The following is a 123,503-nucleotide window of genomic DNA, read 5'->3' as shown; positions in this document are numbered from 1 at the left end:
AGCATGGCCGTAGCTGTTCCTCCCGATGACGCAAACTCTGCCACACGAGTGTGCTTCCTAGCTGGCTGCTGGGTGCATGTTCTCAGTAGGATCCCATTCTCTTACTCAACACGGAGTCCACACTGCTTACGATCCAGGTAGGTTGCCAGCATTCAACACAGTACCTGTTTTGGAATCCTGAATCCAGCTCTTGATTCCAGATTACTACTAACGCCAACCCTGGTGTTGGTTCAAATATTTTGGTTCCTAGCACCCAAGTGGAAGACCTGGATTAAGTTCCTGGGGCCTGGCTTCAGGCTAGCCCTATTCTGACTGTTGCAGGCATTTGGAGAATGAACCAGGGAATAGGGAAGTACTCTGTGAAATCTGTTTGAAATTTAGACCACCAATCAATGTGAATCTCCTTTGAGTTGATATGAGAAAAATTTTGTTGTTTTCATAAACTTACTGAACTTGAGCAAAGATTCATATTTTGGATAACCATGTGATCTGCCTGTCATTGTTGGTTTCCTTTATAATTGTGTCTAAATTTTTCTACAGTTGTCAGCATCTCAAATGATATTTATTTATTTAAGAGTCAGAGTTACAGAGAGAGAGAGAGAGAGAGAGAGAGAGAGACAGAAAGGTCTTCCATCTGCTGGTTCACTCCCCCAGATGGCCACAACAGCTGGAACTAAGCCAGTCTGAAGCCAGGAGCTTCCTCTGGGTCTCCCATATGGGTTCAGGGAGCGCACTGCTTTCCCATACCATAGCAGAGAGCTGGATCGGGAGTGGAGCAGCCAGGACTTGAACTGGAACCCATATGAGATGCCGACACTGCAGATGGAGGCTTAGCCTACTATGCCACAATGCCGGCCCCTCAAATTGTTCTTAGAGATTTTTCTTTCTCAGTAGATTTTTATTCAGTTATGGTTGGCCATGTAGATGTTTCAATTTTATTTATCTCAATGTTTTATCTTCTTGTATTTGAGTTTCTTACCCTAGAGAAAATAGTTTGCCCCACCATGTATTTTACATATAGTTTTCTGAGTGTTCATTGGAAATGTCGTTTGCTTTTACCCTGAGGACTTTGATTCTCTGAGTCTTCCCAGCATGTGAGAGGGGAGCACCCACTTTATTTGCCCCTAAATAGATGCCATTTATGCCAGCTTTCATTTAGTAATCCCTCCTTTCCCTATCAAACAACCACAACCCGCTCATATACAAAATGTCCTTTTGCTTGCATACTGAGACCGAACCTGACTAATTCAATAAACCCGAGCATCTCCACTGAGAAAGCAAGTTCTATGAACCCTGTATATGGTGTTACTTTGTGTCTAGGTCTCTGCCAATTTAGTTACTGTTCCAACTCCAGATTGTTGCAATGCTGTGTCTTTCTCCAGTTTGTTTGTGATGTTTCATTCAATTGCATTCTCTGCTGTGGTTTTGAATCCAGTCTGCTTTCCTTCTCCACACTGCTGTATTTCTACACTTCTCACTTCCCTACGTTTGCTTCTCTGTAAATCACGCATCCTTCCTCACCTCTGTGCAAGTGCACAGGTGAACACAGCACAGGAAGCCCCCGCTCTGTTGGGTCTCCATGGTGTGGATCCGGTGCCATGAAGTTTGAGTGTGAACCGGTGTCCTCAGACACCCAGTGTGGGAAGAAGGTGCTGGGGACTGAAAGGGTGGAGTCATTTCCAAGGGGCAGGATTTCACAGATATGGATAGTGAAGGCCCTTGCATGTTGGATGAAGACCAGAACTCAGAACACAGTGTGTCCATTGGATTTGTCAACAAAGAGATCCAAACACAGCACCAGATAATTGGAAGGATGGCACAGGAGCAGAGTGGGAAGGGGCCAATCGCATCTGCTAGAACACATTAAAAAAATTTCACGAGGTCCAAGAAATGCAGAATAAACAATTCATCTACTACTCAGACTCTTTTTTGTATTTAAAAAGTCCAAATATTATCATACTTGTGCATTTTCTCTTGTGTATTCTTCCTTTTATTACTGTTGGTTAATTTCTCTCAGGCTGTCCACCTTTAGGGTACCTTGATGCTGTAAGTGTGTCATCAACTTTGCCTCTTGGATAAGTTTTATGTTTACTCTTAATTATTTCTCCTGGGCTTCAGAGAGACAGAACAGTACTTTGCGGATCTCATGGAAGATTAAGTTTATTTTGGTGCCAAATATTTTTGAAACCCACATATACTTTCTTCAGGTGGTCATTATCCACTGATTTTTTTTTTAGGACCACAGGTTGTTGAGGTGGAGCCACCAGAACCAAAGCCGTGGTTTCTCCCTTGTGGCCCTGCAAAGACTGCCTGATCTCACTAGATCCCTCTCACTCTCAATTTCCCATTTCATCTTCCCCGTCCCTGTCACCATAATTAAAAATATTTTAATATAGTTATTTAAATTCATAGCAAAAAATCCATAAAATGGAGCTCTAAACTCATTTGTTTGTGGGAGGCTTATAAGATGGAACTTTGGGTACACTCATCTCAAAAGATAAACTGATCTGAACAGATAAGTTGTCTGTGCTGGAGGCTTCATAACATGGCTGGAGGTGAGAATAGCACAGACGTGACACAGCCCAGGAAGCTGTGGTATTGTTGTAATGGTTAGCTTCTCACTAGTACAGTGAAATACTTGAGGCAGCTAACACACAAACAGAAATTATGTATTTGGGTTCACGGTTCTGGAAGTTCACAGGCTAAGATCTAGCAGGCCCCGTTGGTGCAGCCTCTGGTGACACTGTTCTTGCTGGTAGGGTCCCAGGTCTGTTCTGAGAATCACAGTAAACACAGAGCACAGGTTTCTCTCTGTCTATGATTGTGTCTGTGCTATGTCCATGCTGCCTCTAACAAAGCCAGCAGTACAGTCATGGGGTTCTACTCTAATGCCACAGTCCAACTCACTCACCCCTCAAAAACCCCACCTCCAAACATTATGATTGGATGAAGCCTCAACCTTAAGTCCTTTTTCTTCTTTCTTTCTTTTTTTTTTTTTTTTTTTTTTTTTTTTTTTTTTTTTTGACAGGCAGAGTTAGACAGTGAGAGAGACAGAGAGAAAGGTCTTCCTTTTTCCATTGGTTCACCCCTCAAGTGGCCGCTACGGCCAGCACGTTGCAGCCATTACGCTGTGCCGATCCAAAGCCAGGAGCCAGGTGCTTCCTCCTGGTCTCCCATGCAGGTGCAGGGCCCAAGGACCTGGGCCATCCTCCGTTGCACTCCCAGGCCACAGCAGAGAGCTGGACTGGAAGAGGAGCAACCGGGACAGAATCCAGCACCCCAACCAGGACTAGAACCCGGAGTGCCAACGCCGCAGGCAGAAGATTAGCCTAGTGAGCCGTGGTGCTGGCCTCAACCTTAAGTCTTAAAGTTAATGGCATTAAGAAGGTTGAAGCCGGCGCCGCGGCTCACTAGGCTAATCCTCCGCCTTGCGGCGCTGGCACACCGGGTTCCAGTCCCAGTCGGGGCGCCGGATTCTGTCCCGGTTGCCCCTCTTCCAGGCCAGCTCTCTGCTGTGGCCAGGGAGTACAGTGGAGGATGGCCCAGGTGCTTGGGCCCTGCACCCCATGGGAGACCAGGAAAAGCACCTGGCTCCTGGCTCCTGCCATCGGATCAGCGCGGTGCGCTGGCCGCAGCGCGCCGGCCACGGCGGCCATTGGAGGGTGAACCAACGGCAAAGGAAGACCTTTCTCTCTGTCTCTCTCTCTCACTGCCCACTCTGTCAAAATAAAAATAAAAAAAAAGGTTGAGATGGCCTAAGAATCGACATATTGCATGTAGACAGGGGTTGATTCTCTGACTGCAAAACACCACTGGTGACACTTCGGTTATGTGGATAACGCCTGTCTTGTGAAAAATTGGTCATGCCGCAGTTCCCCTCCTGGGTAGGCACACCTACCACATTGAACCAGGAAGTAAATGGGCTCTCCATGTACCTGGTCACTGTGGCTGGGAACCTGCTCATCGTCCTGGCCATCCTCTCAGACCTCCACACGCCCATGTACTTCTTCCTCTCCAACCTGTCCTTGGTGGACATCTGCTTCACCTCCACCACCGTCCCCAAGATGCTGGTGAACATCCAGACGCAGAGCAAAGCCATCAGCTATGCAGGCTGCATCACCCAGATGTTCTTCCTCCCACTACTTTCAATGTTGTCCGATCTCCTCACCTTGATGGCCTATAACCAGAATGTGGCCATCTGTCACCCCCTGCACCACACAGGCGATCATGAACCCCTGGCTTTATGTGTTCCTGGCTGTGGCTGGATGAGGAGCACCCTGAATTCCTTGGTACAGAGTTTAATGACAGTGAAGTAGTCACTCTGGGCACACTCCTGCCCCAGTCCCACTACAGTGAGGACAGAGATGACAGTCTGTCTGTGGGAACAAAGCCCTGCATGGAGCCCTCATCAAGCTTGCCCAGGCTCCTGGTCACTGCCCACAGGACCCTGCACCCAGGAACTCAGCCAGCACGTGAAGATGCAGCCTTCACAGTGGCCCCTGTGAAACCAGGCTTCTGGCCACCCCCAATGCCAGTCCAGACACAGACTCTAAGCTGGTTCCTGGCATCCTGGAGTGCCCAAGTGCCAGTCCAGACACAGGCTTCAGTACAGTCCCCGTGACCACAGGACCCAGCAGAAGCTAGCACCAGGTCAGCCCCCATGGAACCATGCAGAACTATTCTGCCTGCAACCCTTTTTGGCAGTGCTCTTCCAGGATGGAGAGTTTATCCAGAACAAAATTCAGTAAGGAAACTGAACTAGAACTCCACCACAGATGAAATGGGTCCCACAGCAACGTCTGAACCCACTGGCACAGAAAGCACATCACGCCGAGGGCACCTGCACCACTGTCCAGGAGAGAGCAGATGCCAGCCCATCTAAGAGTATTGGCCACCTCAAGGCGACTGCAACAGTATCAACTCTCTTCTCTGACCAAAATGGCTGGAAACTAGGGATCAGCAACAGAGGACATCTGGAAAATCCACAAATGTTTGGAAATCAACCACGTCCCTGAGCAAGGAGTAAGTCAAGGAAAAACTCAGCAGAAAAAAAATCATAAGACAAATGAAAATGGAAACACGACATTTGAAACACAGGATTCAGCATAAGTCATCCAAATAGGAAAAATTATAGGAATAATTCCTACATTAGGAATGAAAGACCTTACATGAAAAAGACTTTATACCCTAATAAATAACTTTATATGATAACTTTATACCTTAAAAAAATAGAAACAGAAGCTCTAGTAAACTAAGCCTGAAGTTAACAGAATTAGAGAAAGAATAAGATTTGAAACAAATAACTGAAAATGTGGAAAAAAACAATGAGTTGGTTATTTGACAATATAAAGAAAATTAGCAAAGGTTTAGTTAGCTAGACTAATGAAGAAAAACTGAACTCAATCAAAACCACAAACAAAGAAAATTACGGTCAATGCCAGTGAAACAGAAAGGTTTGGGAGAGACACCCTGAACAGTTATGAGCCAACAAATTGGAGAACCCAGAAGGCGCTGATAAATTCCTAGAAACGCCTATCAGGACTGAACCACGAATGAACAGGAAATGTACTGACTCCTAGGAAGATTTCATCAGAAATCACAAAGTCCTCCCATCCCCAGAAAGCCCCCTCCCTGGTAGTTCCACGGCTGCACTGGAAAGGAAGAAATAAAGGTCACACAGGAAACGACATCACTACATATAAGGCAAACCCAAAGCCTCCACCAAAAAAAAAAAAAAAACTGCTAAGACAAAGAAAATCCAGTGATTTTGTAGTATTACAAATATCAGAGGAACTTCCACAGACAGAGAACAAATCACCTTTTTAAAAGAATGAGAAGCAATGCTGTTCATAATTAAAAAAAAAAAAAAACATAAAAACCTTATGATTCAACTTAATCAAGATTGTGGAACACCTGAACACTGAAAAACATAAAATGTTGCTGTAAGAAACTGAAGACAAAAATAAATTCAAGTTTATTGATTATTCATAAATAGGGCATTTTCTAGCCACCAAAAAAAAGCTATCAGAATAAACAAATTCAGTGAAGTTGCAGAATTACAAGTATCAGAAGGATTTCTATATGCTGAGAATGAGTTATCTTTAAAACCACTAAAGAAAACTATCCCAGTTACAATAGAAACAAAACACACACATATCTTAGGAATTAAATGTAAGCAAGAACGTGGAAACCCTGTACACTGCAAGGTAAAAAATATTAATGAAAGAAACGGAAGACAAAACTAAATTTACATTTTTTATTATTTGTGAAATAGTACACTTTTATCAGATTCGGCCAGGGCAAATAGAAATTATGTAACTGCTCTTTGATGTTCAAGTATATTCACAAACATTTTCCAAAGAATGTTAAGAACACTGGAATAAAAATGAGGCCATGAACGGCCCCAAAGAACATAACAAGGAACATAATTTTAGCAAAAGTCCTGAAAATGTATGCTTTCGCTGCAAATAAAACACACACCCCTATGATTGTCGAAATCGCGCTCTGCAGCACCGGGTAGCCCAGCAGGTACAGTGCCTCGACGGATTTCCTGTCGACTAAGGTCTCAGAACTGGAAACAAACGCATAGGATATGTGCGCGGAGAAGTCAAAAGAGAACCCTATGCAAATGACGAGGTTGATCATGGATATGGAGTCCAGGTTCACGCTCCAGAAGGCCATGAACCCCACGACGCCCACGATCACCGACGTGATCGCAAACGTGACCCACAGGGAGCACACAGGGTGCGGGATCAGCAGCAGGGAGACCAGCAGCATAACCGACGACGCGACCATGACGTTGCGCACCGTGTTCTCTATGATGGCCGCGTACTGGTCGAAGTAGATGAAGGCGTGGTTGTACACCATGAGGGGCACGGCGCAGGCGGCCGCGATCTCCCGCAGCTGCAGCAGCATCAGCTTCTTGCTGGTCGAGGTGGAGACGCCCATAGTCTGAACAAAGCCCCGGGAACAGACGATCTCCTTGGAAGACGAAATGTTAACGTCGTAGGTAAAAAACGGCACGGTGCCTAGAAACGCGGACACGTTGTCCATGAACGTATCCTTATCGTTGGGGTCCAGGCTGCTGTTCTTCAGATGGCTCACGTAGGTTGGCAGCCAAAACTCGGACAGATTCTTATTGACATAGTCGTTTTTCTCGAAGTCTATCATACACTGGCCCAGCTTCTGCCGGACATCTTCTCTCCAGTAGTCAACAGGCTCGGTAACGATGACCATCACCCTGGGGCCGTAGTCGGAGAAGTAATCCTCCTCCACATTGAAGTAGGGGATGATGTAGGAATCGTCGCTGGCCAGATTGCGCGAGTCCAGACCCTCCTGCACTTGGAAGCAGCCGTAGATACTGCTGGTGAGGTACGCGATGTAGGTCAGCACCACGAAGAGCTTGGACCAGGGGTTGGTGACGAACGGGCCGAAGTAGTCCCGAAAGAACAAGTTCATGGGGTGGACGTCCATGCCCTCCTCGTCCGGGGTGGAGCCGAACGGCAGGCAGCAGGACTTCCTGAACGAGGAATAGCGGGGGTCAGGCTTCTTGAGCCAGTTCAAGCAGAGCCCTTCCCTCTTCCCGTCCAGCGCCATCACCGCGCCGAAGCACGTGACGTTGTACAGGTAGCAGAAGAGGAGGCTGGTCCCCGTGTAGATGCAGAAGTACTGCACGGACCTGAAGGAGCTCATGACCCCCGTGTAGAAGGCCAGGATGTTGGTGAGCGTGGTGATGGTGATGGACACCGCCACCTTGGAGTACACCAGGGCCATGCGCTCGCGCACGCTGTCCCGCAGCCGGGTCTTCTGCCAGGCCGAGACCATGAGGAACATGTCGTCCACGCCCACGCCCAGGATGAGGAAGGGCGAGTTGGCCACGATGATGACGAACGGCACGCGGATGAACAGCATCAGGCCAAAGCTGCTCACCACGGCCAGCACCACGCAGACCACGCCGAAGGCCGCCACCCACATCTTGTTGCGCACGCAGTCCAGCCGGTAGCACGAGACCACAGCGAAGAGGATGAGCAGCGCGTAGGCCCAGTAGAAGAGCGGCACCACCGTCTCCGAGGTGGCCTCGAACTCCATTTGCCTGGAGAGGGAGGTGAAGTGCACCAGGTGGACCCTCTGCAGGGCCAGCCCGGCCTGCATGCTGGGGAAGCGGGCCAGGAAGTGCGTCAGCCAGCGCTTGCTCAGCTCGCTGTCGCGGCCGTCCTCCGTCTTCAGGTAGTAGAGCAGCCGCATGGCCTTGGCCTCCAGCAGCAGCTGGCTCATGCCCACGCTCTCCCCCAGCACGAGCTTGCCGAAGAAGCCAGCCAGGTAGACGGGGTGGCTGTCGTGGCTGTAGATGGGGAAGGACACCCGGCTCAGGTCCAGCCGCCGGTTCTGCTGCCACGCGTACAGCAGCGGGTTGCAGGGCACGCACACGGCCTTGTACTTGGCGCACACCTGCTCGAACCGGATCTCCGTCCGGTTCTCCTGCGCCACGCGCAGGGCCTGCACCATGCGGTCCAGGCGGTCGACCTCGGCGAACACGTCGCCGTCCAGCACCGAGTCGTCCTTGGACACCACGAGGATGGACAAGTAGTTGGCCTCGGTGCTCCTCCGCGCGTCCGAGAAGCGGTGCGAGTCGTTGGTGGCGAAGTGGCCCTGCACGAAGCGCCGCTCCGCCTTGGCCGGGCTCCTGATCGGCGTGTACTGCTCCTCCAGGTCCTCCAGCTCGTCCTTGGGCAGGTGCACCAGCCCGATGCCCAGCAGCGCCGTCAGCACCATGGGCAGCAGCAGGAAGAGCCAGGGGTGCGAGCCCACGGCCCAGCCCAGGCTCCCGAAGGCGCGCGACAGCGGCGCCTCCAGGCAGCTCGTGTCGCAGTGGCGCCGGGGGCCGCCCGCCGGAGGACACGAAGCCGGCGGCTCCGGGGGCTGCGCCGCCGCCGCCGCCCACGCCCGCCGCTCCGCCGGCCGCGTCTCGGCGCCCCGGCGCGCCTCGGCCTCCTCCGCCGCCGTGGGGCTCGCGGGGGCCGGCGGCGGCGCCCCGTCGGGGCCCGGCTCGCGCCGCTGCTCGGCCTCCGGCTGCCCCGTCTCGGACGCGGGCCCGGCCTCGGGATGCGGCTCGGGCGTCGTCTGCGGCGCCACCTTGGCGGAGAGGAAGCTCATGGTGAGGAGGCTCGGGCCGGCTTCCCACGAGGGGCGGCGGGCGGCCAGGTAGCGGCTGAAGCCAACGCCGCCCGACGCCGCGGGAGCCCGGGAGCCCGGAGGAACCGCGAGCGCGCGAGGCCGTTGGTGCGCGTGCGGCCCGCGGGAGCCCGGATGTTGCCGTTGGCGACCACGTGAGCTCCCGGGTGCCGGCGCCCGGAAATGACTCTGACGACCGCGCCGGTGCCCGGATGGTCTGAGGCGCTGCACCGGTAGAAGACCTCTCTCTCCTCTTTCTCCTCCCTCTCCCTCTCCTCTCTCTCTCTCCTCCCTCTCTCTCTCCTCCCTCTCTCTCTCTCTCTCTCTCTCTCCTCCCTCTCTCTCTCTCTCTCTGTAACTCTACCTGTCAAAAAAAAAAAGAAAAGAAAAGAAAGAAATCATTTTAGGGGACTAAGTTTCGTTCTCAGGTGGCAAAAATGATCTGAAATTGACAGTCATGATGGTTTCACATATCTGTGTATACTTTCAATGGACAAATTACATGATAACTACACTGAAATGATATCAATAAATCTGATTAAGAAAGTTAAAGAAAATGAGAAGTTCCAAAATGAGACAGTGCGGAGAGAATGAAACCAAGCCAAAAAGATAGGATTCAAAACAACCGCAGTGAGCAAAACTGAACAGAACCTCAAAAAACAGCGGAAACAAGATACGAGACAGCAGCAATCTCGACACGGAACAGTAACCTGGCAAACACCTGGGCTTGAGGTAATACCATACACACAGTTCCCAGAACTTGGTAGACTCAGGCCGGCGCCGCAGCTCAACAGGCTAACCCTCTGCCTTGCGCGGCGCCGGCACACCGGGTTCTAGTCCCGGTCGGGGCACCGGATTCTGTCCCGGTTGCCCCTCTTCCAGGCCAGCTCTCTGCTGTGGCCAGGGAGGGCAGTGGAGGATGGCCCAAGTACTTGGGCCCTGCACCCCATGGGAGACCAGGAGAAGCACCTGGCTTCTGCCATCGGATCAGCGCGGTGCGCCGGCTGCAGGGCCATTGGAAGGTGAACCAACGGAAAAGGAAGACCTTTCTCCCTGTCTCTCTCTCACACACACTGTCCACACTGCCGGTCAAAAATTAAAAAAAAAAAAAAAAAAAAAAAAAAACTTGGTAGACTCAGAAATGCCCAGGAGTGTTTGTTGAGTTAATCATGAGGGTATGCAAGTAAATGACCAGGTTGTCTCTCTGTTTGATAAGCAAATGATGGATAATTAAATAAAAGCTGGCAGAAATGGTGTCCATCTGGAAGGACATTAAGTCAGCCCCCCCACACACACACACACACACATGCTGGAACAACACAGAGGAATTAAAGTCCGCAGTGTGAAAGAGAGCAGCCCATGTTTGATGAGCACTTAAAAAACTATACATCAGACAAATGTGGGACAGTCTGTCTCCTGCAAAGCAACCAACTCAGATGTAAGCAGATAAACACATTGAACTAAATAAAATTTATTTGCATGGTCCAGAATAGCCTACCAGAAACCTACTGAGAAAATAACCACCTGTAAGAATCGTTTGAGATGCTGAGAATTCTAGACAAATTTAGAAACATAGGTAACTCATAATAACAGGCAAATCATTGTTATTCAAAACACGAAACCTACTCAAACTCAGCAAGCTTAAGAAAACAACAAAAGCCTGTTTCACCTCCATGGGCTCAAGAAGTCTCACGTTGATTGGAGTTGCAAATTTCCAACAAGTCACACAGGGGAGTTCCCTACATTTTTCTAGCAGGAATGGGAAGTGTTACAATGTGCTGGGGAAACAATTGGGAGGCAGCTGTATATAATCGATAATCTATATTATAGTGTGTGATTATTATATACTACATATTAAGTATAGAATCTGTAATACAGATATGCTTGAACTCAGAGTTTGTACATCTCAGCACCATGAGAGTTACGAGACCATTCTCTATGGTGAAGTCTACCCTGTGCATTATGGGATATTTAGCAGCACCACAGGCCTCTCAACACCCCTTCCCAGGGTGACAACCAAAAGTATGGCTGGATGTTGCACAGTGGCCCTTGGGGGACAAGATCAGCCATGGTTGAGAACCACACTTTTAATTACCTCAAACTCTTTCAGTATAAATGATGTGATGGTGATTTCATAATAGAAAGTGGGAAGGATGCTGAAAACATGGGTATCCCAGCCTCCCTGTGAAGTAAGTGGCCACAGTGAAATGATATTTGGCATCAGTACTGGTAGATTAGGGAGACCCTAACAAGGAACAAGGAACAAGAAACAAGGATTAAGGGTGGTATACTGGGGAATAAATGGTTGCAATGAAGCATGAAGAATGTTTATGCCACACACAGGGTTCTTTTTTTTTTTTAATTTTTTTTGACAGGCAGAGTGGACAGTGAGAGAGAGAGACAGAGAGAAAGGTCTTCCTTTTGCCATTGGTTCACCCTCCAATGGCCGCCACGGCTGGCACGCTGCGGCCAGCACACCGCGCTGATCCGATGGCAGGAGCCAGGTGCTTCTCCTGGTCTCCCATGGGGTGCAGGGCCCAAGCACTTGGGCCATCCTCCACTGCCTTCCCGGGCTACAGCAGAGAGCTGGCCTGGAAGAGGGGCAACTGGGACAGAATCCGGCACCCCGACCGGGACTAGAACCAGGTGTGCTGGCGCCACAGGCGGAGGATTAGCCTATTGAGCCACGGCACCGGCCTACACACACAGGGTTCTACTGAAGCATCTGCATTAAAGGTATATGAATTATGAGGGTACACCACTCAGAAATACAGCTTGGGAAGTGACTAAGGACTTAAGGTACAATCAATGGTAGTTGTTAGTATAGTCAGGTTGAGTATGATGGTTTCCAAACAACTCTGTAAAACAAAATGTATTAAATGTCTAAATCTAACTTCTGGGGTAAAAAAAAAATCTAAAAAGTGTAATAGATGGACATCATAATGGACTAGGGATTCAAGATTTAATTGCCAATGACCAGAAATAAAAGAATATCATAGGAGGACTCTGGAGAAAATTATTGGGGGGGGGGGAGAGATCCCATCTACTGGCTCACTCTCCAATTTTGCTCCCAATAGCAGGGGCTGAGGCAGAGCTAGGAACTCAAATTGGGTGTCCCACAGGGGTGGCAGGAAACCAGCTACCTGAGCCATCACCACTGCCTCCCAGGGTCTGCACTAGCAGAAAACCAGAGTCAGGAGCCAGAGCCAAGGATTGAACTTGGATACTTTGATATCTGGAGCCAGAATCACTAGGTTCAGAAACCTAGTGGGGGCAGGGGAGCTGGCGCTGTAGTAGGTTAAGCTTCCACCTGTGGCACCCACATCCCATATGGGTGCCGGTTCAAGTCCCGGCTGCTCCACTTCCAATCCAGCTCTCTGCTATGGCCTGGGAAAGCAGTAGAAGATGGCCCAAGTCCTTGGGCCCCTGCACCCACATGGGAGACCCGGAAGAAGCTCCTGGCTCCTGGCTTCAGATTTGTGCAGCTCCAGCCATTGCAGCCATTTGGGGAGTGAACCAGCAGATGGAAGACCTTTCTCTCTGTCTCTCTGTCTCTCCCTCTCTCTATATGTAACTTTGCCTCTCAAATAAATAAATCTTTCAAAAAGAAAAGAAAAGAAAAAAGAAACCTATTAAATGTAGGAGGAAACAGTATTTTAATGCAATGGTTTAGATGTTATTTTCCCCCATGGTTCATGTGTCAGTGTAGAAACGTTAAGAGATGGTGGGGACTTTAACAGGTGTGGTCCAGAGCAAGATAACTGGGACTTTAAGAGGGGCCAGCACTGTGGCATAGCAGTTAAAGCTGCCACCTGCAGTGCTGGCATTCTATATGGGCGCTGGTTCAAGTCCTAGCTGCTCCACTTCTGATCCAGCTCCCTGCTATAGCCTGGGAAAGTAGGGGGAGATGGTCCAAGTCCTTGGGCCCCTGCACCGGCATGGGAGACCTGGAAGAATCTCCTGGCTCCTGGTTTCAGCCATTTGGGGAGTGAACCATCAATGAAAGCCTCTTGCTCTCTCTCTCCTTCCATCCCCTCCCCATAACTCTACCATACAAATAAATAAAGATTTTTTTAAAGATTAGCTTGTGAATCCTTAACTTTAAGCTTCTGGCAAATGTATGTGTGTGCATGTGTCCCAGGTAGTGGCTTCACCCCTGTGCTGCAATGCCCGGCCTGAACCATGTGTTTTCCCTCAGCAATCCACGTGGTGCTGTCATACATTATACAGGAGGCTTCAACAATTGCATGCACACAATAATTACAGGATGTGTATATTTGGTGCAAAGGAATTTTTGGAATGTCACATTTTTTATACTTTTCAATAAACTTCAAAAACAATTTTTAGTTATTTGAAAGTCAGAGTGACAGAAAGAGAGGGAGAGATAGAAATAGAGATCTTCCATGAGATAATTCACTCCCCAAATGCCCACAATAACCTGGCTGGGCCAGGCCAAGGCTGGGAGCCTAGAACCCCATCCAGGTCTCCTATTTGGGCAACAGGAACCCAAGTACTCGGGCTGGTGTCTGTTGCCTTCCCAGGAGTGTTAGCAGGAAGCTGGATGGGATGCTGAGCAGCTGGGACTGCAACATGGAGTTCAGGTGACCCAAACAGCCGACTCTCTCATGTGCCACAATACCCACCCTCCACAGATGTTTCAAATGTCCCTTATGTGTGTGGATTTAAACATTTTTGGTATCTAAATAAATTTAGCCTGTTTTTTATTTTCCATGAACTTTTTAAAGTATACTTGTGTATAAATGGAACCAGGAAGCACATACTCCTAGTTTTTTATGGTTCCTTTAATTCTCTGCAGCTTACTGTAGGTAAATCTACCCCCAATGAACTAGTCAAAAGCAAAAATATCACAGCTCCTTCATAGGTAGGTGGGTCACTCTTAACACAGGTGGGAGACAGGTGGGAAAGAAGCGAGGTCAAATAGGAATACAGAGTAGTGGGGTTACATCTAAGGCAATTTTCACAGAAAAACTCAGAACGTTAACTCAGAACATTGACCTCAATGTGGAAATGGAGTCAACTGGTACCTAAATTGGTCCAAGACAGGAGAGCACTACAACCACACACGTATCCTGTATGAGCCTTAGAAACACAATGTAGACAACACCCAATACACACAGGAATCAAAACACCACACTGCACCTCACGAGTATGTGCAAATATCGTGTGTCAATCTCATCCACAATGCAGGGGCAGGCATTTGGCATAGTGGTCACCATACTGGTTGGGATACTGGCATCCCACATCCGTGTACCTAGGTTCCATACCTGGCTCTGACTTCTGACTCCAGCTTCCTGCTAGTGTAGACTCCGGGAGACAGCAATGATATCGCAAGCACTTGGGTCCCTGCTACCCACGTGGAAGACCTGGATGGAGTTCACAAATCCCAGACTTGGCTCCAAATGTGGGATGCTGCAAGCATTTGGGGAGTGGGGAGTGAACTAGTAGATGGAGCACATGCTCGCTCTCTCTCGCTCTCTCTCTCTCTCTCTCTCTTGCACACTCTCACTCAAATAGATAGGTGAATGAATGAATGAACAGATGAATGAATGAATGAATAATATAGAGACTCCCAGCTCAATAGCCATGGGATGCAACACCACCACACAATCTCATTTGGTTCTCATGGATTTGTTTTAAACAATTTGGTTCGGGGATGGTTCCACACACAGCAATGTCTAACTGACACAGGAATGGAAGCAAACAGAACTCAGGGCAGTAGTGATAACCTGCTGCTTTTAGCCTTGGGCACTTGCTCTGGAATTGGGAAATTCATAATTACTCTGTTATCCAAGTCTATGTCAGACAAGTGCACTCAACACCGACTCTTCAGTGATTCCTTCCTAGGGAGCAAGGGAAGGTTGCCAGGATGTGCGTGGTTGCAGAAAAGTCATGACCCAGGAGCCGTGACCAGACAGGAAGTCAAGTTCTGCCATGAGCGCTCCTTTGGCTGTGAAGTCTAAGGAGATTCCTGGGGACAGAGAAAAAACGTGACAGCCAACGTGGACACTGCCCCATCGCCATCCCTTCAGTAACCATGGAGCCAGGAACTTCTTCCGGGTTGCCCACATGGGTGCAGGGGCCCAAGGACTTGGGCCATCTTCTACTGTTTTCCCAGGCCACAGCAGAGAGCAGGATTGGAAGAGGAGCAGCTGGGACTAGAACCGGCACCCATAAGGGATGCTGGCACTCAGGCCAGGGCTTTAACCCACTGCACCACAGTGCCGGTCACCAGACATTTTCACAGAAACAGGAAGACTGCTCAGCAAAAAATGAAGCAATGAACCTGACCTGAACTTGATGATTCAACCCCTCACCCGGGGACACTGGGCCTTCACATTTCAGCAAGCAGCTGTGCAGTTTGGAAAAGAAGCATTTTGCATAATAACGGAAATATTGTTTGAAGTCTGCTTCACCCTGTATTAGGCCATCCCCCACTCTGAGGCCACGTTAGTGAATCTGCTGGTCCAAATGTCTTCCATGTAGATCCCACTAGGAGACAGGCATGCATTTGCTAAGCAGCTTCTGCCAGTGACTTGGGTGAGCTGTGTGGACTCCGTGTTGAGTAAGAGAATGGTATGTTAACGAGAGCATGCACCCAGCAGCCAGCTATGAAACACACTCATGCGGTAGAGTTTGATCATTGGGAGGAGCAGCTATGGCCGTGCTGTAGAAAATGATGAGGTGGTGCAGCAAGTTAAGCCCACCCACATCCCATATAGGAATGGTGTTTGAGTCCTGGCTGCTCTACTTTTGATCCAGCTCTCTGCTGTGGCCTGGGAAAGCAGTGGAAGATGGCCCAAGTCCTTGGGCCCCTGCACCCACATGGGAGACTCAGAAGAAGCTCCTGGCTCATGGCTTCGGATCGGTCCAGCTCTGGCCATTGCAGTCATCTGGGGAGTGAGCCAGCGGATGGAAGACCTCTCTCTGTCTCTCCCTCTGTGTGTCTGTAACTCTACCTCTCAAGTAAATAAATAAATCTGGGGCTGGTGCTGTGGTGCAGCAGGTTAAAGCCCTGGCCTGAAGCACTGGCATCCCATATGGGCGCCGGTTCTAGTCCCGACTGCTCCACTTCCAATCCGGCTCTCTGCTATGGTCTGGGAAAGCAGTAGAAGATGGCCCAAGTCCTTGGGCCCCTGCACCCACGTGGGAGACCTGGAAGAAGCTCCTGGCTCCTAGCTTCAGATCGGCCCAGCTCCAGCCATTACAGCCATCTGGGGAGTAAACCATTGGATGGAAGACCTCTGTGTGTGTGTGTGTGACTCTGACTTTCAAATAAAATAAATAAATCTTGGGGCCGGCGCCATGGCTCACTTGGCTAATTCTCCACCTATGGCACCAGCATCCCATATGGGCTCCGGGTTCTAGTCCCGGTTGCTCCTTTTCCAGTCCAGCTCTCTGCTGTGGCTCAGGAGGGCAATGGAGGATGGTCCAAGTGCTTGGGCCCCTGCACCCGCATGGGAGACCAGGAAGAAGCACCTGGCTCCTGGCTTCGGATCGGCACAGCACCAGCCGTAGTGGCCATTTGGAGAGTGAACCAGTGGAAGGAAGACCTTTCTGTCTGTCTCTCTCACTATCACGCTTGCTGTCAAATAAATTTAAAAATAAATAAATCTTTCAAATAAATAAATAAATCTTTTTAAAAGGCTCTGCATTTCACTGATCTTTTGTATTGTTTGTTTTGTTTCAATTTTGTTTATTCTCTAATTTTAAATACTTCTTTCCTCCTACTAATTTTGGATTTAGTTTGTTGTTTTTCTAGGTCCTTGAGATGCATTGCTAGCTCATTCACTTAGTGACTCTCCAATTTCTTGATGTAGGAACCTATTGCTATAAACTTCCCTCTTAGCACTGCTTTTGCTGTATCAAGTCAGTTTTGATATGTTGTATTGTCACTTCCATTTATTTCCAAGAATTTTTTTACTTCCTTTTTGATTTCTTCTATGGTATTTTGTTCAGTCTCCATGTGTTTGCATATGCTCTAGAGTTTCTTACGTTGTTAATTTCCAGCTTCATGCCATGGTATGATTTGAGTCTTTTCGAATTTGCTGAAATTTTTTTATGGTCTATTACACAGTCTGTCCTAGAGAAAGTTCCATCCACTGATGAGAAGAATGTGTATTCTGCAACTATGGGATGAAATGTTCTGTTGATATCAGTTAGTTCCATCTGGTCCATAGTGTTGATGAGCTCTGCTGTTTCTTTGTTGATTTTCTGTCCAGTTGATCTGTCCATTGATGAAATGGGGGCACTGAAGTCCCCTATTACTATTGTACTGAATGTCTCCCTTTAGATCCATTAACATTTGTTTTAAATAGCCAGGCACCCAGGCATTGGATGCACATACATTTACAATAGTCACATCTTCCGGCTGAGCTGATCCCTTAATCATTATATAACGGCCTTGTCTCTTTTAACAGTTCTTGTGAGGATGGCTATAGCTGTTAATTTTTGCTTTCATTTAGCATGGAATATCTTTCCCCATCCTTTCACTTTCAGTCTGTATGTATCTTTGTTGGTGAGGTGGAACAGTCCTCAACATTCAAGGCAATATATGATAAATCCACAGCTTGCATCGTATCAAATGGAGAAAAGTTGGAAGCATTTCCACCTAAGATCTGGAACCAGACAAGAATACCCACTGTCACCATTGCTATTCCTTTTTTTAAGATTTATTTTATTTATATGAAAGACAGAGCTACAGAGAGAGGTAGAGACAGAGAGAGAGGTCTTCCATTTGCTGGTTCACTCCCCGGATGGCCACAATTGCCAGAGATGCACTGATCCAAAGCCAGGAGCCAGGAGCCTGGGTGCAGAGGCCCAAGGATTTGGGCCATCTTCTACTACTATTCCAGGCCACAGCAGAGAGCTGGATCAGAAATGGAGCAGCCAGGACTATAACTGGCGCCCATATGGGATGCCAGCGCTTCAGGCCAGGGCATTAACCCACTGCACCACAGTGCTGGCCCCACCATCACTATTAAATATGGTTCTGGAAGTTTTAGTCAGAGCCATTAGGCAAGAAAAAGACATCAAAAGGATACAAATTGGAAAGGAGGAACTCTAATTATCCCTGTTTGCAGAAGACATGATCCTACATATAGGGGAACCAAAAGGCACCATTAAGAGACTATTGGAATTCATAAGAAATTTTGGTAAAGATGGAGGATATAAAAATCAACACACAAAAGTCAATAGCCTTTGTATAAACAAACAATCCCATGGCTGAGAAAGAACTTGTTGAGTCTGGCACTATGGCGCAGTAGGTGAAGCCTCCACCTGCAGTGCCGGCACCCCATATGGGTGTAGGTTCTAGTCCCAGCTGCTCCACTTCTGATTCAGATCGATGCTATGGCCTGGGAAAGCATCAGAGGATGGCCCGGGTCCTTGGGCCCCTGCACCCATGTGGGAGACCTGGAAGGGGCTCCTGACTCCTGGCTTCAGATCAGCTCAGCTCCAGCCACTGCAGCTGTTTGAGAAGTGAACCAGCCTCTCTCCCTCTCCCTCTCCCTCTCCCTCTCCCTCTCCCTCTCCCTCTCCCTCTCCTTCTCCCTCTCTCTCTCTCTCTCCCCCTGCCTCTCTGTAACTCTCTGCCTTTCAAATAAATAAATAAATTTTTTAAAAAAACTTGTAAGATCAGACCCATTTACAATAGCTACAAAAAAATTAAATACCTTGGAATAAATTAAACCAATGATGTCAAAGATATCTACAATGAAAATTACAAAACACTAAAAAGAGAAATAGAGCAAGACATCAAAAAATGGAAAAAAAAATCTTCCATGTTTGTGGATTAGAAGAATTAATATCATCAAAATGCCCATACTACTAAAAGGAATTAACAAATTCAATGCAATCCCAATCAAAATACCAACAAGATTCTTCTCAAATCTAGAAAAAAATGATGCTAAAATTCATGTGAAAACACAAGAGACCCCAAATAGCTAAGTCAGTCTTAAACAACAAAAACAAAGCTGGAGGCATCACAACACCAGGCTTCAAGACATACATACAGGGCAATTATGCTGATTATATATTGTTGTTGGCACAAAAATAGACATGTAGACCAACAGAACAGAATAGAAACCCCAGAAATCAATACACACATCTACAACAAACTAATCTTTGACAAACAAGCTAAATTCAATCCCTGAAGAAAGGACAGTCTCTTCAACAAATAGTTCTTCAACAATGGTGAAAATTGGACCTATGTGTGCAAAAGTATGAAACAAGATTCCTACCTTACACCTTACACAAAAATAAACTCAAAATGGATCAAAGACCTAAATCTATGACTTGATACCATCCATTTACTACAGAACATCAGGGAAACTCTGCAAGCCATTGGCATAGGCAAAGACTTCTTGGAAAAGACTCCAAAAGCACAGGCAATCAAAGACAAAATTGACACATGAAATTACATCAAGCTGAGAAGCTTCTGCACTGCAAAAGAAATACTCAACAAAATGAAGAGGCAACCAAAAGAATGGGATAAAATATTTACAAACTATGAAACTGATAAAAGATTAATATCCAGAATCTATAAAGACCTCAAGAAACTCAACAACAATGAAACAAATAATACAGTCAAGAAATGGGCAAAGGACCTGAACAGGCATTTTTCAAAGGTTAAATCCAAATGGCCAACAGACACAAGAAAAATGCTGAGGATCACTAGCAATGAAATGCAAATCAAAACCACAGTGTTTCACTTCACCATAATTAGAATGGCTACCACCCAAAAATTTAAAAAAAAAAAAACACACACACAATAAATGCTGGCAAGAATCTGAAGAAAAAGGTACCATAATCCGCTATTGGTGGAAAAGTAAACTAGTCTAAACATTGCAGAAAACAGTATGGAGATTCCTCAGAGATCTGAAAATAGATCTACCACGTGATCCAGCCATCTCACTCCTCATAATTTACCCAAATGAAATGAAATCAGCTTATAAAAGAGGTATTTGTACCCCCATGTTTGACAACAGGTAAGGTATGAAATGAATCCAGATGTCCATCAACTGATAAATTGATAAATAAAATGTGGTTTATATACACTATGGAATACTACTCAGCCACTAAAAAAATAATTAAATCCTGTTTTTCACAGCAAAATGGATGCAACTGGAGACCATTACTCTTGGTGAAAAAAGCCAGTCTCAAAAAGACAAATATCACATGTTTTCCTCGATTGTGGTAACTAACATACAGAGCACAAAAATAGTCATGTATACAAGCAAAATTCACATCTTCAGATTTGATATTGTTTATACCCCTTGTCTATACTCTTGAGGAACAGTGATTTTTCTACTTACTACTTATTGAATTCTTTATTTAACGGTGGATTAAGTTTGTGATTATAAAGCAACTGAAAGTATATCATCATAAAAATTAAAAGAAACATAAAAAGGAAGGAGGAGGGAGAGAGAGTGAGAAGTATCATTATGTTCTTAAAACTGTGTACATGATGTATGGCTTAATGATCCATATGGTCTCCATATCAATATTTGTTTAAAAAGATATGAAAAAATAAATGGCTATACTGACAGAGAGAATGCTTTAATAGGATACAGCAGAAAGATAAGAAAGCATAGGGACGCCGGCGCCGTTGCTCAATAGGCTAATCCTCTGCCTGTGGCGCCGGTACACTGGGTTCTAGTCCCGGTTGGGGCACCAGATTCTGTCTCGGTTGCCCCTCTTCCAGGCCAGCTCTCTGCTGTGGCCAGGGAGTGCAGTGGAGGATTGCCCAAGTCCTTGGGCCCTGCACCCCATGGGAGACCAGGAGAAGCACCTGGCTCCTGTCTTCGGATCAGTGTGGTGCGCCGGCCACAGCGCGCCGGCCGCGGCGGCCATTGGAGGGTGAACCAACGGCAACGGAAGACCTTTCTCTCTGTCTCTCTCTCTCACTGTCCACTCTGCATGTAAAAAAAAAAAAAGGAGAAAGAAAGAAAGAAAGCATAGGGGCTGGCACCATGGCTCAATAGGCTAATCCTCTGCCTGTGGCGCCGGCACACTGGGTTCTAGTCCTGGTTGGGGCACCAGATTCTGTCCCGGTTGCCCCTCTTCCAGGCCAGCTCTCTGCTGTGGCCAGGGAGGGCAGTGGATGATGGCCCAAGTGCTTTGGCCCTGCATCCCATGGGTGTCGGGGAACGGGACAGCCTGGCCAGCTGTGCCCCTCCCGACATGTACAAGCACAAGAAGTTTAGTACTGGGCTTTTTCCACCCTGCCCGTTGCTAATTGCAAGATCCTGTTTTGACTTTAAGCATCCTGTTATTGCATGTTTCCCACACTTAGTTGGTAACATGTTTTCCGTGAAATATATATAAATAGGTGGACGGTGGGCGGGAGTGAGGAATGAACGCTGGTAAAAGGCGGAGTTATGAATGAACGCCAGTAGTAAAAGACGGAGGAGTGAATGAACGCTGGTAAAAGACGGAGGAAGGAATGAACGCTGGTAAAAGGCGGAGTTATGAATGAACTCCAGTAGTAAAAGACGGAGGAGTGAATGAACGCTGGTAAAAGACGGAGGAATGAATGAACTCTGGTAAAAGACGGAGGAATGAATGAACGCTGGTAAAAGACGGAGTAATGAATGAACGCCAGTAACAGGCGGAGTTGTGAATGAACGCCGGTAACAGGGAGGAGCTGTGAATGAATGCGAGTAGTAAGCGGGAGTGGTGAATGAAGGAGTTGTGAATGAATGCCGGTAACAGGGCGGGCGTTCGCGACATGTAACGCGAGTCTGCTGAAAAATAAAGTGGAAGCTGAAAAGCCGATAAACGCGTCTGGTGTCTCCGAGGTCTCGCCAGCGTTAACCTATCCGGAAGGTGTACGCCTGCAACGGGAGACCAGGATAAGCAACTGGCTCCTGCCTTTGGATCAGCGTGGTGCGCCGGCTGCAGCGCGCCGGCCATGGCGGCCATTGGAGGGTGAACCAACGACAAAAGGAAGACCTTTCTCTGTCTCTCTCCCTCACTGTCCACTCTGCCTGTAGAAAAAAAGCATAGGTAGTAAGAAAGCTTCATTTATAAGATGGAGCTGTGGACTGCAAACTAGACCTTGCTTATGGTCTAATCAGGCTGAATACACATTCAAGAACAAAAGAAAGTCTAAGTAAAAATTATTTTGATTGAATAGGAGCTGTACAGGTAACATTCATTCTTCTAATAGCCCTTGAGTCAAACAGAACATCAAAGCCGAACTTAAATTGATTAAAAATTAACCAAGCTCAGGACTGGCATTGTGGCATAGTGGGTTAAGCCACTGCCTGCAACACCAGCATCCAATATGGGCACTGGTTAGTGTCCTGGCTGCTCCACTTTGATCCAGTTCCCTGCTAATGGCCTGGAAAGCAGCGGAAGATGATACAAGTGCTTGGGCTCCTTCCACCTCCAGAGGAAACCTAGGTGGAACTCCTGGCTCCTGGTTCCAGGTTGGCCCTGCCTGGCCACTGAGGTCATCTGGGAAGTGACCCAGCAGATGGAAGATAGCTCTCTCTGTGTCTCTTCCTCTGTAACTCTGCCTTTCAAATAAACAAATAAATCCTTTTTAAAAAAATTTAAAAACTATATATTTGAAATGCATTAAATCTGGTTTATTTTATATAAATAAATAATAAACTTAAATTTTAAAAGAAGGGAAAAATGTTTTTAAAAGTTGTATTTATTTATTTGAAAGGCAAAACTACAGAGCCAAAGACAAAGAAATCTTCCATGTGCAGGTTCACACCCCAGACAGCTGGAACATAAGTGGAGCAATGGGGGCCAGGGTTGCGGTATAGTGGGTTAAGCTGCTGCCTGTGACACCAGCATCACATATGGCCACTGGTTCAAGTCCCAGCTGCTCCACTTCCAATCCATTTCCCCGATAACATGGCTGGGAAAATACCAGAGAATGGCCCAAGTGCTTGGGCCCTTCCACCCACATAAGAGACCTGGAAGAAGCTCCTGGCTCCTGGCTCCTGGCTCCAGATCAGATCAGCTCAGCTCAGCTCTGGCCATTGCAGCTATTTGGGGACTGAACCAGCAGATGGAAGAACTCTCTCTCTCTATCTGTCTCTTCCTCTCTCTGTCTGTAACTGTGCTTCTCAAATAAATAAATAAAATATTTAAAGAAAAAATAAATATTTCATGAAGGGAAAAATAATTTTTAAAAAACCACCTTTGAAACTAAAAGCATAAAACAACTATGTTTCAAAAAATAGAAATGATTCTTGAATTACGCTAAGGAAGTATTATGTGATGTCACATTGGACATCTAAAATTTTCCATAGAATTTATAATATAATGGTTATTTACCTTATACCCAGGTCCTAATTGACAAACTGCAAATCCCCATGCTGTGTTGAGTACTTTTCTGAACACACAACCATGATTGAGCCGATTTCAGAAGTCCTTATTTGCATCAGCAGTCTCTGAAGATCTAAGGTGTTTGCTCCCTGTTGGCACCAATTATCTTTACCCATCCTTTCACTTTCAGTCTGCATGCACCCTTGTTGGTGAGATGTCTCTCTTGTGGGCAGCAAATAGATGGGTCTTGCTTTATAATCCACTCAGCCAGTCTGTGTCTTTAAATTGGAGAATTTAGGCCATTTATATTCAAAGTGACTACTGGTAAGTGTATGCCCAGATCATTGAATCCCCAAAAAGTCACCAGAGACCCATTCTCACTGAAATGCAAAAACAAGGTTTATTCTGGAAGTACAAGCCGTGGCAGGGACCTCACCTAACCAACCGATGCAGCAGAGGTTAGAAGAAGGAGTTTTTGTTTGTTTGTTTGTTTGTTTTGTTTTGTTTTGTTTTTTTGACAGGCAGAGTGGACAGTGAGAGAGAGAGACAGAGAGAAAAGAGAGAAAGGTCTTCCTTTTGCCGTTGGTTCACCCTCCAATGGCCGTCATGGCCGGCACACTGTGGCCGGCGCACCACACTGATCCGAAGACAGGAGCCAGGTGCTTCTCCTGGTCTCCCATGGGGTGCAGGGCCCAAGGACTTGGGCAATCCTCCACTGCACTCCCTGGCCACAGCAGAGAGTTGGCCTGGAAGAGGGACAACCGGGACAGAATCCGGTGCCCCGACTGGGACTAGAACCCGGTGTGCCGGCGCCGCAAGGCAGAGGATTTGCCTACTGAGCCGCGGCGCCGGCCCGGGAGCGTTTTTAAAGGAAATAGCCACAGGGTTACTTCAGTGGGGGCTCACAGTAAGGGGACACTTGTGATTTGTTGGGGCTACTCATGGATGGCCTGGCTTCTTCTGGTTGACTCGGATCTAGAGAATTTCCTTATTTGGTCGTAATCTGTGAGCTGCCCTTTGGTAAGTTTTGGTTTCCCCAAAATGCTTGTTTTTACAGGAACTCAGACCTGCTCCAGAAAATGGAGGCTGCTTTTCAAAATGGAGGCACTTCTGCTCTTCAGTAAGTGACCAACTTGACTGTGTCATTTTTCCAGAAATATTCCTAATTTTTTTTAAAGATGTTATTTATTTATTTGAAAGTCAGAGTTACAGAGAGAGAGAGGTCTTCCATCTGCTGGTTCACTCCCCAAATGGCCACAACAGCCTGAGCTCTGCTGATCTGAAGCCAGGAGCCAGGAGCTTCTTCCAGGTCTCCCACATGGGTGCAGGAGCCCAAGGACTTGGGCCATCTTCCTCTGCTGTCCCAGGCCACAGCAGAGAGCTGGATTGGAAGTGGAGCAGTCAGGACTCAAACTGGCGCCCATATGGGATGCAGGCCAGGGCGTTAACCCACTGCGCCACAGCACCAGCCCCAAAATTCCTATTTTTAACTTTGAATTTCCTTTATAGTCTTACTAGAAGATTTTTTGCCTTCCCATTCTTTCCTGATGGTGAGTCCTGGAGCCTGTGGCATACTGAGAGGCTGAAGGAATCTCACAGTCTTCCATGGGAGCCCAGCCCCTGTCAATCCTTCCAGCCAGACTCAGAGTCAGTGAGAAACGCGAACTTTTCCCCTCTGATCAAATCCCTGGATCCCCACTCACTTCACAATCTCGCCTTCTACCAGGCACAAACAAGCGTCTCTGCAGCCGGCACTGAGATCAGAGCGGCTCCTGCTCCCTGCCTGCCGCCAGGTGCCCGTACCCCAGGGCCACTGCTGTGGCTCCTACCGCAGACAAGATGGCGTCGTCTCCCCTCCAACTGCAGACGCAGCTGCTTCTGGTTCATGTCCAAGATGGCGCCTGCCCTCTCTGGGCGCCATTGTGGCGGGGGCGGGAAGGGAGTGGACACCCTGTCGCCCTCAGGGCTCCAGGCCAGCCTCGGGCACAGCATAGCCCGCGAGGCTCCCCCTCCAGCTAGGTCACCAGTGGCAGCGGCCAGGGCAGTGTGAGTTCACCTCAGTCTGTGGAGCCAGTGCTTTCCCCAGCTCTGGGCTGCTGGGGCCGGGTGTGTCGTGCCCATACTGGTTGCTGCTCCTCTGCACCGTCCACTCAGATCCACAGCCTCCCGGCTCCTGCCTCCACGGGATCTCCATGGCAGCTCTTCCTCCGGCTCTCCCCTCAGCATGCACTTTCTCCACTTTTGGGTTTTGTTTTTTTTTTTTTACTATTTTTTTCCTAGCCTGGAGAAATCCACCCTTTCCTTAGTCCACCATCTTGGAATCCCCCTCTTTATATCTTTTTAATTTAAAATGTAAAAATCAAAAAGAGAGGTCCACTCAGATTTTCCCCCATGTCTTACCTGGATTAGTTTGCTCTTGTTGAATTCCTGGAGCTCCTTGTACACTCTGCTTATTAACCCCTCACAGATGCAGACTTTGCAAGTACTTGATCACATTCTGTTGGTTTCTCTCCACTCTGCTATTTCCTTTGCTGTGCAAAATCTTCATAGCTTGATAAAAATCCATTTCCTATTTTTGCTTTACTTCCTGTGTTTGGAGGATCTTACCCCCCAAAAAAGGTCATTGCCTATGTCAGGTATGGAGGGGTTCCCTGTGGTTTTCTCTCGTATTGTTATAGCTTCATGTTTTACATTTAGATCTTTGATCCATTTTGAGTTGATTTAGGTATAGGGTGTAAGGTAGGGATCTTGTTTCAAACTTCTGCATATGGAAACCCGATTCTCCCAACACCACTGATTGGAGAAACACATTCCTGAATTTAAAAGATTGAAGAGTCAGGGCCAGCGCCATGGCTCACTTGGTTAATCCTCCGCCTGCGGTGCTGGCATCCCATATGGGCACCGAGTTCTAGTCCCGGTTGCTCTTCTTCCAGTCCAGCTCTCTGCTGTGGCCCGGGAAGGCAGTAGAGGATGGCCCAAGTGCTTGGGCACCTTCACCCGCATGGGAGACCAGGAGGAAGCACCTGGCTCCTGGCTTCAGATCAGCGCAGCGAGCCGGCCGTAGAGGCCATTTGGGGGGTGAACCAGCGAATGGAAGACCTTTCTCTCTCTCTCTCTCTCTCTCACTGTCTAACTCTACCTGTCAAAAAATAAATAAAAATAAAAGATTGAAGAGTCCACTCCAGTTTCTCAGCACAGTTGCTAGAAATAGGAAGCAAACTCTTTCAAACGTGAGTTCCTGCAGAGTTAACCATGGGACACCTTAGGGGAAGTAGTCATCTAGACCTGCGGTTTCCCAGATCAGCTCATCTTAAACACGAGTCACATTTTAAAGAGGACGCATTTTTAACTCACACGGACCGAGACCTACAGTCCTCCTTGCCTGGGCTCCCTGACTTCCACACCATGAGAATCAGCTGTCAGAGGCTGCTGCCAGGTAAGTGAGATAGTAATAATGACAGACAAGTAAATACATCTGCAGCTGTCTCTCTAGCTGGAGAATCTTGTCAGTCCTTGGGTTTCTGGCTTAGGTCCCCGCTGTCTCTGTAAGGGAGGGAGGAAAGGTATTTTCAGAATGTTCGCTCAAAAATGAGGAAGGAAAAAGTAGTTCCTACCACTTATGCCTTCTGGGAGGACCAGAAGTTTGTCACAGAGCCCAGCACGCAGCTGGTCTTAGTGTCTTTCAGAATTATTAGGGAATACACCGTTTTTTCAGGAGTATCCCCGGTTTGACTGGAACTTGCCTTGGGGCCATAGCTCTGGGCTGTCACTCAACAAGAAAGCAACTTCTAGGCAGGCTGTACCTACCCTCTCTTTGGTCTTGCCTGACTTCCCAGGTGTCCCCGATAGGTTGGATTAGAGAGAGGGGCTTCAGTCATCCACAGGGCCAGCTAGCACCCCCTAGATTCAAAGTGATGGTCATAATTTTCCCTTGAACCAGGAAAGGACTCACCCCCCCCATGTCTCAGATGCATCCTCCTTTAGCCTCCTGTCCTTGCTCCGGGTCCCCACTGACCCCTCCCTGTCTCCCTGCAGTGCTGGGTGTCCTGCTGACTCTGTCGGGAGCTGGAACCCAGAAATCCAAGGGTGAGTCTGCTGGGAGCGGCCAGAGCCTGGGGAGGGGCTCAGGAACCCCCTCTCTGCCCCCCTCAGCCTAGGAGGGTACAGGAGAGACTCAGGGTTGTCCTGTGCTCAGCCCCTGGCTCAGCCCTGGGCTTTTTCCCCAACAGCCTGCGCCCCATGGTGCCCTGCAAGGTCCACGTGTGTCAACGGCACGGCCTGTCGCTGCGATGCAGGGTTCACGTCCACATCGGGGGAGATCTTCACGGAGCGCACGGACATGTGCGAGGGTACGGAGGCTTGGGGGCAGTGCAAAGCATGTGATACTGTGGGACATCTCCAGGTGCCAGTGGGGGACATGGTTTGGTGTCTTGTACCTGGCCTTCAGATGATCATCAAAGAGAAGAAAAGGTATGAACGTGGAGAGCTAAGAAGTGAATAAACACAGCTTCCGGGAGAGAGAGGACCTGGGTCCCTGGAAGTCTGGAATCTGGGCCTCAGTTTACCCTCAGAACTGGGGAGGGAGATGCTGAGCTTCCTGCCCATTCCCCGCCCCACCTCAGCACTGTCTGCTGTGTCCCAATCTGGGGGCTCAGCCAGAGGATCAGCTGGGCCAGAACCATCTCACATTCTCCATCTCCTGTCTGCCAGGTCTGAGGTCCCCAGAGCCATTCCTGCTCAGGACGATGGTTAAACAGGCGTACGTGTACCTGTCCCACCTGCACACAGAGGCAAGGTGATGTGACAGCCAAGGGCATACCCCAGGGCAAGCTGCCTGGGCCCCCAGTCAGCTTTGCCATTGTTAGCTGCATGATAGTTGTCGCTCCCCGTCTTCATGGGGGAACGACACAGGACCCTGCGCTGTTCTTTCGTCTGCTCGGTCCTCCCCGGGTTTGCTGCCGGTTCCTCCCGGGTTGGCTACTATCCCTTCCACCTCCGTGGAAGGGCAGTTCCCCCTGGCCACATTCCCCACTTCCGCAGGGGAGCGGCACACCGCCGGCCGGCTCTTCTCGGGGGCTGCACGGGTGTTCCCTCAGCTAGATGTTCCCCTTAGATGTTCCTGGTGTATGCCGTCTCTCTCCTCCTTTATAGTCCTCCTCCGCCAATCCCAACTTGGCTGCCCACACGCCGAGTACGCTGCTCTCCAATCAGGAGCAAGTCCTACAGTTTATTGGTTGAACTGGAGGCAGCTGTGCGGAAGCTGTTTACTTCTCTCCCAGCGCCATATTGTGGGAGAGCAGATGCATAGAATAAGTCTTAATTCCAGTAACTCAGTCTAGTCCGGTTTGCTCCCCACAGATCCCCCTTTCTTTTTATTTTTTTGGCGTTGATACGTGCCTGTCTTCGGTGTCCCGCGGCACACACTCTGCTCTACTTGCTAGAGTTGCCACAGGTTCTTAAAAGTCCTATCAATCAGGCAAACCGAATCCGGGTCCTCTCTTCGCCATGTTGTGAGGAGGTTTTTAGGCGCTGATGCGTGCCTGTGTTCGGTGACCTGCGGCTCATACTCTGGTCGAGCCGCCTGCTGGCGCTTACCGCCTTAATCAGGCAGACCGAATCCAAGCCTCCTAATTGTTGTATTGTGGGGAGGCCTTACTGATGTTAATTCGTGCCTGTCTTCGGTGACCTGCGGCGCATAAGCTGCTAGCCGCCGCAGGTGCTCATCGCCTCACTTAATCAGGCAGACCGAATCCAAGCTCTTACATTGCAGTGTTGTAGGGAGGCCTTTCTATTTCTCTATTTCTCTATCTCCGGGCATTCCCATTTCTCTCATTTTACTTCTAAACTTTTGTTTCTCTTATCCCTGCGGCTTTCCGGTGCCCGCCCCGAGGCTGCTTCTCGGCACCCGCCCCGAGGCTGCTTCCCGGCTCTGAGCCGCTTCAGCCCGTGCCTCTCTCATCTGCGCGGCTTCCCGGCTTTGCGCGGCTTGGCTTCGCGCGCTCCGCGGTCTCCACGCCCTTCGCGTCTGCACCACGGCCTCGCGCCAGCCCCGTTCCCTATCTACTTGTGCCCCGCACGCTCTCTCTGCGCACGGCAGCCTCCGCAAGTCACACAGCGTAGCTTACGTGTCCGCCACTAGCATTCAATCTAAGTTCCCCGGGCTAGCCTGGCGAATTCAACCCAGCTTACGTCTCCGCCCCACGATCTGGCTTCCCGTCCTTTGCTCCCCGGGCTAATCAGACAGATCCCAACCAGGCTTACGTTTCAGCTTCTGGTTTCAACTTTTCGCCCCCTATTCCCGGGCTAACTTGAGAATCCCAAAGTGGCTTTCGTTTCAGCCTCGGCCTGCCCCCCGCGGCTTCAATTTCCCTAACACTTTTCTCTACCCGGTATGTTTCCCTAAGTTTTCTTCCAACAATATTCCTCCCTCATTTCTCCTGGCCTCTCCCCACAGTCCGCGTCCAAGTCTGTTTGTTCTAGCTTTCACTTTCGCTTTCGACCTTAGAGATTTCTCCCAGCTTCCCCCCGTAGTCCGTATCCGAGTCTATGCCTAGGCTTTCAATAGCTTCTTCCGGCACCCTTTTCGTCCGGCTTTTCCCTAGGCTGTTTGCTAGTCTCTCTCTCCAGTATTTTCCCAGTTCTTCCCGTTTCTTCCCTCCTAAGTTTCATCTCCGTCCTAAGTTTCCTATCCGTCCTAGGTTTCCTATCCGAGTCACGGCACCATTATGTCGCTCCCCGTCTTCATGGGGGAACGACACAGGACCCTGTACTGTTCTTTTGTCTGCTCGGCCCTCCCCGGGTTTGCTGCCGGTTCCTCCCGGGTTGGCTACTATCCCTTCCACCTCCGTGGAAGGGCAGTTCCCCCTGGCCACATTCCCCACTTCCGCAGGGGAGTGGCACACCGCCGGCCGGCTCTTCTCGGGGCTGCACGGGTGTTCCCTCAGCTAGATGTTCCCCTTAGATGTTCCTGGTGTATGCCGTCTCTCTCCTCCTTTATAGTCCTCCTCCGCCAATCCCAACTCGGCTGCCCACACGCCGAGTACGCTGCTCTCCTCCAATCAGGAGCAAGTCCTACAGTTTATTGGTTGAACTGGAGGCAGCTGTGCGGAAGCTGTTTACTTCTCTCCCAGCGCCATATTGTGGGAGAGCAGATGCATAGAATAAGTCTTAATTCCAGTAACTCAGTCTAGTCCGGTTTGCTCCCCACAATAGTGGCCAAACCGCTTCCTCTTTTTGAGTCCTGTTGTCAGCTATCTTGATATCTTCTGCTCCCATACCAGCAGTACCCTAGATTTCCCTCCCTCAAAGTCTTGTGGCTGGCATGGCTGATTTCTCAGGGAATCCAGAGAGACAGAGGCAGAAAGCCCGAGCCCACAATTCCGTGTCACGTGTGGAATCTTGGTGAAGGCAGCTGCAGAGATGTAGCTCATCTCATACCCAACTGTCCCCATCAACCTTGAGGACAGATCTCCTGCCAGTGCCACCAGCTGAGAACAGAACAGGGAAGCCTGCCCAGGTTGGGGGCTGGACATGAAGCCAGCAGTGATGTGCCCCTCCCCCCTCGTGTCCTTTCATGTGCCCACACATAGAGTCCAGGTCAGGTGCAGAGAAAGGAGCTGATTTGGGGAGCGAGGACCAGGTGCCTCTCTGACTCACTGTGACCCCATGAGTCCTTTGGAGCTCAAAGAATCTTTGGTCCCCTGATGCAACTTACTGAGCCAAACATCCTGTTCTTGTGTTTTGATACATTCTTGTGTTTCTGGTTCTTACCACACTTATTTTTACTTTTTTTCCATTGGAACACAGATGATCCCATACATGCACACAATGTATCATGATTAGATCAAGGCATTCGGCATTTCCTTATCCTCAAAAATTCATCATATCTTTGTGTTGTGAATCCTTAAATTCCTTCTTTCTAGTTCTTTATACGACATATAATAAGCTGTGAACAACAGCCACCCCACTGGGATGTAGGGCACTAGAACGTTTTGGTAGCTGTTACCTAACTTCCCTCTATCTCTCCTCCTCCCTTCCTTTCCAAGCCCCCATGTCCACCATTCTACTCTCTTCTATGAAATCAACTCTTCACTTCCACAGTTGAGTGACAACCTGCCCGATTTGTCTTTCTGTGTTGCCCAGTTCCATCCCAGTGGCTGCAAGTGGCAGGGTTCTATTCCTCTTACAGTTAAATAATGTTCCATTGTGTGTCCACATCACACTTATCCATTTATCCAGTCATCTGTCGATGGACACCTTGGTAGATTCCACACCTTGGCTAATTGTGAACGGTGTGGCAATAGACACAGGAGTTCAGATAGCTCTTTGATAGACTGATATCATTTCCTTGGCTATATACCCAGCAGTCGGACTGATGGATCACAGACTATCTATTGTTAGCTTTTGGAGGAACCTCCATATTGGATGTACAGAAATGCTGTTGTTTTCGGCCCACAGTGCCCAGGCTCAGATCTGAGAGTTCCTTGGGTACCCAAAGGGGATCTTTCTTATGTGAGTCTTTGCTCTTGTATTCAGAGAACAAGGGACTCTAAGAAGCCAGGAAACACCCCCATGATTTGGCTGTGGGGCCCCTTCTCAGCACTTCCTCCTTACCTATCTTTGATCAGCCCTGGTAAGGGACAACTTCCTCCAGAGGTGGACACAACCGCCTTGAAAATGCCTGTCCATGTCCACCCCACAGTCTGGGTTTGACGTTGGGAGCGAGGAAGCCTAGCAATGGGTGTGGGTGTCCTTGAGCTACTTAAAGAAAAGGGAGGTGGGAGAGACCACAGGCAGGGGTCTGTGCACTTGACTTTTTTTTATAAAGATTTTTATTTATTTATTTATTTATTTAAGAGGTAGAGTTACAGACAGTGAGAGGTAGAGACAGAGAGAAAGGCCTTCCTTCCACTGGTTCACTCCCCCAGATGGCCGCAACAGCCGGAGCTGCACCGATCCTAAGCCAGGAGCCAGGCGCCTCCTCCTGGTCTCCCACACAGGTACAGGGGCTCAAGCACCCAGGCCATCCTCCACCACTTTCCCAGGCCACAGTAGACAGCTGGATCAGAAGAGGAGCAGCCGGGACCAGAACCAGTGCCCATACGCGATGCCGGTGCTGCAGGTGGAGGATTAACCTACTGTACCACAGCGCCAGCCCCACACCTGACTTTTGTTGTTGCTTAGTGGTAGAGGTTTTTTTCCCATGTTGCGTTGACAAAATATGCATATTACACTTTTTACCAGTTTTACGATGTTTCAGTATACTAGGCCCATAACACTAAAGACAGTCACATTTTTCCTTGTTTATTTTGGTTATGACCCCCTAATCAGATCAGTGGTTTGCAAATAGTTCTCCCATTCTGTCAGTTGTCTCTTTACTCTCTTAATTCTTATGATTTGTTAATTAGAAAGGTAGAGTGATGGGGGGCGGGGAGAGACAGAGAGAGAAATAGAAATCTTCCATCTGCTGGTTCACTCCCCAAAGCCTACCCCATAGTCTAGGATGGGCCAGGCCAAAGAAGCCCAGAGCCTGGAACTCCAGCCCAGTCTCCCCTCTGGGTGGCAAGGACCCAAGGACTTGGGCCACTGTTCACTGTCTCCCAGATGCATTAGCAGGAAGCAGAGGAGCCAGGACTCAGACCAGCACTCTGAGATGAGACATGGGTGCTGTAAGTGGTGACTTGACCTGCTGAGCCACAACGCCTACGCCCTCTTCTCTCTCTTGACAGCTGCCTTCATTATACGGAAGCTTTTGAATTTGAAGCGATCCTGTGGGTCTGTTTTTGCTTTTGTCGCCTGTGCTTTTTGGGGTCTGGTCCAAAAGGCTCCTTGTGCAGACCAGTGTCATGAGAGTTCTCCCCCTGTGGTTTCCTCTCCGTTTCACAACTTCCTGTCTTACGCATCAAGTGCATGATCCATCTCAAGTTCACCTTTGCAGATGATGACTGAGCTGTCTTGTGTCATTCTTTTGCATATGTTTATCCAGTTTCCCCACACTTGAATTTTGTATTCACTTACATATTATTTATCTGAAAGATGGGGGCGGGGAGAGGGAGGGGAGGGGAAGGGAGAGAGGGAGAGGGAGGAGAGAGAGAGGGAGAGGGAGAAAGACAGGGAGAGGGAGGAGAGAGAGAGAGAGGTCTTCCATCCACTGGTTCACTCCCCAGATGGCCGTAATGGCCAGAGATGTGCCAATCCGAAGCCAGGAGCCAGAAGCTTCTTCTGGGTCTCCCACGCAGGTGCAGGGGCCCAAGGGCTTGGGCCATCTTCTACTGCTTTCCCAGGCCATAGCTGGGAAAGAGAGCTAGATTGGAAGTGGAGCAGCTGGGACTTAAATCGGCACCCATATGGGATGCCGGCACTGCAGGCAGCAGCTTTACCTGCTACGGCACAGCTCAGGCCCCTAGCTTTGTTCTTTATCTGACCACCTAGCTTCATCACTGGGTGTTAATGACAAAGGTCACCCTGGAAAGATCCCAGCCACCACTGCTTTGGCATCAAGGGTGGTCTTCAACTCCTCTCTCTCTCCCTGAATGGAGTCCCCTCTAAAGTCCCCAACAGTGCAAAGAGCCTGGTTCTGTGCCTCCCTCGATCCCTCAAGGCCTCCGTCTTCTGGCACAGTGCTCAGTGTGGGTACTCCCAAGCCCCGTGCAGCAGCAGAGACACCAAGAGTTACCTGAGAGCCCACAATTAGGAGACAGGGAGCTCTACTTCGAGAACAACACAGTGTTGGGAACAGACCCTGCCCTGTTCTGTTGCAGACATCAACGAGTGTGCCCCGCCCCGGTCCCTGTCCTGTGGGAAATTTGCCGATTGTCAGAACATGGACGGCAGCTACTACTGCACCTGCAACCCGGGATACAGGCTCATCTCCGGGGAGAAGGTGTTCAAGGATGAGAGCCAGAACACGTGTCAAGGTAAGCCCCCATCTCCATGCCCGTGAGGTTTGGGATCACCAGATCTGTTCTTACTGCACCCAGGAGGCTGGGTCATGGTTACAGGAGTGGTGTCGAGGTCTCAGACAGAGCTTGTCTCGCCAGTGCAGAGAGGGATTGAAGGCCCCGGACAGACACAGGGACCAGCTGCCCCGGTGCAAACCTGGCTTTGTCACCACTTGGTTGCATGATACAAGCATAAATGAGCCTCGGTTTACCCATCTGTGAAATGAAGATGAGAAGAATGGTGCCAACCTCTGGGGGGCCTTCTGGGGGGACCAGGAAGTTACAAACGCTCTTAACAGAGCCTGGTGCAAGATGTGTTTTAGTATTTAAAAAAAAATAATTACTATGTGATGCACCATTTTCAGGGCTGTCTCAGAAGGGTCGGAGCCCCGAGAACCAGGGGAGGCTGCCCTATAACTCATCGCCCACCCAGGCCACAGCCACGGGCACTGCACGCCGCCACTAGGTGGCAGCACCTGCAGCCACAGGGGCTCTGATACCTGGAGGAAACAGGGTGGGGACTGAGCCCTCCTTTCTGTCCCCAGACGTGAACGAATGCACCTCGGGACAAAACCCCTGCCACAGCTCCACCCACTGCATGAACAAAGCCGGCGGCTACCAGTGCCTCTGCCGCCCCGGCTGGAGGCCGATTCCCGGAGCCCCCAATGGCCCAAACAGCACCGTCTGCGAAGGTTTCGCCTCAGGCGCGGGCAGGACTCGGGGTCCCTGAGTGCAGGGGGCGCCCTGCCGGGCCAGGCACCAAGGCCACTGAGTCTGGACCTGAAAAGACCTGGGTGGGGGTGGGGTGACAGGGTCGGAGCCGGGGGAACCAGCGGAGGCTGCCCTGTAACTCATCGCCCACCCAGGCCACAGCCACGGGCACTGCACGCCGCCACTAGGTGGCAGCACCTGCAGCCACAGGGGTTCTGATGAAGCAGGGCGGGGGCGCTGGGCAGGCGGCGGGGGCTGGGGCCCGGCCTGAGCCCTCCTTTCTGTCCCCAGACGTGGACGAGTGCAGCTCCGGGCAGCATCAGTGTCACAACTCCACCGTGTGCGTCAACACCCAGGGGTCATATAAGTGCCGCTGCCGCCAAGGCTGGAAACCGATTGCCGGATCCCTCAACGGCCGCATCAACACCATCTGCGAAGGTACCTGAGCCTAGAACCCCACCCGCGCCCCAAACACGCACACACACACACACACACAGATGCACACACACACAGCCGGACGCATGCCTGATGCCTCCTGTCCTGCTCCCTGCAGAGATCCACCTGCCCACCTGGACTCCGCCCCACGGCATCCACAGCCAGGTGAGTGTCCCCAGCCGGCACCACCAAGCAGGAAGTCCCCTGGCACTGGGGTCCCCACCCTCCACCACGGCGTGGGCTGACCCCTGCTCTCCCCTCCCCCAGACTCTCTCCGGATTCCTTGACAAAGTCCAGGCTCTGAGCAGAGACTTCAAGCCAGCCTTGGCCAATGTCACCATCCAGGTAGGGGCCAGGGCTAGGGGAGGGATCCCCAGGGTCTGAGGCCCTGCCTCACCTGGAGCTGGCACAAGAGGACACCAGGACACACCCATCAGCTATGTGTCCTCTTGCTACTGGACCACGAGTCTGTCATCGTTGCTATCTCTGGAAGGTGTAGATTTCCAGCCACGGGGACACCCAGGGAAAACCCCGCCCATACTGCATGCATCCCCCAAATAGACCAATCCCTGGGGCAGCCCCTCGGCCTATGGCCACTGGCTCAGCGCCCTTCCCCATCCAGAACCTCATGCAAAGAGTGGATGAGCTGCTGGAGTCGCCGGGGGACCTGCAGACCCTGCCTCACTCCCAGCAGCACTGTGTGGCCACTCACCTGCTGGCTGACCTGGAGCAGACCCTGCAAAGCCTGGGCAAGAATCTGCCCCAAGGGCCATTCACCTCCAGTTACCCTGCAGGCACAGGTAGGTGCCGGGTCTCTGTCCCGTCCCTGTCTCCCTCCTCCTCCTCACAGTCCCCCTGGAGCTGAGTGACCACACTTGCACCTGTGACCCTCACAGATACTACACGTGAAAAGGAAATGCCCAAGAAACTCTAATCCATGCACATTTTCATTGTCATATCAATTATCACCAGGACAATGATGGCGAACTGAAAACAACATAAACAGTTTCAAAAGAAAACTATAGAGTTTAGGAGAATGTGAATATTTAAGAGTATTGGGTTAGCCGGCGCCGGGGCTCACTAGGCTAATCCTCCGCCTTGCGGCGCTGGCACACCAGGTTCTAGTCCCGGTCGGGGCGCCGGATTCTGTCCCGGTTGCCCCTCTTCCAGGCCAGCTCTCTGCTGTGGCCCGGGAGTGCAGTGGAGGATGGCCCGAGTACTTGGGCCCTGCACCCCATGGGAGACCAGGAGAAGCAGCGCGCCGGCCGTGGCGGCCATTGGAGGGTGAACCAACAACAAAGGAAGACCTTTCTCTCTGTCTCTCTCTCACGGTCCACTCTGCCTGTAAAAAAAAAAAAAAAAGATTATTGGGTAGTTAAGTATGATTTGTTGTACGGAGGTAAAATCCACATCTCATAAAATCCGCCAGTGCAATCACAGAATTGGACAGCAATATTTCTTATATATATTTATTTATTTGTTTACTTGAAAGATGGCATTAGAGAGAGAGAGAGAGAGAGAGAGAGAGAGATCTCTTCCATCTGCTACTTCATCCCCAAATGCTTGCAATAGCCAGTCCTGGGCCTGGAGCCAGGAGCTCCCATTCAGGCCTCCCACATGGGTGTCAGGAGCCAAAGCCATCATCCAGTGCCTTCCCAGGCACATTAACAGGAAGCTGGATCTGCATTGGAGTAGCCAGGATTCAAACTAGCACCCCAAGATGGGATGCTGACATTGCAAATAGCCACTTAACCCACAATGCCAGCCCAGGACAATATTTCTAATATTTTCATACCCCAAAGTGAACACTTTCTCTGTGAAACAATCATGCCCTATTCCTCCCTTTCCCCAGGCTCCATACCTCAGTTTCATGCAAATGGAATCAATTAATATGTAACCACCTAAATCTAACTGCTTTCACCCCATGGCTGTCTTTAAGGTTCACCCATGTATCATTATGCTATTGCTGGATGATATTCCACTGTGTGGGCTACACTGTGTACATTTAGCCATTCATCCATTGATGGGCATTTGGGTCATTTCCACCTTTTGGCTATTGTGAACAGAGCTGCAAGGTATGCTGATGCACAAGTCTTTGAAAAGGTGCTTTCATTTATTAGGGTACAGACTTAGAAGAACTGCTGGGTAATACGGTAACTCTGTGTTCAACCACCAACTGGTTTTTCCAAAGCAGCTGCACCAACTTATGTCCCCACTGGAAATGGATAGCAGTTATAACTCCCAGGTGCTCAACAACAAAAATGTGTCACCTGCCTGTTAATGGGTTTTATGGTGGCCTTTCTAACGCATGCGAGGTGAAATCTCATTGTGGTGATGGTTTGCATTTCCCAGTACCTGATGATGTTTGACATCTTTCAATACGCTTGTCTGCTATTTGCATATATTTTTGGAGGAATGTCTATTCATGTCCTTTGCTTGTTTTGGGTGGGTTGGGCTGTCTTTTGATTGCTGAGTTGCAAGAGTATTTGTGTACAGACTGACAGATGCATCATTGAGACACAATCTCTGATTCGGGAGACTCACAGACTTTTCACTTCCATGAACAGACGTTTTGTCTTGATGAAGTCCATTTTACCTCATTTTTCTTTTGTTGCATCTGCGTTTGCTGTCCTATTAAAGAATCCACTTCCATATCCGAGGCCAGGAAGGTTGAACCCTATGTTTTCTCCTAAGTGTTCTTGTTTCACTTCTCAAGTTACGGACCAAGATCAATTTTGAGTGCATTTTGGATTCAGTGTGAGGTAAGGGTCTGACTTCCTCCTTTTGCATGTCCTGGGACCATGTGCAGAAGAAACATTAAATAATCGAGGCACCTCTCAGTGAAAACCAATGGACTGCAAGCCATATAAGTTCATTTCTGGTCTCTGAATTCTGTTCGCTTAAATGTCTGTCCTTACGCCAGTACCATAATACTTTCACTATTGCTGGTATAGAGCATGTTCTGAAGTCAGAAAGGGTGAGTCCTCCAACTTTGTTCTTATTCTCCAGGGCTGTTTGCTGTATAAATTCCAATTCTAGCTTTTCTATTTTGGCAAAATAGAGATATTGGGATACTGATAAGGACTGCACTGAATCTGTGCATCGCTGCCATCCTAACAATATACAAGTTTCCAATCCATGAACATGGGCTGTCATTCCACTTAGTTAGGTATCCAATTTCTTTCCTAATGTTCTGCAGTTTTCTCTGTACAAGTCATGGACATCCTTGAATGTATTCCTAATATTTGGTTGAAAATGTTTACATCTATGTTCATGAGATATTGATCTATAGTTTTCCTAGGATGCTTTTATCAGACACAATTTTTATCAGAGTGATGTTCGCCTTATAGAATTATTTAGGTAACCTTCTCTTCTCATACGTTTCTTGGAGGAGTTCCCAAAAGACACATATTTGTTATTCCTTCAGTGGTCGATGGACTTCATCAGTGAAGCTACCTGGACTGGGATTTGTATTCTTGGAGATTTTTATTGCTGATTCAATCTCTTTACATGTAATAGAGATGTTCACATTTTTCTGTTTATTACTTAGTCCATTATGGGAGCTTGTATCTCTAGAAATGTGTCCTTTTGTTGAGGTGATCTAAGTTGTTAGCATATAATTGCTCATACTACTCTTTTTTTAAAAGATTTATTTATTTGCTTGAAATTCAGAGTTACACAGAGAGAAGGAGAGGTGGGGGGGTCTTCTATCTGCTGGTTCACTCCCCACATGGCTGCAATGGCTGCAGCTGGTCTGATCTGAAGCCAGGAGTTTCTTCCAGGTCTCCCATGTGGGTGCAGGGGCTCAAGGACTTGGGCCATTTTCCACTGCTTTCCCAGGCCACTGCAGAGAGCAGGATCAGAAGTGGAGCAGCCGGGACTTGAATCAGTGCCCATATGGAATGCTGCCACTGCAGGCAGCGGCATTACCCGCTGTGCCACAGTGCCTCATACTACTCTTTTTTTTCCCTTTTTTTTTATTTTTTGACAGGTAGAATGGACAGTGAGAGAGAGAGAGAGAGAGAGAGAGAGAGAGAGAGAGAAAGGTCTTCCTTTGCCGTTGGTTCACCCTCCAATGGCCGCCGCGGCCGGCGCGCTGCGGCCGACGCACCGCACTGATCCGATGGCAGGAGCCAGGTACTTATCCTGGTCTCCCATAGGGTGCAGGGCCCAAGCACCTGGGCCATCCTCCACTGCACTCCCGGGCCACAGCAGAGAGCTGGCCTGGAAGAGGGGCAACCAGGACAGAATCCGGCGCCCCAACCAGAACTAGAACCCGGTGTGCTGGCGCTGCAGGCGGAGGATTAGCCTACTGAGCCGCGGCGCCAGCCCCCTCATACTACTCCTATAACGCTTTATAATACATATTTCAAAAGTCCATGAAAATGTCTGTTGTGCAAAAAAGTGCATGCATGTCTTTCAGGGTTTTTTTCCACAAAATAAACATCTTTCACTTCCATTTTCCATGAACTCACATGCAAGAAGTAATGATGTTTTATCCACCACAGCGGGGGCAGCTCCTAGCCTAACTGCCCTTGTGTGACTCTCACAACTCACAGAACTGTCCCTGGAGGTGCAGGAGCAAGGAGTCAGGAATGTCACCTTGAGTCAGAGCCAGGCAAAGATGCAGCTGGACTGGAAGCCTGCCTGGGAGTCTGGTGACACAGGTAATGGCTGAGATGGGGACAAAGCCACGAGGGCCTCGTGTGAGACGGGTGCCCAAGAACGCGAAGACGAAAGGGAGGTGTGGGGTCAGGGCCATGAGAGGAGGGGTTGTCCAGGGAGAAAGTACCCTTGTGTGACCCCGGGATCCAACCTGGGCTGGTCCTGCAGGCCCCTCTGTGGTGGGCCTGGTCTCCACTCCAGGGATGGCCAAGCTGATGGCTGAGGCCCCTCTGGACCTGGACCACGAGAAGGGAGCAGCTCCGTATGAGACGCACGAGGGCTTCCTGCAGGCGTGGCCCCCTGTGCTGCTCTCAGACGTCGTCTCGGCCTTTGTGAGCAGCAGAAACACCGAGAACCTTGGCTCCACCGTAGCCTTAACCTTCTCCCACCGTGTGAGTGCCAGTGGGGCGGGGCTGCGGCTGTGGATGGAGCCCGGGGGAGCCCTCCTGGCTGGAGGGACTCCCACTCACCCCACCCTCCCCCAGGAAAGTCAGCCCTTCCAAAGCCAGCTTTGGGTTAGCCTCTCTGGGCATCAGAACCAGCAGCTCACACCTGGGGCCTGTGCCTACAGCCGGTGATCCAGGAGCCACGGCTCTGTGTCTTCTGGGAGCAGAGTCACAGTGGATGCGGCCACTGGGCCAGCGCGGGCTGCCGGACAGAGAGCAGTAGAGGCGACAGCACCACCTGCCGCTGTTCCCACCTCAGCAGCTTTGCCGTCCTCATGGGATACGATGGTGCGCAGGTGAGAGCCCCGAGCCCTTTGACTTCCTTGGTGAAGTCGATCCGTATCCCAGGACAAACGGGCTGCTGTGATTCAGATCTGTTTGGGTGCTGATTTTCACCCCAGGGACTGTGTGTTAGAGGTTTTGTTCCCAGAGTCTTCTATTACTGGTACTAAGAGGGTGGGGATAAATCTGGCTGTAGTGTCTGGAGGCGGGGACTTTGAGAAGGATGGGATTGCATTGCACTGCATTGCATTGGGCCGCGAGCGTGGAGCCCCGTGGTTGGAGACAGAGACACAGATGCCTTGTGTCTTGCCTCTGTGCCACCTCAGGACATCACCAGCAAGAACACTCTCATCAGGGGCCCTGTAGGGTCACCTGATCTTGGGCTTCAACTTCCCCAACCTTGAGCTAAAAATAAGCCCTTTTCTCTTGATAAAGTTAGCTTTTCCTGGGTATCTTGCTGCAGGAACAAACACCTCACTGATACACTGCTCATCTTCCTTTTTTTAAAGATTTATTTATTTGAAAGTCAGAGATACACAGAGAGGACAGGCAGAGAGAGAAAGAGAGAGAGAGAGAGAGAGAGAGAGAGAGAGAGAGAGAGAGAGAGAGAGAGAGAGTTCTTCCATCCTCTGGTTCACTCCCCAGATGGTCGTAACGGCCAGAGCTGTGCCAATCCAAAGCCAGGAGCCAGGAGCTTCTTCCAGGTCTCCCACATGGGTGCAGGGACCCAAGAACTTGGACCATCATCCACTGCCTTCCCAGGCTCATTAGCAGGGAGCTGGATCAGAAGCGGAGCATCTAGGATTCAAACCAGCGCCCACACGGGAGATGCCCGCGAGGCAGGCAGCACCTTAGCTCACTGGGCCACAATACTGGCCCCTCTGTGTACCTCCTGGAGACCCTTCTCACAAGCATACAAGTTATGAATGACATAAAATAATAAAACTGGTCCCTAGGGAAACCAGGAAGGGGGAGGAAGCTAGAGTAATGAAGTTTAAAAATTAGAAAGTAAGAAATTTTGTTGGGACACATAGAGGACTTTCTCCCAACACAAACATAGCATTTTTCATCATCCAGTCAGTACAGTGGGAGCAGTAGTGCTCAGTGCTGGCTGGAGAATAGGTACCTGACTATGAGATTTTACATTAGAAATATCATATTGGCAGGGCCAGTGCTGTGATGTAGTGGGTAAAGCTGCCGCCTGAAGCGCCGGCATCCCATGTGGGTGCTGGTTCAAGTCCCGGCTGCTCCACTTCCAATCCAGCTCTTTGCTGTGGCCTGGGAAAGCAGTAGAAGATGGCCCAAGTCCTTGGCCCCTGCACCCACGTGGGAGACCTGGAATAAGCTCCTGGCTCCTGGCTTCGGATTGGTGCAACTCCGGCCATTGCAGCCATCTGGGGAGGAAACCAGCAGAGGGAAGAACTCTCTCTCCCTCTCTCTCTCAAATAAACATACATAAAATAACATTTGAGAATTATGAACCTAGAGCAACTTAAGCATCAACGTTGTGACTTTACCCAGCTCCTCCAATCCTGAATTTGCTAAGTAAAACAGGAAAGAAAAAAAGAAAATAACCATAAGTCTTCCCTCTCCGGGCTGCAGGCGCGGGACCCTGTGCTACGCAGCGTCACGCGTGTGGGGCTGGCCCTGTCCCTCCTCTGCCTCCTGCTGGCAGCCCTCACCTTCCTGCTGTGCAGAACCATCCAGAACACCAGCACCTCCCTGCACCTGCACCTGTCGCTCTGCCTCTTCCTGGCCCACCTCCTCTTCCTCACCGGGATCGATCAAACCCAGCCCAAGGTACTGACGGTGCCCCCACCCCCCAGGGACCCCCTGCCCTGCTTCCCAGGAGCAGTGCGGCCCCGAACACCTTGGCAAAAACGGCCTTGGCAGCAGGAGGAAGAAGCCTCCACCACACACGAGTGCAGTCCCCGGCCACCGAACACAGGGCCCGGGGTCTGAGACGTGGCTGTGAACATCAGGCCGTGCACTTCCACGGACCTAGGTGATACGGGAGCGTCGCTCTGTGTGGCCTCTTAACGCAGCCAAGACGCTAGGTAAGCATAAGACACGAGACGCTGGCGGCCGCTGCTGATGGAACATGGCAAACACTTTAGGAGTAGTACACGCCAACAGGAGGACAAAAAGTACCCTATACTGAATACATAACCAGTAGTTACCAACTGTCGTGCACTATACACGATTATACGCGCTATGCTTTCTAAAAGGGTGATTTATTATTTTATTTGAAAGAGTTATAGAGAGAGAGGAGGAGAGAGACACAGACAGTGATCTTCCACCCACTCGTTTACTCCTCAAATGGCCACCATGGCCAAGGCTGGTCTAGGTTGAACCCAGGAGCCAGGGACCTCCCCACCCAGCCCTGGGTCTCCTATGTGGGTGCAGGGGCCCAAGCTCTTGGGCCATCTTCTGCCGCTTGCCCAGTGCATTAGTGGGGAGCTGGATCAGAGCAGAGCTCCAAGACTTGAACCCCAATACGGATGCCAATGTCACAAGCCACAGCCTAACCCACTGCAATATTTTCTAACAAGTTATCTATTTTAAAAAAGGAAAAAGTCATTAGGTGGCACACACAGTGTATCAGAGTCCTCCCTGCGCCATGCCGCGCCCTGAGTGCTGAGTGGAGTGACTCCTCCCTCCTCCCCCACCCAGGTGCTGTGTGCCACCATCGCCGGGGCCCTCCACTATCTCTACCTGGCTTCGTTCACCTGGATGCTGCTGGAGGGCCTGCACCTGCTCCTCACTGCCCGGAACCTCACGGTGCTCAACTACTCCAGGGGCGGCAGCAGACTCACCAAGCAGCTCCTGCTCCCGGTGGGCTACGGAGTGCCGGCTGTCATGGTGGCCGTCTCGGCAGTGGCCAGGCCTCAGCTGTATGGAACACCTGCCCGGTACATGCAAACCCCCGCCCTCGTGGACTCCCCCAGCACAGACACGGCCATGGCCACGGCCAGAGCAGCATCGCGAGGACTGTGGCGTCCTGGGACACTGCGCTGAGCCGCTGCTTGCGGTTGCCCGCAGCTCCCAGCAGAGGGCCAGCCAAGCCCTGAGTGCTCCACTTCCAGCTGATAACGCAGCTCCCTGATAACGCGTCTGGGAGGCAGCAGGTGATGGCCCAGGCCCTTGGGCCCCTGCCACCCACGTGGGAGACCCGGATGGAGCTCCCGGCTCCTGGTTTTCACTTGGTCCAGCCCTGGTTATTGCAATCAGTTGGGGAGTGAACCAGCAGATGGAAGATCTCTCTCTCTCTGCCTCTGCCTTTCAAATTAATAAATAAATCTTTTTTTTTTCTTTTTTTTTTTTTTTGGCCAGGAAGAGTTAGTGAGAGAGACAGAGAGAGAGAGTTCTAGACAGTGAGAGACAGAGGCAGAGAGAAAGGTCTTCTTCCCATTGGTTCACTCCCCTAATGGCCGCTACAACCCACGCTGTGCTGATCAGAAGCCAGGAGCCGGGTGCTTCTCATGGTCTCCCATGAGGGTGCAGGGACTCAAGCACTTGGCCCATCCTCCACTGCCTTCCCAGGCCACAGCAGAGAGCTGGACTGGAAGAGGAGCAGCCGGAACTAGTACCCGGCGCTCCAACCGAGACTAGAACCCAGGGTGCCGGCGCCACAGGCAGAGGATTAGCCTAGTGAGCCACGGGGCGCTGGCCAATAAATATTTAAAAAGAAAAAAACCCTTGGGGCATCTTTCTGGTGGAGAGTGCAGGGCAGTGCCTTCAAATCTTCACCCCGGAAGCCGCAAATGTGAAGTTAAAAGAGGGCTGCATTTTTTTAAAGATTCCTTTACTTGAAAGGGTGACAGAGAGAGAGGGAGAGACAGAGAGAAATCCCCCATCCCATCGCTGCTGCACTCCCCAGATGGCTGCAGCAGGAGGCCGCAGTCCCCTCTGGGTCCCCTCTGTGAGTGGCAAGGACCCAGCTGGTTGAGCCATCGCTGCAGCCTCCTGGAGTGTCAGCGGGCAGCACTCAGACCCAAGCACCCCCGATCCAGGCAGCGACTTAGCCCCGGCACCAACGCCCACCCCTGCTGGGCCTTTCTAACAACTCTGTGTGAAGTCAGAGAGTTCACTCCACTGAAGATGGCATTTTGACTGAAGGGTCCTGGGTGGGCAAATCCATGGAGAGAGAAAGCAAGCAGATTCCGAGGGAGTGGGGGCCAGAGCCGGGGGTGGGGAAGCGGGAAGGGGTTCAAAGCTTCTCTTGGGGGGGCGTTGGAAGGGGGGAGGGTTGCACACCTCTTTACACTGAAATGTACACCATGGCTGCGTTTCACGGGGTGTGAAATTACTCAACACAGCCCAGTAAATCCGTGGGGGGGGGGGGGATTTAATTCCAGGAGGTGAGAGTCAGAAAAAAAAAAAAAAAAGAGCGACATTGAGTGATGCAAGAGAAACCCTTCACGCCCCAGCAGAGCCCTGGGCGCTCTGGTTTCACCCCTGCTGCGGGCTGTGAACTTCAGTACCGGCCCCCTCCCCCTTCCCGTCATCTCGCGGGGAAATAGAAGGGACTTGTGGCGGCCGACTTGCACAGCTGCTCTCTATCTGCGAGAAACAGCGCCTCTCTTACCCCCCCTCTGTCTCAGCTGCTGGCTGAACTCAGAAAAGGGATTTCTGTGGGGCTTCCTTGGCCCTGTCTGTGCCGTGTTCTTGGTGAGTGACGTCGTCGGCCCAGCAGTCACTGGAGGTGCAAGATGGTGTTGGGGGTGGGGGTGCTCCCGGGTGGTCGTGGGCTGGGTTTTCTGCTCTCTCAGCTTGTATGTGTTTGCTTGTTTGTTTATTTCTATTTATTGGAAAGGCAAAGGGAGACAGAGTCAGAAAGAGAGCACCCATTCACTGGTTTGCTTCCCCAAATTCCCACAACATGTAGGTCTGGGCCAGGCCAAAGCCAGGAACCAGAAACTCCATCCGGGTCTCCCCCAAGGGCTTGGGCCACCACCAGCTACCTCCCAGGCGCATTGTCAGGAAGCTGGAGGCAGGAGCTGAGCTGGGACTCGAACCCAGGCCCTCCTATAAAGCTTGAAACTGCCTGGCTCCCAAGCGGCGCCTCAACCACGGCCCGCCTGCACCTTGTGGTGGGTTTTCTGAAAGCACTCCTAAATTCTCATATGCTAATGCTGTCAGCAATACTGAAACTACACTGTGGCACAGCGAGTAAAGCCTCCGCCTGCCGTGCCAGCCTCCCATACAGGCGCCAGTTCGAGTCCCGGCTGCTCCACTTCTGATCCAGCTCTCTGCTGTGGCCTGGGAAAACAGCGGAAGATGGCCCAAGTGCTTGGGTCCCCGCCCCCATGTGGGAGACCCGGATGGAGCTCCTGGCTCCTGGCTTCGGATTGGCCCAGCTCCTGCCGTTGCGTCCATCTGGGGAGTGAACCAGTGGATGGAAGACCTCTCTCTCTCTCTCTCTCTCTCTCTCTCTCTCTCTCTCTCTCTGCCTCTCCTTCTCTCTGTGTAACTCTGCCTTTCCAATAAATAAATAAATCTTTAAAAAAAAAAAACTACTGCAGTGGACAATGTCGGGCAGGCTGGGGAGGAACAGAGAACAGGTATAAGATTTCACTCAACAAACCTGCCGTGGTTTCTTGAAGATCAATTTAGCTTTTTTCCTGATGACCCTCTGGATTCTGCAAAGCAAGCTCTCCTCCCTCAGCAGAGACGTGTCTACCTTCCAGCACCAGAACACACGGTGAGATGGGCAAGAGGCCACAGTTCCAGGACATGGCCATGGGGGCTTCACGGAGCTGGTGGGGGCTGGCGCGGTGGCACGGGGGGGGGGGGCAAGCCACCGCCGGCGACCCCAGCGTCCCGCCTGCAGCACTGTTGGAGTCCTGGCTGCTCTGTGTCTGAGCCAGCTCCCTGCTAATGCATCTGAGAAAGCAGCAGGTGATGGCTCAAGTGCTTGGGTCCCTGCACCTTCGTGGGAGACCCGGATGGAGCTCCTGGCTCCTGGCTTCAGCCTGGCCCAGCCCTAGCTGTTGTGGCCATGTGGGGAATGAACCAGCAGATGGAAGACCTCTCTCTCTGTACTCTGCCTTTCAAATAAAATAAAATAAAAACATAAGGTGATTTAGGTGAAAAAAAATTTAAATCCATGCCTAATATTTTCATAATATGTATTTTTCATGAGCTTTCTCCTGAAAAATGCAACCAAAACAAACTTATTTTAACCCCATTTTTTTAAGATTTTTATTTATTTATCTGAAAGAGTATGGAGACAGAGGGAGCAAGAGAAAAAGGGAGGGAGGGAAGAAGAGGGGGGAAGAGAGAGAGAGAGAGAAATCGTCCATCCGCTGGTTCACTCCTCAAATGGCCACAACAGTCAGGGCTGGACCAGGCCAAAAACAGGAGCTTGAACCTTCATCCAGGTCTCCCACATCGGTGCAGGGACCCAAGCCCTTGGACCATCTGCCGCTGCTCTCCCAGGCGCATTAGCAGGGATCTGGATGGGAAGTGGAGGAGCCGGGACCGGAACCAGCGCTCCTACGGGATGCTGGTGTCGCAGGTGGTAGCTTAGCCCGCTGTGCCACAGCACTGGCCCCCGGGTTGGCACACGCTCCACGCGTCCTCACTGACGGTGAACATCTAAGCGGGTCACAGCTGAGCCTGGCAATCCCCTCTGCAGGGCTACACACCACCCCCCCGGGGTGGAGATGAGAACGGTCTCGATTTTGTCACTTGCTCTGCCCACCCAGGACGCTGACATTCAAAGCCATGGCTCAGCTCGTCATCCTGGGCTGCACGTGGGGCCTGGGCTTCCTGCAGGTGGGGCCGGCGGCCCGTGTCATGGCCTATCTCTTCACCGGCATCAACACCCTGCAGGGCGTCTTCATCTTCCTGGTCTACTGCATCCTGAGCCAGCCAGTGAGCCCCACCCCGCCCCGCCCCTGCCCAGGACCCTCCACGGCCTCGCTGCCCTCAGGGAGCCCACTCGGGGCTTTGCGCTTCGCCTCTGCAGGTCCGGGAGCAGTACAGGACCTGGATGGAAAGGATGAGGGCATCCAGAGGCGAGTCTGAGACGTACGTGCTGTCCAGCCGGGGTGTCTGACACCTCCAGCCCCAGCACGGTGAGGTCACGCGTGGCTCCCGACACCTGCCATCCCACGCCCACCACACTGCACAGCCCGGGTACATGCGGAGCTTCCAAAGAGTTTGTGGGGAAAAAAATGGAATTTAATGTCATGGTGCAGTGGGTTAATCCTCCACCTGCAGTGCCGGCATCCCATGTGGGCACTGGTTCTAGTCCCGGCTGCTCCTCTTCCAGTCCAGCTCTCTGCTGTGGCCTGGGAAAGCAGTGGAGGATGGCCCAAATGTTTGGGTCCCTGCTACTCGTGGGAGACCAAAAGGAGGCACCTGGCCCCTGGCTTCGGATCAACACAGCTACAGCCATTGTGGCCATCTGGAGAGTGAACCAACAGAAAGAAGACCTGTCTCTCTCTCTCACTCTCTCTCTCTCTCTCTCTCTCACTGTGACTCTGCCTCTCAAATAAATAAATAAAATCTTAAAAAAAATGAGCTTTATTCTCAGTGCAAAAAACAGTTGTTTTTTGGAAATCCACAAGTCACTTTTCTCATAACATACATTTTCCACAGACTTTTTGCAGAAGGGCAAGTGGTGCCTTAAGAGGGTGCTCATCTGTGTCACTCTAGACTCATTAACCGTCAGCAAGGGGCTCCGTTCAACCCCCGCCCTTGCTCCGACATGGGGAGCCTTTTACCGGACGCTCACTGAGATGACCAGCGCGGTTAAGCAGGAGTCTATCTGAAGCAGGGGCGCACGGTCTACACAGAAACACCCATCCCGGGGTGGCTGCTGGGTGTGCACATGAGACGCCGCATCCCATGTGCAAGTCGCTGGCTTTGACTTCAGTGCGGGCTCTGCTCCCAGCCCAGCTTCCTGCTGCTGTGCCCCCTGACCCCCATGGCTGCACACCTGCCGCCCACGGCGTGGCAAGGCCTGGACCGGGCTCCTGGCTCCTGGCTTTGGCCTCCTCCCTCTTCCTCTCCCTCTCCCCCTCTCCCCCCTCTCTCCCTCTCCCTCTCTCCCTCTCCCTCTCCCCCTCTCCCTTCCCCTCCCCCCTCTCCCTCTCTCTTCCTCTCCCTCTCCCTCTCCCTCCCTCTCGCCCCTCTTCCCCTCTCCTTCTCTCCCTCTCCCTCTCTCCCTCCCCCTCCCTCTCCCCTCTCCCGCCCCCCATCTCTCCCTCTCCCACCCCACTCTCCCCCTCCCTCTCTCTCTCCCTCTCTCTCCTTCTCTCTCCCTCCCTTTCCCTCTCTCTCCTTCTTTCTCTCCTCTCTCTCTCCCCCTCTCTCCCCATTCCTCTCTCTATTACCTCTGTCCCTATCTTGACTCGCCTCCTCCCCATTGCCCTCACAGAGACCACGCTGATCATACTGAGACCCACACAGGAGGGAGACTGCTAACAGAACCGTATCTGCGAAGCCTCCTCTTCTACGTAAGGTGGCACGGCCACAGGCTCCAGGTGACAGTCTGAACCTCTTCGGAGAGAAGCCGTTCTGTCCACCGTGCCTGCTGGGTATGGATTTGACTTCCCTATCGTAGAACTGCCAAAATCTGCCTTATATGGGCGATATTCAGGTAAATGCTGACCACCTCCCCTCCAGGCCGCCGCCACTGCCCTCCCCCCCCCCCCAGTCTGCATTAGCAGGAAGCTGGAGTCAGGAGCCGGAGCTGGGTTCTGAACCCAAGCCCTCAGGTGCAGAAACGCCTGCTCCCAAGACACCTTTATTGCTGTAGGCTTAGCTGCTCTTGTCCTCTGTAACTTGGAGGTGAGCACACACAGGCAGATGGATCTCGGGAGAAATACACCATCTAGAGAAATGAAGTCTTGGGGCCAGCACTGTGGCACAGCGGGTAAAAGCCCTGGCCTGAAGCGCCAGCATCCCATATCAGCACCGGTTCCAGTCCGGCTGCTCCTCTTCCGATCCAGCTGCTTTGGCCTGGGAAAGCAATAGAAGATGGCCCGGAGTGTCTACAACAGCCAGGGCTGGGCTGGGGCCAGGCCCAGGATCCAAGAAGCCGATCCAGGACTCCTGGCTGAGTGGCAGGAACCCAGCCCCCCGAGCTATCATCACCGCTTTCCAGGAGCTGGAGCAAGCTGGGCGTCAAACGGCGGCACTCCAACGTGGGACGTGCACGTGTTAACCTCCAGTCCACTCATCCCCTACGCCCTTCTTTTCAGTGGAACTTGGAAGGAATCTTTCTACCGTCTAATATATCATTCGTTACAAAATTATCAGGGCAGGCATTGTGAACCATAGGCTAAGCGGCGCCTGCAATGCCTGCATCCCACAGCAGAGAGCTTGTTCAACCCCTGGTTACTCTGCTTCCAATCCAGCTGCCTGCCAATGAGCCTGAGAAGGCAGCAGGTGCTGGCCCAAGTCCTTGGGCCCCTGCACCCATGTGGGGGACCCGGATGGATCTCCAGGCTCCTGCCTTCGGCCTGGCCCAAACCCGGCTGCTATTGCAGCCACCTGGGCACTGAACCAGCAGATGAAGATGGTTCGTTCTCCCCCTCCCTCTCATCTCTCCCTCTCCCTCTCTCTCTCTCTCTCTCTCTCCCTAAATAAATAATTCTCATTCCAGGTGAATTAGACAAGTCTTATGACCTATCTTCTCTTTGCTCACGAGAATCCCACACAACGATTCTTTAAGCCTAGAATTGGGATTTAGAAAGAAATCCAATGTGTCAACACTGTGCAGGAAGACAGCAGGGGGCTTGCTTGTCACCCCATTCCCTGCAGGACCCGGGGTTTCCTTGCCCGCCCAGGGTACACAGCAAACTCGAAGCCTGTGGTCCAGCTAGCTCCCCACCCAGACCCCGTTCACCAGCCTCTCCTCCCAGTGAAGCCCCTTCCAGACGCTGAGACTCCTGGAGCAGGAAAACCCACGTCAAAGGACTTTCTTACCCACGCGGTCTGAAAGGCCTGGGATGTATGTACATTTACATGTATTGTTTCTATGTACATTTACATGTATTGTTTCTATACACTCACATATATTACACACACATGTGATACAAACAAGTGCAAGCTTCCATGGAAGTTTTGTGATCTGGACAAAGACAAGGCATGACGACTCCTGGTGCTGACATCGTGAGGCACCAGGTTACGCTGTAGCTTGCCACACAGGCTTCCCGTATTGGAGCTCTGGTTCGAGTCCCAGCTGCTCCACTTCCAATCCAGCTCCTAGCTAACATGTCTGGGAAGGTAGCAGAAGATGACCCACGTGGTTTTTTTGTTTTGTTTTGTTTTGTTTTTTGTTTGTTTGTTTTTTTGACAGGCAGAGTGGACAGTGAGAGAAAGAGAGACAGAGAGAAAGGTCTTCCTTTTGCCGTTGGTTCACCCTCCAATGGCCTCCGCGGCCGGCGCGCTGCGGCCGGCGCACCGCGCTGATCCGATGGCAGGAGCCAGGAGCCAGGTGCTTTTCCTGGTCTCCCATGGGGTGCAGGGCCCAAGCACCTGGGCCATCCTCCACTGCACTCCCTGGCCACAGCAGAGGGCTGGCCTGGAAGAGGGGCAACCGGGACAGAATCCGGCGCCCCGACCGGGACTAGAACCCGGTGTGCCGGCGCCGCTAGGCAGAGGATTAGCCTGGTGAGCCGCGGCGCCGGCCAGTAAGTATATTCTTACGAACACCTATCCATGTACTAGGATCGAAAGTCTAATCCCAATAACTCATGTGCCAAAAGTAAGTCATGATGGAAGACCATGGCTACAAATGAACCAAAATGCCGTACCTTGGTGTCCACAGGGATTGTGTTCCAAGACACACACATAAAATACCAAAATCTGCAGATGCCCCAGTCCTGGATATAAAATGGGACAGCATTTGCATGGAACTAGCACACATCTCCCTCCCACATACGGACCATCATCTCTGGGCTGCTTACCACACCTAGTACAGCAGGAATGTTCTGTGCATAGTTGCTAGGTGGCGTTTTTTTTAGGGAACAATGATAAAAAGCCTGTGCACATCCATGGAAAAGGCCGTGGTTGGCTAAACCTGCAGGTGGTGCAAGGACCAACTGCATAACGACACGCACGCAGCTAAGCAAGGACTGGGAGGATGAGCGACAGCCCCAGTGTCGCCTCTCACACCCAGAAGCTAACTAGCAAGGGGCCCGCTGCAGGGACCAGGCACAGGCAGAGGTGGCCTGCTGCTCCCCGCGCTCTCTCGCCCACCGTGGACCCTCTTGTGCACGGTGAGGGACGAGCTGTGCCGGAAGGCCTTCTCACACTGATCACACGGGTAGGGTCTCCCCGCGGCGTGGGTTCGCACGTGCACGAGCAGGTGTGAGGACTGACCGAAGGCCCGCCCGCACTCCCGGCATGCGTAGGGCTTCTTGCCGGTGTGAGTCCTGGCGTGCTTCCAGAGTGACGAGGGCTCGCGGAAGGCCCGCCCGCACTCCTGGCACGCGTAGGGCTTCTCTCCCGTGTGGGTCCGCATGTGGCTCTTCAGGGTCGAGAGGCGACTCAGGACCTGGCCGCAGGTGCCGCACGGGTACGGCTTCTCCCCGGTGTGGACCCGCCTGTGCACGCGCAGGTGCGTGCTCGTGCGGAAGGGCTTGCCGCACTGGTCGCACGCATAGGGCTTCTCCCTCGTGTGGGTCCGCAGGTGAGTCTTCAGCGAGGAGTGTTCCCGGAAGGCCTTCCCGCACTGGCCGCACGCGAAGGGCCTCTCCCCGGTGTGCGTCCTCGCGTGGCTCCGGAGGGACGAGGGCTGCTGGAAGGCCTTCCCGCACTCCTGGCACGCGTAGGGCTTCTCGCCCGTGTGGTTCCGCCGGTGCAGGGCCAGGTTGAAGTTCCTCGTGAAGGTCTTGCCGCACTGGCCGCACGCGAAGGGCTTCTGGCCGCCGTGCGTCCTCAGGTGCCGCCGCAGGTTGGAGGAGTACTTGAAGGCCTGGCGGCACTGGCGGCACTCGAAGCACTTCTCGGCCGTGTGGGTCTTCTCGTGCCTCGTGAGGTCGGAGCTGTACCGGAAGCACTTCCCGCACGTGCCGCACGCGAAGGGCTTCTCCCCACGGGGGCGCTTCTCGGGCTCGAGCAGGCGGGCGCGCGGGAAGAAGGACTTCCCGCCCCTGGGACGCGCGCAGGGGGCTTCTCCAGGACAAGGCTGCCGATGCTGGAGGAGTGGCTTCCCGAGCGCGGCATAGCCACAGAGCCCTCCTCCGGGCTGAGGGGGTTCCTGTGGACGAGGGAGGACGTGGGCACTGCACACCACAGCCACGGGGTGTGGCTCAGCGGCAGAGCATCCGACTGCACAGGACCACAGACACTGCCCCCGTGGGAGCGGAACTGCGAGAGCAAGACTCCCCTTCCTGAAGGTTTTCCCACCTCATTCCCACCCACAATGCCCTGCAGTGCAGCAGGACGGGACGCTCCGGCACCAGGAGCCAGGTTTCCATCGCGGTCAGGGGCTTCTTCGATGCGGCGTTTTTCTGAACTGTTTAAGGCTAAATGGGGTTTGAAATGCTCGCTATATCTGTCCTGTTGATTAGAAATGGCCATGGCGGGCTTAGGGATTAGCTTGGATGAGTGGCCCCAGAGGCTCATCCACGTGTTAGCCCCAAACCCCTCTGCTAACGGTGCTAGGAAGGAGGCAGTGTAATCCAGTTCAGGGTGTCCGGAGGCAAGGCCTCTAAGACACGACTGGACTGGACGCGTCCACGAGGGCAGAACCCCCGACTAAATCCCGAGGGCTTCAGAGAGGGACACGGGGCCGCGTGCTGCCTACCTCTCACCCTGAGATGCCCCGAGCGGCCTCGGCCCTCTGCCAGCGAGAACCCCACCACCCAGGCAGAACCAGCAGGACCTGCCCGACTCCGACTGGGATCCAGGACCACACGGGACAAGACAAACCCCTTCTCTTCAGACACTTGGTTGTCCCGGGTAGTTCCTTAGAGCAGTGAGCAGCTCACGCACACGGCTGTGAGGACACGTCTGGACCTCTGTACGCGTCCTCTGTGCATCCCTGCAACCCCAGCCTCCACAGTCCCTCCTCCCCAGGATGAGCACCACCCCAGCCTCCACAGTCCCTCCTCCCCAGGATGAGCACCACCCCAGCCTCCACAGTCCCTCCTCCCAGGGATGAGCACCACCCCAGCCTCCACAGTCCCTCCTCCCCGGGATGAGCACCCTCCTCCCCGGGATGAGCACCACCCCAGCCTCCACAGTCCCTCCTCCCCGGGATGAGCACCACCCCAGCCTCCACAGTCCCTCCTCCCCGGGATGAGCACCACCCCAGCCTCCAGTCCCTCCTCCCCGGGATGAGCACCACCCCAGCCTCTTGCTGCTTTGGGGCTGCGTTCCAACCCACGGCCACCAGACTCCTCCCCCTACAAAGGACGGACAAAGTGTCCCCGGGGAACCTCACCTTTTTCATGCCAATGCAGGGAATCCCCCCAAAAGTATCTTGGCTAGGAATGGACCCTTGGGGTTGACGTTGAGGTTCTGAAACACATTGGGAGGAGGACAGAAATCATTAAGGGGACAAAGGAAGAAATTGTGTGTTCAAACCAAAAAAGTAAGCAAGAAAGTTGTGATATTTTTTTTCTAAACAGGGATCCCAAACATGGGATGAAATCATCAAGAGGAGGAAAAGCACCAAAGAGTAGAGGGGAATTCTAAGGCGTGCGGCTGCGTGAGAAGTAGGGAATGGCAGGACGAGGGACACAGCAGCAGACACTCGACACCTGCGGGAGAGGCGCCGAGGCCTGTGCAGCAAGCAAGGACGGCGGGGACACAGCAGATGACACCCACACGGCAGTATCAAACATGAAGAGAAGGCAGGACACGTCTTGCTGTGGAATCAGAGTCAACATGAAGCCAGGGCAGCCAGACAGCACTCCCTCTCGAGGGCACCACAGTTGATTTACTTCTCGGTATTCCCAAGGCCAACGCGCCCCTTAGTGCCCAGAGCTGACCTGCCTGAGCCCACCTGCAGAGGCTCCTGGGCAGACAGTCGGGGTGGTCCACAGCCCCTCCTGCCCCAAGTGGGACACCGCCCTGGGTTTTCACAGCTGCTCTCCTGCTCGTGGGAAAAATGCCCAGTGTGGGAAGACGGGGCCCTCCCGTGGGACCCTGATAGTCTGAAGCCCCCTCTCCGGGGGCTCAGGCGGGGGGGCGTGGCAAATACACATGGCTGAATTCCAACGCACAGCAAGGCTCTCACTAAGGCAGTGAACATGTGCGCAGTGTAAGAGGCTCCAGGAAACACGGAGTTGAGAGATAAGTCTTAATTTGGCATTAAAAAAAAAAAAAAAAAAAAAAAAAAAAAAAAAAACACCTGCAAAATCGTGCATGGCTTTTCAGAATATGCATTCTCTGGGAGCCACTGAAGAACCCCACGCGAGTCTCATCCTGTCCCAGAGGAGGCGGGGCTCTCCAGTCCCCAGGATCCACAGCCTGCGTCCGAGACAGCCCCGAGTGTCTCCGAGTCAGGGAGCAGGGCGAGGGGACCACCAGGCCGAAAGCGCCGTGCAGGCTGGACCTGCCTGTTTGCGCGCTGTTTGACCTCCCAGAGCCCCGGCCGCAGTTCCTGGCCTTACCCACGGCGGACAGGTTCCTGTAGTTCTCCAGCATCACGTCCCGGTACAGGCGCCTCTGAGCAGAGTCCAGGAACAGCCACTCCTCGGGGGTGAACACCACGGCCACATCTGCAAAGGTGACTGCTTCCTAAAACACACAGCGCCCTGGGCTGCGTCCCAGCTGAGACACGACCACCCTGCTTCAGCCGGGGCCGCCCCCGCTGCTGGGGCCCAGTGGGGGTGGGGAAGTGAGACCCCACGCAAGGACTTTTTTTTTTTTTTTTTTTTTTTTGACAGGCAGAGTTAGTGAGAGAGAGAGAGACAGAGAGAAAGGTCTTCCTTTGCCGTTGGCTCACCCTCCAATGGCCGCCGCAACCGGTGCACTGCGGCCGGCGCACCGCGCTGATCCGAAGGCAGGAGCCAGGTACTTCTCCTGGTCTCCCATGGGGTGCAGGGTCCAGGCACTTGGGCCATCCTCCACTGCACTCCCGGGCCACAGCAGAGAGCTGGACTGCAAGAGGGGCAACCGGGACAGAATCCAGCACCCCGACTAGGACTAGAACCCGGTGTACTGGCGCCACAGGCAGAGGATTAGCCTAGTGAGCTGCGGCGCCGGCCGCAAGGACTTTCAGACAGGGTTCTGAGGGCTCCCCGAGCCTCCTCTCCAGTCTCTTGGCAGCCAGAAGTGTGCCATCAGAAGACCTCCACATCAAGGAAGGCTTTCACCTGTAGACAGCAAACCACCGGACCCATACGGATTTACACCCCCTCCTGCCCCAGCGCAAAGCAGGCCTGAGCACACTGTGGCCAAGAGAGAACATTCGAGTAAATGTCTGCCCTCTTTGCTCAGCAGGACAGGACGACCACGGGACAGGACGGCTCACGCTCTTGCTCTGTGCCCAGCAGTCTTGGGAGGGTCTAAATGATGGGCTGGGACCCATGGGCTGTGCCCCCCTCACTCCACTGCAAGAGGCCCAGCTCCCGCAGCCTGGAGACCAGCTCTGTGGGGTCGTGATGGTCCAGGAAGCTCAGAGGACGGGGGCCAGTGTGGGGCACAGCCAGGCTGTTAGAACATCTTACTTACCTGGGAACAGGTAGACGGCCACCCTGGAGCCAGGGCTTCCTCCTCTCTGCTGCCCTCCTGCCCCCAGGGTGGGTCCTGAGCAGGCAGAGCTGGGGAGGAGAGAGCAGGCGTAAGGGGCACAGCCTGGCCCAGCAGGCACACTCGCTGGCCCTGGGCCACTCGCCCTAACCACGATGACACATGTGTGTGCATACACACACACAGGCACGCCCCCACAGGAACATACGTGCAAAGGCTCCTCCAGCCTCCCGGGTCCATCTGAAATCACCCCCACACTTCCCTGCTGTGCAGGGGGAGCCAATACACACGCCTGGCCACTGTCCCCAGCAGGGCCCGCTCAGCACGCTGGCCACTGGCTGGTGTCTGGGGACCTGGGTTGCAGGGGTGCCCGCGGCCCTTACGGACAAGAGGTGAGGGTGTGGGTGAGGCTCCGGGGGTCTGGAACTGCCCACGTGGCCAGCTCCTGGAGACAACTGTGGGTGCCAAGAGTCCATGGAGTTTGCCCACACGCTCTCACAGCTGGGTGCGGCTGCCCTGGGAGAGGATGCTGGGAGCTTGAGTCTGGCTTCCTCAGCCTTCCCCACGAGCCTTTTCAAAGCCACGCTGAGTCTGCTCCCTCCGCTTCAGTGCACCAGAACCACGAGGGCAGCCAAGACCCAAGATGTTCGGTCCTGCCAGCAAAGCACCAGCCTGAGAGGAACGCAGTGCACCTGCCCCCCACGCCTCTGCCTCCAGACTCCGCCCGGCCTGAGGACACCGCCTTCTCTCCGCATTGTCACGCGGAGCATAGCACTGGAGCCTCGTGCACGGCACAGGCCCACGGGCCCGGGGCCCCACCCTGAGAGCCACACCAAGCCTGTGTCAGCTGCCCAAAGGCCCCACCTCCAGCATGGGGAGCTGGGGCTCCGGCATGGGAATCTTGGGGGACAGAATTCAGAACGGCACACCCCGAGCTCAGCAGCGAAGGGCCCAGACCCGGCATGACTGCTGTCCTTCTAGGAAGACGAGGTGGAGAAGGAGTGAGAAGATGGACGTCCCTAGGCCCCGGAGGAGCCCTGGGAGGAACCAGCCCTGTGCACGCCCTGGGCTCGGGCTCTGTTGTTCATGCTGACAGCCCGTGGTAATGGTGGCAGCAGGCCTAGCAGACCTACCCAGGGAAGACGGCCCAGTGCCTGGCGAGCTCAGCGCACGGCACAGCCCCCTCTTGGCTGTGCTTAGCTCTACTGGTGCCGGTGCTGCGAGAAGCCCCCTTTCCCAAGACCCTTCCCCAGCCGCCCCCCAGCACCCCATCCCACTGCATTCTAGACTTCACGGAAAACTCTGACCCCCAGCCACACTGGGAGCCCCGGGAGAAAGGGGGTCGGCATTTTCCAGGCAGCTGTTTAACAGCCCCGTTCCCACCGCAGGCCGGCACGCATCCCCGCCTGAAGAGCAGACACGAGCATCCCGCACAGCGGTCACGACACCACTTCAGGTGCCCACAGCCCATATCCGAGAGCCTGGGTTCAAGTCCCGGCTGCGCTTCCAACTCCAGCTCCCTGCTCATGCACACCCTGGGAAGACAGCAGGCAATGGCCCAAGTCCTTGGGCCCTGCCACCCACCTGGGAGACCAGGATGGAGCTCCTGGCTCCTGGTCCTGGCCTGGTCCAGCCCCTGATGTTGCAGGCATGCGGGGAGTGAGCCAGCAGACGGAAGACCTCTATCTATCTCTATCTACCTGTCTCTCTGCCTTTCAAATAAGTAAATAAACTTTGTAAAACCAAACAAGATACAGCCTGGCCCAGAAGGCTGACCAGAAATGCACTAAAGAGCAACCCATAACCTCAACCTGAGAATCAGACCCTTCCAGTAATACAACACAGACTCCAAGTTCAAGAGCGGACGGTAAGCTTAGGAAACAAGCTTTTCTTACTGGAAGGCAGAATGAAAGGAAACAGAAACCTTGCCATTAGAACAAAAATGCTGTGTGTCCTCCAGAATTAATTTTTTCCTAGCTTCTCAGGAGACTTTTAACTCGTTTAAAAAAAAAAAAAAAACAACTCAGTTAAAACACAGGCCATGTCTAGTCAATTCTAACGGTCAAGACGGACATCACTGTGGACTCGGGAGTGAGACCCTGGGCAGACGCTGGGCCGGGCAGTGGAGATGCTGGCCGGGCGGCCCACATCCCCATCCCAGGCACTCGGTTTGAGTCCTGGCTCCGGCACCCTGCCAATCCCCACCTTGCGACACAGAGCTCATGGGTCAGCAGTTGGACCTGTGTCACCCACGCTGGAGACCCAGACTGAGTTTCGGGTTCCCAGGCATTTGGGGAGAAAACCAACTGGGTGGGAGCTGTCTCTCTCCTTCTCATTCTCTCTCTCTTTGCCTCAAATAAACTTAAATCAATAAAAGAACGCGACATTGCCCAGAGAGAGCTAGCCAGTGGACATGTCTCAGCTACAGGTGCATACGCTGGTGTCGCAGTGCGGGTGTCACAGTACGCACAGGGCGGCAGGGACAATCACACAGGCCTGGCCTCACCCCCTTGTGTTCTTAACAGAAAGGCCTGCACCCAGGACCGCAGTTCCGTGTGCTTGGGGGGAGCCGTGGCAGTCAGAGGGAAGGAAGGCAGGATGGGATGGGATGGGCACTCGGGGGCAAGACGCAGGGCGGCAGGGCGGCAGGGCGCACTGGCCGCGTGGCCCACGGGACCGCACTCACCACAAACCCCGGCCAGCTGCGGGTCAGGGAGGTCCAGCGTGGGCACCGGCGTCCCTGCCCTCTCAGGCTGCATGGTCACCTTCAGTCCCTGGACAGTGACGGGGGTCGCGGGTTAGAGCGCACGGCCCCGGGACCCACTCACAACACCCACTCAGTCTAACTGAATGCGCAAGACTGGCCCTGCTCCAGGCAGTGTACAGAGGAGCCCCCCGCCGGGACAGGGGCCCAAGAGCGAGCTCATGTGACCGCGCTGACACTGGCATCCCACACTGCGGTGTCCAGATCTGAGTGCCAGCTCTGCTTCCGATCCAGCTCCCTGGCAACCACCCCCGGGAGGAGTGGGTGACGGCTGAGGAGTTAGGTCCCCGCCGCCCCCAGGAGACACTCAGACTGAGACCCCAGGCCCAGGCACCTGGGGAATAAACCAGTGGGTGGGAGGTCTCTCTGTCCCTCCCTCTCCCTCTCTCCCCCTCTTTCTCTCACCTAAAAATAATCATTAGAATGTTTTAAAACATCTACAACGAAGCCGGCGCCGTGGCTCAATAGGCTAATCCTCCACCTTGCGGCGCCGGCACACCGGGTTCTAGTCCCGGTCGGGGCGCCGGATTCTGTCCCGGTTGCCCCTCTTCCAGGCCAGCTCTCTGCTATGGCCAGGGAGTGCAGTGGAGGATGGCCCAGGTGCTTGGGCCCTGCACCCCATGGGAGACCAGGAAAAGCACCTGGATCCTGGCTCCTGCCATCGGATCAGCACGGTGCGCCGGCTGCAGCGGCGGCCATTGGAGGGTGAACCAACGGCAAAGGAAGACCTTTCTCTCTCTGTCTCTCTCTCTCACTGTCCACTCTGCCTGTCAAAAATAAAAAAAAAAATAAAATAAAATAAAAAAAAAACATCTACAACGAAAGCAGTCTTACCATTTGCCTGTCACTGGACTGATGTGTCTTCCAAAATATCCCACGCACACGTCAGGCCTGCGGGGTCAAGTCTCGATTCCCAGGCCAAAATGAATTGAAAGAAGAGTCACCTCCTGTCAGAAAGGACGGTGGGATTTAACTGAAAATACAAATATTCACACACTCGTGGAGGGGAGGGAGCCTTCGTAACCAGGACTTTAAACTTGGGGACGCGGCGGCAGCAAAGCCGGCGTCCCTGTGACAGCAGTGGCAGGGCAGAGGCGGGAGGAGAGGTGACTTCCTAGAGAGGAGCGACCGGCCCGTGCAGAGAGTGCAGAGCGAGGAGGAGGTGGGCCACGAACACACGCGGAAACGCAGCCAGCAGAGCCCCCAGAGGGTGATCTCCAGACCTGGAACTGACCCTTTGAGATGTGGCGACTTTGAAAAGTCCTGTCTTGACTGTTGAGGAACAGCTGGGTTTTTGTTTTTTTTTTTTTTCACACTATCTGTTCAACTCTTTACTCAGTGTAAGGTTAATCGTATGTGTATGAAGTTCACTGCAAATAGATCTTAGTGAAAAATTAGAATGGGAATAAGAGAGGGAGGAGGAAGAGGGGTGGGAGTGTGGGTGGGAGAGAGGGGAGGGGAGGAAGAATCACTGTGTTCCTAACGTTGTATTTATGAAATGCATGAAGTTTGTATACCTTAAATAAAGGTTTCTGGGTTTTTAAAAAATAAATAAATAAAGATAAAAATTGTTAAAAACCACAAAAAAAAGGCAGAACTGGACCAAAAGAACCATCATCTCCTGCTGGAAGGAACGCCAAACAGGGCCCCGGTATTGTCCAACAGTCCCAGGGCACCCCAGAGTTACACACACCCACATTACCACACACCAGAGTTACACACACCCACGACAATAAAAAAAAAAAAAAAAAAACCCACGATGTGCACGGGAAATCCCACACCAGGGCTCAGAGCAGCGTGACAACATCCAGGAGGGAAAACAAGCCGAGCGCCCGTCGGCTGGTGAACGGTGAGCTGAAGCTTCCCAGCCGCACAGGAAAGGTGACTTGGCTGCCCCTGGGCCCGGACTGTGGGACGGAGCCACACAGTGGGTGGCAGAGTCGCTCGCGCACCCAGAGGGGCCCTTCCAGAAGACCCTGCTAGGCTCACACACGCTGCGCTGTGGCCCCCAAAACTCCACGTGCTGGAGGCCTGGCGTTGCGAGGTGGGGGGACATTTAAGAGGTGGGGCCTGATGGAAGGCATTTAGCGCACCAGGGGCCCTGCCCACATATAGCTCTTAAGGGACCTCTGCAGTGCTGGCATCCCATGGGGGCAGTGGTTCGAGTCCCGGTTGCTCCATTTCCAATCCAGCTCCCAGATAAAGCGCCTGAGGAAGCAGCAAAAGATGGGCCCAAGTCCATGGGCTCCTGCCACCCACGTGGGAGACCTGGAAGAAGCTCCTGGCTCCCAGCTTTGGCCTGGCCCGGTCAGGCCATTGCAGCCATGTGCAGAACAACCAAAAGATGGAGGTAGTCTCCATCTCTCCTTCTCTCCTTCTCTCGCCCTCTCGCTCCCTAACGCTGCCTTTCAAATAGATAAATAAATCTTTACCAAAAATAAAGAGGACAGGCAAGGCCCCGGAACCTCTCTGCGTCCTGCCTAGTCACGTGATCTCTCCCTCCGGCACAAGGCCCACCCCTGAAAGCTACACGGCCTTGAAGTTTCAGCCTCCAGATCAACCCTGAGCTACACGCACCTGTCTGGCTAATGACCAACAGAAAATGGGCTCCCATCAACCCACAGCGCGAACGCTCTGGGAGGAGGCTCCAGGAGACCCACTCAGGCCGTCACGGGGCAGACGACAGACCCAATCATGGGATGGACAGGAGTAATGCGGTGGAGGCCGGCAGGTGCCCGGGCAGGCCACGATGACGCCAGCCTTACCCCTGGAGGCCGGGGTCCTGCACTTGCCAGGATCGCGCACCTGCGCCCACCACGCCGACACAATGACTCCCTCCCTCTGGCTGACTCTGCTGACCCCTGACTGTACAGCCCGGCAGCTCAGAGCCACGTATCCAGCTCGGGCCCTGGGATTTTTGTGAAGTCCCTAGGGTCCCTCCGAGTCTTAGAGGCAGGAGTCATCCCGATCCACAGGGAGTAAGTTCCCAGGTGGGGCTGGGGTTGCAGCGTGAGTTAAGCGGTGGCCTACGCCGCCGGCATCCTACAGGAGAGCTCCAGTTTGAGTCCCGGCTGCCCCACTTCCGGTCCAGCTCCCTGGTCATGCACCTGGGAAAGCGGCAGAAGGTGGCCCAAGTGCTTGGGCCCCTGCCACCCGTGTGGGAGACCTGGAGGAAGCTCCTGATGCCTGGCTTTGGCCTGGCCCAGCCCTGGCCGTTTGTGGAGTGAACCAGTGGATGGAAGACCCCTATCTCTCTCTATATATATAACTCCGTCTGCACTTCAAATAAATCAATAAATCTTAAATAGAAAAAAAAAAAAAAAAAAAAGGATTTCCATCCACCTAAGAAACTCGATGGCCTTCTAGTTTCCGAATTCCGTCCCCAGCAGTGCAGTCCGTGAGAGCCCTCTGAGGATGGAACAGCCCGCACCTGCCGGCCGCCCAGCCCGGGAGAAAGGCGGCGGGGTAGCTTCTATGTAAGTGGACCCAGCCTGTGTGTGTTTCCAGGTGGTCTCGCGGGGAGGGGACAGCAGGGGTGGCGCTGAGGGAAGCCCCACAGCACAGGAGACTCAGGTCTCGAACACAGAGCCCTTGTGATGTCTCGGGGCAGGAAGAATGCTCCCCATCCCTGCGCCCCACCCCACCCCACCCGCCAACTGCTTCCTCAGCTGAGGCGGGAGAGGGAGAAAGGACAGGGCCCAGGGCACGTCCTTCTCCACCGCCACCCATCCACGTCCCCCCAGGCTCCTCGCCATGACGCCAGCACCAGGGCTCCAGGCCTCAGCCACCGTCTTCCTGCGATGAAAGGGAGACGCAGGTAAGGGCCGGCAGGAGGGAAGCAGCAGGTGCCGGCTCAAGGACTCGAGTTCCGACCACTGGTGCTGGAGCTCCTGGTTCCTGGCCTCCAACTGGCCCAGCCCGGAGTGGTGCAGACATCTGCAAAGTGAACCAGCAGATGGAAGACATCTCACTCACTCCCTCCCTCCCTCTCTCTAATAAATGTATCTTAAAAAAAAAATCCAATTTTTCTGATCCCGAGCCTCAACTACCATCACCCAAGTCCTAAACTTATCCGAGCTCCCACACGAACTCTAAATTCCTTCTTGCCCTGCTGACTCCACACTCAACCCAGGCGCTAGAGTTTTGTTCAGATCACAATCACAGGCCTGCTACCCCCTGCTCAACACTCTGACCCAATGGCTTCCCAGTGGCCTCGGAACACAACAGCGGCCCAACTTTCCCCAAGCTTTCCCCACAGCCTGCCTTCCACGCCACCCTGGCGAATCCGCTCCGTATCTTGCTGACTTTTCTTGGCTCCAGGAACACACCAGGTTTCTGCACTGCCTGAGGGACTGTGCCTCTGGAATGTTCTCTGAAGTCTCCTCCCCCAAACCTCCTCCACAGCCAGACTTCTTGTTCATCCCCATACCACTCATCTGGTGGGTTCCAACACTGGTCGCTTGTGAGATGTTCGGCCCCACCTCCTCCCTAAGTTAGACTGCTCTGTAGGCCCGTGTCACCCTTGTCACTATTATTATTTTTTTAAGGTTTATTTACTTATTTGAAAGTCAGAGTTATGGGGGGGGGGGGGTCTTCCATCTGCTGGTTCACGGCCCAGATGGGAGTGAACCAGCAGATTGAAGATCTATTTCCCTATGTCCCTTTCTCCCTCTCTGTGTCACTATGCCTTTCAAATAAATAATTTTTTTAAATTCTTGGCCGGCGCCGTGGCTCAATAGGCTAATCCTCCACCTTGCGGCGCCGGCACACCGGGTTCTAGTCCCGGTCGGGGCGCCGGACTCTGTCCCGGTTGCCCCTCTTCCAGGCCAGCTCTCTGCTATGGCCAGGGAGTGCAGTGGAGGATGGCCCAGGTGCTTGGGCCCTGCACCCCATGGGAGACCAGGAAAAGCACCTGGATCCTGGCTCCTGCCATCGGATCAGCGCGGTGCGCCGGCTGCAGCAGCGGCCATTGGAGGGTGAACCAACGGCAAAGGAAGACCTTTCTCTCTCTGTCTCTCTCTCTCACTGTCCACTCTGCCTGTCAAAAAAATAAATAAATAAAAATAAATAAATAAATAAAAAATTCTTTAAATAAATTTTTAAAAGAATGACATCAAAGCAGCCCAAGAAGCCACCTGCACACATGAACTCGCACACAAACAAGACACCACAAAAATCAAACACAGTCATGACGTAAATTGTCTTTCATCATACAACACAAATCTCAACACCAGATTCCAGGTGTCTCTGAAAAAACAATGCTAATTCATTCTTTAAAAAAAAAAAAAAAAAAAGGTGGTGGCCAGCACCATGGCATACCAGGTTAAGCCACTGCCTGGGACGCTGGTTTGCCACATGAGTGCTGGTTCGAGTCCCGGCTGCTCCACTTTTGCTCCAGCTCTCTGCTGTGGCCTGGGAAAGCAGTGGAAGATGGCCCAAGTCCTTGAGCCCCTGCACCTGCATGGGAGACCCGGATGGAGCTCCTGGCTCCTGGCTTCAGCCTGGCCCAGTCCTAACCATTACAGCCATCTGGGGAGTGAATGCAAGATCTCTCTCTCTCTCTCTCTCTCTCCCCACACCCCTCTTGTCACCTAATTCTTTTCTCGATTTTTCAAATACACTCGACAGATCGTCAAGCCGATCTGCGCACGGGCACCCAACCCTAACACTCCAGTTGCAAAGCTAAAAAGCTTCACGGTGTCGGGCCTCCACTATGAACCGGGGAGAACCAGGCAGGGCATCCCCGGCCCGCGAGACCCGGATTTACAACGTGATCGCCCTGTCGCCACAATGACAGTCCTGAGGCCCGGCCCCGGCCCGGAGCGGGGGTCCCTGAAGACCCCGACGGGGACTCCCCCCGAGCGCAAAGGCGTGAACGTGAGGCTCCAGATACGACGCCACCGGCAAGCGGGCCTCACCACGGCCGGGCCACAGCTGCAGGGAAGCAGCTCCGCCCCGGCCTCCGACCCCGGCCCCTCGGCCCCTCCCCGGCCAGCCGAGCCCTGCCCGCCCTCCCCGCCCCACCGAGGGGCCGGGAGGCACCTGCAGATCCGCCGGAGACACTCCCACCTCGGCGCGCCGCGCGCGGCCGCAAGACCGCCATCCGCGCCTGCGCGGACTTCCGCTTCCGGTCGCGTGGGGCGTCGGGAGCGGAAGTGGCTGGAATGGGGCCTGCCGGCGCTGAGTGGTGATAGGCGCTGGCGGGAGGGGTGATTCTTTCATCCGGCATTGGCAAAAAAAAAAGCATTCTAGTGTCTAACTCGGGTGGTGAGGTTAGGCTCTAGCGTGGTCACACACGGGCGCCCACGGAGGGTGGGGTTGGGGCGGGGCTCCGGTCCCCCGGGCCCGTGGGGGCGTGGCTTAAGAGCGATGGGCCTGCGGGGCGGGGCCTGAGATGAGGGGTGGGGCTTCGTTGGGGGGCGGGTATAGGGGCGGGGGTCTCTGCTTTGCCTCGATTTTTTTCCCAGGTTGACTTAATCCAGTGCCCTGCAAAAGCATACATACACCATTGGGGGTTTTTGGGGGGGAGGGGCTTCCCCAATTGATACTAAAAATAGGAGAGTGTATTTTTAAAAGGTTTATTTATTTATTTGAAAAGCAGAGCTACTGAGAGGCACGGGGGGTGGGGGGGGTTGTCTTCCATCTGCTGGTTAACTCCCAAATTGGCTGCAACGGCCAGGGCTGGGCCAGGCAGAGGCCAGCAGAAGTCAGGAGCCAGGAGCTTCTTCCGGGTCTCCCACGCGGGTGCAGGGGCCCACAGACTTGGGCCGTCTTCCACTGCCTTCCCAAGCCATAGCAAAGCGCTAGATTGAAAGAGGAGCAGCCGGGACTCGAACCGACGCCCAAATGGGATGCAGGCACTCAGGTGATGGCTGTACCCACTAGGCCACTTAGTATAAATCTATTCCATTTAGTATAGGTACACTTACTATTTCCAGATTTTGAAGTAAAAGAAAAAAACAATGAGCTGGATTTAATCATTATACTTCCTACAGGGGCACTTCAGAAAGTCTGTGGGAAGATAGAATTAAAAGACAAGTTTATTTTCAGTGAAAAAAAAAAAAATTCTGAAATCAGGGTCCGGCTCTGTGGCGCAGTGGATTAAAGCCCAGGCCTGCAGTGCTGGCATCCCATAGGGGCGCCGGTTCGAGTCCCAGCTGCTCCACTTCCAACCCAGCTCCCTGCTAATGCACCTGGAAAACGCAGCGGAAGACGGCACCCAAGTCCTCTGGCCCCTGCACCTGCAAGGGAGACCCGGATGGAGCTCCTGGCTCCCAACTTCAACCTGGCCCAGCCCCGACTGTTGCAATTTGGGGAGTGAATCAGCAATGGAAGATGGATGGATGGATGGAGAGATCTTTCTCTCTTCTCTCCCCCTTTCAAATAAATATATCTTAAGAAGTTCCTCAGACTTCAGTAGCTCTCGTCTGCATCAACACGACAGCTCTAAGGGAGCCACACATATTATTAACAACAGACCCCTGAACTCAATCCCCGGTCTCCACTCAGCCTGAGATGTCCGTTCCGACCACAGCAGCCGCAAGGTCAGAGGATCCTCGGGGATGATTCAAGTTCATAGACCATGAGAGCCAGACCAACCAGTGGAGGCTCAGACAGACTGCCAACCCCAGCTGTGCCACTGACCGACCCACTCACTCACGAGACCCCTCCCCCTCCGCACAATAGGGCCCGGGAACCATTCCAACCATCGAGATCAGCCACCGCATGTGTTTCGCACCCAATACACGCCCGATGAACCATGGCGGCTGCTACGCTCATCCACACAGAGTAGAGCCCGGGACCTTTGCCCCCGCCCCGAACCCAAAGGGCTAAAAGAGAAGTCTCCTTCACATCCCCCCTCCTTCCCGTCTGCTATTAGACAACTGTGAGAGGAAACCGGACGTGGGCAGCTCCACCGGGGGCATCCCTGGGGTGACCCGCAGACGCGGCCACATGCCCTGCTTCCGCTTTTCTCGAGGCTCAGGCGTTGGAAGAGGCTCAAGTTTCCTCTTCTGTGGCCAGAGAACTTCCTCCTGCTGCAGACAGACAGTCTCTCGGGTCGATGAGCGCCTGGTGTGGACACTGGGAGGGGACGCTGGTTTGGGCCGTGATGGGCAGGTGCAGGGGCAGAGGTGGGAGGAGGGGAGGATGGGGGATAAAGGTAGGTGACAGCAACTCACCGCACATTTCAACATAGTTGGTGGGGGGAGCAGACATTTGCTGGAGCAGTGAAGGCACCACTTGGGAAACCCAACACTGCATCACCCGGGTTCAAGTCATGGCTCCGCTCCCAATGCCAGCTCCCTGCGCATGCGCACACCCTGGGAGGCAGCAGGTGTTGGCTCAAGGGCTCTGATCCCTGCCACCCATGTGAGTGACCTGGATTGAAGTTCAGGCTCCTGGTTTCCACAGTAACTCAGCCTTGGTCGTTGTAGGTATTTGAGGAGTGAACCAGTGGATGGGAATGTTTCCATCTCTCTCTCTCTCTCTCTCTCTCTCTCTCTCTCTCTCTTTTTCTCTCTCTCTCCCCTTCCCTCACTCCCTCTCTCTCTCGAACAAATAAATGTTGAAGGCTTAAGACACATCCCCCCCCCAGGGCCAGCACCGTGGCATAGCAGGTAAAGCTGCCACCTGCAGTGCTGGCATCCCATATGGGCGCCAGTTCAAGTCCCAGCTGCTCCACTTCTGATCCAGCTCTCCGCTATGGCCTGGGAAAACAGTGGAAGATGGCCCAAGCGCTTGGATCCCTGCCACCCACGTGGGAGAACCAGATGGAGTGTTCCTGGTGCCTGGCTTCCGCCTCAACTAGTCCTGGCTTTTGCAGGCATTTGGAGAGTGAACCAGAGGATGGAAGACCTCTTTCTCTTTCTCTTTCTCTTTTTCTTTCTCTCTCTCTCCCCTCCCACCGTAACTCTTTCAAATAAATCAATCCATCTTGAAAAAAGAAGAGAGGCTGGCATATTTCACTAAGCCTAATGGTTTCCAGCTGTATCTATTTTGTTGCAAAAGAAAGGATGTCATTTTTTGATGGCTGAGTAATATTCCATAGTGTATTTATTCCAGCATATATATTCCTGTGAAACTGCGGGCTTCCTATTTCTCACTTGCTGAATCAGATGGTTAGTGCTGAATTCAGCCTGGGATTAGCGAGTGGATTGAAATGTGGTCTTTGCAAAAATGAAAGAAAGGAGGGAAGGAGGCAGACTGAGGAAGGGGGGGAGGGATGGTTATCTTAGAACTGTGCCTATGAAATACATGAAATCTGTTCTCTTTATATTAATAAAAAAAGTTACAGAGGAACTGTGCCTATGAAACATGAAATCTGTTCTCTTTATATTAATAAAAAAAAGTTACAGAGGAACACAGGACACACACATGCACAGAGGGACAACCACATGAGGACACAGAGAGGGGCAGGTGCTCAGCCACCAGCCAGGGAGCAGGGCTGTGGAAACAAATCCACCAGAGCTGACATCCTGGTCTCCAACTTCCAGCCTCCAGAATGTGGAGAAAACCTACCTCTGTGGCTTAAGCCGCCCAATCAACGAGGCTCGATTAGGGGAGCCCCAGAAACTGGCGTTCAGGGAGGTGCTGACATTTGCAGGAGCTCACGGCCCCGGGGGAAACACACACAGAGAAAAGGCGACCTCTGTCCATCACCTGGGGCCCCGCAGGTCTCACCAGGCTTGGCCTCCTGGGCTGGGCTTCAGGGGCTCTCGTCTCCCAGCGGGTCTGCCTTCCCAGATGTGCCACAGACTGGGTCTTGGCAGGCACCCGCCTCCCCCGCCTGACCTGGACACAGCTCACCCCACACAGGGAGAAAATGGCTTGGCAAGGATCACTCGGCCACGTGCACTTCTCAGGTGGACGGTCCCATCTCAACGTGGTTCTGAGGATACAGTGTCAGACCTGGACACACACCCCCGCCAGGGCCAACATCACTTCTTCTTGAGAGCCCACAGGCAGGGAACGGTATCATGGCACCAGCATCCCATAATGGAGCGCTGGTTCGAGTCTCGGCTGCTCCACTTCCAACTCAGCTCTCTGCTATGGGCTGGGACAGCAGTGGAAGATGGCCCAGGTCCTTGGGCCCCTGCACCCATGTGGGAGACCTGGAAGAAGCTCCTGGCTTCTAGCTTTGGCTTGGCCCAGCCTCAGCCATTGTGGCTATTTGGGGAGTGAACCAGTGGATGGAAGACCTCTACCTCTCCCTCTGTGGCTCTGCCTTTCAAATAAATAAATCTTTTTTATATATTAAAAAAAGAGGCTGTGATCAGGACTCAGGTGCATTTTGCCCACACTCCACACAGGGAGACCACCCACAACCACGCCCTGGCATTTCCCTCCCACTGGAGGTGGATAACCTGATTGCACCCCCAAAAAACTTGCTACATCCAGGATGCCTGATGCCTTTGGGGGCCACCTCTGGGTCTGCCCATGAAGAGGCAGGACCTCCCAGGAAGGCAGCAGGAGGTTCCGGGGCTCCAGGAGTTGGGGGGGGGGGGCCACCTGCTGTCAGGTTCAACAACAATGTTTCCGCTCACAAATCCAGTACGAGGTTTTGTAGCAAGGGAGGTCGTTCCAGGTACCATCCTTGTTCATGCTGGCACAGTCCTCCTCAAAGCTATTGTTGGGCTCATCCACATCCCAGAAGCTGCAGGAAGGGGAACAGGAAAGGCATGAACAGGTGCACCTGACACGGACCACAGACACCAAGCCCAGGGAAGTGTGAACTCTACCGCAAGACTGCAGATCAGCGCCTCCATCAAAACAAGAGGAAACCCCACCATCGGCCACAGCGCAGCTGAACCCGGAGGGTGTTGTACCAAGAGAAAGAAGCCAGGCGTAGAAAGGCAAATGCCCTCTGTCCTGCCTCGTGAGTGGAATCCAGAGAAAGGTTGCGGGGGGGGGGGGGGGAGGCGGGCAGTGGCATTTGGCCCGGGGAGCTGAGATGTCCCCATCCCACATCAGAGAGGCTGGGTCTGGGTTTCTCCTCTCTGCTTCTGATGCCAGCTCCCTGCACATGCGCACCCTGGGAGGCAGCAGAGGATGGCTCAAGGACTTGGTCCCTGCCACCCACGTGGGAGATGCAGATGGAGCTCCAGGTTCCTGCCTTTAACCTGGTCCAGCTCTGACTGTTATGGGCATTGGGGAAGGGACCAGAAGATGGAAGATATCTCTATGTGTGTGTCTGTCTGAATGTCTCACAACTAAATAGCTTTCTTAATTTAAAAAGTTTTTTTTAATTTATTCCCATAGAAATTGAAAGGAGAACTGTGGTTATGAGGAGCAGGTGGTGTGGCAGAGCAGGTTAAACCGCCTCTTGGGATGCCACCATCCCATATGGGAGCACCGGTTCAAGTCCCGGATGCCCCACTGCCAAACGAGCACCCTGCAAATGTGCGTGGGAAAGCAGTGGAAGATGGCCCAAGTACTTGGGCCCCTGCACCCACATGGGAGGCCCAGATGAAGGTCCTGGCTCTTGGCTTCAGCCTGGCCCAGCACCATCCCAGGCATTTGGGGAGAGAACCAGGGGGAGGAAGATCTATAACCTCTGTCTGTATCTATCCATCTCTCTGTCTCAGGGTCCCCAGGTCACTTCTGTGCCAGGCACAAACCTTTCTGTTGCTGAGAGCTAGGCAGGACCACAGAGGATCAGTAGGACCATCAGGGGGCAAAGGGAAGAGAAATGTGCCAACCATGACAGAAGAAGATTCTCTCTTTAATGCCAGTATCATTGGGGCCGGCGCTGTGGCATAGAAGGTTAAGCTACTGCCTGCAGTGCCAGCATCCCATATGGGCACCAGTTCAAGTCCCAGCTTCTTCTCCACTTCAATCCAGCTCCCTGCTAATGCACCTGGGAAAGCAGCGGGAGATGGCCCAAGTGCTTGGGGCCCTGCATCTACGTGAGAGACCCAGATGGAGCTCCTGGCTCCTGGCTTCCGATGGGCTCAGCTCCAGCCATTGTGGCCATTTGGGAGTGAACCAGCGAATGGAAGACCTCTCTCTCTCTCTCTCTCTCTCTCTCTCTCTCTCTCTCTCTCTCACCTCCCACCTCCTCCTCCTCTCTCTGTATCTCTGCCTTTAAAATAAATAAATCATTTTTTTTAATCAGTACTGTTGTACCAGGAAAGGCAGCGCTTGACATTACACAACCATAAAAACATGAATGAAATCCTTTAACTTGCAGTGTGCTCCATGCTTGGAGCTGGAACACACTGTGATACACAAAAGAAGCCAGATGCAGAAATACAGGGACCTTGCATTCCCCCTTACATGGGGAAGCTACAAAAACACTGATCTCAAAGAAGCAGAGAGGCACTGGTGCTGTGGCATAGTGGGCTAAGCCCCCATCTGCAGCACCAGCATCCCATAGGGGCACTGGTTCAAGTCCCAGCTGCTCCACTTCCAATCCAGCTCTCTGCTATGACCTGGGAAAGCAGTAGAAGATGGCTCTAATGCTTGGGCCCTGCATCTGTGTGGGAGACCTGGAAGAAGCTCCTGGCTCCTGGCTTCAGATTGGCCCAGCTCCAGCCATTGCAGCCATTTGGGGACTGAACCAGCAGATGGAAGACACCTCTCTCTCTATCTCTCTCTCTCTCTCTCTCTCTCTCTCTCTCTAACTCTGCCCCTCAAATAAGTAAATAAATCTAAAAAAAAAAAAAAGCAGAGAGCAGATGATGGGGACCAGGCCCTGCGAAGGGAGGGGCAGAGGGGATGGAAGGGATGGTTAGCAGGTGCAGGGGTGTGGGTGGATGGGCAGAATCACTTCTGATGCTCTGTAGCACACTACAAGCACAAATTCACTGTGTATTTCAAAACAGCTACAGATAGGATTTTGAAAGTCCCCAGCACAAACAAATGATAAACATTTGAAGTGATGGGTTTGCCAGTTACCCTGCCCTGGTCCCCATGTTAGACAGAGAGATGATAGAATAGATGAGTAGATGAATAGAGAGATAGATTCACAGTTGAGTGGGTAGATACATAGATATCAATGATATTAGATATGGATGAAAAAGTGGATAGAAAGATAAAAAGAGGCTATAAAAGAACAGAAAGATGTAGATGGGGAGGTGGGTGAGTGGGTGGATGGATGGATTGACAAACAGGTAGAGACAGACAGACTGGCTCATTGACAGGTGGGTGGACAGACAGATAAAGATAATAATAGGTGGAAAGGGATGAGAGATTGATACATAGTATAATAGATGGATAGATAGATATGGACTGAGGGGCCGGCGCTGTGGCATAGTGGGTAAAGCCGCCGCCTGCAGTGCTGGCATCCCATATGGGCACTGGTTCGAGTCCTGGCTGCTCCACTTCCAATCCAGCTCTCTGCTGTGGCCTGGGAAAGCAGTAGAAGATGTCCCAAGTTCTTGGGCCCCTGCATCCATGTGGGAAACCCAGAAGAAGCTCCTGGCTCTTGGCTTTGGATTGGTGCAGCTCCGGCCATTGCGGCCATCTGGGGAGTGAACCAGCAGATAGAAGACCGACCGACCTCTCTCTCTATCTGTCTCTCTCTCTATCTCTCTGCCTCTGCCTCTCTGTAACTCTGCCTTTCAAATAAATAAATAAATCTTTTTTAAAAAAAAGAAGATAGAAGGCTGGCGCCGTGGCTCAATAGGCTAATCCTCCACCTTGCGGCGCCGGCACACCGGGTTCTAGTCCCGGTTGGGGCGCCGGATTCTGTCCCGGTTGCCCCTCTTCCAGGCCAGCTCTCTGCTATGGCCAGGGAGTGCAGTGGAGGATGACCCAGGTGCTTGGGCCCTGCACCCCATGGGAGACCAGGAAAAGCACCTGGATCCTGGCTCCTGCCATCGGATCAGCGCGGTGCGCCGGCTGCAGCGGCGGCCATTGGAGGGTGAACCAACGGCAAAGGAAGACCTTTCTCTCTCTGTCTCTCTCTCTCACTGTCCACTCTGCCTGTCAAAAAAACAAAAAAAAACAAACAAAAAAAAAAAAGAAGAAGATAGATGTGGACTGTTTTATTGACAGATAGGTGGGTGGATACATAGTTATAGATGGATAAACGGATAGACAAGTAGGTGGTGAGTGGGTAGGTGAGTGGGTGGATGGATGGACAGATAGAATTGGATTTATTAGCTAGTTGATTGATAGGCATATGGTTAGATGTTGATGATCTATGGATGGATAGATGATAGATATGGATTGATTGATTGATAGGTGGGTTGATGGATAGAACAATAGAGAAAGATACATAGACTGACTGATCAGTGGGTTGATAGGTAGATGTATTGAATTATCTTGCTGCCCATTTGCATCGTTATTTTTTTTAAGTTAAAGAAGCAACAGCTCCCAGCTGGTTCACCCAGACCCCCCCTTGCTGTCTCCTCTGCCCACAGAGGAGGCAGAGAGACCCGGTGCACCTGGACACTTGCCTTAACGAGACGGCAGAGCCATCCAGCCACCTCCAGTCCCCTTCCTGTTTCCTGTCACTCAGCCCCAGCCAGTACACCCGCGGAGAGCCGTGAGCCTTGGACACAAAATCCTGCAAGACAAACTCCATTCAACCCTCAGGTCCTCTTTTTGCACGGTGCTCCCCCTTACTCTGCCCTATACATTCAGGACTTGTGAACGCTGTCCCCTCATGGCCACCGCCCCCTTGAGTCCCCATAGGATGCACAGCACGGTCGGCACCTCCCCACCCACTGCAGCACGTGAAGCAAGCAGATTCATGTAACTTCATGTAACCTGTGCACCCTCTGTATGCGGTTGGCCACTCCCACACACGCACGCACACACACACACACACACACACAAGCCCATGTGCTCATCCCCAGTGTGAGACGATGGTGGGAACTTCCAGGGACATGACCTAACGGGAAGGGGGCTCAGCCATTTGGGGGCATCCGCTGGTGTCTTGGAGGGAGTCGCTTCCCATGCAAACAGATTGGTATAAAAGCCAAAGCAAAGCTTGGGGCAGACATGGTGGGGTTAAGCATCCACTTGCAATACCAGCACCCCATATCAGAGTGCTAGTTGAGTCCCAGCTTCTGATCCAGCTCCCTGCTAATGCATCTGAGAAAGCAGTGGAGGATAGCCCAAGGGCTTGGGCTCCTGCACCTGTGTGGGGGACCTGGTGGAGCTCCTGGCTCCTAGATTCAGCCTGGTCCAGCCCTGGCTTGTTACAGATATTTGGGGAGTGAACCAGCAGACGGAAAGATGGAAGATTCCCTCTCTCTCTCTCTCTCTCATCCTGTCTTTCGAATAAATGAAACTGTAAAAAAAAAATGAGTGAAGTGGGGAGAAACACGGAGAGAAAGAGGCTTCCTGGCTTGGGTCTTTTGAAAGCAGAGGCTTTTGAGAGAAGAGAAAGGACTTAGATGACAAACAAATGATGGGGAGGAAAATGTGGTCGAAGCATGAAAACCAAACCCCTGTGCGAGACAAATTAACCTGTGGGGAGGGAAATGCGGTCATGGGGACAGGTGGAGAAGAGAAAGCGGATGTGAGAGAGCATTCAGCAGCCGTGGAAATGCGACAAATCGCGGTTGGGTTGGCGCTGATACAGGTGCGTGGGTCCGTCAGCGCTCACAGAACATTCACACTCCACCCACGCAACTCAGCACCGGCCCAAGTTTTATGAACAGGTGGAGAGGAGAGGGTCTCCATAGCAATGGAAGCCAGGCCCACGAAGACCAGGTGAGAGGCTGGGAGACAGAGAGAGAGAGAGAGAGAGAGAGAGAGAGAGAGGAACTTGTAGCTCATCCATGGGATTCCCCAGGTGATGGCAAAAACCCCAGATGGGCTGGGGGACTGCCTTTATTTATTTTTCATTGTTTTTAAGATTTATTTTATTTGAAAAGCAGAGTTACAGAGACAGAGATCTTCCATCTGCTGATTCACACCCCACACGAACGCACTGACCAGGGCTGGGCCAGGTCCATTCCAAGAGACAGGAGCTCCATCCAGGTCTCCCACACGGGTGCAGAAACCCAAGCTCTTGGGCCATCCTCCACTGCTTTCCCAGGCCACAGCAGTGGAGCAGCCGGAATTCAAACTGGTGCCCATAGGATCCCATAGGATGCTGGTGTTACAGGCAGGGGCTTAACCCGTATACCACACACCAGCCCCTATATTTTAATTTTTTCTTACAAATTTATTTACTTAATTGAAAGACAGAGTTAGAGAGAGAGAGAGAGAGAGAGAGAGAGAGAGATCTTTCATCTGCTGGTTCACTCCCCAAATGCCCACAACAACCAGGGCTGGGCCAAGCTAAAGCCAGGAGCCAGGAGCTTCTTCCAGGTCTCCCATGTGGGTGGCAGGGACCCAAGAACTTGGGCCATCTTCCACTGCTTTCCCAGGTGCATTAGCAGAGAGCTGGATTGGAAGTGGAATAGCCGGTACTTGAACCAGTGTTCTGATACAATGCCAACATCACAAGCAACAGCTTAACCCACTGTACCACAATGTCCATATCTATATTTCTATCACCTATCCATGATCTCTGTATCATCTAATTATCTACCTACCATCCAATTCTCTGTCATCTATCCATTCACCCATCTACTCATCTGCCTGTCTCATCATCTCTCTATTCCTATCTCTCTTAGCCTTGTGTCAATTACATGGAGCCACAGAGGGCCTCAGGGTCACTTATTCCCCAGAGTAGGACAGAGTGGGGAGAAATAGCCTTGTGTACATGAAGAGCAGGGAAGAGGCACAGAGACCACCAGACCCCTCCCACAATCCAGCTCTTGCTCACTGGAACGTGGAACTCAGGATGACTGACAGCTCCAGAAAACCAGAAGGAACATCCCTTGCTACCTGCCACACCACCACTGGATCCGAGTCCAAGACAGTAGACCTACCTCCAAGCCAATTGGGAATTATATTAAACATAAATGGTCTAAAAACACTAATTAAAAGACAAAGACCTAATTAAATACTGTCTACTATAAATGTGCTTTTAAAATAAGGGCATAGAAAGGTTAAAAATATAAGGGGCACTGGTGTCTAGGTGAGTGGTTAAAATGCTGCTGGGGTAGCGGGTTGAGCCAATGCTTCTGACACTGCAGAGCACCAGTTCAAGTCCTAGCTGTTCCACTTCCAACCCAACTTCCTGCTAATGTGCCTGGGAAGGCAACCAGAGATGGTCCAGGTGCTCAGGGCCCTGCCACCCACACAGGAGACCCAGATGAAGTTCTCAGCTCCTGGCTTGGCCTGGCCCAGCCCCCAGTGACATCAGCATGCAGGGAATAAACCAGCAAATGAGACCTCTTGCTCTCTCTCCCCCCACCCCGCCATCTTACTTCCCTTTAAAATAATTTTTTAATTATTTTTAAAAACTGAGACTGGTAGCAGCTAAATCAACACAATCAGGATCTGAACTCATAGCATCCTCTTAACCTCTGCCTGAGCCTCTCTCAGTATGAGCTTGCTTTTAAGCTTGAGTAGCTCAAAATTAATCCCAATTTCTCTCCATCCAAGGATGGGAAGGGTGTGTGAACCCCAGAGATTGGCAGCCTGGCCCTGCTGGCTCTCAAAGACTCCCTGGGGACTACTCACCTGCTCAGCAAAGCTATTGATGATGACCAAGTGGGAGAAATTCTCCTGGCAGAAAACCAGGGCTCCATCCCACGACTTGGTGCTCTGGGAGAAGTAGTAACATTTGCCCTCAAAGGGGACCCAGCCTTCTGGGCAGATGCCTCTGGTGCAGTCTGGGGACAGAACACAGCACTGTCAGAGCAGTTCCAGAGCCAGAGCGACATGCATGGTGCACCATGTGCAGTGGTACATGCTGTGCACTGCTCAACTCCAGGGCAGCATCATTCACACAGACTGCACTGACAATCACTCTCGCGGGGTTGTGCACTGTGCCACCCCTGCCACAATCTCCATTTCTGGGCAGCTCCCCAAGTTCCACTCACCTAATAAACCCCGAAGTTCCACCAAGGACTGGTTGGTGTCCAATCTTATTTTGTCCAGGTCTTTCTTCAGGCCTGCCAGCCCTGCCATGCCAGTCACTGTCAGAGGGGGCGGACTTGAGTGCTGGAGACCCAGAACCCCAGCTGTCTGCCCGCCCACCCACCCACTGCCGACAGAAGGTGCACCCAAGAGAAGCAGGAGCTGTATCCGTGTTCCAGCAGGTCATGGTGAACGCCAAGTGAAAGGTTTCGCACTGGGCTCCGGACGATGGGTTTTTAAGCAGAAGAGGAGCTTGGTATGAGGCTTGTGGTGGGCATGGGGAGACCAGCCCAGTCCAGAGGTTCTTCTACAGCTAATGTGTCCATCCTCACTACCCAGCCCCCTCAGACTCTGACTTCATCCAACAATCCCTCGCTCATGGGATGCCCCATACATCATAGGAAACAGAAATATAAGGTAGACATGGATATAGAGATAGCTGAGGGTGATAGAGAGATATAGATTGTGTGCAATATATAGATACAGAGTGGATACAGCTAACACACACAGAGAGACACAGGTGACACACAGATGGAAATGATACAGATAGAGTAGACACAGGTAAAGATAATATAGAGATAGAGAGAAATCAGATATGGATAATTCTCTATACATATAAATACAGTTATAGATTCTTTGTAGATATAAAGATGTAAATATAGATACGATATAGATACAAGAACAGATGGATAGAGATTACATAGATAGCGACATAACAGTGGATATAGATTCTATATAACATAGATACCGATTCTGTGTAGACATCAGTGTAGCTCTACGGTAGCTGATGATGTATCAACACAGCCATACAGAGACAGACGTATAGATGTAGATACATTCCTTCATGCCCCTCCCCCAAGCTCACTATTCCCAATCCAGCCCCAAGACCGCTAAATTTGTTTTGAAAGGCAGAGAGGTAGAGAGAGAGAGACAGGCAGAAGTGACAGAGAGCTTCCATCCCCCAGTTCCCACCCACCTACCCACATGCCTGCACCAGCCAGGGCTGGACCAGGCTGAAGCCAGGAGCCAGGAGCTCCATCCCTAGCTCCCCTATGGGTGGTAGGGACCTATGCATTAGCAGGAAATTGGAATAGGGAATCCAGCCAGAACTTGAACCCAGGCTTTCCAGTGTGGGGTGCAGGTGTCTCAGTGTCTAAGCCACTACACCAAATGCCCACCCTTGTCCTGCCCATTTTGCACCCTAAATCTCTCTATGCCACAACCATAATCTGCCTGTCCACCCCATTCTCCTCCCTTGTATTCAGACTGTTGTCTGCCACCACAGGGCCTTTGCACATGTTTGAAACACTCAGCCCCTCACCTGGTTAACCCTTCTTTCCCTTCAATCAGTGACTGCACCATTCCCCTAGGCAAGCCCTGTACGACTCCCACCCACAAGACACAGGTCAAGGCCCCTGTTGACATTTCCATGGAAACACCTCCCTCTTCATCTGCCCTATGCGGCAGAATTTAGAATTTCATACTCAGGTGGTCCATTTGATGGGCAGCTGTCTACACCTGTGCCATCCAATAAGAATATACTGTGGGGGCTGGTGTTGTGGTACAGCAGGTGGTGTCACCCCCTGTGATGCCCACATCCCATATGGATGCCAGTTTGAGTCCTGGTTGCTCCACTTCCAATCCAGCTCCCTGCTCATGCACCTGAGAAAGCAGCAGAAGATGGCCGAAGTCCCTGGGCCCCTGCCCCCACGTGGAAGATTCAGAAGTTCTTGGCTCTTGGCTTCAGCCTGGCCCAGCCCTGGCTGTTGAGGACAACTGGGGAGTGAACCAGTGGATGGAAGACCTCTCTCTCATTCTCTCGCTGACTCTCTCTCTCTCTCTCTCTCTCTGTAACTCTGCCTTTCAAATAAGCAAAATAAATGTTTCTTAAAAAAGAAATATAATGCAAACCAATAGCACACTTTTAGAGTTTCTAATAGCCAGAGTTAAAAAAAAAAAACAAGTAGCATGCATTAGATTGACATTCTGAATGTGTTCCCATACATCCCCAATACCATCCTCTCGATAGCTGATCAATACTGCACAATGATTAGCGAGCAATGTCTCAGTCTTGTCTTGGAGGACGGCTTTGAGATGGGTGTGTATTTTACAGTGAGGGCGCATGTCAGTTCAGACCCACCACGTCCAAAGGGGCTCAGCAGCCACCCCATAGGTCTTGGCCGCCATATTGGATTGCAGACACAACACACAGGGACACGGGTTGTGTCTGTGTTTGACGCGTCCCTCACTCTACGACTTCCTGTCACCCAGCTGGCAGGGATGGTGATGGCTGGTCTTGGAGTTGGGCGTGAGCACCTGTGGGCTCACAACCACTCACCATTCGCTTGCCACGCCACCTGCTGCAGGGTCAATTTTCTCAATTTGTCCGCCATCTCCTGGTCTGTGAGCAAGAGGCCAGTTTCAGCTCAGGTCTCTTCCCAGACACACACACACACACACACACACACACACGTACCCCACCCCCAGTTTCCCACTGTGCCCCACCCAGCCCTACTCACACTTAATCAGAGTCACGGCCAGGCCAACACAGCTCAGCAGCAAAGACGTGGCCACCAGCACACACACATGCACCAACAGTCTCTTTTCCTGGCAGCACCCGGGGCTCCCAGACCGCAGATTCAGCCAGGGCACCGGCGTTGCTGGGGAGGGAGGGAGAGAGGGGGTCGCAGAGGCAGACAGGGACAGACAGACAGACACTGGTGCTCCAGAAAGCAAGGAAGGGACCAACAGCAGAGCAAGACAGAGCTTTGTGGGTCCTGACAATACCCCCACCTTCCAGCTGACGGCACCAGGGAGAAGGAACCCAGATGAGGCTCCGAGTGTTTATGCAGCACCTACTGCATGCTTAAGCATCATGTTCTAGCCTCCTTGTCTTACAGGATCTGCAGCTTGTGACGTTGGCACCCATCGCCTTTGGCAAATAAATCAGCAGAGACTCGGGGAGGTCACACATGACCTGAACCCGGGTCTGTCCTTCCTGGCTACGAGCCTTGGTTTTCTACTCCCTCAGAACTTCCCGCCAGGGATCCTTGGAGACAGCCTGGTCTCCTCTGAAAGCAGAGGTCTCACTGCTCAGGGTCTCGCCAAAGAGTTGTAGGTCAGAGTCAGGTGCCCCAGCCACCATGAAGCGGGAGACAGAGGGTGTGCAGAGGCCATGAGAACTTACTGGCGACAGATGGTTGGGATGGAGATGGCTCCCGATGCATGTCTGGGATAAAGGGGGACAGAGAGTTATTCGGGGGCTGCTGATCTGTCTTCCCACATCAAAGACTCCTGCGTTGTTCTCTGCTCAGAGCTGAGCTGCTGCCTAGAATGCCTGCATCCCATATTGGAGTTCTGGTTCAAGTCCTGGCTGCTCCACTTCCGATCCAGCTCCCTACTAATGCGCCTGGGAAAAGCAGCAGAAGGTGGCCCAAGTGCTTGGGCTCTGCTGCCCAGGTGAGAGACCCGGATGGAGTTTTTTGCTCCTGGCTTTCAGCCTGGATCAGCCCCAGCCATTGTGGCCATCTGGGGAGTGAGCCAGTGGATGGAAGATTCTCTCTCTCTCTCTCTCTCTCTCTCTCTCTCTCTCTCTCTCCCCCTGCCTTTCAAATAAATAAATCTTAAAAATAATTGGGGGGGCTGGATAGAAACTCCCAGGTGTTCCCCCCAACACCTTGCAGGCTTCATAAAAGGGTCCCCACGCCCACAGCTCACCCAGCTGGAGAGATGAGCAGGTGGCAGGGCTGATGCCAAGGCCTGGAAAGAATCAGAAAGACAAATGGTGACACGGAGCTGGGCAGAAACCAGCAGGAGGATGGGGGGGGGGGCGACGCTCACCTGTCATCTGAGAGGATTTGTGCGGGAGGAACAGGATCTCTGTGTTGTTTCCTGGGGAGGGAGGGAGGGTTGCTCAGCCCCAGGCAGAACAGGGCAAAGCCGGCCCTGGGTCTCCTCACCCGAGCCCCAGCTCACCTGCTCGGGGAGGCCTCGGCGGAGCAAACGAACCTGGAGGAGAGAAGCGCAGTTGGGAAATTCTGAGGATGGGAACGAGATGGAGGGAAGAGGGAAGAGGGGCCAGCACTGTGGCAGAGAAGGTTAAGCCTCCACCTGTGACCCCAGCATCCCACAAGGGCACAGGTTCAAGTCCCGGTTGTTCCACTTCCGATCCAGCTCTCTGCTAATGCGCCTGGGGAAGCAGCAGAAGATGGCCCAAGTGCTTGGGTACCTACTCACTTGGGAGACATAGAAGAAGCTCCTGGCTTCAGCCTGGCCCAGCCCTGACCATTGAGGCCATCTGGGGAACGAACCAACAGATTGAAGATGTGTGTGTGTGTGTGTGTCTCCCTCTCTGTAACTCTTCCTTTCAAATAAATCAATACATCTTAAACACACACACACACACACACACACACAGTAAAAACTCCACAACCCAGAGGCCACTTTGGGCCTGAGCAAATGGGGACAACTGGTCAACCAAAGTGGGCCACAATGGGGGGACCAGATGGAGTTGAGGATGGGCCTGGGATTCAGGTTGAACTAGGTGTGTAGGTGGGGTGGTGATGGGTAGGGGGGAAGGGTTGTCACCCAGTAGGCTGGGGGGGTGAGGATGATGTTGAGACTGAGTTGTGGTTGGGGTCAGGTGCTATTGGTGCTAGATTTCGAGACAAAGAAAGATCTTTGTTGGGGAGAAGGGACAGCCTTGGGAAAGAGAATGGGATTGGGTTAGGCTGGTGTTGGCCTTGGAGGTGGGACTGTCAATCAAACAGCACACAGCCCAGCCCCCACCCCTGCATCTATGGGCCTCCCAGGAGGGCCTCATTCTGAGATGAGGGGTGTAGAGCCCCAGCCCCCCATGGAATGGCCCCATCCCAGACACCAGGGCCACCCATTACTGTAAGATCTGTCACAGCTAGGCCTGGGCTCTTGGGGCCTAAAGAAAACCCCTGGGGCCTTTGGAGGTATAAATGTGGGGAGCGTGGGGAGCCGGTAGCTACTCCCAGTTCCTCAAACACCCACTTCACACCCCTTGTACCTGCACCAGCTTTCTCCCGGGCTTGGCTTCCCAACACAGCCGCACTCATCCCCCAATGCCCCCCGCCTCTCCCTCTCCCACCATGGTAGGCACCACATCTCGCCATTGTCCTCAAGATCCCTCCCCACTGCCCCCCACCCCCAGCCAAGGCCCTGGCCCAGAACTGCCTTCCCCATAAGACTGGCAGAGCTGGGTCCCAGGGGCTCCTGTCCGCGGGGCACAGCAGGCACTGACTGTGTCCCCAGGAGCCAATGTTCTCTCCCATTCCCACATCACCCATCCCGGCCTCTTACTTGGCTTGGGGGGCAGGTCCTTGTAGGGTGGCGCTTCATTCTCGTAGTCATCTTCCTCATCCTCCTCCTCTTCCTCCTGCCTGGTCCCTTTCAGAGGTGACTCAAGTCAGAGACCAGCCCCCTCCCCAGAGACCCTGTATGCAGCCCAGGTCCAGATCACACCTGGCCGCCCAACCCCAGCCTCGCTAGGGGCCTACCTGTGTGGTACATGCTCCCAGCATTGGTGTACAGGCTGTGCATGGCCCCACGGCACACCAGGACTCTGACAACCAAGAGCAACAGCTGGCCAGCTCCCACCCCTTGTCCTCTCCGCAGGTTCTGATGCCTATCTCAGTTCCTTTTTTCCTTAAATTCAACCACATGCAAATCCACCTTGAGGGGCAAGGCCACAGACGAGACCCCACCCATGCTCTGGGTGCAGGCGCCGCAGGAACCTATGACGGCGGTGGAGCTGCCGCAGAGCAAAGCGAGATGTCCTTCCCGCGTAGCATCCCTCCCCCCGACACAGATGCTGCTCCCTGCAGAGGAACATATCCGAACGCCAAGGGCAGGGGCTCTGCATTTTATTTCTGATAGCAACTGAAGATTCCTCTAAAACGTAGGGGACCCGGAGACACAGCACAGAGGGTTGAGCCACTGCCTGTGATGCAGACATCACAAATGGGCACCGGTTCGAGTCCCAGCTGCTCCACTTCCCATCCAGCTCTCTGCTATGGCCTGGGAAAGCAGTGGAAGATGGCCCAAGTGCTTGGGCCTCTGCTCCTGCATGGGAGACCTGCAAGAAGCTCCTGGCTCCTGGCTTTCTGCCTGGCCCAGCCCCAGCTGCTATGTCCATTTGGGGACTGAACCCACAAATGGAAGACCTCTCTATCTCAAATAAATAAATACATAAATAAATGTTTTTGAAATAAGAAGTTGGGCTACCATAACAGCTTCAGAACAAGAGCGGATTAAACAAAACAGAATTGATTTCTACCTAGCAGTTTCACTACCAGCCACCTGGAGTGCCCACCAATGGAAAATCTTTCTCAGCAGGTGGGGAGGGGGCAGCCCCACCTCTGGTGGTGGCGGTGCGGGGGGAGGGTGGGGAGAGCAGCAGCTCAGCCTGATTTTCTGCACCAAAAGCTCAGGCCTAGGTGGGGGCTGGGGGCGGACTTCCCCCTTGTGATGCCATGGAAGTTCCCCTGAGCCGCATTGGGGCAGGTGATGGCACAGGGGTTGTAGGATGGCGCTTGTTCTAGAAGTGGGGAAATGGAGACGAGTCTGGAAAGAGTGCCAGATCGGGTCCTGGCTGCTCCCCTTCTGGTCCAGCTTCCTGCTAATGCAACTGGGAAGGTGAGAGCGTAATAACTCGGATCCCTGCCACACACATGGGAGACCTGGATGGAGTTCTGGGCTCCTGGCTTCAGCCTAGCCCAGCCCTGGCTGTTGTAACCATTTAGGGAGTGACCAAGCAGATGGAAGGTCTCTCTCTCTCTCTCTCTCCCCATCACTCTGCATTTCTAATAAATATGATACATTTTTTTTCTTTTTATTTATTTGAAAGATGGAATTACAGAGAGAGGTATATACAGAAAAAGAGAGAGGTCTTCCATCCACTGGTTCACTCCCCAAATGGAAGTTCACTTCATGATGGAAGGAGAAGAGCTGATCTGAAACCAGGAGCCAGAGCTTTTTCTGGGTCTCCCACGCAGGTGCAGGGACCCAAGGACTTGGGCCATCTTCTACTGCTTTCCCAGGCTATAGCAGAGAGCTGGATTGGAAGAGGAGCAGCTGGGACTCGAACCAGTGCCCATATGGAATGCTGGTGCTTCACGCCATGGCATGGACCTGCTGCACCATAGCGTCAGCCCCTGATAAATATTTTTTTACAAAAGAAAGAAAGCAAGCATTCCCACAGCATGAACAACAGAGGAAGCCAGCCGCTGAGCCTTGAAGCATAGTGTATCACAGAGCGTTAAACAGTGTCCAGAAAACACCCTTTGGCTACAATCAGTGAGGGCAACATGGCATCCTGCAGTCTGCTGCCTTGCTTTTAAATCACAGGAAGAAGCACCTGCTGGGATTCCACGTCACCCGGTCCCAGGGTCCCAGGGTGCAGATGCACATGGCATGCTCCCCTCATGACCCTGACACCTACCTGGGCTGCCTGTGGAAAGTTTGTGCGTCCCATGAGCCAAAGCAGGGTCTCCCCCAGGGCTTTCTGATGAGGCCTCACTGACATAGTTTTTTCTTTGTTTCCTAGCCCATAATGATCCAGAACCTCTGATCTCCAACCCAGCAGATCATGACAGGGTGAAGGCAGCCCCTGCCTGGGCAGGAGGAGAGGGCCAGGGAGGGAGGAAGGAGGCACCTGGAGGTGATGGGTGGGGCCACAGGGAGGAATCCACGTGTGATGATCAGCGACCAGCAAACAGGAAAAGCGTGGATCAGGAATGACTAGGGCCTGGCCACCTCCTGCCCCGCTGCACCTGCTACCTAAAATAACCCATGAAGAGAATCTCCACTTGGAAAACATGTTTGCTCCATTGAGGCACTACACTAGGACTGTGACATCACCCAGCCCTGCTCCCCGCCTCCCAGTGAGGACAGAACAGGCTGCAGCATCTGAGTCCTAGAGCGTCAGAGTGGAAGGAGGTGTGTGCCCCTCCTCCACCCCATTCCCAGGGAGGTGGGATCTGCCCTGGCCAGGCCTCCTTCCAACCCTGACTGAATGAATGAATGAGCATTTACCTGCTACAGTATGACCCAGATACAAGGGCATCAGCCCCGCCCTTTTTGTAGTTTTGCTTTCTGGGGTTCCAGTCATCTGCCAAGTCATTGGAAAGTTCCAGAAATAGTCAACTGCTACATTTTAAAATGCATGCTTGGGTGGGGATGGGGGGACAGTGTTGTGGTACAGTGAGTTAAGCCGCTGCTTGCGACGCCAGCATCTCATACTGCAACAAGAGTTCGAGACCCAGCTGCTCCATTTCCCATCCAGCTTCCTGCCAAAGCACCTGGGAGGCAGCAGGTGGTGACGGCTCAAGGACTTGGGGTCCTGCCACTCATGTAGGAGACCCAAATGGCACTGTTGGCTCTCCGGGCTTTGGCCTGGCCCAGCCCTGGCTGCTGTGAGCATTTTGGGGAGTGACCCAGCAGATGGAAGACCTCTCTCTGTCTCTGTCTCTCTCTCTCTCTCTCTCTCTCATGCTCTGCCTTCCAGATAAATAAATCTTTTTAAACATTGTTAATCAAAATTCAGTGGTCCATTGTGTCTTCTCTGTCAGTGTCAAATCTTCTAGAAGAAGGAAGCCTGTCTGGGAATTTAGGATCCAGCCAAGCCGCCTGGGAGGAAATCAAGATCCTTAATTTAATGAATCTGCAAAGAGATTTTTCCCAAATAAGTGCATAATTACAGGTTCCAGAAGTCAGGACTCAGCCACACTGCTCTTGGGATTTGGGGTGGGGGGAGGGGATTTAAAACAAGTGGGATTTAAAACCCCATGTTGGGGGTGGGCGTTTGACCAAGAAGTTAAGACACCACTGGGGACACCTGCATCTCACACCACAGTGCCTGGGTTCGACTCCCAGCTGGGGCTCCTGACCCCAACTTCCTGTTAATGCACCATGGGAGGCAGCAGGTGGTGGCCCAGGTGCTTGGGTCCCTGCCACTGACCTGGGAGACCAGGATGGAGCTCCTGGCTCCTGGGTAACACAGGAGCACAGCATTGGAGTTGCCCCCGCTTTGAAACAATGTGTCACACTCTTTTTTTTTTTTTTTTTTTTTTTTTTTTTGACAGGCAGAGTGGATAGTGAGAGAGAGAGACAGAGAGAAAGGTCTTCCTTTTGCAGTTGGTTCACCCTCCAATGGCCGCCACGGCTGGCGCGCTGCGGCCCGCGCACCATGCTGATCCGAAGGCAGGAGCCAGGTGCTTCTCCTGGTCTCCCATGGGGTGCAGGGCCCAAGCACTTGGGCCATCCTCTACTGCACTCCCGGGCCACAGCAGAGAGCTGGCCTGGAAGAGGAGCAACCGGGACAGAATCCAGCACCCCAACCGGGACTAGAACCCGGGGTGCTGGCGCTGCAAGGCAGAGGATTAGCCTATTGAGCCACAGCGCCGGCCAACAATGTGTCACACTCTTAAATTCGCATATAAGGGAGCTTTAACCTCAACAGCTTGTGAAAGGCAAGGCAAATTCTTTCTTTTTTAGAAATATTTTAAAAGATTTATTTATATATTGAAAGGCAGAATTAGAGAGAGAGAGAGAGAGAATCTTCCACCTGCTGATTCACTCCCCAAATGGCCGCCACAGCCAGGACTTGAATCATTGTCTGCTGCATTCCCAGGCTGTCTGCGGGGAGCTGGATCGAAAGTGGAGCAAACCGGGACTCCAGCTGGGGCCCATAGTGGATGCCAGCGTCACAGGTCACACTGCCAGCCCCAGTGCCACTCTTTACAATAGCAATCAACAGAATTGCAACTTATCTTATTTTTGCAAAAAACTTTCAATAGGATTTATTTAAAATTCCAGCTATATAGAGCTTTTCTTATAAATATTTGCATAAATTTCATTGATTAAAAGACTTTAATTTTATTTATTATTTTGATACTTTATGTACAAGAGTATTTCAGCATGTGAGGGGCAAAATGGAATTAAAAGAGGAATTTACTTTGGTGCAAACATTTTTCCTTTTTTAAGATTTATTTATTTAGAGGAAGAGAGAGAGAGAGTGATCGGCCATCGCTGGTTCTTTCCCCAGCAGCCAGGGCTGGGCCAGGCTGAAGCCAGGAGCCAGGAGCTGCATCCGGGTCTCCCATGTGGAGTGGCAGGGGCCCAGGAACCTGAGCCATCACCTGCTGCCTCCCAGGTGCACATTGGCAGGGAGCGGGAAGTGTGGAGTTGCCAGGACTGGAAATTGCACTCAGGTAAGGGATACTAACGTGTCCAAGTGTGGCTTACCCGGCTGTGGCACTTCCGGTGCAAAAAAAAAAAAAAAAAAAGTCCATCCATACTGGAAGTCTTCAAAAAGTTCACAGGAAATGACTGTTGAATTCCCCGCGGCTTTTCCACGACACTCATTCAAATTCGGCGTGGATTTCTGTCCTCATTTCCATGAACTTTTTTGAAGATACTTCCAAATATTTTGCACCAAAACAAAGCTATCTAATTTTATTTTTCCCCGAAACCTTTGGAAATATCCTCATAACATGATACTGTGATTTTGTTGTTGTTGTTGAAAAATGATATAGAAAATAATTTTCATTTGTGCTCTGGCCTCGGGATACCAGCGGCGCCCCAGAAAGGGTGGGGCTGGGGAGGCGCTAGGCCCACACGACCCCACTTCCGGCGCAGATGGATTTTCAGACTAAAACCCCACATCCCACACTAGCTCCGGGGAGGAAACAATGTCTGTCGTTCCCCCATCCGACCGCCAGATGGCGCCCAAAACGGGAGGCCCGATGGCTCATCTCTATGATCCCCCACTGCAGCCTGAGCGACCCGGAAGTCGCGGCTGACAAGAGGCAGTACTTCCGGGCAGGAGCGAGGTGACCCCGGCTGCTGCGGGGACCTGCGGCGACAGCAGCCATGGGGGCTCACCTGGCCCGGCGCTACGTGGGGGACTCGTCCTCGGAGCCCGACCCCCTGCGGATGCCCACCTTCTCGCCGGACTACGGCTTCCCCGAGCGCAAGGAGCGCGGTGAGGCCCAGTGCGCAGGCGCGGGCGGCGGGTGCCCCACCACCACCAGACCCGCGGCCCCGGGGTGGGCGGGAGTTTCTGCGTCTCTGTCCGGCTCCCCTCTGGTGGGTTCCGAGGACGCGCGGCGCCCCGTCCTCCATGCGTGCGGCTGGGGCCGGAGCTTGGGGGCGTTCGCCGCGGAAGGGACGCGGCCGCCGTGCCCGCGTTTGGAGATGCAGGAGAGAGTACAAGGGGGCTGCCCGGTGCGCCCAGTGGGGAGCGCCCTGGACCCAGGCGCGTCCTGGGATGGGGGGTGGGGGGGATATCAAGGCAGGCTTCCTGGAGGTAGCGGCTGGACGGGAGGGAGGCGGAGTCGGCGTTGTTCAGACCGGAGAGGGCAAAGCCTGAGCTTCCGAGCCAGGGAGGGAAAGAGCACCGCGGGGCCTCCCGCCTGCCGGCCCCTCGCCTCACCTGGCCAAGGGCGGCTCCCTTCTACAGCCCAACCGCGTGCCAGTACGCCGCTGTTTCTGCCCTGGTTGAAGCCCCTGTGGGCCCGCCCCCGTCGCATCGCTGACCCCCGTGGCCTGTCCTCCGCGCTCACGCAGCGCAGCCTGGGGCAGCCGGCATGGCCGTCAGTCTATTTATTTGTTTATTTTATTTTTAAAGATTTATTTATTTGAAAGGCAGAGTTAGAGAGATCGATCCTTCACCCATTGGCTCACTCCCCAGATGGCTGCAATGGCCAGAGCTGGGCCGATCCGAAGCCAGGAGCCAGGAGCTCCATCCGGGTCTCCCACACGGGTGCAGGGGCACAAGCACTTGGGCCATCTTCCACTGCTTTCCCAGGCCACAGCAGAGAGCTGGATCGGAAGTGGAGCAATCGGGACTCGAACTGGCGAGGGCGGCAGCTTTATCCGCTGTGCCACAGCGCCGGCCCAAGCCCACCAGTTATAACTCGCCTCCCCTTCTGGGTTCCCAAAGCTCGAATCTTCCCTCTTGTGCGCACCACTGCCCGGCCAGGGGTTGTTTTGTGTGTGTGTTTGTAGGGGAGGTGGGATCTCCTGGCTTCAGGTGCCTTCTGCACGCGGGTGCACCTGAACTTGTGCCTCATGTCCTGGCCTTGACCCTGAACTTGACTTCCAGATCCCCGACCACTGGGCACCTCCACACCGGCATTAATGGACCTCTCAGAGACGGCCAGCAGCCCTAGGACACTCTCACTCCTGTCCCCACCCCTCACCTGTCGCTGTGTGGCAGCGCGCATGCGCGTGCTCTTCCTGGGCACCTGCCACAGCTCCGCATCCCCCGCCCGCCCCCCCCCGCCCCCCGCAGGGCCCTGCGGCTGGCCGGCGCTGAGTTAGGGACCAGAGCGGGCGGGCGGAGGAGAACGAGGAAGAGGCCTGATGTCCCGGTGCTGCGCGGGGCTGGGGTCTCCCAGCACCCCCCGCCCCCCATCCTTCAGAGGGTTGCTTTGGTCCGGGCTCGGGTTTTGCCTGGCAGCGCTGGGCCGGGCACGGGGCAGGGGCTGGGCTGGGGCGTGGCGGGCGGCGGATGGGGGGTGGGGAGTGTGGCCTTGCCCCCGCTGAGCCCCCTGCCCCGCAGAGATGGTGGCCACGCAGCAGCAGATGAACGAGGCGCAGCTGACGCTGCAGCAGCGGGACTACTGCGCGCACCACCTCATCCGGCTGCTCAAGTGCAAGCGCGACCACTTCCCCAACTTCCTGGCCTGCGAGCACGAGCGGCACGCCTGGGACCACTGCGAGCACCTCGAGTGAGCGCCGCCCCGCGGGGAGGCCGGGCGGGCTGGCCGCGACCCCCCACCCCTGACCCTCCGCCTCTGTCCCCTCCCCAGCTACGTGAAGCGCATGAAGGAGTTCGAACGCGAGCGGCGGCTGCTCCAGCGGAGGAAGCGGCGCGCGCAGCGGGAGGCGGCGGCGGCCTCCGGCCAGGGCTCAGGGGAGCTGGGCCCCGAGGTGGCCCTGTAGCTGGGCGCCCGCAGCCCGCAGCCCCGCGGGCCGGCACAGGAATAAAGGCGTGCAGGCCCCGTCGCCCGAGCCCTCTTACTGCGCCGGGGGTGGTGGGGAGGGCTGGCGGTCCCCAGGCCCCTGCGGGAGGACGGACGGACGGAGGGACACACACAGAGCACGAGTCCCGTGGCGGCCAGCAGATTTTATTGCGGGGGCGCGCCGCGGCGGGCGGGGGCGCGCTCAGAGCAGGAAGGGAATGATGGGCATGCGCAGAGGCGGGTAGTCGCGGAACTCCTTCAGGTAGCTGCGGTGCTTGCCCTTGGCCCAGATGGTCATCTGGGTGAAGCCCACCAGGGAGAAGAGGGCCACTGTGGGGCAGAGCGGGCTGTCAGGGGCCGCCCGGCCGTGGGGGGGGGGGGGGGCTCCCCGCCGGGCGCCGGCCGAGGCCTCACCTGGGAGACACTGGGTCATGATGGCGAAGCCGATCCAGGAGCCGACCTGCGCAGAGATGGCGGCTGAGGGCGGGCCGCGGTCCCCGTCCCCAGATCCCGCCAAGCCCCCGCCCGCTGCGCTGCGCTGCGTGGGAGCCGGGGCGGGGGGCTCACCTCGTAGGTGTAGTTGGGACAGGACACCAGCAGGAAGAGCCACGTGAAGGGGTTCTTGGTGGGGTACGGGATCTTCCTGGTCTTGGACCCTGGCGGCAGGATGGAAGGGCGACTCGGACCCCGCCCCCGGGCTCAGGGGAGCGGGCCCGGCCCCGCCCCCGCCCGCCACTCACCGGCCGGCCGCAGGTCCCGCAGGGCCATGTGGATGGAGAAGTTGCCGAGCTGGCACATCTGTCAGGAGCAGCAGGGTCGGCCGAGCGCCCCAGCCCCCGCCGCCACCCACCACCCACCACCCGCCCCCAGCCTCCTTACCACGAAGATGGCGAGCGCCAGCTTGATCTGCTGAGCTCCGTAGGCTGCAGGGAAGCAGGGTGGGGTGGTCGTGAGGGGAGCCCAGGGGGAGGGGCTGGGGCGCGGGGACGGGCCCGGGGCACTTACTGGGTGGCGTGTAGAGGGGGTGGTTGATGTAGTAGGCCATCCACGCAGCGAAGCCCCAGTAGTAGGTGCAGTTCTGCAAGGCAGCGCGCAGGGTTGGGCCAGGGGCGGGGCCGGGGGGCGCGGGCGGGCGGACGCGGGCGGGGCTCCCACCTTGAAGATGTTGCGCAGCGGCATGGTGCCGTGCGAGAAGCGGTGCACGAAGAGCGTCTCCAGCAGGCGCTTGATGTAGTGGAATGAGTGGCAGATGCAGGCGAGGCTGCGGGGGGAGCCGGCTCAGCGCGGCTGGCGCCCCCGCCGTGCCCCGCCCCACCCCGCCGCGCCCCGCCCCGCCCCCACTCACTGCACCACCGTGTGCCGGCTGGACGTGAAGTCGTATTTGTGGCCATAGATGAAGGGCACGCGGAAGTAGAAGAGCAGGTAGATGAAGAGCGGCCCCGCGTACTCCGTCAGGAAGACCTGCGGGCATCGGCGCGTGAGTGGCCCCGCCCCGCACACCCCCCCCCCCCCGGCGGAGGGCGGGGCCGCGGCGCACACTCACCGTCACCCAGCTGATCTGCGCGCCCAGGTCGCGGAAGTACAGCGTGGCCGTGGTGCCCACGGGCAGCTTCTGCAGCACGTCCTCGTCCTTCAGGGACTTGCCCTCTGCGGGGAGGGGGAGGGCGGCCGGGGCTCAGGGGCGGCCCAGGCCGGCTCCCCCCGCCCCCCAAGCCCGCGACAGCTGTACTCACTGGGGTCCAGGCGGAGGGACTGGCGGGCGGGGTACCACTGCGGGTCTGCGGGAGGGAGGGGGACAGCCAGCTCAGACGCGGCCTGCGGGGCCTGGCCTCAGGCCAAGGAGTGCCCAGCGCAGGAGCTTGGCGTCGGAGCCCGGCCTCCCTGGGCCGCCGGGGGAGCACCGCGGGGCCCTGACTCACGGGTCTTGGTGAAGAGGTTCTTGATTTCTGCGATGGTAGCCTGGGGCTCCACCTGCGGAGGCACCGCACCGAGTCAGCTTTGGGGGAGCAGAGCCTGGAGACCAGGCGGGGCTGGGCTGGGGGCCTGCCAGGGCGGGGACAGCTGTGGGTCCTCGCTGGGAAGCCAGGGGGCGGCTCTGTCTCCTCTCCACCCCCCCCCCCCCGGCTCCCAGCCCCTTCCCCCCAGGCTCCACCTCCTTCCCAGGCCCGAAGCCACAGCTGCCCACCGTACCCCAGGTGGGGACAGCGCCACTCGTGGGCCCTCGGGAGGGCAGGGGGTGGGGCACGAGCAGGAGGGCTGGACAGCGCCCCCGGAGCAGGTCCCAGGCCTTGTGCCCTTGGCCGGCGCAGCTGGTGCGGCCTACCTTGTCCAGGAAACACAGCTTCTCCCTGGTCTTGGCGTCCAGGATCTCCACCTCAAAGAAGAGAACGGCCTTTTTAGGTTTCTTGGCCGTCTTGGGGGGCGCAGGCCTGGGGAAGCCGTTGAGGCTGGGGCCCAGGCTCGGGCTGGGCTCCCGGGTCACCAGGCTCAGGCTGAGGTCCATGCCACCCACCACACACGGCCCTGCTGTCCTGCTCTGCACGCCCAGGCCAGTGGCCCCAGCTGCCGGCCGTCAGCCCCCACCACCGCCCTCCCCACGCTCAGCCGCTCTGGGCCGGGCCTGGCCAGGCGTGATCAAATTCTGCCGCGGTGCTGGAAGGGAGCCCGCGCCAGGCCCCGGCCCCGGCCCCGGCCCAGCACTGCCGGCCTCTGTGCCAGATGTAATCCGAGTGGTACCAGAGTGTGGCCCAGCTAAATATAAAACCGCCCCAGGGAGCCCCCCAGGAGCCAAGCCCCAGACCCCGGGGTCGCTGCGAGCCCCAGACAGGCTTCCAAGTGCACAAGGAGACCCAGGGCTGGGGGGTCTGGGGCTCGCCAGAGGCCAGAGGAGGAGGGTGAAGCCGGCTCAGGCCCCCGCACCCCGCACCCCACTCCCAGCTCCCAGCTCCCAGCTTGGGCCCAGAGCAGTCACTGGGCCTGGAGACTCTCCAGCTATTTTGAGAATCCATGAGACGGCTCATGCATTTCCCCTTCTGAGTTGCAAAGGGACATTCGGGATTATTCTCCTTGTGCATCCGTGTTCCCAAGGAGGTGACAGATTCCGGGGTCACTGTGCACAGGAGCAGGGCCGCTCAGGCAAGCGCCCCCCCCCCCCAGGCTGGCACAGCCTCAGCCTTCGGCTCTGCTCCCCAGCTCTCTCTTCCTCTGCCCACCCTCCCACCTCCCCCACACTGCTCCCCAGGGACCTCATTCAAGGCCACCTTCAATCCAGGGCACACGTCCCACTGAACCCAGCCCAACGTCCAACACCACGCCCTCACCCAGGTTCTATTCTCCCCAGACCCCGAGCCGGAAGGGAGGGAGCCCCAGGGACTAGGCCCACCACCCCAGTTGTCAGAAAGGGGCAGTCTCGGGGCCCCAAGAGAGACTGATTTGTGCACTCCACGTGTGGGTGCGCCGCTCCCAGGCCTGCTGAGCCCCTGTGGCCCACCCTGGGTCCTGCCCTGCCCTGGTGGCCATGTTGGAGCATGAGGCCCACACCAGGGTGTGGGGAAGGGCGGGGGCACGCAGAGCGGGCACAGTGGTATTAATAGCTGCCCGGCCCCGGGGCGGGCAGTGCCCACACATACCTTCAGAGCCCTGGCCGCCCCGCCGCGGGAAGGCAGCACACGTCCACGGAGCCGGGAGGCTCCGAGTTCCTGCTGAACCACTCAATAGCTTAAAATACAACCAGCCCCTCTGGCTGCCCTGGCCAGCTGCTGCAGGGCGGGCTGAAACCTAAGCCTCTCGCCCTGGCTCCGGGCGCAGAACCAGGGCCCGGCCGTCGGGGCAGGACTCAGGGCAGCTGGGAGAGGGGCCGCGCACACCGCCGCGGCAGCAGGAGCGTCCAGGCCAGCCGAGGGGTAAGCACCCCAGGGGCCAGAGGGATGGGAGGTGCCCCCCGGGCCAGGGCCCCAGCAGGAGAAGGGGCGGGGGGCACCTAGGACCCCGTGTGGCCCTGTTTCTGGTGCTTCTGTCCTTTCAAACTAGAGCAGGAAAGTCAAGTCTGCGCTGGGCCACGTGGGAGGCGGCAGAGGCATAGGGGGCGCCTGGGGTGGGCACTGGCAGGTGCCGGCCACGCACGCGCCGCCGGCCGGGGCTCTGCCAGGGCAGCAGCAGTGCCCCAGGCCCCAGGAAGCCATCACAGAGAATGCCAAGGTCCCAGGGCCTCCTAGGAGAGACCCCCGGCCCGGGCCTTCCCGACCCTGGGGCCCCCCACTGCTGCACACGCAGGCCCCAGACCTGTGGGGGGAGGGGCAAATCACAGCGAGGGCAGGGGGAAGGGGCTGTGGCCGGCAGGTGAAGGGGGGCCACAGGCAGGGGTGTGGCCCCACAGGCGCGGGACAAGGGCGAGGGCAGGGGCCTGGCGCGGCTCTGCGGTGACAGCGCCACCAGCCTGCAAGGAATTCTCACCCAAAGGCCCGAAATTCCAGGGCCCAGCCAGCAGCCACTGGTGGGGGCACAGGGTCAGGGCGTGGCCTGGCGGGGCTGAAGCCCACCCCATATGAGGGGCCCAGAGCCCCCGCTGAGGAGCAGGGCCCACTCCGCCCACTGTGCCGTGAAGACACTGCTGGCCGCGGCAGGAAAGACACACAGACAGACAGACAGGACCTGCTGCTCTCCAAGCCCTGGCTCGGGCAGAGGTGAGCAAATGAGCGAGCCCCAGGGCCTTTGCACAGGCTGTACTCTGCCCGGAACCCTGCCCAGCCAGACCCTTCCTGACACCTGCGGCGTGGGCCTTTCCCCACACCAGCAGAGCCCCAGCTCCGCTGTGGGGCAGGCGCTCTGGCCATCAGGCCCTGGCTCCCTGGCCCAGGGCACTGCCCCACAGAGGGAAAGCAACAGCTGACCAGACCACGGGGGCAGCGGCCTGGGGACAGCCCAGCTGTCCCACACCGTAACCCAACATGGCAATGGGCTCGCCGCCACCTGGGTTCTTGGAGCACACTGGGGGGCTCCAGAGCCAGCGGTGGCCCTGCCCCCAGCCACACTCACCTTGCCCCAGGCTCGAGGGCAGGCAGGCTCCTGTGAGGCCCTGGACGCGGTACCCAGCCTCTCTGAACAACAACCAGAGTGGTGACCCCAGAACCCCACCCCGGCATGCCGGTCCTAGCACAACACACAGCGCCCGGCTGACTCCAGCGAAGCAGCGGGGCTGCGCACCCCGGGCCTCCTGGAATCCGGGCCGTGGCCGTGGAGGGCCCGCGCTCAGGACACGTACAGGCTGAGGGCCGGTAACAGGGAGCCCGGCATGCAGGGACAGCGTCTGCGGAGGCTGCGGCGCTCGCCACTGCCCCCTTGTGGCCCGCTGGGGAAGCACCCGCCGCGTGGCCCGGATCCGGCCTCACACAGCGGGGACCAAGAGGAGGCGGGCGGACCCTGCCAGGAGGGGCCTGGGAGCCACCGCCCTGCCTCCCCCACCTCCGGCTCCCAGGACCAAGCCCCTTGTCTGTGCGCGCCACGCCGTGGGAGCAGGTGGCCTTGTCAGCAGGAGCTGTGCAGAGAACCAGGGAGGGCTGTGGCAGGAGCGGTCAGGATGCCGGGAGGAAGGGCCTGTGTGCAAAGGCCGTGGGGCCTGAGGCTGCGCTGGGCGAGCCTGGTCCGGGTGAGGCCAATGTGGCCAGGGCGGGGTGAGTGAAGCAGGTCGGGGGGGGGGGGTCCCTGGCTCCGAGGGAGGGAGCCCTGCAGGGTTCTTGAGCAGAGGGCACACATGGTGCACCCCCGGCTGGCGGGCTTCATCGCCAACCAAGCAGGTGCAGGCCAGGAGCCCCAGCAATAGTCTGGATGGGAGGGGGCGAGGGCAGGGGGAGCCTGAGGTTTCCGACCCAAGCCCCGGAGGGGCTCGAACCACTGCTCACCGCCCAGGGCAGCACGGGGCCGAGGTAGGAAGTGTGCACGCCCTGCACCTGCGACAAGCTACGGGGAGCCCAGGCAAGCGTTAGGGCCTGACAAGGTCCATGGGCCCCAGCCCCGCGCCCGGGAGTGCCGCCGCCTGGACTCGCGCTGGGCGGCCCAGCCCTTGCGGCAGCCTTCCCCTTCCACTCTCCAGAAATACCGACTCACACCGCCGATGCCAGGGCCGCCGAGGAGCCTTCGGCTCTGGCTGCCAGGAAGCCAGCACAGGCCACTCTGCTCAGCCAGAAATATTTCCTTCCCGGCCGCCACGCCTGGGCCCTGTCGCCTTGTGACCTCCTTCCCCGCGGCGGGGGGGGGGGGGGGGGGGTGCGCCTGGGAACTGCGGGGGGCGGGTACCGCTTCTGTCTTCCCTGGCTGGCAAAAGGCGACGAACCAGGGTCTCCTATCCCAAAGACCTCGGTACACACACAGGCGGCAGCAACCCAAGGCCGAGACGCTGAGGTCGCTGTCCCCGCCTGGCAGGGCCCCGAGCACCCAGGAAGTAGCCCAAGGACCGCATCGGAGGCTTGCGCGCAGCTTCGGGAGACGGAAGGGCAGGGGGGCCCCCGGACCAACAGCGGGCTCAGGCCAGGCAGGGGCTGGCCAGCGCTCTGCAGAGCGCACCACGCAGGGCACGTCCCGGCCGCGAGGGGGCGCTGCGCAGGCCCGCTTCATTCACAAGTGCCATCATCAAGGGTGACCCCTGCCTCTTCCTTGCGGCTGTGCGGAGACCCTTCCCCTGGGTCAGCTCGCCCCAGCCTCCACCCCCACCCCCGCACCCCGACCCTGTAGCCGAGGACCTTGACCCAATTAGGGCTGGGGCTTAGAAACCCGGCCCAAGGCAAGGAGCCAGGAAGGGCCCGGGCCGGGGGCCAAGCCCCAGCCTCCTTGGCCCAAAGCCCCCTGCCGGCCACAGGATGCGGGCGGCACAGACCATACAGCATGCATCTGGTCTGTGTGGGCGCAGCACCTCCGTGGGCTGAGGACCCCACGTGCCAGCCTCTGCCCACCTAGGACACGATGACGGCCACACGGAGGGGCCTGGACAGGGCCAGCAGCTTCCTGCACACCTCCGTCACAGGCTACGGCCACCAGTGGGGCTGAAAGAGCAGGGTGGGGAGGGGGGTTCTATCCGGGCAATGGGCTTCTTTGTGGGAGCACAGGGCTGCCGGCTCAGGCTCTGGCTTTGGCCCTGGCCCTGGCCAGGACCACCAAGTCAGAAACTGACAGCGGGACTCCTGCCCCCACAGCACCAGAAGCTCCAGCACGACACGCCGGCGGCAGCCACCCCTCCTCCTGGGCCGCCCCAACCTCTGCCAGGAGCCCCAAACCTTTCCCACCGCCCGTGGGTGCTGGCTGTCCCTGGTTCCATACCCATCGCCCCTTTACAGATGAGAAGGCCAAGGCCCGGAGACACGGCCTGTCCCAGAGACACACGGGGTGCACGCTCCAGGGGTCAGGGGAACGGTAGCAGGGACCACCCCCACACACAGCTGTCCCTGACACCTGCCGATCCCCGGGGCGTGCCCAGACCCACAGTCTGGCGCTCGCTCTCTCTCCGTCTCTAGCACTGGAGCCGGAAGGAGGCCCGGGCCTCTCAGCCCTGGGGGACGCAAGCTGCCCAGCGGAGAGGAGCCGCCCATCCAGGCCCACCCCCACCCGGAAGCAGGTAAGTTCAGCCCTGCGCGCCTGCGCACACATCGCGGCCGCCAAGAATGCCAGTAGCCTCTGGCACCTCCCGCCACGTGCCAGGCATGGCTCGGGGCTCTGGGGGAGTCAGCCACAGAAGGGCAGCCCAGAGTCCTGGCCCACGTGGGGAGCACACCCCAGCCGGGAGTGGGGGTGGGGGAATTAGAGACCAATGAAATAGATAGTTCTGGTTAACGCACGGGGTACTTGAAAACGGCCATGAAAATGGAATTAAAAGTGCATCCGAGGATGGGCACAGGGTCTCGCACCCACCCTCACCCCCAGCCCCGCCAGAGCGCCTGGGTTCAAACTCGGCTCCCTGCTCACGCAGATCCCGCGTGGGAGACGAGGGAGACTCCGCCCGCCGAGTGCCCAGCCCAGCCCCAGCCCTCCTTGGCTTTGGGGAGTGAACCCAGCAGCCAGGAGTTCTCTCTCTGGCTCTCAGAGTTGAAAAGTAGAAATATCCTTACTTGACAAGTTTATTTCAGTGCCCCTCCCCCGACTGTGAAATCCGTGCAGTTTTTGCCTAATGCACATTTTCCGTGCACTTTTTGAAGACCCTCCCCTCAGTGCATGGATTCAAAAAACAAAAAAAAAAATGGCACCAAAATAAAACTTTCACTCCGATCCCATTTCCTATGAACGTTTTGCAGTCTCCTCCATGTTAGAAGGCGACATGGAGAGAAACAAAGCATGCACGGGGCAGGCAGGGGCGGGGGACTGTGGCAGGCCCCCTGCCCTCACAGGGGATTTTGATCTGGGTGATGGAGAGCATTCCTTGGGCACAGCAAAGGCTGTGCAAAGGCCCTGGGGCGAGCAGACTGCACAGTGAGGAGGCCCACCTGGCTGGAGGCCTGGAGCATGGAAGGCGGGGAGCACCACGCAGGGCCTGGGGGCCGGGCCAGGGGCTTTGCTTCCTTCTCTGGGAGCGCTGGGGGCCCTGGGAGGTTCTGGGCAGAGACTCAGGGCCTGGCTTCCGCTCATAAAGGACCCGCTCTGCATGGGGACTGAAGCCGGCAGCAGGGAGGCCAGCTCAGCAGCTTGGGCAAGCAAATCCGCAATCCCTCCCGGCTTGGGGTTGAGAGGGTTTGGCAAATCACAGCTCCCCGTCCACCTGGTGGTCTGGACCCTTAGCTAAAAACGGCTGGGGCATTTTTTTCAGTGGTAAAAAAAAAAAAAAAAAAAAAAAAAGGCGAAAGCAGCCCGTTTCAGGACGCGTGAAAATGACAGCAAACTCTTTAGTGTCTGTAAATGAGACGGTGCTGGCGCGCGGCCAGGCGTGCTGGTCAGCACCCAGGCCGTGGGGCCCCGCAAAGCCTCAGCGATTTACTGCCTGGCGCTCGGCGGGCGGCGGCTGCCAGCCCCTGGCTTGGGCAGGGAGGCCGGCGCGAAGGGGTCCCGGTGCGCGCGGCGGGGGCTTCAGAAAGCCCGCGGGAAATGCGTGGGAAAGCCGAAACTACACGCCAACTTACCTGCAGCCTCTCTCCTATGGAGCTGGGGGGAGGTCCCCTCGCATTCCACACGTGGGTCAAAGGTTGCGCTAAAGAGACGTGCCACCGCCAAGGCTGCAAGTGCCATCGGCCGGGGTGGGGGCCGTGGGTCTGGGGGGTAGACACCCAGAGGGCCAGCTCTGCCCGCGTGCCCACCCACACTGACACAGGCGGAGACATCCCCAAGGGGACTGCAATGGTCAGGATGCCCGCACCCCAGTCCCAGGAATCCTCCCGCTAATGCGCGCCCTGGGAGGTGGCTCCAAGGCTTGGGTCCCGCCCCCCACGAGGGAGACCGGGATGGTTCCACTGTGGGTGCTTGCAGAGTGGGCCAGAAGATGGGAGGTTTTTTATTTTTTCTCTCTCTCTGTAGCTCTCTGCCTTTCAAATTAAAAAAAAAAAAAAAAGAGTTAAGTTTATTTTGGTGCAAAACATTCTGAAATCTCCAAGCTCGGTCTCTTGACAATACAGATTTTTCTGGAAACTTTCTGAACACCGCTCATGCATGATTTCAGATTATCTCGGCACCCAAATAACCTTACGTTTTCACTCGGTTTCGGTAGGAACATTCTGAAGCGCCCTGGTCGCCGGGAGCTCACTCTGCTTTCCAGGCGTCTTGCTCCTAAAGCAATTCCACAGACCCGGGGTACCCCCACCACACACACACACACTGAAGCTAACATGCAACACTGTGTCGCCCAAGCTCGCACTCGGGTAGGTGTACATGATGTCATCTCCAGCCTACTGCAGATGTTGCAATTTCCATATAAACATTTACGAGGCTCTATGAAACCTAACTAGCGTCTCAGACTTCTCAGACTTCTCAGACTGCCACCATGCCTGGAACAGGAAGCTAAGAACAAGCTTTTTTTTTTTTTTTAAGATTTATTTATTTATTTATTTGAAAGGCAGAGTTACACAGAGAGACAGAGCGACAGAGGTTTTCTATCTGCTGGTTCGCTCCCCGACGGATGCAATGGCCAGGGCTGGGCCAGGCCAAAGCCAGGAGCCTGGAAGTCCAGCCGGGTCTCCCCACTCGGGCCGTCTGCCGCTGCCTTCTGAGGCGTATTAGCAGGGAGCAGGCTCGGAAGTGGAGAAGCCGGGACTCGATCCGCCATTCATATAGGACGCGGGCGCTGCAGGCGGTGGCTTTGCCCGCTGCGCCACAGCGCCGGCCCCATGAACAAGCTCTTCTACCTGTTTTGGCCTTGAAGCTGAATTCTGCTCCTCCACTCGCCGGGGGTCTTCCCGTACCCCAGGCTGATGACCGACAGTTGTTATTGGTCATGCGATCAGATGGGTAAGACTCTTCCAGGGTGAGCTGCCACCGCGGTGCTGGAGTACCCAGCCTGGGGAGGCAGCAAGTTTGGGACCCCTGCCACCCACGGGGGAGGCCCGGATGGAGCTCCTGGCTCCCGGCTTCCGCCTGGCCCAGCCCTGCTGCGGCAGGCATTTGGGGGAGTGAACCAGTAACGGGAGCCCTCTCTGGCCTCTGTCTCTCCCTATCCAATTAATAAATCTTAAATAAATAAATAGAAAACATTCCGGGCCCCTCGGCTGTGCCCAGGGTGGCTGCTGCCGGCTCCAGCACCCGCAGCCCGAGTGCATGTGCCCGACGGCGGCGAGCCGCGCAGCGCTCAAGATTCCAGGAGGCGGCGGCAAGGGCCCCGTGCGAGGCCACGCCCCTCCACTGCGAGGCCACGCCCCCCTCCGCCCGTTCGCAGCCAAGCAGTCGTTGCGCAAACCCCTGGCCACGCCGGGCCCTGTGCCGCGAAGGAAGTGAGGCTGGGCACGGGGCCCAGAGCCCTTCCCTGGACAGGGGACGCGAGCCTCGGGGGACGCCCGGAGGCTTCCTGGAGACAGCCCCGAGCTCGGCAGGCCTGGGGAGGTCTGAGCCCGGCCCCGGGTTCTCCAGGGAGAGGGGCTGGGGGAGGAAGCGGGCAGCGGCCAGGATGAGCACGCTGGGCTTCCTCTCCGCATCCGGGAAGGCACTAGGGTGCCACCCGCTGCTTTGGGGGTCCTTTAAATGTTTCTTTTCATCTACTTGAAAGGCAGAGCCAGGGAGAGACCCCTTCCATGGGCTGGAAATGCCCACGACAGCCAGGCCTGGGCCAGGCTGAAGCCAGGAGGCAGGAGCTCCATCCGGGCCTCCCACGTGGGTGCAGGGGCCCAGACACTTGGGCCTTCTGCTGCTGCTCTCCCAGATGCATTAGCAGAGAGCTGGATCGAAAGTGGAGCAGCCAGGACTCGAACCAGTGTTCCAATATGGGATGCGGGTGTCACAGGCGGCGGCTTAACCCGCTGTGCCGCAAGGCCGCCCAGCCCTGCTGCGGTTTTCAGAAAGGGTCCCTGCCATGGCAGGGGCAGATGGACAGTAGGCGAGCAGACTGCGGAGACGTGGACCAGACAGGGCGGGGAGGCGGGCACGGTCCAAAGGGCGCCCTGGTTCCTGGATCCGGAGGCGCCAGGGGCCGACACAAGCAGCTGCCCGTGTTGCCGGAGCGCCATGGCACCCAGCAGCGGGGAGAATGTGCAGCCTTGGGAGGAGAGGACGGAGCCGCAAGAAGGGAGGAGACAGGCAGCCTGAGCAGGGGAGGGCGGGGCTTCCGGGCTGCGGAGCAGCCGCATTTCACCTGGGGGGGGGGTCTGGGAGGGGCCCTGCGCTGTCATCAGGGCACCTGCGCCTGTCATCTGCCATCTGTGAGCGGCTCCAAAGGCCCCCAAGTCTCGGCCTGCTGCTCAGCCCTGCCAGCTCACAGGACGGGCTGAAGGAACAGTGGAGTGAGGGCCGGCAACCCAAATCCCGGGCGGACCTGGACAGTGCCTGGTGCCGGCATGGCGGGGAATGGGGAATGGTGTCACCGCCGCGTGTGGAGCCAGGACTGGCTGTGAGCTCAGTCACGGGACGTCCTCCTGGGATCCGCGGACTGTGGCTTAATGCCCCCCACCCCTGCGGACCCCCACCTTATCTTGGCTTGAAAAGCCCAGAGCGTGGGGTACCTCTGGATGGACAAGGTGGGGAAGATGGCCGAGCTCCAGGAGGGGGGTGGCTCTGCTGCAGTAAGAGTAGTGTCCACCTCCCCCAGCGGACGCCCCATGTGCAGACCATCGTTCAGCACCAACGCCACCGCCCCGAAGACTCAGCCCACGAGCAAGCAGGCCAGGCCTCCTCCTCAGGTCGCAGCACCTGAGGGGGGTGGGGGGGGACAATGAATTACCTGCCGGATGCCTGGGCCTGCATGGAGGGGGGGGTGTCAAGGCAGAGCCAGGGCCACACACACCCCCTCCTGGAAGGTGCTAAATGCAACACAAAGAACAGGTGAGGGGTATGGCCTGGGCTGCCCAGGAGGAGCTGGCGTTCAGGTGCGGCGTGAATGACAGGCCTTTCCCAAAGCCCGCCCCCCTCTCCTTCCAGGGACTCCCAGGGTCGGGGGGGAGCCTGGGCCCCAGCTCTGCCGCCCCTCCCTCCCTTAAGCTTCTGCCCACCTCTGGGAGGCCCGGAGGCCCAGGGCCCCAGGGAACAGGGAATTCATCAAGGCCCAGGAGCCGGCGCCAGGCCCTGCAGCCTCACGTAACAGCCTGCGCCAGCGAGGACTGGGGATAGATAGCACAAGGCCACGTGCCACTCTGCACAGCTACGGAGCTGCTGTGGTCCCTGGGGACAGGGAGCCCCGCTCCTCCCACCAAGCACCCTGCAGATAAGCAACAAACACAAACCCCCACACACACACTTAAAGGGAACGTGCACCCTCTGAAAGTCCAGCTTTCGGGTAAAATCCTACAGGAAGGGGGCTTTTATCGTGCTCAGGATAAAGTCCCCAGCCTCACAGGGTGGCTACAAGACCCCGGCAGTTAGAGAAGCCAGCATCCCCTCCACTGGCACCCCCACAAAGCCCCGCCTCCAGGCCACTGCACATGACACACGGTTCCCTCTGCGTGGGACACTGTTCCCTCCCCTGCCCCAAAGACCTCGTCCTTGGGGCCTTGGCTTGGATAAAAAGACCACGAGGTGGGGCCAGTGCTGTGGCACAGCAGGTTAATCCTCTGCCTGCAGTGCCGGCATCCCATATGAGCACCGGTTCAAGTCCCAGCTGCTCTACTTCCGATCCAGCTCCCTGCTGGTGGCCTGGGAAAGCAGTGGAAAATGGCTCTGTGGGGGACCTGAAGGAAGCTCCTGGCTCCTGGCTTTGGATTGGCTCAGCTCCAGCCGTTGCGGCCATCTGGGGAGTGAACCAGCAGATGGAACACACCTCTCTCTCTGACTATGCCTCTCTGTGACTCTGCCTTTCAAATAAATAAATCACATTTAAAAAAAAAAAAAATGACCAGGAGGGCAGAGGCCGTGGCTCCCTCCAGGGTCCCCGGTACACGACAGTTACAGAGGCAGAACGAAGTGACGAATAAGTGACAGGCTGCAAAGCAGGCAGCGCCCTGAGATGGAGGAGGGCGCCCAGCCCAGAGGCAGGAAGACGGCCAGGGGCAGGGTCCACTGGGGGCCCCAAGGAGCTGGCTTCCATCAGGACCGCGAGAGACTGGCCACAGTGTCCCTGCCTGAGCCGCTGCAGCCACATGCCTGTCCCGTGCTCCCCGCGACACAGCCCCTGCCCCCGCGGAGGACCTCCAGGCTCCCACGTAAACAGACAGTGGTGGCTGGATGGGGCCAGGAGGGGATGCAGGGGGACAGGGGTGGGGGAGATGGGCAGGGGCGGGGGATCCAGGCAGGGAAGCGGGGTGGGGGGAGTTAGACGGCACTGGGATGGAAGAGACTTGTGAAGACCACAGGGAGGAGCATGGGGCTGTCCCCCAGCACACAGCCGCTGAGGCCCTCCCCCCACCCACCCAGTCTGGGCCTAGGACAACGCCTCATGGCTTCGCTGCTGTGTGCCCCGGCTTCCCCACCTGCAGGGCGAGAGTGAGAACAGGACCCCAGGCACACGTGGTTACTTGAGGAAGCTCCTGGGGAAACGGAACTAAAAACACGAGCCGGGCAGGTGTCGTGGCTCGGGACGCCCACGTTGTCACACTGCAGCCCGAGTCCTAGTGCCTCCAGCTTCCTACTTCTTCACAATACGTGGAAAATACATATTATGGACAAGCTACACATGGATTTCAACATATTTTTACATCAAATAAACCCATGCTTTTATTTTTCTAGTGCGTATTTATTTCCATCTATTTAAGAGGCAAACAGAGAGAGGGCGAAAGTGAGCGAGCTCATCCCCTGGTTCACTTCCCAAAAGACCACCACAGCCAGGGCTGGGCCAGGCCGAAGCCAGGAGCCAGGCGCTCCATCCGGGTCTCCCACATGGGTGCAGGGGCCCAGCACTCGGGCCGTCACCTGCCATCTCCCAGGTGCCTGGGCAGGGAGCCGGTGTGAGGAGCCACACTCCGCCGCTCAGGTACACGCTTACTTTGTGGGTTGCCCACCGTAGGGAAAAGGCCTGGAGCAAGCGCTCTGTCCTCCTGGCTGCTGGGGAAGGCGTCCCTGGTGTCAACGAGTTCTCAGCTGCTGCTGTCAGTGTCAGCTAAGACCCTGCCCGAACCTGGCCAGCCAGTGAAAGATTCCCGAGCAAACTCCGCCAGCAGAGCTGGGAGCGGGGTCCCAGCAGGCCTCCAGCCTCCGCCCTTCCCACGCCTAGGCAACTACGCAGGCAGGAGACACAGCTGCGTCTCCAGACTCACACCACAACCCTCGGCTCCTCCCACTCTCCGCCTCCTCCCCCTCCTCCAGCACCCCGGACCCGCCTCCTCCCCAGGGCCCGCCCCCTCCTCCTCGGCTCCGCCTTCTCTACAGGACCCGCCTCCTCTTCCTCGGCTCCACCTCCTCCTCCAGCACCCCGGGACCCGCCTCCTCCCCAGGGCCCGCCCCCTCCTCCTCGGCTCCACCTTCTCTACAGGACCCGCCTCCTCTTCCTCGGCTCCGCCTCCTCCTCCAGCACCCCGGGACCCACCTCCTCCCCAGGACCCATCTCCTCCTCCTTGGCTCCGCCTTCTCTACAGGACCCGCCTCCTCCCCCACAGGACCCGCCTCCTCCTCCTCGGCTCTGCCTCCTCCTCCAGCACCCCGGGACCCACCGCCTCCCCAGGACCCATCTCCTCCTCCTTGGCTCCGCCTTCTCTACAGGACCCGCCTCCTCCCCCACAGGACCCGCCTCATCCTCCACCTCGGCTCCGCCTTCTCTACAGGACCCGCCTCCTCCCCCACAGGACCCGCCTCCTCCTCCTCCTCGGCTCTGCCTCCTCCTCCAGCACCCCAGGACCCACCTCCTCCCCAGGGCCCATCTCCTCCTCCTCGGCTCCGCCTCCTCCCCAGGGCCCACCTCTTCCTTGGCTCCGCCTCCTCCCCAGGGCCCGCCCCCTCCTCCTCAGCTCCGCCTTCTCTACAGGACCCGCCTCCTCCTCCACAGGACCCACCTCCTCCTCGGCCCCGCCTCTTCCCCAGGGCCCACCTCCTGCACCTCGGCCTGGCCTCCTCCCCAGGGCTCTCCTCCTCCTCCTCTCTGGCCCCACCTCCTCCACAGGCCCCACAGAGTCCAGAGGTGAGCAGGGCGCTGGCACCTGGCTCCCAGCTCAGCTCTGCTTAGCAGAGCCACACACCTGGGAGGTGGGACCTGACGCCAGCACCGCTGGTCAGCGTGCACAAGGGGCCAGAGAGGAGGCAGGGTCTGCGCTGCAAACCAGCTCGGACGGCTGAGCCCACCCCAGCCACAGCGGGGCTGGCTGTGCGGCCTGGGAAAGCCCCCACTCGGGGCGGGGGGTCTTGGGCCCCTAATCCACAGAAGGCCGAAGAGTGGCCAGGACAGCCGGGGAGCTCCCTGACCCCAGGGACTCTGAGATCAACTCCCCAAGCCCCAGCACGGCTGGGCACAGAGCTACAAGCACACGCCCCAAGAAGGGTGAGAGGCCACCATGGGCGGCAGGGGCAGGGGCAAGACCACGGGCCGACCGTGCCAACACCACAAAGTCTCTGCCGCTGCGGGTCCCGATTCTGCTCTCACCTCCAGATCCGGGAGAGGCAACGCGTCCCGTTCTAGGGCAGGAGGAGGCTGGCTGCCAGCGGCTGCGCTGAGCCCCTGCCCCTCCCACACGCAGCTCGGCCATCAGCTGCCGCAGGCCGCCAGCGGCCAGGACAAGACTGCAGGCAGCCGAACCCAAGCTGAGGCTGAGCCACAGCTCCCTGGCCCTGTGTCTTCAGGCCTTGGGTCCGGCTGTCCCAGCGACCACACATCCACAGGCCTGGGTCTGGATCCCTCACCTTCCTGAGGCCCCCGGGGTTCCTCATCCACCAAATGGGGGAACACAGAAAACCCGCCTCTCGGGGGTCTCCGGAAGGGAGACTACACACACGGTCAGCGCCGAGCCAGGAAACCGGGGTCCTGCCCGTGTGCCTTTCCCTAAGCTCTGCCCCTTCTACAGGAAGGAGAGACAGAAGCCAACTGCAGGCCGCAAACGTCACAGAGACCACAGGGGTGCCCCAGCCAGAAAAACCCGTTACCCTCCCCCCACCCCACCCCACCCTCCCGCCTTCCCTTCCCATTTCTCGCCATCACGGCCAGCACCTGCTGTTACACCGGGGAGCAGTTCAGCAGGGGCACAGAGCCTGCACAGAGGTCTCCTTCGGTCTGATTTTACAAGGTGCAGGATCTTCTGCAGCTGGCTCATCCCCCTCCCTCAGCCCAACCTCTGCAGAGCTGAGAGAGGGCTGGGGGGGAAGCACACTGCAGCCTGGATTGCCTGCAGGCGTGCGGGACGGGGAAAGCGCGCGCCCCGGTGGTGCTCCGTGTGCACCACCTCCTGTAATCCTGCAGAACCGCCGCTGGCCCGTCTCCCCCAGCTTCCTGGGAGACCAGCCACTGCTTGCACCACTGAGGTGCAAGGGCTCAGACCGGTTGGTTGCCCTGCCCACCACCCCACTGCCGGTGGGGGAATCAACCGAGCATGTAACAAATGCCAGCCCTGGGCCCCCACGACTGTGGCCCCCGAGAGACACACACGGACTTCCTCCTTAACCATCGTCCATGTCTGTGGAAACAGCTGCCTCGGGACCAGAACTCTGTTTCCAGAACTTTCAGACTGGCCCACGCACACAGCCCTTCTCTCCCGTCTTGACCTTGCTCTGACCTCACGACGATTCCAAGGCCTGTGCCAGTCTTCCGAGGAGCCAGCTGCAGCCAGCGACCGAAGGTGACCTGCCCTAGAAGTTTCCACTCACTCAGGCCACCGCAGGACAGCTTCTCCCTCTTGGGTAAGAGGTGAGATGGGCGGTGACCCGGAAGCTGCTGTTGATAAGAGCAGGGACCATCCCCCCCCCCTCCCCACCCCCCCCCGCCGTGGGAGTCCCTGCTGCTGGGAGGGTCGGGGGGCCCAGGCTTAGTCTTCAAGGCATCGCCCCTTTTCTCCCGGCCCCGCGGCAGACACCTGGGGTAGGCCGTGTGGGCTTGCTCTGCAGGCCTGCTCTGCAGGCCGGGCTGGGAGACAGCCCCGAGTCACGCAGCAGATGACCAGAGAATGGTGACAAAGAAGAAAGGGATAGCACAGGGCCTGGCTTGTTCCTCCGGGGTCACTCTGGGCTGGGGGTTGGGAGCTCCTCCTTCCTTGTGTAGAACAAAGAATTAAATGGGGCGCACGCGTTCGGCAGTTCACCCCCATGGGCCCCAGGGCTGGGCCCCGGGTTTCCCCCTGACAAGGGTCTCCAGGGGGCTCCTCTGACTGACTTCTAATCGCTGTGCGTCTTTGCAAACTGGATCTTCCATCCCGTCCGCCGGCATTAGGGGGTTTGCTGGGGGGGGTGGGGGGGCACATTACAAGAACTTTATTCTAGAACCTCGTGCTCAGGACCGGGTCAAAAAAAAAAAAAAAAAAAAAAGAGGATTTTCTCCGTGAATGGCCTCACAGGATTCTGGGTAAAATCACCAAGAATTAACGCTCAAGACAGCAGGTGGAGGCAATGGGCTCGCATCCCTGACACAAACAACTCCCAGGATCTCCCTGCTTCCAGTAGACCTGGTAGTCCAGTTTACCAGGACCGGAAAGTAGGACGGGGACCGCCAGAGGCTGGGGAGCCGGGGGCCGCGGGGGAGCTGGCCTTTCACAGGCACTGAGGTCCGGTTTTGCAAGATGCAAAGAATCGTGGAGATGGGACGGCGCCGACGGTTGCACAAGGGCGTTTGTGAGGTTCGCACCGCTGAACCTGGCGGTGGTCCAGAGGGGACTTCTGAGGTGTGTTTGATCTTTTTATGATGCGGGGGAGGGGTGAGGGAGCAATACCAAATCTCTTATCTGACAACTGGCAGTGACAACAGTGCCAGGTCCTTGAAGTCCTGATTTCGTTTCTGTTCTGCATCTACTGGCTGGGGGGTGGGGGAGGGTGCCTTTGGAACGTGAGTCTTTAGCTACCAAAAAGATTTTAAAAAGGCAATAATAACAGTTTCCTACCGCACAGAGCTGCGGGGGAGAGGACAAGACCAGAAATTTTACTAGCAAGGCCAGCTGGTTCTAACCAGGAATTTGTAGCAAGCAAGCAGAGTTACTTTGTGGCAGGCCCAAGGCAGGAGTGAAACACTTGGGCTTCAAGAGCGCGCTGGGGACGCCGGAGTGCTGCCCCGGTGACCCGCAGAGGTGGACAGGGGGATGACCAAGATGAGCGTCCCCGCTCCTCCCTCCCCGGGCTCCAAAGGCCGTCCCAGCCAGGCCCGACGGCAAAGCCCCGGGCGCTGGCGCAAAGCGAGGTTTGTGCAAGACTGCTTCGGATCGAGAGCAAGGGTTCCACACCCCGGCTCCTCGGCTCGCTGCCAGGAACCTGCGAATGTCCCGGGTCCAGCAGAGACCCCCCAAAAAAAATCCCCCCAAAACAGAACAGCCTGAGTTGCATATTTATAAATACCCAGCCTGCGCATGCGCACTGCGGCGGGCGCGTGGTCCTTCCCCCACCACGCTCCCGGCATAGCGCAAACCCACTGCGCCTGCGCCGACGTGCTCTGCGCTCGGGGCGCAGGACGAGTCGGGGGGTCCCGTGGTCCGGCGGCGGAGAGAACTAGGATGAGTAGGCGCGGGCCTTTTCGGGCCCTGTTGCCCGGTTTCTTACCTCATAGTGCTTCATGGCTTCCTCACACGGCGGCGACTGCACCTACGCGACTGCTGCAGCTGCTGCCCACCAGCGCGCGACACGGCACGGGGATCCTCGCGCGCTCGCGACCGTCGCGCCGGACTAACTGCAGCTCCCCCTCGCCCCGCCCCACCCCGCCTCGGGCGCGCCACCGGCCAATGAGCGCGAGGGGCGCCCGCCCCGCGGAGCCAATCTGAGAGAGGACGAGCCGCTCGCCCCACGGTGCTGGCCAATCGGCTGGAAGGGCCCGCCGCCGAGGGGCGGACCGAAGGGGGCGTGGCTTTGAAAAGGGGCTGGGCCCGCCACCAATCAAACAGGGACCTGGGCGCCGCGCGCCCCTTCGCTCCGCCCTTTGGTGGCGTCGCTGTGGAAACCGAGGGAAGCGACGGTTACGCCGAGGCGTGGCGGGGCGGGAACAAGAAGATGAGTGACAGGGTGGGCGGCGCCCACATGGCCTGTGACTGGACTCGGTGAATTCCTACGTGGGGAGGCCGCTGGCGGGTCGGGGAGCAGCCGGAGGGGTTTAGGCGGAGGCGGTGCGGGCCGGAAAGCAAGGCGCCACGGGGCGAAGGGCCTCCATCTGTCGGGAGCGAGAAGGAAGCGGAGCCTGAGCCCCAGCTGCGTTCAGGACGCGTGTTCCCCGCCCTTGTCAACGAAAGCCCCCCTACACACACACACACACACACCTGGGCCCTAGGGGGTCGCCCTGTGCGGCCACCTGCGGCCTTGGAGCCCAGAGTGGGGTGTGTTTGCGTGTAGGACGCACCGATGGCCAAGGCTTAGTACCGAAAGGTGGGATGAAAAAAAGGTCTCAATTTTTCATGTTTATTCTGCACTGTCTCCAATGGGATTCAAATGCATTATTAGCATGAAGTTCCCCTGGTTCTCTGCTACGTTTTAAAAGCTTTTGTATTATGTATTTGGATAGCTTTTGTATTATGTATTTGGAAGGCAAATGGGAGAGAGAGGGAGAGGGAGAGGGAGAGGGAGAGGGAGAGAGAGAGGGAGAGAGAAAGGGGATCTTCCATCTGCTGGGTCACTCCCCAAATGGCTGCAGCTGGGCCAGGCCAGAGCTAGGAGCCTGGAACTCCCATCCGGGTCTCCCACATAGGAGGCAGGGGCCCAAGCACCTGGGCCGTCTTCCACTGCCTTCCCAGGCCTTCCACAGGGAGCTGGATCAGAAGTGGAGCAGCCAGGACTTGAACCGGCGCCCCTATGGGATATTGGCACCACAGGTGGAGCCTTAGCCCACTAGACCACAGAGCTGGTCTGGGTTTTTGTCCTGCTTTCTTAACCTTCAGTGTTCTGCCATGAGCCCATGGAGGAGAGTGATACACACACACACACACACACACACACACACACTTAGGCACACCCGCACTGGAGGCATCAGGACAGGCAGAGGCACACACAGGCCCTGGCTCATGCCTTCAAAGTATCTTCTTGGCCGGCGCCGCGGGTCACTAGCCGCAGCTCACTAGGCTAATCTTCCGCCTTGCGGCACCGGCACCCCGGGTTCTAGTCCCGGTTGGGGCGCCGGATTCTGTCCTGGTTGCCCCTCTTCTAGGCCAGCTCTCTGCTGTGGCCAGGGAGTGCAGTGGAGGATGGCCCAAGTCCTTGGGCCCTGCACCCCATGGGAGACCAGGATAAGTACCTGGCTCCTACCATAGAATCAGCGCAGTGCACCGGCCGCAGTGCACCGGCCGCGGCGGCCATTGGAGGGTGAACCAACGGCAAAGGAAGACCTTTCTCTCTGTCTCTCTCTCTCACTGTCCACTCTGCCTGTCAAAAAAAAAAAAAAAAAAAAAAAAAAAAAAAAGTCTCTTCTTTTGGGGCCGGCGCAGTGGCGTAGTGGGTAAAGCCACCTCATGCAGCGCCGGCATCCCATGCAGGCACCAGTTAGAGTCACAGCTGCTCCACTTCCAATCCAGCTCTCTGCTATGGCCTGGGAAAGCAGTGGAGGATGCTCCAAGTCTTTGGGCCCCTGCACCTGCGTGGGAGACCAGGAAGAAGCTCCTGGCTCCTGGCTTCGGATTGGTGCAGCTCCAGCCATTGCGGACATCTGGGGAGTAAACCAGCAGATGGAAGACCTCTCTCTCTCTCTCTCTCTCTCTCTCTCTCTGCCTCTCCTTCTCTCTCTGTGTGACTCTGACTTTCAAATAAATAAACCTTAAAAAAAAAAATCAGCGTGGCTGGCACCACAGCTCAATAGGCTAATCCTCCACCTGCGGCGCTGGCACACCGGGTTCTAGTCCCGGTTGGGGAGCCAGATTCTGTCCCGGTTGCCCCTCTTCCAGGCCAGCTCTCTGCTGTGGCCCGGGAGTGCAGTGGAGGATGGCCCATGTGCTTGGGCCCTGCACCCCATGGGAGACCAGGAGAAGCACCTGGCTCCTGGCTTGGGATTAGCATGGTGTGCCGGCCGCAGTGGCCATTGGGGGGTGAACCAACGGCAAAGGAAGACCTTTCTTTCTGTTTCTCTCTCACTGTCCACTCTGCCTGTCAAAAAAAAAATCAGCGAAAGTCTCTTCTTTGGTTTCAGCTCACACTGCCTGGACTGTTAAGCCCTGCGGAACTCAGGAGCCTGGTGTTCGGGGCACAGGACGAGCCATCCTAGGAGGTAGACATGCCGATGAACAGGGTGGGGGCAAGGGTGAGTCAGTGATTGGGAACTTAGTCATCCACGTTCTGCTCTGGAAACTTCTACAGCTTTCGCCCTGGGGGATCCTTGTCTCTAAGCAAAAGAAATCAAGTCCGGGATCTTCCAAACCATTACCTGTCTCTGCTGGGGGCTAGCTGGGGCAAAACAGCCAGCGAAACATATCAGGGGTATTAGAACTTAGATGTTTATTTATTTGACAGAGTTATAGAGAGGGAGGGAGAAACACAGAGAGAGAAATCTTCTATCCACGGGCGAGTTCCAAATGCCCACAATGGCCAAGGCCAAGAACTCCATCCAGGCTTCCTACATGGGTATCGGGGACCCAGGCACTTGGACCATCACCTGCTGCTTTCCCCAGGCACATTAGCAGGGAGCTGGATGGGAAGAGGAGTAGCCCAGACTCCTAACTGGCTCTCTGATATGGGACACCCGAGTGGCAAGAAACAGCTTAATCTCAAGTGGACCTGTCTTCTGTGTCATAGGTGCCAGCTACATAAAGCAGTATTCTGTCCACATATTTTTTAAAGATTGTTTATTTATTTATTTGAAAGTCAGAGTTACACAGAGAGGAGAGGGAGAGAGAGGTCTTTCATCTGCTGGTTCACTCCCCAGTTGGCCACAATGGCCAGAGCTGCACCGATCCGAAGCCAGGAGCCAGGATCCAAGAGCTTCTTCTGGGTCTCCCACATGGGTGCAAGGGCCCAAGCACTTGGGGCATGTTCTACTGCTTTCCCAGGCCATAGCAAAGAGCTGGATTGGAAGTGGAGCAGCCGGGACTTGAACCAGCGCCCATATGGGATGCCGGTGCTTCAGGCCAGGTCGTCCACCTGCTGCGCCACGACCCCTGCTGTCCACATTTTAATTAATTTTTTTTGACAGGCAGAGTGGACAGTGAGAGAGAGAGAGACAGAGAGAAAGGTCTTCCTTTGCCGTTGGTTCACCCTCCAATGGCTGCCGCTGCCGGCGCGCTGCAGCCCGCACACCGCGCTGATCCAATGGCAGGAGCCAGGTGCTTATCCTGGTCTCCCATGGGGTGCAGGGCCCAAGGACTTGGGCCATCCTCCACTGCACTCCCGTGCCACAGCAGAGAGCTGGCCTGGAAGAGGGGCAACCGGGACAGAATCCGGGGCCCTGACCGGGACTAGAACCCGGTTTGCCGGTGCCGCAAGGCAGAGGATTAGCCTAGTGAGCCGCAGCGCCGGTCTGCTGTCCACATTTTAAAAGAGATTCCTCCCATCTTCCCATGAGCTCACAGCATTCTGGAAACTCCCTTGCAAGCCGGCTTTTCTGAACCTCGCACTCACTCAACAGGCTGGGGACAGCCAACCCGCGCTTGCTGTGCGATGAGCCAGTCGGGATGTGAATAATATCTATGGCCTACTCAGCCATGGGCAGCTCTTAACATGACAAGGCAGGCTCCAGCCTGGAGAGTAGAATTCCCCTTTGTTGTCCCTCATCTCCCCACCCCCGCCCCCGGAGTTGTGCAGAAGTGAGCAACCCCTGGCCTGCTGCCTCTGGCTTCCAGCAAGTACGCTGTCAGCAGAAATCAAAATCCACCCCCTGCACGGAGACCGGCCCACCTTTGTGGGAGCCGCTGATTGACTGCACCACAGCCTGGACGCGGTGCCTGGCCGTAGGGTCAGCTCCAGCCTGCTGGCAAACCCGGCCCAGCTGACTGATGCATTCAGACACGGGAGGCGAGTAGATGTATTTGGCATCTGCTGAGCCGAGCTCTAGAAAAGCCTTTGCAAGAGGTGGCCTGCAGAGAGAATATGACCCCTATGATGCTTTTGTTTTGTTTTGTTTTTTTGACAGGCAGAGTGGACAGTGAGAGAGAGAGACAGAGAGAGAAAGGTCTTCCTTTTGCCGTTGGATCACCCTCCAATGGCCGCTGCTGCAGCCAGCGCACCGCGCTGATCCGATGGCAGGAGCCAGGTGCTTTTCCTGGTCTCCCATGGGGTGCAGGGCCCAAGCACCTGGGCCATCCTCCACTGCACTCCCTGGCCACAGCAGAGAGCTGGCCTGGAAGAGGGGCAACCGGGACAGAATCCGGCGCCCCAACCGGGACTAGAACCCGGTGTGCCGGCGCCGCAAGGTGGAGGATTAGCCTATTGAGCCACGGCGCCGGCTTCCCTATGATGCTTTTGTAAGGTGGACGGGGGTCTGCTGCAGCCTGGGACCCAGAGAAACCCGAGGTGGTTGGGGATGGCCAAGGTGTGCAATGCGGCCAGTATCTGCCTCCCAGGAGCCCTCTGTCTTGCCTAGGTGCAGCTAAGGCAGGATCATGATTCTTTGTGGAACCTGCTCTAGCTCCTTGTCTGGGAGCCAGAAGAGGGAAGGTGAGACCCAGTCCGGAAAGGCCAGGGCTGGTGAGAGACTCCCTGCTGTGTCAGAAGCTCCATAGAGAGAGATTTCTCAAGCTGTCTTCCAGCCGGGGTGCGGGTGAGAAGCCTGTTTTATTCTGCCTAGGACTGCAACAGCCGGTGTCAGGCCAGGCCAAAGCCAGAAGCCCAGAGCTTCATCCAGCTCGCGCCCACGGATGGCAGGGGGCCAAGCACTTGGGTCATTTTCTGCTGCTTTCCCAGGTGCATTAGCAGGGAGCTGGATCAGAAGTGGAGCAGCTGGGACTCGAACCAGTGCTCCAATATGAGAGACCAGCCTCACAATTAGAGGCTTAGCCTACTGCACCACGAACATAGGATTTTATTCCCCACGGATGCCCCCAGGGGGAGTGGCAATGCTTACGGCTGTCCTGCTTTTGAAAGATGTCCTGAAGAAGTGAAGAGTTGAAGATAGTGATCATGCAAAAAAAAAAAAAATTTTTTTTTGAGAGAGAGAAAGAGAAAGAGAAAGAGAAAGAGAAAGAGAAAGAGAAAGAGAAAGAGAAAGCTCTCTTCTGCTGGTTCCCTCCTCAAATGGCCTCAAAATCTACGGCCAGGCCAGGCTAATGCTGGAATGCAGGAATTCAGTGCAGGTGTCCCACTGAAGACCCCAACTCCTGGAGCCAACACCACTGATGAAGGTGCACCTGAGCAGGTGGCTACAGTCGGGAGCCACTGTGGGCATGGAGCAGACACCTCCAGATCAGAGGCGGGACTCAACACGAGGCCAGACACCTGCAATTCTACTTTTTATACGATTTTATTTATTTATTTGAGAGGTAGAGTTACAGACAGTGAGAGGGAGAGAGAGAGGGAGGTCTTCCTTCCACTGGTTCAGTCCCCAAATAGCCACATCAGCTGGAGCTGCGCCGATTCGAAGCCAGGAGCCAGGAGCTTCTTCCAGTCTCCCATGTGCGTGCAGGGGCCCAAGCACATTGGCCATCTTCTGCTTTCCCAGGCCATAGCAGAGAGCTGGATCAGAAGAGGGGCAGCCAGGACTCGAACTGGCACCCCTTTGGGATGCCAGCACCACCGGTGGAGGATTAACCTAATGCGCCATGGTTCCAGCCCTTGAACACCTGCAGTTCTTACAATTCAGGCTTAGGCTCTGGGCACAGCAGTCAACGTGCCACTTGGAACACCTGTGTCCCAGAGTGGAGTGCCTGGGTTCAAGTCCCAGCTTCATTCAGCTTCCTAACGATGTGCACCTTGGGAGGCAGCAGGTGGACGGCAGGTCTTTGCCCTCCACGTGGGACACCCAGTTTGAGATCCGGGCACCTGGCTTCAGCCTGACCCAGCCCCAGGCTACTGCAGGCATCTGGGGAGGGACCCAGCAGATGGACCCAGGAACTTGCCATCTGGATCAATCCCACATGGGTAGCAGGGGCCCAAGTACTGGAGCTGTCGTGGTGTGCTGCCTCCCCTGGAGTGCAGGATACAGGCATCCCATGAAGAATTGTAACTGCTGTGGCAAACAGCCACCCCTCGCTGTCTGCTTTTAAAGATTTATTCATTTATTTGAAAGGCAGAGTTACAGAGTGGAGAGGCAAAAAGAGAGAGAGAGAGGGAGGGAGGGAGGAAAGGGGAGAGAGAGAGAGAGAGAGAGGTCATTTGTCCTCACCGTGAGCTGATGGCGACATCCCCCTAACCTTGTCTACCCTACGCCTTCAGTGCCACACTAAGGCTCGTGTTTCACTGGACAGCCTGGGTTCTGGAGCATAGCCAAGCTGACACGCAGAACTAATCATCGCGGCCCCTTCCCGAGTCATGAGCCCTTGGGGGGCTGAGGTCTCCACACAACGGCCGGAGCTGCACTGATCTGAAGCCAGGAACCAGGAGCTTCTTCCAGGTCTCCCACATGGGTTCAGGGGCCCAAGGACTTGGGCCATCTTCTACCACTTTCCCAGGCCACAGCAAAGAGCTGGATCGGAAGTGGAGCAGCCGCGGACTAGAACGGGCGCCCCTATGCGATGCCAGCACTGCAGGCCAGGGCATTGATCCTCTGCGCCACAGCGCTGGCCCCAAGACCCCTATTTCTTTGCTGGGCTAGGGGGCGCCCCCACCCCACTCCTGTCCTCCTAAGTTGGCCAGTGCCTGTCATGGTCAGGACTGGGTGCCCTGGGGGTCAGTGAGTGAGCAGGGAGAGCCATCCAATGGGGAAGGGGAAGGCCACGCCCCCTTTCCCAGTAGCCACAGCCTGTGCCAGGGCAGCCCTGCCAGGAGCCCGGGGGTGCCTCATAGCAGCACACCGTGGATCAGCACGGGTCTGTCAGTCATCACTCTGACGTCACTTCCTCAGTGCCAGGCCTGCCCCGGGCATTTCACCAATGTGACTCAGGTAAGCTGCCGAGCCCCGTGATGTGGATGCACCTGCTCCCCGCACTGTGCAGTAAAGACCAGACACAGAAAGCGCCCGTACCGCGGACTCCATGCACCTCTACCCATAGGCACACAGGAGCCACGGCTGCCGACCCCACACCCCAGGCAGCCTTGGTCCTCCCTCTGAGCCTCCTTCTCCCCATCAGCCACAGCCAGAGAGATCGCGAGGCCCACATGTGAATCCTGCTCCGCTGAGAGAGGCACCCACGTGAAAGCAGCGGGGACTGGGGTGCCGCCGTTAAGATGCCGCCAGGTCTTGGCCGCTGTGCCGGCATCCCGTGTGAGCACCCGTTCGAGTCTTGGCTGCTCCACTCCCCATCCAGCTCTCTGCTGTGGCCTGGGAAAAGCAGTAGAAGATGGCCCAAGTGTTTGGGCCCCTGCACCCTTGTGGGAGGGAGACCCAGAAGAAGCTCTTGGATCCTGGCTTCAGCCTGGCCTGGTGCTAGCTGTTGCGGCCAACTGGGGAGTGAACCAGCAGATGGAAAACCTCTCTCTCTCTCTTTCTCTCTCTCAGACTCTCCCCCTCTCTCTATGATTCGTGACTTTGAAATAGATAGGTGAATCTTTTTTAAAAATTTATTTATTTATTTGAAAGACAGTTACAGAGAGGTAGAAATGGAGAGATATTCCATCTGCTGATTCACTCCCCAAATGGCTGCAATGGCCAGAGCTGCACTGATCCAAAGCCAGGAGCCAAGAGCTTCTTCCAGGTCTCCCACATGAGTGCAGGAGCCCAAGGACTTGGGCCATCTTCCACTGCTTTCCCAGGCCATAGCAGAGAGAGGGATCAGAAGAGGAGCATTCAGGACTAGAACCGGTGCCCATATGGGGTGCTGGTGCCACAGGCCAGGGCTTCAACCCGCTGCACCACAACGCTGGCCCCCAGATACATAAATCTTAAAAAAAAAAAAAAAAAAAAAGATGCCAACCAGAGCTCCTGCATCCCACATGGGAGCGTCTGGGCTCACTCGTGGTTCCTCTGCTGCCCTTCCAGTTCCGTGCTAATGAGCATCCTGGGACACAACAGGTGATGCTTGGGTCCCTGCCAACCACGTGGGAGACCTGGATGGAGTCCCTGGCTCCAGGCTTTGGCTTGGCCCAACCTTGGCTATCGCAGGCATTTAAGGAGTGAACCATTGAATGAAAGTTCTCTCTCTCTCTCTCTCTCTCTCTCTCTCTCTGTGCTTTTCAAATAAAATGAAATCAATAAAAAAAAATTTTTAAAGCCAGAAACCAGGTCTGTTGAGGAGCCAAATACCGGGACTGTTTAGGAACAGGCAGAACCCGGTTCTGGTCCTGGTCGCCAGCCCAGGCTGGGAGGGAGGGAAGCCAAGGAAAAGGGAATTTCAAGTTTATCGGCAAGTTCAGCGGCAAGGGTGACACCAGGGGCAGGAAGGGCAGGACCCTCTCCAGGGGAGTGGACGTGGCTCGCACTGTCCCCTCCCCGCTGGCTGAGGAGGGCGTGCCACTCTTGCACTTGTGCTAAACAGCACCAAGCCTGCCGAACTTTGCACGACCCAGCCTGCGAGACGGGAGGCCAGGTTTATATCTGCTGGGAACAGGGGCGGGGCCACCTCGAGGGGCGGGGCTTTGTCTCGCCCCGCCCCTTCCCGGAGCTCCGCGTTCCGCTGCGGTAACCTGTGGACCCGGCAACGGACAGGGCTCGCAGCCTGCCAGATCCTAGAAGACAGTGAGCGGGAAGTCGTGATTGGTTCTCCCCGAGGGGGTGGGCGGGCCCTCCGCCTGCCCAGTGCCCTCGCCGCGGGGAGGCGTTGCCGGGAGAGGCGGGGGGGGGGGGTCTGAGAGGGAAGGGGCGTGGCCGCACGCGGGCGGCCGTTGGCAGCCCGGCCCCGCCCCGGATGGGGGCGTCACGGGGCCGAGGCCGCGGCGATTGGCCGGCGCGGCGCGGGGGGCGGGGCGGAAGGTTCTGGAGGGGGCTGGCGGGCTCTGGAAGCTTCCGCCGGACGGGTATATAGAGTCGGGCCGGGCGGCGGCGGCGGAGCCGGGTACGGCGGGGCCGCGGGCGGGCGCCATGGGCAAGGATTACTACCAGACGCTGGGCCTGGCCCGCGGCGCGTCGGACGAGGAGGTGAAGCGGGCCTACCGCCGCCAGGCGCTGCGGTACCACCCGGACAAGAACAAGGAGCCCGGCGCCGAGGAGCGGTTCAAGGAGATCGCCGAGGCCTACGACGTGCTGAGCGACCCGCGCAAGCGCGAGATCTTCGACCGCTACGGGGAGGAGGGTGCGTGCGCGCGGCCGCGGCGCGCGGGGAAACCGAGGCACGCGCGCCGCCGGCCGGGGGTGGGGGGCTGCTGAGAGGGCCCCCGGCGGGCGGAGGAGGAGCCCCGGCTCGCCGCTCGCGCAGAAGCTTCCAGCACGTCCGGGCGGCCCCTCCCTGGGTCTGCACCCGGTGCGGGCCGGGGCGGGGGGCGCGGCGGGGGGCGGCCGGGTCTCGGCCTGCCCAGCTGCCCGTCGGTGACTCACCGGCTTCCGGGCTCGGTCCTGAGCCAGTAGAGTGTGTTTTTTTTTTTTCCGATCATCAGGGCAGCGGCGATTGGTGCTGGGACGGGAGAGCTTCAGAAAGCTTCCGGGGTGTCTTTGGTTGGCCTGCATTTGCCCACGTTCTCTCTGGGCTCAGGGGACGTGGCCGCCGCTCTTCCCCCCTCTCCCCCACCCCGGGTCATGTCTGGGTCTCTTGGTGGATTCTTGGGAGGATCAGCCGGGAGCAGGCAGGGGCCGGGCCTTGGTGGCTGTCACCTGCGGGCCGAGGCCCCCAGTGTCTGCAGCGGCAGGTGCAAGCTTGGGGTCCGGCCCTCGGCGGGCTGAGAGCAATCCCGCCCCGCCCCCTCACGTCCCTGCGTTTTTGCTTCGCAGGCCTGAAGGGCGGCGGCCCCTGCGGGGGCAGCGGCGGCGGGGCCAACGGGACGTCCTTCAGCTACACGTTCCATGGCGACCCGCACGCCATGTTTGCCGAGTTCTTCGGAGGCCGGAACCCCTTTGACACGTTCTTTGGGCAGCGGAACGGGGAAGAGGGCATGGACATCGACGACCCGTTCGCCGGCTTCCCCATGGGCGTGGGCGGCTTCACCAACATGAACTTCGGCCGCTCGCGCCCGGCCCAGGAGCCCACCCGCAAGAAGCAAGACCCGCCCGTCACGCACGACCTCAGGGTCTCCCTGGAAGAGATCTACAGCGGCTGCACCAAGAAGATGAAGATCTCCCACAAGCGGCTGAACCCCGACGGCAAGAGCATCCGGAACGAAGACAAGATCCTGACGATCGAGGTGAAGCGGGGCTGGAAAGAGGGCACCAAGATCACCTTCCCCAAGGAGGGGGACCAGACCTCCAGCAACATCCCCGCCGACATCGTGTTCGTGCTCAAGGACAAGCCACACAACATCTTCAAGAGAGACGGCTCGGACGTCATCTACCCGGCCCGCGTCAGCCTGCGGGAGGTGAGGCCGCGGGGGTGGGGAGCCGTGGGGGTGCGCTGGGGGCGGGCGGGGCTCCCCAGGCTCTCGCGGCTGACCGCTGTCCTACCCCCCCCCACCCCCGCCCAGGCCCTGTGCGGCTGCACGGTGAACGTGCCGACTCTGGACGGCCGCAGCATCCCCGTTGTCTTCAAAGACGTCATCAGGCCCGGCATGCGGCGGAAGGTGCCGGGCGAAGGCCTGCCCCTCCCCAAGACGCCGGAGAAGCGCGGGGACCTCATCATCGAATTTGAGGTGGTCTTCCCCGAAAGGATCCCCCAGACGTCGAGAACCGTCCTGGAGCAGGTTCTGCCCATCTAGCGCCCCCACACACCCACCCACCCACCGCCCCCGCATCATCCGGGCGCCGCCGGCCCCAGGGACCTCGCCAGAGCTCAGCGTCTCCGGCTACCCCGGCACTCGTGGACCGTGAGAGGGCGGGAGGGCCCGGGAGCCTGATCCTGCTCTATGTTTTCCAGAGAATATATTACAATCTTTGAAAGTCGTGCACTCGACTGTGCTGGTTTTTCGGGCGGCGGAGCGGCAGGTGGTGGGCAGAGCAGGACGAGGCCCGCCCCGCCCCACGCTCCTCCAGACACCTCCCCCCCCCCGCACCTGCAGCTGGGTCCTGTGCTTTGTCTCCCCTGCTCCATGCCTCCCCCCACCCCCACCCCCCGGCTCATCCTGGCCATCTCAGGTGGAGAAAGCTAGACTCTGCAGAACTGCCCGGCCGGCGCCCACAAGCAATACCTTCCTCTTTCCAGCGGGACCACGGGAGCCCGGGAGCTCACGGAGACGGGGCCCAGCCGTGCTTTGCCGAGAGCGAGCTCTGGGCAGCTCCGGGTGCCCTTTCTGTTCCATGGACTCTGGACTTTGTTTTGTTTCGTTTCGTTTTGTTTCTCTCTCAAAGGGATCTGATCCTTCGGAATTTTGCACAACCCTGGAGAGATGTATAGAGACATAGCTATAATCCCTTTTGATAAAAGGGTCTTTGCTCCCGATTGCAGGAGCCTGTAAATGTTTTTATAACTCCCCGTCAGGCCGGGGTGCCCCCAGACGGGCCCTGCCCTGCCCCCATGGCCCCGGGCGGAGGCGGGGTCTATTCCCGGGACACCCGTCTGGTGCTCAGCCCCTTGAGACTCATTGTACGTTGCCACTGCCGACATGAGACCAAAGTGTGTGTGACTTGTCGCTGTGCAGGGTGATGGCATTAAAGACTGTATGAGAAACCTCCCGGGAGCGGCCCTCGGCTCGTGTTTGGTTCTGGGCACCGGGTGGGGGGGTGCGGGGGGTGGGAGGTTCCAGCGGGAGGGGGGAGGGTGCCTGCAGGGGCGAGATAAAGCCCTGCCTGAGTGCACACAGCCAGAGCCTCCCAGGGGCGCTGGGTTCACACTGGGGTTGTGAAGTCTGAGGCCAAGGGCAGGCAAGGGCAGGGCTGGTCACTGCCGCCCAAGGGAGCTGTGGGGCTGCCCTTGACCCTTCCCCACAGTGCCTCTCCTCAGACCTGGCCGAAACGCACAAGGAAATTTGCAGCTGGCCGGCCCCGCCCTGGGAAAGACTGGTTTCTGGTCCTGGCTAGGGACGCTGCTGTGACTTTGTAACTTTTTTAAGGAACTGGTTTTTCTAAGGCAAGTAATTACCACGGGCTTAAAAGGATGTGTTGCTACTTTGCTACAGAAGTGTAGCCACTGCTTGGAAGTGAACTTGACACACGTAAAACAATGTAGTCACTTAGTCCGGGAACCTGTAGCTCTGGAGAACCTCCCATGTATCTTATTTAAGCATTACTTTTCAAAATGTGTCTGTGCGGTGATGTTTTTATCTGAAAGGCAGAGAGCGCTTCCATCTGCTGGTTCATTCCCAAGGGTCTGCAGCAGCCAGGGCTGGGCCAGGCTGGGCCAGAACCAGGCGCTCTGTCAGGGTCTCCCACATGTCCAGGCACCTCCTAGGGTGCAGGTGCGCAGAAGGCTGTAAGCACTCTGCCAAGGGGTGTCCCAAGCAGCTGTCTTCAGTTTAAATGTCTTTAAAGGGAACATCTCAGGGCCACAGTCGCTAGCGGCTCCCACTGGTCGGCGCAGGTCTGGGGTCCCTATCCCCAAGAGCAGCCAGGTTGAGCCATGAGACCACTGCAGGCCCCTGGAAAGTCACCCACGAGGGGCTGTTATCAAGGGAGCCAGTTACTGAGCTATCTTGGGCACCAAGGTCGCGTTGGCCCCAGGCGGGATCCCGGGTCACCCAGGCCACCAGCCCCATCCCAGAGGCTGCTCTGCTGGGCAGAGGGTCCCCGTGAACTTGACCTGAGCTGCAGGAAGCCTCAGGGTAGACAGGGCTCTGAGAACCTGCAGAGACAAGGGGAGTGGGCTGGGCTGCTTTGAAAGGGGAGATCTGTGTGGTTCTAAAAAGACAAAAGGGGCTGCAGTGGAGCGAGAAAGCCTGGCCTGGCCTGGCCTGGCGCTCAGAAGCACTTTAATTAGCTTGCCCAGAGGCCAAAGCTGGGGCTCATTGTGTGCACACACACACACAGAGGTGTCTGTTGCACGTGCCATCATGCCCGTCCTCCCCAGCTTCTGGGCAGTCCCTTTGATGGATTCATTTTTTTCCCACACCACCTCTCTCAGCACAGCTGGGAGCTGCTTCCACTTTGACACAGCCAGAGCTGCTCCACCTGCCACCGAAGGCGTGATACCAACCACATTCCACATTTCTACAACTCACCTGAACACAGGACAACCTTCAGACATCCCCTCGGCCTGCGCTGGAGGCCGGGGGCCCACACCCTTCCCTGGCATGAAGCTCTTGTCCTGCTGTGCCCATGCACACATGCAAAACAGCCTTCCTGTGTGTGTGTGTGTGTGTGCATGTGCAGCCAGACCGATCGACATTATTTGTGGACGTGTGGTGGTGTAGCAGGTTAAGCCACCACCTGCGGATCCCGACATCCCATGGGGTGCCAGTTTGATTCCCAGCTGCTCCACTTCTGATCCAGCTCCCTGCTAATGCACCTGGGAAAAGCAGCGGAAAAGTGTTCATGAACTTCACTATTCTCACATTAAAACCCATGTCTTCCAATGCCTTTCTCTACTAA

General features: G+C 55.6%; 7 protein-coding genes across 27 annotated transcripts; 3 read left to right on the top strand and 4 right to left on the bottom strand.

Annotated features, from left to right (window-relative positions):
• Positions 1-6,242: 6,242 nt before the first annotated feature.
• On the bottom strand, positions 6,243-9,153 carry LOC100344279 (patched domain-containing protein 3). Its single transcript, XM_002723217.4, has one exon. The coding sequence runs from the start codon at positions 9,151-9,153 to the stop codon at positions 6,343-6,345; it is 2,811 nt and encodes a 936-aa protein (XP_002723263.4). The 3' UTR covers positions 6,243-6,342.
• A 17,653-nt stretch (positions 9,154-26,806) lies between these two features.
• On the top strand, positions 26,807-48,477 carry ADGRE2 (adhesion G protein-coupled receptor E2). The gene is given in 19 exon segments (XM_051835707.2): positions 26,807-26,914; positions 27,514-27,564; positions 27,708-27,827; positions 34,239-34,394; positions 34,964-35,110; positions 35,421-35,567; positions 35,683-35,729; positions 35,832-35,909; positions 36,187-36,364; positions 40,124-40,231; positions 40,398-40,621; positions 40,801-40,971; positions 42,560-42,757; positions 43,631-43,869; positions 45,562-45,628; positions 46,564-46,661; positions 47,668-47,836; positions 47,931-48,013; positions 48,015-48,477. Coding segments are annotated over 19 exon segments (2,760 nt in total). The 5' UTR covers positions 26,807-26,883; the 3' UTR covers positions 48,463-48,477.
• A 2,446-nt stretch (positions 48,478-50,923) lies between these two features.
• ZNF333 (zinc finger protein 333) lies at positions 50,924-65,621 on the bottom strand. 13 transcript variants are annotated; one of them, XM_051835700.2, is made up of 8 exons: positions 65,427-65,518; positions 60,219-60,331; positions 59,307-59,394; positions 56,603-56,691; positions 55,875-56,029; positions 55,540-55,647; positions 54,366-54,442; positions 50,924-53,177 (listed from the first exon to the last, which is right to left on the bottom strand). In XM_051835700.2, exons 5-8 carry the CDS (start codon positions 55,990-55,992, stop codon positions 52,098-52,100), a joined length of 1,383 nt encoding a protein of 460 aa, XP_051691660.1. In that variant the 5' UTR covers positions 55,993-56,029; positions 56,603-56,691; positions 59,307-59,394; positions 60,219-60,331; positions 65,427-65,518; the 3' UTR covers positions 50,924-52,097. The 13 variants fall into 13 exon arrangements, with proteins under 13 accessions (XP_051691660.1, XP_051691658.1, XP_008249633.1 ...); XM_051835698.2 differs by lacking the exon at positions 59,307-59,394 and adding an exon at positions 64,704-64,796 and having other exon boundaries at positions 65,427-65,479; XM_008251411.4 differs by lacking the exon at positions 55,875-56,029 and having other exon boundaries at positions 55,540-55,666.
• Positions 65,622-68,693: 3,072 nt separating this feature from the next.
• On the bottom strand, positions 68,694-82,969 carry CLEC17A (C-type lectin domain containing 17A). Its single transcript, XM_002723218.4, has 12 exons — positions 82,841-82,969; positions 82,644-82,730; positions 81,291-81,323; positions 81,156-81,206; positions 81,033-81,074; positions 80,503-80,544; positions 79,835-79,975; positions 79,654-79,716; positions 77,279-77,374; positions 76,917-77,068; positions 73,787-73,896; positions 68,694-70,038 (listed from the first exon to the last, which is right to left on the bottom strand). Exons 1-12 carry the CDS (start codon positions 82,881-82,883, stop codon positions 69,906-69,908), a joined length of 993 nt encoding a protein of 330 aa, XP_002723264.2. The 5' UTR covers positions 82,884-82,969; the 3' UTR covers positions 68,694-69,905.
• Positions 82,970-88,120: 5,151 nt separating this feature from the next.
• NDUFB7 (NADH:ubiquinone oxidoreductase subunit B7) lies at positions 88,121-90,353 on the top strand. Its single transcript, XM_051835831.2, has 3 exons — positions 88,121-88,326; positions 89,908-90,076; positions 90,158-90,353. The coding sequence occupies exons 1-3, from the start codon at positions 88,215-88,217 to the stop codon at positions 90,288-90,290; spliced, it is 414 nt and encodes a 137-aa protein (XP_051691791.1). The 5' UTR covers positions 88,121-88,214; the 3' UTR covers positions 90,291-90,353.
• Positions 90,354-90,454: 101 nt separating this feature from the next.
• On the bottom strand, positions 90,455-109,759 carry TECR (trans-2,3-enoyl-CoA reductase). Of its 2 annotated transcripts, XM_051835826.2 has the most exons (13): positions 109,508-109,759; positions 92,634-92,684; positions 92,230-92,281; positions 92,044-92,088; positions 91,854-91,957; positions 91,656-91,771; positions 91,466-91,571; positions 91,316-91,388; positions 91,190-91,233; positions 91,051-91,108; positions 90,878-90,966; positions 90,725-90,770; positions 90,455-90,640 (listed from the first exon to the last, which is right to left on the bottom strand). In XM_051835826.2, exons 1-13 carry the CDS (start codon positions 109,520-109,522, stop codon positions 90,513-90,515), a joined length of 927 nt encoding a protein of 308 aa, XP_051691786.1. In that variant the 5' UTR covers positions 109,523-109,759; the 3' UTR covers positions 90,455-90,512. The 2 variants fall into 2 exon arrangements, with proteins under 2 accessions (XP_051691786.1, XP_069914995.1); XM_070058894.1 differs by lacking the exon at positions 109,508-109,759 and having other exon boundaries at positions 92,634-93,460.
• On the top strand, positions 93,952-121,652 carry DNAJB1 (DnaJ heat shock protein family (Hsp40) member B1). 8 transcript variants are annotated; one of them, XM_070058895.1, is made up of 6 exons: positions 94,127-94,212; positions 94,783-94,992; positions 97,813-97,913; positions 112,068-112,145; positions 119,823-120,403; positions 120,509-121,652. In XM_070058895.1, the coding sequence occupies exons 5-6, from the start codon at positions 119,912-119,914 to the stop codon at positions 120,737-120,739; spliced, it is 723 nt and encodes a 240-aa protein (XP_069914996.1). In that variant the 5' UTR covers positions 94,127-94,212; positions 94,783-94,992; positions 97,813-97,913; positions 112,068-112,145; positions 119,823-119,911; the 3' UTR covers positions 120,740-121,652. The 8 variants fall into 8 exon arrangements, with proteins under 8 accessions (XP_051691790.1, XP_069914997.1, XP_069914996.1 ...); XM_070058896.1 differs by lacking the exon at positions 94,783-94,992 and having other exon boundaries at positions 93,982-94,212; XM_070058899.1 differs by lacking the exon at positions 112,068-112,145 and having other exon boundaries at positions 94,163-94,212.
• Positions 121,653-123,503: the final 1,851 nt, after the last annotated feature.

This window comes from Oryctolagus cuniculus, chromosome 16 (genome assembly GCF_964237555.1).
Source record: "Oryctolagus cuniculus chromosome 16, mOryCun1.1, whole genome shotgun sequence".
NCBI lineage: Eukaryota > Metazoa > Chordata > Mammalia > Lagomorpha > Leporidae > Oryctolagus > Oryctolagus cuniculus.
Note: the sequence above shows the minus strand (reverse complement) of the source record. Positions and strands in the feature narration are given on the sequence as shown.

Excerpts from the sequence above, each read along its gene's own strand:
- LOC100344279 (XM_002723217.4), bottom strand. The coding sequence starts at position 9,153 with ATGAGCTTCCTCTCCGCCAAGGTGGCGCCGCAGACGACGCCCGAGCCG.
- ZNF333 (XM_051835695.2), bottom strand. The coding sequence starts at position 65,606 with ATGAAAGAATCACCCCTCCCGCCAGCGCCTATCACCACTCAGCGCCGG. Across the intron at positions 56,030-56,602 it reads GGCCGTCTACCTGTTCCCAG|TCCAGCTCTCTGCTGTGGCC; the intron begins GTAAGTAAGATG and ends CCCCTCTTGCAG. Across the intron at positions 55,648-55,874 it reads GTTGCGGCGGCCATTGGAGG|ATGTGGCCGTGGTGTTCACC; the intron begins GTGAGCCAACGG and ends TCACCTTTGCAG.
- CLEC17A (XM_002723218.4), bottom strand. The coding sequence starts at position 82,883 with ATGCACAGCCTGTACACCAATGCTGGGAGCATGTACCACACAG. Across the intron at positions 80,545-81,032 it reads CTGCTCATCTCTCCAGCTGG|ACATGCATCGGGAGCCATCT; the intron begins GTGAGCTGTGGG and ends CCTTTATCCCAG. Across the intron at positions 79,976-80,502 it reads ATCCCAACCATCTGTCGCCA|CAACGCCGGTGCCCTGGCTG; the intron begins GTAAGTTCTCAT and ends CTCCCTCCCCAG.
- NDUFB7 (XM_051835831.2), top strand. The coding sequence starts at position 88,215 with ATGGGGGCTCACCTGGCCCGGCGCTACGTGGGGGACTCGTCCTCGGAG. Across the intron at positions 88,327-89,907 it reads CCCCGAGCGCAAGGAGCGCG|AGATGGTGGCCACGCAGCAG; the intron begins GTGAGGCCCAGT and ends CCTGCCCCGCAG. Across the intron at positions 90,077-90,157 it reads GACCACTGCGAGCACCTCGA|CTACGTGAAGCGCATGAAGG; the intron begins GTGAGCGCCGCC and ends TCCCCTCCCCAG.
- TECR (XM_070058894.1), bottom strand. The coding sequence starts at position 92,813 with ATGGACCTCAGCCTGAGCCTGGTGACCCGGGAGCCCAGCCCGAGCCTG. Across the intron at positions 91,389-91,465 it reads CGCTGCGCAACATCTTCAAG|AACTGCACCTACTACTGGGG; the intron begins GTGGGAGCCCCG and ends GCTGCCTTGCAG. Across the intron at positions 90,641-90,724 it reads CATGACCCAGTGTCTCCCAG|TGGCCCTCTTCTCCCTGGTG; the intron begins GTGAGGCCTCGG and ends TCTGCCCCACAG.
- DNAJB1 (XM_051835828.2), top strand. The coding sequence starts at position 118,980 with ATGGGCAAGGATTACTACCAGACGCTGGGCCTGGCCCGCGGCGCGTCG. Across the intron at positions 119,191-119,822 it reads CGACCGCTACGGGGAGGAGG|GCCTGAAGGGCGGCGGCCCC; the intron begins GTGCGTGCGCGC and ends TTTGCTTCGCAG. Across the intron at positions 120,404-120,508 it reads CCCGCGTCAGCCTGCGGGAG|GCCCTGTGCGGCTGCACGGT; the intron begins GTGAGGCCGCGG and ends ACCCCCGCCCAG.